The sequence below is a fragment of the Anomaloglossus baeobatrachus genome, chromosome 3 (genome assembly GCF_048569485.1).
Source record: "Anomaloglossus baeobatrachus isolate aAnoBae1 chromosome 3, aAnoBae1.hap1, whole genome shotgun sequence".
Classification (NCBI taxonomy): Eukaryota; Metazoa; Chordata; class Amphibia; order Anura; family Aromobatidae; genus Anomaloglossus; species Anomaloglossus baeobatrachus.
This window is the reverse complement of record NC_134355.1, coordinates 72281131-72425309: the sequence shown is the minus strand read 5'-3', so window position 1 is coordinate 72425309 and position 144179 is coordinate 72281131. Positions and strand designations below refer to the sequence as shown.

The following is a 144179-nucleotide window of genomic DNA, read 5'->3' as shown; positions in this document are numbered from 1 at the left end:
GCTTGTCGTGGGTTCAGTCGCTGAGCAGACCGCAGGTATTCCAGGTTCTTGTGGTCCGTGTAAATGATCACGGGGTACACTGCTCCCTCCAGAAGGTAACGCCATTCCTCCAGAGCCAGTTTGACTGCTAATAGCTCTCGGTCACCGATGGTGTAGTTGCGTTCAGGCGCTGAGAAGCTCTTGGAGTAGAAACCGCAAATAACCATCTTCCCGGAGGAGGACTTCTGCATGAGCACTGCTCCGACTCCCGAGGAGGAGGCATCCACCTCCAAGGTGAACTGTCGGTTTAACTCAGGACGGTGGAGCACAGGAGAGGAAGCAAAGGCCTGTTTCAGGGAGCCAAACGCGACGTCGGCCGCAGGTGACCAGTCCTTTGGATTAGCCCCCTTCTTGGTCAAGGCGGAGAGAGGCGCAGTCAGGGCAAAGAAGTGAGGGATGAACTGGCGGTAATAGTTCGCAAATCCAAGAAACCGTTGGATTGCCTTCAGTCCGGAAGGAGGGGGCCAGTTGAGAATGGAAGAGACCTTCTCTGGGTCCATCTGCAGACCGGTATCGGAGATCACGTAACCCAGGAAGGGAAGAGAAGACTGCTCGAAGACACAATTCTCGTACTTGGCGTACAGACGATTCTCTCTCAGCCTTTGTAGTACCAGCTGCACTTTCTCTCTGTGGGTCTGGAGGTCCGGAGAGAAGACCAGGATGTCATCCAGATATACCACCACACAGACGTAGAGAAGGTCCCGGAACACGTCGTTCACCAAATCTTGAAAGACTGCTAGTGCGTTACACAGGCCGAAGGGCATCACACAAAACTCGTAGTGCCCATCGCGAGTATTGAATGCAGTCTTCCATTCGTCCCCAGAGCGGATGCGGACCAGGTTGTAGGCACCCCGAAGATCCAACTTGGTAAACACACGAGCTCCTCTAAGCCGATCAAACAATTCGGGGATGAGCGGCAGGGGGTATTTATTTTTTACGGTGATTTGGTTCAATCCCCGGCAGTCAATGCATGGGCGCAGGTCGCCCTCTTTCTTCTTAACGAAGAAGAAACCTGCTCCAGCAGGAGAGGAGGATCTCCGGATGAATCCCCTTGCCAGGTTCTCAGTGATGTAGGCAGACATGGCCCTTGTTTCAGCATGGGACAAAGGATATATCCGTCCTCGAGGTGGTGTAGTTCCCGGGAGTAGGTCGATGGCACAGTCGTAAGGACGATGTGGCGGCAGTACCTCTGACTCCTTCTTATCAAAGACGTCCGCGAAGGATTAAAAAGCCGAAGGCAGTCCTGGTAGGGACTCCGGAACCAGAGGTCGTCGGATGGGCTGTATAGACTTCAGGCAGTTCTCGTGGCAAGAGGAGCCCCATCGGGTAATTTCACCAGTACGCCAGCTGACCGACGGTTCGTGTGTCCGTAACCAGGGGAGTCCCAGCAGGATTTGATGGGACATGTGTGGGAGGACATAGAGAGTGATCTTCTCAGTGTGCAGGGCACCGATACGTAGTTCTACTGGCTTGGTGATCCACGAGATGATGTCAGAGAGGGGTCTTCCATCTACAGAGGCAATCACAAGAGGTTTGTCGAGTGGAGTAACCGGCACCTGGTACTTGTCCACCGTGGCCTGCTGGATGAAATTGCCTGCTGCCCCGGAATCGAGGTACGCCTCGGCCGTGAACCGCGTCTCTCCCGTTGTCACTTTAACAGTCCACGTAACCGGGTCTGAGAGAGTCCCAGCACCTAGGGTGGCCTCTCCTACCAACCCTAGGCTTTGGAGTTTCCCGGCCTCTCGGGACAGGAACGTAGCAGGTGTGTGCCCTCTCCGCAGTAGAATCAGAGACCCTTAGCGAGCCGTTCTGCTCGGCGTTGTTCGGACTGCCTCAGACGGTCAATCTGCATGGATTCGTGGACAGAGACGCCAGACGATGCCGACTGAGGTACGACGGGCTTCTGCGGGGGCGAGGAATGCCGTATCGGACGTCTCTCGCGGGACACCTCTTTGGATCGTTCCTGGAATCTGAGGTCCACGCGGGTGGCTAGTGCAATTAGGGCATCCAGAGTGGAAGGAACATCGCGGCCTGCCAGCTCGTCCTTAATACGACTGGAGAGTCCTTCCCAGAAGGCGGCGGTGAGGGCTTCATTGTTCCACCCCAATTCTGAGGCCAAGGTGCGAAAGCGGATGGCATATTGCCCCACCGTCATGGTCCCCTGACGTAGCCTGAGGAGTGATGAGGCGGACGCGGCGGCACGTCCAGGTTCGTCAAAGGTGGTTCTAAAAGCCTGCAGGAAGTCCTGGATGTCAGCAGTTACAGGGTCCTCCCTCTCCCACAAGGGGTTCATCCAGGCCAGTGCCTCACCCTCCAGATGGGACATCACAAACGCCACCTTGGCTTGGTCGGAGGCAAACAGGTGCGGAAGCAGCTTAAAGTGGAGGGAGCACTGATTCAAGAATCCTCTGCAGGTCTTAGGATCTCCGGCATAGCGGGGTGGAGAGGCCAGGCGGAGTTTAGAAGCTTCCGAGGTAGCCGCCACGGGAACTGTGGTCGTAGGCCGTGTTGTAGAAGCCTGAGATGCCAGGGACGTGGCGGTTGCTTGCAGCGTGTTCAGGCGGGTATTCACCGAGGACATGAAGGCCAGCATGCGGGACTGGCTCTCGCGCTGTCGTCCGAGTTCCTGCTGCAAGTTGCCCAGCTGGGCCGCTAGTGCTTCGGCGGGATCCATGGCCTGTTCTTACTGTTAGGACCAGGTGGACGAGTAGGCCCAGGAGGTGGATCGACTGGGCTGAACACCTCACCGAGGGCAAGGTGCCCGGTAGCCGGAGCACTACAGGTAGCAGGACAGTCCGTTCAGAGGAGTGGAGTGAAGAAGTCCCTGGGACTACGGAGTCTCTGAAGGTAGTCCGGGTGACGGAGCTCAGGTTCGGAGGCCGAAATGATGTTAGGCAGAGTCCAGAACCAGCGGAGCGAGGAGGTGGGTCACCACACGGATCCGGGGATCGGAGATGGTAGGGACTGACGGGATGGCAGACAGTCACCGTTCGGGGTTCGGGAATCGTCAGGACCGGTTGGCGTGACAGGAGCGACTCTACAAGAGAGATAGGTAAGTATGGCACAAGACACAGGGAGACCTGACTCCTAGCTTAGCAAACACGAAGAACAGGCCCCGCCCACTTGGAAAGGATCCCCCTATATACCCTGTACCTGATTCTTCAATATCCTGTTGGAGGACACTGGCCCTTTAAGAGAGGGTCAATGACCGCGCGCGCGCCCTAATGCGCATGCGCGAGGCCCGGGTGCCAGAAGCCAGAGCAGGGAGCGGTGCACATGAGGCAGGAGTGCCGGGCTGGCTCAGCGTTGCCGATGGGCGCTGGGAGCGGGGACCGGGCTGCCTGGGGACCGCAGGTGATGGGGCATGAAGGCTGTGGAGCGGGGGACCGGGAAGCCTGGCATGGGAGCGGCGGAGCGTGACCTGAGAGCGGGGAAGCGTGGCAGGGGAGCCAGTGAGCAAGGCAGGGGAGCCGGGGAGCATGGCAGGGAAGCCGGGGAGCGTGACACGTACCTCCCCGTCACACCTTACCGCGCCCCGGGACAACCAACCCCTACCCACGGAGGGGGAAAACAACATCCCAACTGCTCCCTGCCATCGCTCCCGGGATCCCCATCACCAGCAGCGATGGTGCCCCAACCTCACCACAAACCGTGGGTGGCGTCACGGACCAAATCCCCAAACCAAACTACCCCCTTTCACTCACAGGCGAGGAGCGCCGCTCGAGTCCCCGGATCCGGCCCACCGCTCGAGCCACCGAGCAGCAGCAGCAGCGCCGGACCCGAGCGTGGTGAGCGCAGCGCCCCGCCGCCCGCGACACCATCATCTGTACATCCCGTCTGCCATCATGTGTACATCTCATCTGCCATATGTCTATGTGACGCCCTTGACTCTATCAGGGTGTCACAGGGAACTGCACTCTCCTTTCTCTTAATGCAGAACCCACCCTCCATGGTTCTGGGATCCTAACCACTGGTATTGCTTCCATCAGCACTCAAATCCTAACCACACCTCACACCACACCCTGTCTGTGGGTGGTCTAGCTGGAATAGGCCCACCCACCTAGGGGTCAGGCAGACTGGTGGGAGAGAAGGAAGTCAGTTTAGAGTCAGCTCTAAAAGTGAGAGGAGAGTTGAGTAGTAGCCCTCAGAGAGTGAGGAGCTGGGGGAGTTGGAGCTCCCTGTGTGACCTTGGTTGGGTCACAGACGGTGGTCTGGGACTAGAGGAGTCGGAGACCTGGTCGCAGGGTATTGGGAGAGGGTGCCCAGACTTAGTTTTGGAGAACGGTCGTCACTAGAAGTCCAGTAACCGGACCAGTACCGAGCACAGCGGGATAAAGGACCCTAGATCAGGGAGTAGCTTCATGCAACCTGATAATTCACCTGTGGAGGATAGTCTCTTTATGAACTTTCCCCAAGAGCTCAGAGATCGAAGGCATCAACACAACGAGGGGGATAGGGACTTCCAGCTTATGCAGCCCGCTGAAATCCCAAGTGTCAGCCATCGAGAACACAGCTCCACTATATCACTATAAGGAGCGGGACCCCGACAGCTTCAGGCCGAAGGGTCACTCAGGAACATCTACATGATTGTGCATGGAGGCAGGCTCCGGACCACTAGGCAATACTAGCCGGGACGGACACACAGACGATGTCCCCAGAGTGGCAGCGGCACCCAGAGACTTGGTTTACTCCTGAATTAGAGTCTGCTTAATGATTGCACCAACACCTTCACAGCCTGAGTGAGTACACTTGCCTCCCCGGGTCCTGACTGCCTGCATAGCCTGCACAACACTATCCGCCACTTATCTCCAGAGTCCTGAGGCCTCCCCTACTCGTGGAGAGATCACCATCTGGCTGCCCCACTCCATCTTCCCCCGGGTACTCCCATAGCAGTGGTAGTACTACCCTTAAAGCGAACCTCGGGTGGCCGCTGAGCTCCGGGTCCGGGGACCCTCGAGCCACAGCAAACCCCGGATCCAAGCAGTTCACCTGCTCCAGGGGGCGGCACATGTACGTCCCATCTGCCATCTTGTGTACGTCCCGTCTGCTATCATGTGTGTCCCGTGTGCCATCATATGTACGTCCTGTCTGCCATCATATTTACGTCCCATCTGCCAACATGTGTACGTCCCGTCTGCCATCATGTGTATGTCCCGTCTGCCATCATGTGTACGTCCCATCTGCCATCATGTGTACGTCCCATCTGCCATCATGTGTACGTCCCGTCTGCTATCATATGTGTCCCGTCTGCCATCATATCTACGTCTTGTCTGCCATCATATCTACGTCTTGTCTGCCATCATGTGTACGTCCCATCTGCCATCATGTGTATGTCCCGTCTGCCATCATATGTACGTCCCGTCTGCCATCATGTGTACGTCCTGTCTGCAATCATGTGTAAGTCGCGTCTGCCATCATGTGTACATCCCGTCTGCCATCATGTGTATGTCCGGTCTGCCATCATATGTACGTCCCGTCTGCCATCATGTGTACATCCCGTCTGCCATCATGTGTATGTCCCGTCTGCCATCATGTGTACGTCCCGTCTGCCATCGTGTGTACAGTATATACCAGACATACCCTGTCTTGAGAATATAGTCTAACAGCCTGGGTGTAGTGCTCTGTGATTACTGTAGGGGGCAGCATTCTACTGTGAAATGCACTGGCTGTGTGCAACACATTCAGAAAACATATTTCTCTCACATAAACAATGTCTGCAGAGGCTTTAGTAGTCACACTCATCTTATTGGCTATACTAAGTGTTTACTCTATGATACAGTCACTTTTATAGACTGTTATTATTATCTTGGCTACTTTATAGTCTCTGCATTATTTTTTTTTGCTAAGACACTTTTCATCAAATTGCTGATAATTTACCTTATTCATCATATTCAGATTAGTAGTCTATGTAGTCTACTGAATACCTTATGATCACCCTCATTATGAGATTGCCCAAAAAATATCCGCGTTTCTCCAGAATTTTCTGTCCGTGCGCTTTCTTTGATAGTTCAACTCATCCCAACTGAATGTAATAACTGTTCTGCAATAACTGCAATGGTGGCCTCTCAAAGGTGAGCGGTGGTGGATGTCCTAGGGACCCCATTCACATTGGATGAAAGTTGTCCAAACCTGACCATTTCAGTGGGACTGGCCAACCATGTGCTGTGTATGGAGGTCTCCCGACTCTTCCCTGAACAGATGATGTCAGTAGAGAGAATTGGGCAAATGGAATTTCAGAGGCCGTCTTTTTTATTTTTGGGGGACACAGGGCAATGATGGAGGAGGCAGAAAACAGATTTCCTGCTTCTCCGCACTAAAAATGTTCAGTTGACGCTACCTTATGTATTTGGCCAGATTTAGACTTTCTACATAGCTCACCATATCACTGAGACAGTCGTGGCCGTTTTGGCAAGAAGAGCACCAGAAGGGATAATGGAGGAAGAGCGGCAAGATGCACCACATATGCGACATTTATAATGGAATTACAGGTTTGTGATTTTAACCCCTTACTGACATCTGCCATACATGTACGGTGCAAGTCTATAGCAGGAGTAGGGAGCAGGTTCACGGGGTGCTGGGTGGAGTGGACCTATTTAATGTTGCTATCAAACTCAACTCTATGATCAGCGTGCCAGCGTGAGATGCGTCACTCTATGCGCCCATCGACGCCCCCGGGACATGATCAGCCGGTGATGATGGGTTGCAATGAAAGCATGGGGTCTACGGTAGACCTCCTTGCTTGTCATAGCAGAGCTTCCTTGAAGCCCTGCCTGTGGCCGAGCTTCAGAGGAGACCGCAATGCTATGGTATTGCTGTATGTAGTACAAGCAGCGATCAGACGATCGTAAGTTTAAGTCCACAGAGGGAACTAATAAATACAGTGAAAAGTACGTTTTGAGAAAAATAAGAAAACATAAAAGTTAAAATCACTCCTTTGTCCCCCCATTAAACATAAAGATAATAAAAAATGTTTAAAAAACACACATGTGGTGTCACGTCAATCCAAAAAGTCCGATCTATCAAATCTTTACAAAAATTAAGCCAATTCGTAAACACTGTAAACTTAAGAAATTACAAAAACGCTAAAATTAAGTTTTTTCGGTTGCTACAATACCACAAAAAATGCTGTAACAACCCAATGCGTTTTTTTTATAATTTCACCACACTTGGAATTTTTGTTTCACATTTTTCAGTATATTATGTGGTACAATGAATGGTGTCATTCAAAAGTCAAACTTGTTCCAAAAAAAACAAGCCCTAATATGTCTATGTGGACAGAAAAATAAAGAAGTTGTAGGGAGGAAAAAATGAAAACATAAAAATTGAAATTGGCCATGTTGGGAAGAAGTTAAATGTCTTAAAGTGAACCTGTCAGGTGCAATATGCACCCAGTACCACGAGCAGTTCTGGGTGCATATTACTAATCCCTGCCTAACCGTCCCTGTATCTAGTAAGATACATAAAGAAATCTTTAAAAAAAAGTATTTCCAAAGATCCTCTATGAGATGCTAATGAGTGCAGGGACTAGCCGCAAGGGCATTATTTCACCCGACTAATCTGACTAATCTGCCCTCTTAGCATGTTAGCACCCTCACATGCTATTCAATGCCCATTGCCTAGCGTCATCAACGGTGACGCGCATACCTATGTCCATTGTCACCGCATCAAATGGTGGGTTAAGGCTCAGTGCGCACGGTCAGCAGTCCCCGGCACTTCCGGTCATGCGCACTAGACGTCTTTGAAGCAGGGACGCATACACCAGGCTTCATACTATGCATGACTGGAAGTGCGGGGCATTCTGATCATGCACACTGACCCTAAACCCGGCCTTCTGAGGTGGTGTGACGGACACAGGTATGCGTTGCTCCGCTGATGACGCTGGGCAATGGTCATTGAATAACATGTTAACACGCCCCTGTAGGGGTGCTAATGTGACGCCCTGGCAAAACCAGGTTGTCACAGAGCCTGCACAAATCCACCAAAGTGCAGGTCATTCTCCTCCTTGGCACTAACACAGTCCCCACACAGATATACACAAGCCAATCAGGCCCTACTCTCCCCCTCCCCAGGAAAATGGGAGGGATCGAAAGAGCTTAGGAAGTGTCAGAGCAGAGTTTTAGCTTCAGTTTGAGCTGTAGTCAGTGAAGAGCTGACAGGAGGGAGTTGGAGCTTCCTGGAGAGGTTGGTAGTCGGGTTTGGAGCCCTGGACTACCAGACTAGGTGGCAGTGAGGGCCACAGGCACGGAGATCCGGTCGCAGGGAACCTGCGGGACCGACCGGGACAGGGTTGTAGCCCGCCGGTGCCGAGAGAGGGGATCCGGGCCGGAGGCCGTTCAAGCGGACTAGTCCAGACAAGAAAGAGACAGACAGAGAGTGTGGAAGAAAAGGGCCCCTGGCTGTATACCTGGGTGTGGGACCCGAACACACCCGCCAAAGGTGACCGGCCATTGGTAATAATTTGGTTTACAATACAGACTGTGTGTGTGGTTACTGACCATCTAAATCATCAGCACCTCATCCAGCACCACGACAACCAAACTGTGAGTTTCCTGCTCCCTGCAATCCCTCACCATTCTCTGGGCCCCGGGACTACACCTCCCCTACCCGTGGAGGGGATCCCACCTTGCTGCCCCGCTCCATCAGCCCCGGGTACCCACATACAAGGCAGCGGCGGTGTCACCATCCCTCACTGCAACCCACGGGTGGCGTCACACTAACATGATTAGAGGGTGGCTAATCGGGGGAACTAACACCCTTGTGACTAGTCCCTGTGCTCATTAGCATATCATAAAGAATCTTTAGAAATACTTTTTCTAAAGATCTCTTTATCTATGCTAGTGTATACAGGGACGGTTAGGCAGGGAATAGCAATATGCACCCAGAACTGCTCGTGGTGCTGGGTGCATAGGGAACCTGACAGGTTCCCTTTAAATTATTAGGGAAAAACACTCCTTTTTATTCTGTGAATTGTGAGGACATCCACCAGTCAGGAACATATATCAAATGTCCCTTTTAAGCCTGGATTAACACAGAGTTGTTTTTAATTTAGTATTCTTACTGCATTTTTAATGGGAAATCAATGGTTTCAAAAAAACTGCAGTGACAGAACTTTGAAGCTTTTGAGAGAAATTAGGGAATTGATCCGCTGTGAATAACTTCAAGTCCAATTTCATAAATTTTACAGGGAATTTCTGGAGAATTTAAACAAACTGCAATTTGTTTAATGCTGATCACTAAAAAAAAATATCAGGCAGAATTTCATGCATTGCTGAAGATTCAGACAGAAAGCAGATATACATGACGTCAGACGTAGCCGCATAGGCTTTCCCGTAATGCATTACAGTATCACATCAAATGGTCAACCGTAGACAGTCGGGGGGACTGTTAAGGTCAGGGAAATAAGCAGACATTTTAGGGTTTTAGAGAATATGGATAGGAGATCAGAGTGCACAGCTCATTATAACAGATAGGGATAGAAAGGCCTAAAACTGAGTGTGTTGTACTACTGCAGCATTGAAACACTGAGAAAATAAGAGTGGTAGTCTCAGTCCGTGAATAATAATACAAAGATTCAAGTAATAGGGAGGTGCAGGATCTGCATAGTCAGTGTGGCTGTGAATTGAATGATCAGGGATATACTATGGTAACAGGAACTTACAGCCATTTTTTTTTTAATTTTTACACTGTACAAACAAGGTGGATTCTTTTTACTGTATGTGTATGGATGGAGAGCCTATCCAGACACCTACACATACCGGAGGAATGCCGTCTTTATGTTATATTATTCTACAAATTTAGCGCCCCTGCGGTCATGCTACTAAGATCTGCAACCTGGTTCCTGGAGTCCTAGCTCTGGCTAAACCCGCACACACCTAAAACACTCACACAACACCACCCTGGACCACAACAGGGCATGATCAGAGAGTTGGCCGTCCTATAGTGTAAAGCCTGCCCAGGAAGTGGAGGTTGCCTAGGAGGTGTAAATCCAACCCTCCTGTAGTTAGGTCCCTAGAGGGGAGGGAGGAGTTGGTGGGTGGAAGTGAGGAGTCCATAGAGAGAGAGAAGAGAAGGAAGGAGGAGGACACCCGGCTGGGTGCCAGGTCTGGGTGCGAGGCCTGAGGATCGATCGCACGATGCCCAGGGGAGAAGAAGCTGGTTGCGGGATCTACAAGGGACTCTAACAGAGCAGTGCACATAACTGGGTGCAGGCCAGGAGGGAGCCACACCATAAGAGAAGTGCACGGAAGGGGCCATAGCCAGGCTACACGGACAGAGATGTGACAAAGGGAACCAGGAAACTGTCCCCAGAACCAGGGGACTGTAACCTGTGAGTAAAAATCATAAGTAAAGACTCCCTGTTTCACACGGACTTTGCCTGCTTGCATTCCTTTCAGCCTGCACCTCATTCAGCAGCTAGAGGACACTAGGCTTTACCCTACCTGCGGAGGGGGTTAACACACTTGCTGCTGATTCCATCAGCCCCAGTCCCTCAAAAGCAGCAGCGTTGGCACCTATTCCCTTGCCGCACTACCGCAGGTGGCGTCACAAACATTAATTTCATTATCCCTTGTAAATAGCCCCTGCCATTTCATTAAGTGTCCCCAGGGCACGGGACCAGGCAACGGCCACCCGAAGTGACATTCCCGTTTGCAACCGCCCGGGACCGAGTACCCCCTTCCCTGGCCGACACACAAACAAGGAGGCAGTGATAGTCTCCAGAATCCTAATTTTTCTACTGAAGAGAAATAGTGAAACCAAGGCTTCTGTGTTTTACATTTCTTTATGTAAAGGTTTTAATTTATTCTATAGAGAAAATTACTAACATTACAGAAATTTAACAGCATCTGTCTACTTCAAAAAGTTTGAGGGTTTTTTAAAGTTAAAGTTTTACTTTATTAGACCAATACTACATGTTTTCTGGGCAATTAATATTAAGCGTTTCTGAAAAATGTGGAGATATTGGGAATTTGAATTTCAAAAGGATTCGATCACTTCTATTTTATGCATTGTCTTTTACAGTTTTACGGTATGTAGTGTTTTGTTTTCTTGTTGGTTTTATTTTTGCAAAACACATATTTTGGTTATGGCTTTTGTTTTTATTTTTTTTACTGTTTTTGAAAATAGAATTCTTTATAGGACTCAAAAAATACCACAAGGGGGCGGAGCTAGCCGATGGCACACTGAGATGCTGTAAGAAGGAGCTCCCACACACCAGTGGTGAATTCTCACACTTCAAAGGCACTCACCGGGTCCAGGATCAGTAATGGCACGCAGGAGAGGACGGGCGACGAGTGTACAGACTCCAGAGGGGGAAGGTACAGATATCACCCGCTTTTTCGGGACCTCAGCCTCCCAGCCTGATACCTCTGCTCTCTCCAACATGGCGCTGGCAGACACTGAGGCAGGAGATAACGCTCAGCAAACATGCAGTGGAGCGACCTCACTGTCTCCTCACATAACAGCAGCCAGCTCAGCTATAAACATAGATAAGGCACAGCAGGACACTACAGAAGGGAGTGTTGAAAACCCCATGTCCCAGCCACAAAAGCGACTGCCAGATGAACTGCAGGCAGAGCAGGGCCCCAGCTCTGTGATACAGCAGACCCCAGCAGCCATGGGAAGCAGATCTGTGACACCCGGAGAGGAGCCTGTAATACCACAACAACAGCACACATCACCTAAAGAACAAAGATCCCCCACCTCCACCCGCAGAAACAAGGGAGATAAGAATAAATCAGACCAGACACAGGAGCAAGAAGAAGATTGGGATTGGAAAGCACATATTAGATCAATTCCAACCAGGCAGGAAATGGACTCTTTGCTGGGGAAATTGAGGGAATCCCATAAGCAAGACATGGCTGCTATACAGTCAGAGATCAAACAAATTGGCCAGCGTGTAGCAGCTACAGAAGAGGTGCAGGAACAGGTATTTTCCCATATAGAATCACATCAACAAGTCCTATCAGAGCACACAGCCCAGATACAGGACATTTTGACCCACTTAGACGATATTGAAAACAGACATCGCCGTAATAACTTAAGGATTAGAGGCCTCACAGAAGCAGTGGCACCACCACAGCTGGATGAATGGGCACAAAAATTCTTTACCCGTCTCCTCCAACGTGACCCAGAACAACGCATAGAACTGGACCGCATCCACAGATCCCTAGGCCCCAAATCTCCTGATCCGGCCAGACCAAGAGATGTGATATGTCGGGTCCACTTCTATAAAGAAAAGGAGGCCATACTACAAAGATGCAGAGAGAAAGGAGCGGGTACATATAAAGGGACACCTCTGATTGTCCTACCAGACCTAGCACGGAGGACACTGCAACTACGCAAGGCCTTAAGACCACTACTCCAATCCCTCAAAGATAAGGATGTTCCATATCGCTGGGGATATCCGTTCCAACTCACAGCAAAGAAAAATGGGAAGTCGGCAGTCTTCCGGTCCTTGGGAGACCTCCCCAACTTCCTAGGGACTTTTGAACTGCCTATGATCAGCCTGCCAGATTGGCCAACCCCGGGAGGCCCTGCACCCTTACCACCAAGAGAGCACTGGCGACAAGTCCAGAAGAGAAGGGGTGGAGGATCCCCCCGTGATATACACCGCTGAATATCGCTGACCATCCAAAGAAAAGGACAAAAACTTCTTGGAAAACCAGGAGGCGAGATATAAATTGATTGTATTGGACTGCTTACCTGTTCATAGAGCGTCATGTATCAGTATCTTCTCTCCTCACGCTTACTTTCCTAGTCCCCCCCTTTTTTTTTTTTTTTCTTTTCTTCTCTTTCCTTCTCTCTCTCCCTACTCCCCTCCACTCGCCCCCTCTCCCCTCCCCTTATACCTCTTCCTTCGTATCATTCCCACCTTGCGTCTTCCTCTTCACACACCTTCTATGAGCGCACTACTTCCTACAAACTAACTCTACTCAACCCATCTTCGCTCCCCAGCACACATACTTACAAAGGACACATGCCCTACACTAATTTCTACCCCCTTCCTCTCCTCCCCTCTTAGACATGCTCTCTACATACACCCCTCCATACGCCTCCTACACTCCGTCCTCCCACTTTTCCCCACGTCCTCCCCCCTGGTCCTTTGCCCTACACCACTTCATATTTTTTTTTTGTATTGTCTCACTCAATCTGTTGCTCCCCCTTTCATTCTTTACATCTGGATCTGATACTGAGCTCTGGTTTAATGGCATTTTATATTGAGTTGATAGCCTCGTGTTCTCCTGCCGATGTGCGATCCATACCCAAAACACACCAAGTAATTAGGGGTGTGGGGGAGGGGAATGGAAAAGTGATTAATCACTACTAGACTGTATACATTGATTGTTATTCATATTACTTGTGGGCGTTCGTCGCAGAGGGGAGTTCCTGAAAGACCGTAGGCTTTCCCGCACCTCTATTAGGGACGTGGCAGAGTGCCACATTAGACAATAGTCTACCAGTAGATACCTAAGATCAGTAGGCACCCTAGTCCTACTTAGCTTATCTAATTTTACCTTTCACCACTATCTTATCTCTGCTCTTTCTCTTCTCCCCTTGGTTTTCCCTATACCCTGCCTACCCTTTTCTGTGATGTCGCACCTCACCTTTTGCACTTACAATACTAAAGGCTTAAATAAACCCGAAAAGAGAAGTCAGATCCTATATCGCCTGCACAGGAAGGGAGTTAAAATAGCCCTATTTCAAGAGACACACTTCATAGCCTCCAACACTCCCAACTGTAAAACCAAGAATTACCCGACATGGTTCCATGGCCCACACCCCAACAAGAAGGCATGTGGGGTTTCCATTGCTTTTCACAAGACATTCCAGCCAACAGTTCTCGACACGCTCACTAGCCCGGAGGGACGCTGGCTATTTCTTAAAATATCTTTCCTGAATAATACTTATACAATCGCTAACATCTATTTCCCAAATCAGGACCAGGTATCCTTTGGAGTGGAGACTCTGGAGAAGCTGGCAGAGTTTGCGGGTGGCACCTGTATCATCTTGGGAGGAGACTTCAACCTTGTGCTGGATCCACCCATGGATTCGTCCTCTGGTAGGTCTGCAATCCCTTCCTCGGCACTACGCAGATTAAAACGAGAACTAACATCCCTTAAACTAGTCGATCTTTGGAGGGTCTTACATCCCGGAGTCAGAGACTACAGTTTTCATTCCACAGTTCATAATAGCTACACCAGACTAGACCACATTTTCATATCCCACGACCTGCTAGACAAATCCCCGGGTTGTTCAATGGATGTTTTTCTCTGGTCGGACCACGCACCAGTATATGGGGAAATTGGGGTGAGAGATATGGGGGGGGTGGGACACACATGGAGACTGAACGACAACCTGCTCAAGAATGAGCAATGCCTGGAGGATATTCATAAAACCATTGCAAACTTCAAAATAGATCATACGGCAGATCCCACACCTGCCCCGGTCAAATGGGAAGCGTTGAAATGTATGATCAGGGGGGTCTGCATATCCCATGGATCCAGAATTAAAAAAGAAAGTGCAAGGGAACTAAAAGAACTGTTAGCACAACTAGGCCATAAAGAAACGATAAACAAAACCAAATCCAGTGACACCATTAAAACGGAAATTTCTACTATCCGCCACCAAATATTATCTATCCTTGACCGAAAATCACTGTGTATCAGAGATAAATTTCGTAGGAATATCTTTGAGTTTGGAGATAAAAGTGGACAATTGTTAGCCAGGACCCTTCACCCCAGACAGGCACAAACCCCAATATTAGCGTTAAACTCACAGATAGGTACCCAGATACATTCCACCCCTGACATATTAGAAGAATTCAGAAACTACTATACAAAACTTTATAACATCCCATCCCCACATACCCCATCACCTGATGCGAGACATCGTGACATTTGGGAATACTTAAACAAATATGCCCCAGACCCCCTTGAAGATGCGGTAGCTGAAGACATAGACGAGGATTTCTCAGACACAGAGCTAAGCGATGCCATTAAAGCCCTTAAAGTGGGTAAAAGCCCTGGTCCTGATGGGTTCACCCCCCGGTTTTACAAAATATGTGGAGGGGCCTGCAGCCCTATAATGCTGAAAGCCTTCAATTCCATAACCAACACATGCCAGTTCCCTAAACAGACACTCCAAGCCCGAATAACTGTAATCCCCAAGCCTGGCAGGGACCCACTGACCTGCTCTAATTACAGACCTATCTCACTAATAAATGTGGATATTAAATTGTACTCTAAAATGATAGCCCTGAGACTAGGCCCCCTCATACCCAAACTAATCCACAAAGACCAGGTGGGATTTGTCCCAGGGAGGGAGGCACGGGACAACACTATTAGAACCCTGTCCCTAGTGGCCCAGGCACGTCAGCGTCAAATCCCAATGTGCCTCTTGACAGTAGATGCTGAAAAGGCATTTGACAGAGTCCATTGGTTTTTTTTAGAAGCCACGATGCAGGCAATCGGCGTCCGTTCGCGCTTACTACAATGGATAAAAGCATTATATCACGAACCAACGGCACAAGTGGGCGTGAACGGATGCCTGTCAGCTCCATTTAATATTAGAAACGGTACCAGACAGGGATGCCCCCTATCGCCATACCTATACATCCTGGTAATGGAATCCCTAGCAAATGCACTCAGGGAAAACCCTTCGATAAAAGGGATACAGATAGGACAAACATCTCATAAATTAGCACTATTTGCGGACGATCTCTTGATATATGTGACACAGCCGAAGACTAGTTTGCCCAACATACTGCAGGAGTTTGAGATCTTTGGCAGACTCTCCAATTTTAAAGTAAACCTACAAAAAACAGAGATCTTAAATGTATCGCTACCATCCGTAGAAGAGAATACTCTCAAACCCGCCTTCCCCTTTAAGTGGGCCAGCAATTACATTAAATATCTGGGGATCAGGGTTTCTCCCAACCACCAAGATCTATATAATTACAATTTCCCAGACCTTTTAAAAAATATCCACAAAGACCTCATAGCATGGCATAACCTCCCCATTTCCTGGTTCGGCAGGGTCAATACAATTAAAATGGATGTCCTACCTAAAATACTATACCTGTTTCAAACTATCCCACTGAACCTAGGAGAAAATGTCTTCCTCAAGTTAAAGAAGATGATCAGCAATTTTATATGACGTGGCACCAAACCCCGACTGAAATACTCAATGCTGATTAAATCTCGCTGGGACGGAGGGGCGGGGCTCCCGGATCTTAAAGCTTATCACGCAGCAGCGGTGGGTGGTTGCATATTGGATCTCCTGCACAGTAAAGACAGAAAATTGTGGGTGGAGATTGAATGTGACCTATGCCCGAATATGGCACACGGAATCTTCTGGTTGTCATCTAGAACTAACCTTGGGACCCTGGGAGTTTCCCCGATCCTCTTGTCCCTGGCTACAGCGTGGAGGACAGCCAATAGACGATATAGATTGACAGGAGAACCGGGTCCTATGACGCCTCTGGTGGGCAACCCCGCGTTTCAATGCTGGTTTCACGAACCTCATCCCAGACTGATTTCAACGCCAGTGGGAAGGATTCCACGAGTTAAAGACGTAATTACCTAACAGGGATGCAAACCACTGATATCCCTGCTTGGAGACCGGCCACGGGAGCCAGGCTACTGGTTCCAATATCTACAACTACGTAGTTTCATAGATTCTCTGGCTCCGGGATCTGAGATACTTAAGGATCTGACTCCATTTGAAAAACTATGCTTCCTTAGAGAAACACCCCCTCACATAGTCTCAATAATCTACAACATAGCAGTGCCCGAGGGGGATGGAGGAGACGACTTGCCTGACTACGTTAGACATTGGCAAACAGAATTGTGCCAGACTTTTCCCAAGGCACAATGGTGTAAGTCATTTAACCTAACACATAAATCCACCATTTCTTGTAGAATGCAGGAACTCAATTATAAAATCCTCTCACGGTGGTATAGGACACCCGCCAGACTACATAAAATGTTCCCAGAGGTATCTGACGCCTGTTGGGGGTGCAAGACCTCAGTGGGCACAATGCTACATATCTGGTGGACCTGCCCAGGGATACAGGGTCTTTGGAAAGATGTCTTTGCTCTCTATAACCATTTACATCACACGGAAGTGACACCCTCACCGGAAGTGGCCCTCTTATCAATGTATACAGGGGCAGTCTCCAAGGCGAAGAAAGGCTTGCTCTCGTACTTTATGATTTCAATGAGGCAAATCATACCGAGGCATTGGAGATCCCCCTGTACATTGAGGAGAGCAGACTGGGTAGAGGCTATGGATGGCCTGCGGCGTCTGGAGGAGTTGAGAGCGTTTGACGAGGGGAAAGACTCCTTGTGTTTCTCGGTTTGGTACCCGTGGCTTCAGTATAGAGAAACACAGCAATTTCAAACCTGGTTACTCACAGGCGCTCTATCACAATAAATATTCAAGAAGCCGGGATGGGCTCCCGGACACAGAAGTTGGGCGGCATCACAATACAGACCTTCTCCTCCTCCCCCCCATTTCCTCATGTCTTCCCCTCCTTCCCTTTTTCTCTACCTATCTTTCTCTCCCTCTCTCTATATCTCTTTCTCACCTAATTAATATACATAGGGTCATATTTTCATACCTATTGAACCAGACTATACAGAAGGAAGTTGCCTTTAACACTTTACACGGAATAAATATAAAGATAGAAGATTATTACATGTTAAAATTAAGATGTTCTATAGGATGTTATACAGATTTTACCTTCCACATGATTTGCGATACATTTCATAGTACCATACGTTTTACGAGACTTAAAGACATAGGTTATTTTATAATCTTCATATGCTGTAACATTGGGTAACATGAAAGACCCTTATACATTTCTTATCTTCTGTTATATGAAAACTTTTGAAATAATAAAGAAATATTAAACGAAAAAATACCACAAAAATATTTCAAATAAAAACACCAAAAACGCTTGTAAAATCGCTATGAAAACATTTGGGATTCAAGCCTAAATATATAATATTTGTTCCCACGAGGGACACGACTGTCATGTTAGGATTAGTAGAGTCATGTGCTCTTTCTTATACAGTAGTTTAATCACATGGGCTGAGCAGAGTGTTTAGGGAGATTTGTGGCTCATTCATTTATCTGGCACTTTGGTACAGCAGGGATAGAATAAATGTTTGTACATCCTGATCAATATTTGCTCAGTGTAAATCTTTCAGATATTCTCATAGAGGTAAGACAGAATTATAAAGGTATAAAATAGAATTTACAGACCTCATTGTGAAATTTTAGGCCATGTTCACATCACATCAAAGATGCTGCAAAATAAAAATCCTTTAAAAAATAGAAGTGTTACCAGTTTAATTTTATCAACAAAATGAAAGGTGATGAACAAAAAAGACCACTATTTGGTCTATTGTTTTCATTGTTGCCTATTTCTTGGTGTCCTCAATTTTGAGAAATGCAGTACAGGTAGATACAGTACTTATTCATCATGCAATGCCATCAGGGAGGCGTGTAATTGGCTCCAACTTTATTCTGCCGCAGGATATAAACTCAATCATACAATACAAATACCGCCACATCACGACTGGACTACATTTTACCACCACATAATGACCAAATAATATCATATAAAATGGAGAAACACCATCACACCTTTACCAGACCACATAATACCACCACATAGTTACCGAATGCTACAATACTGATCATTAATATAAAACACAATGCTAATAATACTAATATAATCTCTAGTGACATTATACACAGAAGAACTGTATATAGTGTCATTGTACAGGTAACACAGCGATCACCAATTATGTTATTCACAGGAACTCTGTATATAGTATGTAGTGTAATACTGTATAGTAAACAGGTATACAGTGATCATCAGTAACATTATACACAGGAGCTCTGTATATAGTACATATAAAGCAGCGTATAGTGTGCAGGCAATACCATAACTTACCAGTGACTAATGATGGGCGGACGCAGACTGTAAAGTGGCGGGATTGTCCCATCTAATGGATGCAACAATCCTGGATGGCTGCAAGCTGCTATTTTTAGGCATGAAGGGGCTAATGAGCATAGGTCTCCCCAGCCTGAGAATACCACCCCCCAGCTGTTCACTTTATCATGGCTGGGCGACCATCAGCTCTTCACCAGTAGCTTGTTCAGTGCCTTCTGACCGAGGGGTGCATTTTCCAGGACTATATCGAATTGCTTTAGTTATACTTTCCATAAAGGTTTTTTGGCATAATATGGAAGTAGACTAGTTATAATAAAAGGGGGTGCCCAAAAGTAGAAAAATATGTTTCATTTTGTTTAAAATGCTATAAAATGTCACTTTACAATTAACCGCTTCACAACCAATGACGTACTAATATGTCATAATGAGCATAGTTAGCCAGCCTGGAAGCTGCAGACAGCAGTGGCCGAAGACAGCAGCGCTGGAAACAGGAGAGTATAAAAATCATTTTATTTCAAAGATACGTGTTTTCTCTGGTATGTGTAACACGGATCACACCACTGTGCGGACCATGTGACAGTGATGCCGGTGAAAAACGGACATGTCTCTGTGCGGAACACACGGACACACATATGCATCGCACGGACACACGATCAGTGAAAAATCACCGATGTGTGCACAATCTCATTGATTTTAAAAGATCTGTGTATGTCCATGAGTTAGGTACATATAAAAACTGCAACATACGTACCAGAATCACTGACGTGTGAAGGAGGCCTTAGATACAGATTTCTACATTGATGTCTCAATCACAGGTTGCAGTGATCACATGTAACGAAACATCATTGCAAGTCAAGAGTGGGACCAGCAGGAGACTATTGTACATTACCTGGAAGCACTTTCCAAAAACTTGTTAAAAAAATGTCTGAACTCTTCCTATTCATTGCTATGTGAAATTAACTTTGTTGCTTATATAAGGAGTTTTTGTAGCATTTTGGTGAAAATAGTGCACGTAAATTCTTTGAGGCAGCTCTTGATGGAATCTGCTCCAAATTAGACACTTAAAGAAAAAAAATTATTGCAAGCCTCTTCAAAACCACTCCAGGGAAAAGAAAAACTGCAAAAACTTTTTTAAAAAAGTGCCATTTCCTGAAGCAGTTTCTGCTTGAAAAACTCAGATTTTTCTGCCCCCAAAACTGCTTGGGAACATAATTGATATGTTTTGTAGAATTGTCCAAGAGGAAGACGCTTCAGGAAATGTCCATGTTTTTATTTTCTGAATCTTTTTTTTTTGCATCCTTTTGGTTGTTTTTTGAGCTCAAAATCTGCCTGAAAAAGACATTGTGAGTAAATACCCTAACACTGACCTTCATGGGTGTGAATAGTTATGCACTTAGTTATTTTATTTTGTGCTTCATAACTATACTGCATAATTTTGAAGAAGTTTGTGTCCCGCGCTCTCTCCTCTCTTCCCCAATATTGCCTGGATATACATGTGCATGCCTCTTATCTCCTCTGCTTCTTACAAGATTGTCCAGGGAGAAGAACGCAAAAGAAGGAAGAGGCATATCTAAATGTGCCCCAAATAAGATGTTCGTTCTCCTAAGAGTATCAGGACTGAGCTTTAAGTGTCCTAGCATTTTGGTGTTTGAAATGTTGGGAGGTACGAGGTAACTAGTACACTACGTAAATGAGTTATGTTGGCTAGACAAGTTATGGCAACCATGAATAACAGTCATTACAGTACTTGTCTGGGTTATCATCCAGCTATCCACACCCTGAATAATACATAGAACCACATTATCATGCAGACACTTATCTTGCTTCATCTTTTTCTTTGTCTGTGAATTTAGGATGAAGTTGGCGAAGCGTGTAATCAATGCAGTAACTTAATTTAACCTGAATAAATCTGTCTCGCAAATAACCAGCACGGATCATGGATTCTGTATCTCCTTTTAATCTTTTTCCTTTTTTTGAGACAATCTTGTATCTCTGTAACAGGGAATGTAATGATGGACCAGGAGCTCCTAAACTGGCCCTTAGATTTGAGACCCTGCACTGTCCCTTATCTTTGAGGTAAGCTTGATGGTAGCCAAGTCCGAGCCCCCAATGTGACCCTGTCACCTCTCCAAGCCCTAATGTTACTCCCCCCACCCTGGGAGTGGGTCGGAAAAACCCAGTAACAAAACCCCACAGAAAAGACATGGACAAGGGAAAACTAAACCTCATACACACTGCACCCACACACAAAGCAGACACAATATGTGTACAGGAGAATAAAGAAAAAGGTAGGGAATACATTCCCAACAGGGGAACGTTCACACCACGCAGAAAAGCAACTGTTGTTCACCATGAACTGACAACCACTGAGGCCAGGATCGCTGATGCTATCTTCGGCGATCTCCTACTACACTTCCCAGCCTTAAATAGGGAGGGAGCAGCTGTGCGTGCTAATCAGCAACCTGGTTTTCAGAAGAGTTGCACACTGCTCCAAAAAAGGATTAACTCCTGCATGGCTGGGAGCAGTGAAACAACTCAGCCGACGCCCAGCAGAGCTGAGCACTTAAGAGAGACTAGGTTGCCTGTCAGACTCTGCAATGTGAAAAGAGTCTGACGCCGTAGTAGTAATCCGCATGTGCGGATCAGGACGACACATGACAAACAATCTCTCATCATAAGGACTAAAGTAGAAATAAGAAATTTACAGAAAACTGAAGATTTTTGGTCTCACAAACTGTATCTTCTCATTTCAGGAGAGTTGGGGAGACATTCCAGCTAATCTGCTAAAGTAGGAGAATATTTTAGATGGAATGGGCAAGGGCTTGGAGCACTGCTATGTGGTACTGTAGTGGGTGAGCCTACCCCCTACTAGTACCAGCATAGATAACCCGGAATTGCAATTAATAAAAATGTTGAATTTTAATATTTTATTGTTGTGATAGGGCACCCCTAGTGGCCGGGTGGGACGGCTGTCGCCACCGGGGAGGAGGAGTCGGCTGAATCACAGGGGAGTGTGTGTGTGTGTGTGCGAGGAGTCGGATCCGGGACGGGAGAGTGTGAACATCTAGGGGCAGAGTGTGAGAGCGGGACCACCAAGGGGCGCCGGAGAGCAAGGAGGAGAACGTAACCTCAGGGTGTGAAGCAACTGGTGTGGGTCCGGTGTGCATGAAACCAAAGAGTGGGAGCCCGTCGAAGTGGAGTACCCCGGGCATATCCCCACCAGAGGGTGCGTTAGGGCAGGCTGCCCCCAGCTCCACCGAAAGTGCCTGATTTTACCGCCGGATCGTGTTGTGCAAATAAAGGATGTCGTTTGTTACCAGCACCCTTTGTCTGAAGATCATTTGTACATCGTCCGGCGAATGCACCATCACACTCTGCCCCACCAAGTCAGTCCCCGACCGTGAAGTAGTGGTGAAGCCAGGGACTAGCCTGAAAACTAAAGCCACGACTACTAGGCCCCAGGCTCCCCTGGCTCATCACTTCATGTGGCGTAGTCGGCAGGATGCGAATTCCCTGCCAGGGACCCAAGAAGCTGGAGATCAAGAAGTGCCTAAGGCGTTGGACCGGGCACAAGATGGCGGCAAAATGGCCGCCGTCTGTGAAGCTGAGGAAGAAAGCGCACGCAGAATTGGCGCCAAAAGAAGAGCCTGGGGCTGGCCGGTGCCGAAGAAGAAGTACGGAGTACTCCGCCCAAAGAGGGGAGGCGCCAGTCCCAGGGCACGAAGAAAGAAATATGAAGTGGGCGGTATTTTCAAGAGAAAGAAGAACCGCCGCGGAGGAGTCCAGATGATGTGTGAGGCTGGGGGTGGAGCTTGTCCAAGAGCGGGAAACATAGGCCCGCCTCCACTTCCTCCAGTCTCAGCATTGACCCCGCCGCCATTTCTAACTACACAGCAGGAGAAAGAGATGGAGACTTCCGGCCAACAGCAGGATCTCGCCACCGCCATGGCCCTGACCAGCCTAAGTCGGGAGCGTCCCAAACATGCTGCCGCCGCAGGAGTGTTCTTGCCAGAGATCCCGACCGGGTCAGGAGACCCAGCACGTCCGGAGAAGGTGACTTGGCTGACCACCTGGGACGCGGCAACCGGAGGCACGACCACTGAGGTACGGGCAACTTATGCCACCCAGCTACCGGTGGGGAACCGCCCCCTGGGGATTACCTATTCCCCTGTGGAGACACCTCAGCACGTCGCCACAGCCGCAGCACCATCTGTCCCCGTGCGGGAGCCGGCCGAAGTGATTGCCGAGCGGCTGGAGCAAGATCACCGGGGCTTCTTTTGGGACCCTGTAGTCCCGTCCTCTACCTCATATCCAAGGGCTCCGTCTCCGATACCAGACCCCATCCAGGAGCGGCTGCTTGCAGAGACCATCGTCCGGGAAATGCTGTCCGGTCCCGGCGGTGAGGAGCTGGCCCTGCAATTCACCACTGGTATAGTGGTGAAATTTAACCAGCAGGAGGGCTACGGGTTTATCCGTGAAGCAAGCACCGGAGACGATTATTTTTATAATCGGGTCCACCTGGACGTGGAGGGGTTACCGAAGAGGCTTCATACTCTGTATCCGGGAGAGAAGGTGCAATTCTTACCCGATGCGGGAAGTCGCGGTTGGCGTGACCCGGATGCCGACCGCCCGGGAAGCGGCCCAGTGGCAACAGGAGCTGGAGTGGGAGGAGCACCAGGAACGGCGCCGGAGCCAGCAGAAACCGATGCCGATGGATGCCTCCCATTCCAGGCGCACCCTGGCGGTCTCACCGGAGGTGCAGTCTGGCTCGACCGCTGACCCGGAAAAGGGTACCCCGGTGGTGGCGGTTAACCAAAGTGTCACTAACAGACCGGTAATAGTCCTGGACGTGCCGCAACCTGTGCCTCAACCGCCCCGGGTGGCGACTCCATCGCCTCCACCGGAAACTGAAGAGGCCACGCCATCGGAGCCGCCTTTCGCTCCTGTTTCATTCCGGAGGGTCCGCCGCCAACCTGGGCAGTCCCTGGGCGCCTACATCCAGGCCCAGGCGGCCGAATGGAAGCGGTCCTGGCCTCCGGAGTAGATCACCCGAGCTGGCTTGTTTGAAGACCGGTATTGTTGATCGACCGGCAAAAGTTTAAGTTCAGTTGATAAAGCCCGGAGGGAGCTCGCTGTCAGACTGAGTCAGGAACTCCTCCGCAGGGCGAAGAGTTTACAGTTGATACAAGTTTATATGCCTGTTGCTCGCCATCGAAAGACCGGGAGCGCTGTTGAGCCTCCGGGCGCCATCGTAAGACCGGGAGCGCTGTTGAGCCTCCGGGCGCCATCATAAGACCGGGAGCGCTGTTGAGCCTCCGGGCGCCATCAAAAGACCGGGAGCGCTGCTAAGCCGCCGGGCGCTGGACTGGTACCCTTCTTCTTGTACGCGGTGCCTGTTGTGGACTGGGCTGAAGGGTATTTTTTTTTCTTATGCTATGTGTTTATAGATAGAGCCTTGCCGGGAGGCTCGGATTTTAAGAGGGGAGGCATGTAGTGGGTGAGCCTACCCCCTACTAGTACCAGCATAGATAACCCGGAATTGCAATTAATAAAAATGTTGAATTTTAATATTTTATTGTTGTGATAGGGCACCCCTAGTGGCCGGGTGGGACGGCTGTCGCCACCGGGGAGGAGGAGTCGGCTGAATCACAGGGGAGTGTGTGTGTGTGTGTGCGAGGAGTCGGATCCGGGACGGGAGAGTGTGAACATCTAGGGGCAGAGTGTGAGAGCGGGACCACCAGGGGGCGCCGGAGAGCAAGGAGGAGAACGTAACCTCAGGGTGTGAAGCAACTGGTGTGGGTCCGGTGTGCATGAAACCAAAGAGTGGGAGCCCGGCGAAGTGGAGTACCCCGGGCATATCCCCACCAGAGGGTGCGTTAGGGCAGGCTGCCCCCAGCTCCACCGAAAGTGCTTGATTTTACCGCCGGATCGTGTTGTGCAAATAAAGGATGTCGTTTGTTACCAGCACCCTTTGTCTGAAGATCATTTGTACATCGTCCGGCGAATGCACCATCACACTCTGCCCCACCAAGTCAGTCCCCGACCGTGAAGTAGTGGTGAAGCCAGGGACTAGCCTGAAAACTAAAGCCACGACTACTAGGCCCCAGGCTCCCCTGGCTCATCACTTCAGTACTATCTGTACTATGTGGTGCCCATTATTCTGTATGGAAGACTATTTGGGGGTCTATTAATCTGTACGGAGGACTAGGTGGGCCCATTATTCTGTCTGGAGGACTATGTGGGGCCCACAACTAGGTTGTCTGACTTTTTAATATTGGCCCTCTGTTGATAATAATAATCGTTATTTCTATAGTGCCAACATATTTTGTAGCGCTTTACAATTCAGAGGTTCATATACAAACAAACATTCGTAAGTAACAGTTAAAGAAAATACAATAATTAAAGCAAAAATAATGACAACCCTGCTTGTCAGAGCTTATAACCTAAAATAGTGAAGTGGGGGTGACCAGGTACAGGTGCTTATTTACAACCACGGTCTAGCCATCTCGAAGAAATGGGATAAAAAATGAAGGCTGCATGAGCCATTCACCAGACAATCTTTGTGATGCCTTTGGGTGCGGTGGAGTCTGGCGGAGAATTATGTTCTAAGAAGTATTGGAGGGAATATATATGAATTGACTTTGGTTAGGGAAGGTGATCGCCACCCTAAAAAGATGTGTTTTTTGGGAGCGTCTGAAGCTGAGTAAGTTGTGGTTCATCCTGGTTTCTTGGGGTAGAGCATTCCAGAAGATTGGTGCAGCTCGGGAGAAATCTTGGAGCCAGGAGTGGGAGGTTTAGATTAGTGTGGATGTTAGTCAAAATTCACTTGTGAAGTGTAGATGATGGGTAGTGTGATAGACAGAGATGAGGGTGGAGATGTGGGGGGGGGGGGGGGTGACACGCTGTGAAGAGCTTTGTGGGTGAGAACAAGCAATTTAAACTGGATCCTATGATGAATGGGCAGCCAGTGCAATGACTGGCACAGAGCGGAAGCCAGATAGGTGACCGTGGCTGCTGCATGAAGGATGGAGTGGAGAGGGTAAGGTCTAGTTAAGGGGAGGCCAATAAATAGAGAATTACAGTAATCAAGGTGGGAATGGATCAGGGCCACAGTCAGGGTTTTTGTAGTTTTCATGGTGAGAAAGGGGTAGATTCTAGAGATGTTCTTCAGGTGCAGGCAACAAGAGCGGGCAAGAGATTGTATATAGGAGGTGAAGGAGAGATTGGTGTCAAGCATTACCCCCAAACAGCAAGTCTGCTGCCTAATAGGTATCGTGGTGCCACACACAGAGAGGCAGATATCAGGATTAGGCAGGTTAGTAGACAGAGGGAATCGAAGTAGTTCAGTTTTGAAGAGGTTACGTTTCAGATAGAGAGCCGACATGGTGTTGGAAACTGCGGACAGTTACTGATGTTCTGTAGTACAGCAGGGGTGAGGTCAGGGGATGAGATGTATAATTGTGTCTCGTCAGTATAAAGAAGGTAATTTGCTGATGGTCTGTCCAATTGGGGTAGTGAAGAGAAGAGGGTCAAGGACGGAGCCCTGAGGGACCCCTTGAGTTTGACATCACTGGTTGAGAAGGACTGATTATACTGAGAGCTTTATGGAGTGAAGTACTGTAGATGGATTATGCACAAAGAGAACATCATCCACCTATATGCACTCATCGGTGAAGCCATTGGTACTGGTATTTGGTTCAATGCTTTAATGGTCATAGCAAGGAAAAGACCAGGAATAATGCTGTCTAAGCTCATGGGCACTAGTTTAAGAGCTGCACACACTTTAAGATATTGGGGCATATAGCAAAGACGTTAAGCCTAATGTTTATGAGGGCCACCGACAGAAGATGGCCAGTGGAGATAACGATCAGGCATGTCTGCTTTCAGACTGCCAATCCTTTTGTTTTTCCTGAGATTTCTGAGACTCAGGTGAGAGAGATTCCTGACAAATGATGGTTGAGCTGACAGCTAAGGTGTATGGGAAGCTTTAGTTCTGGACAGAAACAGAAGAAATGCATGGTGAGGGGTGAAGGAAAAGAAGTTCTATGGTGCTGGCAGAATACTGATTAAATGTAACTACTGTATATACAGTGTGTCCACCCATATCCTGTCCACCGCCATTAACTTGAGAATGGCGGAAGCTATAGGCATAGAAGTGGTGTCTAGGTATAGTAAAGTAGCCATGCGCTACGCAATGAAACCACCTATAGTGCCACCTGGAAAACAACGGAGTTAGCATTTTTATCTCAAAAACGGAACGAGATAGAGAAAAAAGTGAATTCAAAAACTGTAGGGCATCATCAATTCAATATGAATCGACACCTTGCATACAGAAATGATATGATATGAACCCATGACCCACCCAAAACATTGAATGCTGGTCATGCATATGGTGCTCATTTAACTTTGATGCTCAAAGTGGCCACCATCAGCTGCAATGCACATCTGGACACTGGACAGCATACTGTATCTTGCTGCACGTGGTGCAATATGGTAGGTGACATGTTTGCACAAGCATCTGTGATACGTCGTCGTAGGTCCTGCAATTTTGGTGGAGGGGTCGCATACACCTGCTGTTTGATGTGACCTCACAGAAAGAAGTCCAATGGGGTCAGGTCAGGTGAGCATGGAGGCCACTCCACGCAGCCACCATACCCAATGACTTGTAGGAAGGTCTCCATGAGGAATCGCTTCACGTCCGCAGCCTTGTGAGTTTTACACGTTCTAATCTTAGCATTTCTGTATGCAAGGTGTCGATTCGTATTGAATTGATGATGCCCTACAACTGTGTAATTCACTTTTTTTCTCTATCTCGTTCCGTATTCAAGATAAAAATGCTAACTCCATTGCTTTCCACCAGGTGGCGCTATAGGTGGTTTCATTGCGTAGCACATGGCTACTTTACTATACCTAGACACCACTTCTATTCCTATAGCTGCCGCCGTTCTCAAGTTAATGGCGGTGGACAGCATATGGGTGGACACACTGTATTCATTATCAGTGGATGGCAAATATCACACCATGAGACTTTGGACATTTCTAGTAAATATTGGAAATTTCTTGTACATATTAGTGTGTGCACTAAAAGCAGTTTTAGCTTATTGTGGGTATGATGCAGCAAGCTCATGCTTTTTTGTAGACTGTGTTTAAGGACAACTGAATCTTCTACTGTTTATAAGTTCAAAAGTTTTTCTACTATGGTAAATATAATCAAACATTTTGAATTCCAACTTGTACGATCCTCATAGTGGACAGAAGAGTATAAAGAAGAAACCACGAGATCTAACCCTTTCACGCTGAAGTTGATCTTACTCAATGGCGGACACAGACAGATAAGGGTCCCTGTGCAAGAACAATATACAAGTGCATCTCAATAAATTAGAATATCATCTTATGATTGTGAGCATTTGTGTTACACTGTAATCAAGTGGTCACACTATAATCCTTTGTTATACGTTTCCTGAATATTTAATAAAAATTTCATTAAAAAAAAAATAGAATATCATCAAAAAGTTAATTTATTTCAGTAATTCACTACAAAATGGGAAATGCATATATTATATAGAGTCATTATACACAGAGTGATCTATTTCAAGTGTTTATTTCTGTTAATGTTGATGATTATGGCTTACAGCCAATGAAAACCCAAGAGTCATTATCTCAGAAAATTAGAATAATTACCACAAAACACCTGCAAAGGCTATCTAAGCATTTAGAATGGTACCTTAGTCTGGTTCAGTAGGCTACACAATCATGAGGAAGACTGCTGACTTGACAGATGTCCAGAAAGCACACTCCACACGAAGGGTAAACCATAAAAGGTTATTGCTAAAGAAGCTGGTTAATCACAGAGTGCTGTATCCAAGCATATTAATGGAAACTTAAGTGGAATGAAAAAGTGTGGTAGAAAAAGGTTCACAAGAAAACGGGATAACCGCAGCCTTGATAGGATTCTTAAGAAAATGCCATTCAAAAATTTGGAGGAGTTTCACAAGGAGTGGACTGCTGCTGGAGTCAGTGCTTCAAGAGCCATCACACACAGACATATCCAGGACATGGGCTACAACTGTCACATTCCTTGTATCAAGCCACTCATGACCAATAGACAATGCCAGAAGCATCTTACCTGAGCCAAGGAGAAGAAGAACTGGACTGTTCTCAGTGGTCCAAAATGTTGTTTTCAGATGAAAGTAAATTTTGCATTTCACTAGGAAATGGCGGTCCCAGAGTCTGGAGGAAGAGTGGAGAGGCCACAATCCAAGCTGCTTGAGGTCTAATGTGAAGTCTCCACAATCAGTGATGGTTTGGAGAGCCATGTCATCTGCTGGTGTAGCTCCACTGTGTTTTATCAAGACCAAAGTCAGTGCAGCCGTCTACCAGGAAATTTTAGAGCACTTCATGCTTCCCTCTGCTGACAAGCTTTTTGGAGATGGAAATTTCATTTTCCATCAGGACTTGGCCCTTGTCCACACTGCCAAAAGTACCAATACCTGGTTTACTAACCACAGTATCACTGTGCTTGATTGGCCAGCAAATTCGCCTGACCTAAACCCCATAGAAAATCTATAGGGTATTGTCAAGAGGAAGATGAGAGACACCAGACCCAACAATGCAGACGAGGTGAAGGCTGCTATCAAAGCCACCTGGGCTTCCATAACACCTCAGCAGTGCCACAGGCTGATCGCCTCCATGCCATGCAACAATGATGCAGTAATTCATGCAAAAGGAGCCCCGACCAAGTATTGAGGCATTAGTAGGTGCCAACATTTCTGAGTTTAAAATCATTTTCTCAGTTGATCTTATATAATATTCTAATTTTTTAAGATAATGACATTTGGGTTTACATTGGCTGTAAGCCATAATAATCAACATTAACAGATCTAAAAAGTTTAAATCGATCCCTCTGTGTGTAATGACTCTATATAATGTATAGAAATAGATCACTCTGTGTGTAATGACTCTATAATATATAGAAATAGGTCACTCTGTGTGTAATGACTCTATATAATATATAGAAATAGATCTCTCTGTGAGTAATCACTCTATATAATATATAGAAATAGATCACGCTGTGTGTAATCACTCTATATAATATATAGAAATAGATCACGCTGTGTGTAATCACTCTATATAATATATAGAAATAGATCACGCTGTGTGTAATCACTCTATATGTTATGTGTTTTACTTTTTGTATTGAATTACTGAAATAAATTAACTTTTTGATGATATTCTAATTTATTAGGATGCACTTTTATGGGCCCTTTTCAGCCCAAATACTCGAAAATGCACGATTCCACCTGCATTGGAAGTAGAAATGGGCCTCCTGACCTCTTGGGCCCTTGTGCGGCCGCACAGACTGCACCAATGATATGTACACCCCTGATATTCCAGTATACAGCCTAAAGGCCCCGTCACACTAAGCAACATCGCTAGCAACATCGCTGCTAACGAATAACTTTTGTGACGTTGCTAGCGATGTTGCTGTGTGTGACATCCAGCAACAACCTGGCCCCTGCTGTGAGGTCGTTGGTTGTTGCTGAATGTCCTGGGCCATTTTTTAGTTGTTGCTGTCCCGCTGTGAAGCACAGATCGCTGTGTGTGACAGCGAGACAGCAACAACTAAATGTGCAGGCAGCAGGAGCCGGCTTCTGCGGAGGCTGGTAACCAATGTAAACATCGGGTAACCAAGAAGCCCTGTCCTTGGTTACCCGATATTTACCTTTGTTACCAGCCTCTGCCGCTCTCACTGTCAGTGCCGGCTCCTGCTCTGTGCACATGTAGCTGCAGGACACATCGGGTTAATTAACCCGATGTGTGCTGTAGCTAGGAGAGCAGGGAGCCAGCGCTAAGCAGTGTGCGCTGCTCCCTGCTCTGTGCACATTTAGCTGCAGCACACATCGGGTAATTAACCCGATGTGTGCTGTAACTAGGAGAGCAGGGAGCCAGCGCTCAGTGTGCGCTGCTCCCTGTTCTCTGCACGTGTAGCTCCGTGCACTGGTAACCAAGGTAAATATCGGGTTGGTTACCCGATATTTACCTTAGTTACCAAGCGCAGCATCTTCCACGCGGCGCTGGGGGCTGGTCACTGGTTGCTGGTGAGCTCACCAGCAACTCGTGTAGCGACGCTCCAGCGATCCCTGCCAGGTCAGGTTGCTGGTGGGATCGCTGGAGCGTCGCAGTGTGACATCTCACCAGCAACCTCCTAGCAACTTACCAGCGATCCCTATCGTTGTTGGGATCGCTGGTAAGTTGCTTAGTGTGACTGGACCTTAAGTTTACTTTTTTCAATCATCTTCTGAAGAACAGAATGTGCAGGACTTCTTTTGGGAGTGGACTGTCTGAGAGAGTTATTATTGCACAAGGAGGTTTCCTTGAGTAACAAACAGGTCCGCAGCCGACACCTCAGGTTACTTTGTATTCAAATTTATTAACTTAATTGATGCAATTCATTTTATATAAATTACTGGGCTTGGACGTTTGTTTTAGGAGCCGTCAAACTATGCAAAATAGCAAGGTTATTGCCCAATGTGCTTATCTCGGAGCTTCCATAGAGGTAGCATGTGATAAGACTCATGTGTTAGCTATGCAGCCGGTCATCACACCCTGTGATTTATGGTATTTTTAGTGTCTGGGTTCTATGGGAGTTGTATCTTGTTTACCTGAATGGGTAGGTGTGTAAAAGCAAAACTAAAAGCTATTGCTAATTCTCTAATTGAGCATTAGGCACGTAATCTAGATCCACCTATTATAATCACTACTTAAGTGTTTTCTTCTATATACCAGTATATTGTACAAGAAGTGCCACATTAAAATGTGTGGGTCCTATCAATCGCCTACCTGTATTTGTATGTTTAAAATTGACAAAATTCATATGAATAAATGATAAAAATATTTATTTTTGAAATGGTGATATTATAAATCAATAATTCAAGCAAATATAAGAAACTTTGTAATTTGTCTTCTCAGAAATCCTTCTTTCTCCTCTATTAAACCATTTACTTTTTAAGAGGCGTCAAAACGTTCTAAAGTGGGCATTATTACTAGGCTAGGGGACACATTGCTCGTCTTGCCATGGGCGCTGTCAGTCAATGCTAGACCACTGTGGCTATGTTCACACATTGCATTTTTTTCTGCATTTTGTTCCTGCAGCCTAAAAGCAGGTTTTGCTATGTTTTTTTCTGCTTCTTTTTTTCTGCATTTCTTGTTGTGTTTTTTTTGGCTGTAATTTTGGTGTAATTTGTTTACAGTACATTTTTGATAAAGTTAAAAATATAAGCAAGTCCAGGAAAAATGGCAAAGCACTCCCATCAATCTGCTCTCAACGGCCTTCATATGCCAACCACCTGTTGACCCACAGGTAAGTGCAGGTAAGGGCTCGGTTCCACTTGCGATTTTCACGGACGAGTGCAATCCGATAAAACATTAGATTGCACTCGCACCAGTGTTAATCAATCAGGCTGTGTCCTTCTGCTATTTTTTTCCTCAGCTCTAATCGTGCTGAGGATCAAATCACAGCACGCTGTATATGGCTACGTAGATCGCACCAGACTTGCTAATGCAAGTCTATGGGCGCGAAAAAAATATTGCGAGGCATTCCATACGCATGTCATACGGATGTCGTATGGATGCTAGCTGAGAAAGATCTACACACTCGCACAGCACTTGCAAGTCATACGGATGCTAGGTGAGAAAAAAACGCGCACTCGCATGACATACGCAAGACCATACAAATGACACATATCCCACTTTTTGGAATGAGTGTCGGAGTGATTATTTGTATACAAGTGGAACCGTACCCTAAGGAAAGCATCACCATCCAGAGAGAGACATCTGATTATAGTAGCTTATTTTTATAAACCAATGAAGGCAAAAAGTGTATGCTACTCATATGGACACCACAGTGATGGGTAGCTTGGTGACTCAGTGGTTAGCACTGCAGTTTTGCAGTGCTAAGGTCTTGGGTTCAAATCCCACCAAGGACAACATCTGCAAGGAGTTTGTATGTTCTCCCTGTGTTTGTGTGGGTTTCCTCCAGGTTCTCCAATTTCTTCCCAAACTCCAAAGACGATACTGATAGGAAATTTAGATTGTGAGACCCAATGGGGAGAGTGATGATCATGTCTATAAAGAGCAGCGGAATTAATAGAGCTATATAAGTGAGTAATGTAAAAAAAATTAGCAAATTGATGTCTACGACCCTGGTCCAATGGACATGTCGGATTTATATGCATACCAGACTGAAGCCCTCTAAACCTCCTTTTTCTTACCTGACTTCCTGGCTGCTCTTCTGATTGGTAGGCCGGGTGTGACATCATTGACGTGCATGCATTACGACGCGCCCAGTAGGTAAGAGGTGGCATGTTACTCCACAGAATACTAACGTGGCAGCTGGATCAGAGTTCTGCAAATCAACTTGTTCATCTCCAATAGCAACTTATTAATTGCAGAAACAGATTTAGTGCAATTTAAATTTAATTCTCTGAGATGCAGTATGTAACCCAAGTAAAGTGTCATATAATGCATTTGGTCATATGCCATATACTGTATAAATATATATATATATATATATATATATATATATATATATATATATATATATATAAAAGCAAACATCAAACACCCCACTATTGACCAGACAGGAGGTTCTCCCCGTAAAACAATCCTCGAATGCCTTCATGTTTATACGTAGAAATCGGAATGGTGTTAAGTACAATGTCTTGGGTAGATTTGTAGAAGAGTGGAAGCTCAGATTATCCCAGGATTATCAGAAGAGCAGGAGAAGAGTCTGAATCATAAGAACAATAGATAATCTCTGCACCGGCTTTTGGATGAATTGTAAAAGTGAGATGAGAAGGGAAAAATAGAAGATTACAGTAATTAAATGGGGACAAAATGAGCACAGGCATCAGCTTATAGCAACAGAGATGCACAGACAGGACCATGGGGGAAAAACGTGCTAGGACTAATAGTGACATTTTAATTTATAGTAGTGTGAAAAAGTATTTGCTCCCTAACAAGTTTCCCTGGCGGCATGATAGGAACAATAAGCATAGCTCGTGTGTCTGCCACTCCTTAAAGGGAACCTGTCACCAGATTTGGCGACTATAAACTGTGGCCACCACCACTGAGTCCTTATATACAGCATTCCAGAATACTGTATATAAGAACCCAGGCTGCTGTGTAGAACGTAAAAAACACCTTTACAATACTCACCTATGGGGGTGTTCCAGTCGAATGTGTGTCACTGGTCGCGGGTCTGGCGCCTCCTCTCTGCTGCGATCGCCGTCATCCTTCTTCCCAGCCCTCTGTGGATGACGCGGCCTATGTCATCCATACAGGCCGGCATTGTGGTCCTGTGCAGGCGCACTTTGATCTGCCCGGCAAAGGGCAGAACAAAGGATTGTGGCGTGCATGAGTGGACGGTCTCGCTGCTCTCTGGTTCGGCGCCTCCTCTCTCCAGTCTGACGCCTTCTCTCTGCGGAGATCTCCGTCCTCCTTCTTCTGAAGCCCGTGTGCATGTTGTGTCAATATCATCCATACTAGCCAACATTGCGATCCTGCGCAGGTGCACTTTTATCCACACAAACAATTCGCACAGGTTTATTCCAGAGTTGAGGGATGAAAATCCTGATAAAATTCTTAGTGAAGGGATGGTGGTGGTGTGTGCTCTGGGGATTGATATCAGACAGCACATTCAGGATGCACAGGACAGTGCACTGGAAGGTTTATCTGTAAATAAACTATGTGTTCTGCCAATTTTACGTACGGATCTTCTTGAGGAGATGCATTATTCCAGTTTGGCTGGGCATCGGGGTTCTTCTGCCACTTGGAGATATCTTTGAGGTCTTTTTGGTGGTAGAATGCTTGGAAGGATGTGGCCCCAGCAGGTTATCAACCACCTAGTGAGATTTCGTCACAGCCTTGGACCTGCTTGTCCATGGATTTTGTCACTGATTTACCTAGTTTGGGCAGTTATACATTTGGTCCCCACTTCCTAAGTTGCCTAATGCAAAGTGTTTAGCTATATTGTTAATTTTTCCCAAAAATATTATTTCCATTAGTAGGGTTCAGGTTTTTGGCTACCTTTTGTCGTAGTTTTTGCTCCAGATTGGTTATCAAGTTGTCATTTTACTCAGGATACCATCCCAAGACTAAAAGCCCCGTCACACACAATTAGATCGCTAACGAGATCGTTGCTGAGTCACAGTTTCTGTGATGCAGTAATGATCCCGTTAGCGATCTCGTTATGTGTGACACTTACCAGCGATTAGGCCCCTGCTGTGAGATCGCTAGTTGTTGCCGAAGGGTCCGGACCATTCTTCAAAGGCAATGTCCTGCTGGGCAGGACGCATCTCTGTGTTTGACGCTGTGTGACAGGGTCCCAGTGACTGCCGAGATCGTTATACAGGTCGCTACTGCGACCTGTATCGTTACTGTGTCATTGGTAAGGTCTTACTGTTTGACATCTCACTAATGGATAGACTGAGAGGATAAACCATGAGATAAAGCTGTTTTGTTTCACCTAATCAGGAGGACTAGGTAGAGTTTTTGCCCCTTGCTGAATTTGCTTTAAATAATTGTGTCACCCAGGGATAGGGGTACTCAGAACCGGGGAAATGGGGTCGCTTCTAGAGGTATCACGGTGGCGTGACCCGGTCTGTGATCCCAGGCTCCACAACAAAAAGGGGGATATGTAAAGGGAGATTGTCTGTAACGCCACCCGTGGGTTTCGGTGATGAGATGGTGGCACCGCCGCTGCCTCTGGGGACTGTGCCCGGTAGTGATGGTGTGGGGCAGCAAGGTGGGAATCCCTCCACAGGTAGGGGAGTTGTAGTCCCGGGTCCCAATTGGGAGTTGTGGTGGTGGCAGGGCTTGCATGGATCAGCACACTTACAGTTCGGTTGTCCTGGTGTTGGATGAGGCTGCTTTCATGTGTAGGGTCAGGAAACACAGAGTCTGTTTTGTCAACCAACTTGCCAAATGGCCGGTCACCTTTGGCGGGTGTCTTCGGGTCCCACACCCAGATGTACAGCCAGGGCCCTTCTTTCCACACTCTCTGTCTGTCTCTTTCTTGTCTGGACTAGTCCGTTTGAACGGCCTCCAGATCGGGTCCCTTTCCCAGCACCGGCGGGCTACAACCCTGTCCCGGTCGCCTCAGGATCCCCGCGACCGGATCTCCGTTGCCTGTGGCCCTCACAGCCACCTAGTCCGGTAGTCCAGGGCTCCAACCCCGGCTACCACCTTCTCCCAGGGAGCTCCAAGCTTCCCCTGTCAACGCTTCACTGACTACTGCACAACCTGGACTAAATTATGCTCTGTCACTTCCTTAGCTCCTCTCGCCCCCTCCCTTTTTCCTGGGAAGGGGGTGAGTAGGGCCTGATTGGCTGGTGTACATCTGTGTGGGGATTGTGTAGCTGCCAAGGAGGATTAACTCTTTCTGTGACTACCTGGTTTTGCCAGGGCGTCACACTATCATACTTCCGGATCCTCGCCTTTTTTTTGGGGGGGGGGGAGGTGTTTGTCCAGTCTTTGTGAATTTTTCTGGGTTGCAGTCCTCTGTGCCTGCCAGAGAAGGAAAAATTTTCTTCTTGTGTGAGGAAAGTCTGGAAGGAGGTCAAAAATGGTTTTTTTTGGTTGCTAGTGATTAGGCCAAAAAAGGAGCAAACCACAGATGGAGAATGGCTCCTGTATTGAGGGTGGAGAAGTTTGTATGGTTGTCCTCTAAAAATTTACAGCTTAAAGTGGCCTGTTGGAAATTTACTTTCAAATATTGAGGTTCCTTACAGGATTACTGACGTTTTAAATCCAGTAATGGTTAAGCTTCAACTCCCGTTAGCTTGAAAAATCAACAATTTGTTCCATTCTGAAGAGATTTGTGGGGACACTTGGTCCTCATGACATTATTGAGGTGGATCTGGACGAGAATTGAGAGTAGATCCAGATGGGTCAGGCACCATCTTCAGTATCTGATTAAGTGAAAGGGTTCCTAAAGATAATTCCTGGGTCAATTTGGAGGACCTTCATGCTGATTGTCTGATAAGAGAGTTCCATCAGTATCATCGGAGACTGGGGATTTCTGAGAGTTCAGTAGCCCTTTGTAGACGGGAGGGTACTGTCATGGCTCCACTCCGGGGTTTGAACTGGTGATCTCTGGGTGTTGGCCGGTTTCCCTCTTGGTTGGACCACAGCCTGTTTTTTACTGGTCCAACTGCTGAAGGATGTCTTGTCTTCACTTCTTATGCTTTGCCTTCCTATTTTACTTCTATTCAGGTGTGTGTACTTTCTAGTTTTGGTTGCCCAATCACATTTATGGAGGGTCTGTTTATACTCACTACTCACATGCCTCTGTGCCAACTATATTTCCTGATGGATGGTTGTCTAGAGTCCTAGCTCCTCGGTTAAGCTTTTCTTACTGAGAAATTGCTATTGCTATTCCCTGCAGTTTGTTTGTGTGAACCCCTCTCCAGTTATCTCCTATTTTTTTTAGTTAGGTTTGGGAGGCTTTTCACGTATTTTGTTATTTTTTATGGTTTCTTGTATTCCATCATTCTGTACTTGCAGGTTCCAAGCCCTGTGTCTCACCCTCTGCCTGTGTGCATTTCAATTATGTTTATTGCTTTTTGTGTTACACTTGGTTTATAGCAAGTCAGCCGTCAACAAGTGTGGATGCCATTATATGATCTTAGGGTACAAATCTTTGCTATCAGGCACGGACAAATCAGTGTCAGGTCTAGAGCAAGTACAACCCTGTTTTGGGATCTATGGATTTTTGGTTTTACATCTGGTTTGTCCATCCCCACGACAGTGTTGGGATTCTCTCTATAAGCATCTGTGGGGGAAAAGAATGACGCTTGGTTGATCTGACCATGGAGCCTGGCTGCAATTTCTTGTCCTCTGCTCTATTAAAATAAATCTATGTAAGAGCAGGGAGAAATAAGTATAGACTGAATGAACGGTTATTGATTATTTCATGTATATGGGCAGCTGGAAACTTATAACCACGCTCACCACAATTAAAAAAAAATATATACCAAACTCTTTCGAAGCATCCAGTTTTGTATCCATCGAGACAATGCGTAGTAAATGTTCTATGTGCCTTATCCCCATTTTCAGCTCTATTTTATTTTTCAGAATAGACTTTTTGTGGAATCACTGTCAGAAATCTTAACAAATTACAAAAAATGGCAACATCGTCTGAATACTCGTGAGTCAATACAAAAATTTAGAAAGCATGAAAATCACATTCTTTGAGCAGAATGGCTAGTCAAGTATATCCAAAATATCTATAAATATTTCCAGTACATGAGACGCGGCTTGATAAGGTGATTGTATCATCGAAAACGTGTACATTCAATGTGTTCTGATCTTGTATCCTAAAAAAGGGAAAATATTGCTTGCCGTTCTAATGCTACGTACAATGGATAACCAAGCAACAAAGGAAGCGTCATAACGGTGTAGACAATATACTGTGCAAACAAACAATCTACATTCTATGCAAATACCCTGACAATATAGAAATATATTATTGTGCTATGCTAATTCACTTCAGTGCCGAAACAATGTTTTCACACAAGACCTTCTTTATTTGTATGTACGCTAATTTTTTTGCATTTAATTTAATGTAACGAAGCACCACTACCCTGAAAATCGTAAGATATACTCTTAAGTGTATGATATGGATGAGGTGAATGGAACAAATGTGTAACAAGTGGATGATGCTGGGTCAGACGTAATAATGGTGATGAAGTACTGATGAGAAAATGCTAGGAAATAGTTTACAAGCCTTTAAATGCAAAGATGGCCTTGGATTTGCATTAAGAAAAGAAAATGTGTTCCACTCAAAACCTCTGGCAATCAGCTGTGATCAGCAATGGAAGCTATAGAAAACTGGACATTTCTCTTCTAGCGGCCACTGCTGGAGAGAAGTAGTATAACATGGCGCCCATTCAAATGAATAGGCAGGTAAGTTATAGAGGGTCATGCTGAGTCCTCTGGAGCAGGAGGCGCTGCTTGCAACAACTCTTTATCTGGATATGAAACGATAGTCAGAAGTAAAAAAAAAACACTATTAAATTCAGATACCTTAAAGAAGTGGTTCACTCATATTTATTATTGGCCACAACAATATTATGTTGAGAAACAAGGTTTCTCTCAAATACCTTGTGTTGCCAATAGTGCCTGTGAGCGGCGCTATTACATCCGCTCTTCCCCATCCCCATTACAAATTTCCTGACTGGCATAATAAAAGCATGGTTAAAAAGAGTTGTCCTATTTAAAGGGGTGGTTCACCCATATTCATTATTGGCCACAACGATATGTTGAGAAATAAGGTTTCAAATCAGGCGATTTGTAATATACAGAGTTATTTGGTTGTCTCCTCGCAATAAAAAGATGTTGGTGCTCAGTGATCTTCTTTCACTAAGAACACTGTATTAGAAGAAAGAACAAATGGTTTCAATGCCTGAACAATCCCTTTAAGAAGTTGAACTAAGACCCTGCAGATAACCCCCATGAAAATACCATCTCTACAATGTAACAATTCTGTCAGACAACATCCCATATCTTAGCCTTCATTAACCCAAAAGAGGAGTGTCATGAAGGTGCGGAAGCCGGCAGTGAAACTTTAACCTTTTGATTTTGAGTGGAGAATGGAAAAATTGCAATCTTACGCTGAAGGCAGATGTTTGCAAGGAGGAGCCATAAGGCTAAGGCCAATTTTACACATCCGTCTTTCATGGTCCATGTATGGACAACAATATGTCTTAACAGCCTCATAAGCACATATGAGACTGTCGAGTTTGGCTCAGGAGTCCCGCACCATTACTGTGTATACATGGCGATAGTACAATATTTGTGATTCTTCATGGCCTGTAATCCTATCCAAGCATGGTCTCTACCAGGAATTCATCAGCAGTCTGACGACACAGTGTTAACATAGGGCCTCGGAAAACACAATCCAGATTTGTTTTTGCAGCATAAGTAAAGAATTTCATCAATCTGGTTCTTGACAAATATCAAGAATCAATGTTCTTATTATAAGACTTCAAAATGAGGCAACAGAACCAGGAAGTCTTGTCATGGGGACAAGGGTACAGTAGCTCTCAATTTAAACTAGTAACATTCTTCTTTTTTCCCCGCAAAACCTCCCCCCTAATGTGAGATTCATGTGTACATTCACAAGGACAATGTTCCCTTTATTGACTGGCTTTATGAACGGGTGACTATGAAGATGAAAAATTACTTCTAAAACACCATTTTCAAGTAGAAGTAAAAAAAAAAAAAAGTTAAAATAATGAACAAAAATGAGCTGCTGTGTTATGAAAAGAGTAATATGAGTCAATAAAATCTGATATACAGGCAGCCACTTCTGATGTGGCACAAAAAGACAGAATGGCCAATGGTGGCTCCATAGTCCTGCGGTCATGTCGAGAGGCCGCAAAATCACTGCAGAAGGAGTGAACCCGGTCCCCTCACATGTGCCAGATTGTCTGCTCTCAGTCCACTGATGACATCAGACTCTTTGTAAGACCTCAACCAAGTTTAGTAAGCTGGAGATCTCCATTGATCTTAACAGTGTCAATAGAAGAAAGAAGGTCTACGCGATGATAAAAGTCAAAAAGCTGGTGTCCATCAACAAATAGCCTGAAACGTGGATGCTCGCAGAGGATCTCTACCTACAAGAAAAAAATACACGAGTTAATGAAAAGAGGCGCTGTGCAAATTAAAATGACTTAGGCGGAAACACAGTTCAAATAATTTTCTATTATGTCCTTTATAGATTACATACAGTAGTGCCTGGTCCCTGCTGGTCTATACTTCCTTGGTCCATCTGAACAACACATAGTATATAAAAGCTCAGCCAACTTAGCTGGTGACCAAGAAGCATCCGATAGGCAATAGAACAGGAGCGGCAGGAGATTGGTGGGGGTAAGTATTCTAGTCTCTCTTTGGCACATTTGCATTCGTCACCTATAGGATCCCATTGTTCTGTGGATAGATTTGAACTGGCCCACAGGAAAACAGGTGGGTTCCCCGGTGGGCCCCACATCTCTTTTACATGACCAGCAGTTGGCACAATACAGTTGATATCACTACGTACAGACAAAGGCAGCATCTCATCATTCATTTAACACATGAACACATGCAAGTAACTCAACAGTGGGCCTCCAGAGTGAAAGTTACTGGTGGGCCATTAGTATCCCAGTCCGACAATGCTGTGGCATACATGTTTTATACTGGATACCAATATATAGAAAAGTGCAGTCTGCAGCAATATTCCATAAAGGAAAAAGACAAAAACATGGAGATATACAGTCATTAGCCTCCAGCAGGTGAATGGGGGGGAATCAAAAATCAAAAGAATGGTTTAGAGGTGTTTTCCAGTTTAAAAGAAAACATGGCTCTAAACACTTTTATAGATCTAAAATGACAAACACAGCAGGTATTTAGCTTCCACGTGGTCCAGTGTCATTTCTCTGCCATTGCTCCTTTTTCTTTGTATTGCCTGCAGCTGTGATATCATGACTACAGCCAATCACTAAATTCAGCAACTGGTGCCGTCAATGTCGGCAGAGCAGCTGATCTCAGTGATTGGCTGCAGATCTATCATGTGCATTGTATTGTGACATCTCCGCAGAAGCAAGTGCATAGAAGTCGGATCAGCGGTGGAGAGTCGGCATTGGACCTGGGGAAAACAAGTACCGGCTGTGTTTGAAATTTTATATAAAAGTGTAGCGCCCCTGAGACCATCAGGGTGCTACAAGGTTCTGCATCCCCACCAGGATGCAGGGCCTACCCCCTTAGGGACCCAGAACCCAGTGCCAGTAACACCAAAAACCCAGGTAATCCCAGTTTTCCCCATCAATCCCCCATACAATGGTACCTAGCTAAGGTGGGATCATGGATGGCCGTCTAGAGGTGGAGCCACTCTAGTCCACTAGTTGACCAGGTGGGAGGGGCAGACTGTGGAGAGTAGTCAGAGTGTGTGAGTTGACAGTGGAAGTGGAAGGTGTGACTGAGCAACGTCCTGATTCGGGTTGACGGTGACCTGGTACCAAGAGAGGTGGTTGCCGGTGGAGTACGATAGAATACTCCTGGAACTACGCACCGATGGGGTACAGGACCCTAGGACAGGAAAGAGCTTTAAGCTGACCTGTTAACACCTGCACAGCAAAGGGAACCACCAAGGACCTTGCTGACCCTAAAGAATCCAAAGACTCAGTAGCAAAGAGAGAGCCGGTGACAGGACCAGAGACTCCATCCCCACAGGGTTCACGCTACCGTCAGGCGGACAGAGGTGGACAAACCACAAACCGGGGACCCCCAGCGTTCCATACCACAAGGACCCACTTACCAGAGACAGGTGCAGGGGAAGAAGGTACCAGAGAACCAGACTGGCACTGGGATGAAGGGGACCCTGGAGGCGAAACCAGACGGCCTCGGGCAACCAGTTAACACCTGAAAAGTGAGTAAACCAGTTGCACTGAATACCTGTCTGGACGCCTTCTTCCGACGTCCACTGCACCATACACCTGCTGCGGTAGTACACCTACTTGCGGAGTGCCCAAGTCATCAGAGCTGCACATTCCATCAGCCCCAGAAAAACCTGCAGCGGCGTCGCCCTACACTTAGCTGCATCACCGCAAGTGGCGTCAAAAGTGACTTTATTCACAAATCCCCTGTAAATATCCCCCATTACAAAAAGGGCCGAGGGCATGGAACCGGGAACGGCCACCACCGTGACACTCCCAATAGAGACTCTGCCCGGAACCGAGTACCCCATATCCCTGGGTGCTACAAAAGCCTTAGGGGCCATGTTTTTTGAAAGTAAAAACGCTTTTAATGTATGCATTGGGAAAGTAAATGTACACTGCTAATGTTTGGTAGTGGCCTTATTGGTCCTTTTAAATTAATACAAAAAATGTATAAAAATGACGACTGACAGATTAGAATTTGTTTTTATATTTTGCCTCTATTTTCACTTCTCCCTTTTCCCGTCTTTAAGTAGCACTAATCGGATAATTCTGGCAAATCCGCAGTAAAGGAGCTTACATCACACGTTATATGTCCTCTACATAAGGCCTCATTAACACATCGGTGTTTAAACACGTATGTAAAAAAATGGTACCGGTGTCATCAGTGTTTTGAATCAGTGTACGGTCCGTGTGTCCCTTTTTACCATCAGTGTGTCATCACCTGTTTTTCACGGACGGATAAAGTAAGAAATAAACTACAACGATTGTCCTATACTTTGCAATGTTAAATACGTACAGCACATGGATTTAATACGGACTCCATCCGTGTGCTGAGCGTGTTTTTCACAGACCCATAGTCTTATATTGGCAGTTTTCATCTGTGCTGTCAGAAAAAAAAAATGTACATGTCGGTGTGTGTTTTGCACGTACACACAGCCCGTAAAAAAACACAGACATGTGAAGAACCTCATGGATTATAATGGGAAACGGCTGTATCTATGAAAAAAGTGAATACAATATGTACGTGCAACACGGATGTCTGAATGAGGCCTCAATGTTATAGATGATGCAATATAGTAATGAAGCTAAGTAACTGATGGCATCATACAAGACTATAACCCCTTCCCCATCTGATGTTTTTTAGTTTTTAGGGTTTTTTGCGCATTCAGCTTTTACTCACTTTTTTCCACTAAGATATACTATTTTTTTTTGCCATCTACATAGACCTATGGGGGGCTCATTTTTTGATGGGAAGAGTTGTAGTTTTGCATGACACAGATAACTTTACCACATAATGTACTAAAATGGAGGAAAAACGTTCCAACTATGGTGATAAAAACCCCGCAATGTTTTTTAGGGTTTATTTTTAGAAACAATGACTTGACAAAAATATTAGTCAAGTCAGTACAATAAAGCCCCCGTCACACATAGCGATATCGCTAGTGAGATCGCTGAAACGTCATAGATTTTGTGACGTATCAGCGACCTCGCCAGCAATGTCGCTGTGTGTGACATGTAGCAGCGAGCGGGCCCCTGCTGTGAGGTCGCTGATCGTTACAAAGCGATCAGGACCTTTTTTTGCTCGTTGGTCTCCCGCTGTGCAGCACACATCGGCGTGTTTGACTGCGGGAGACCAACAAGCACCGACTTGTGTAAGCAGCATATGCTGGTAAGCAGGGTAAATGTCGGGTAACTAAGCAAAGCGCTTTGCTTTGTTACCCGATATTTACCCTGGTTATCAGCGTACACCGCTTACAGGCTGCCAGTGCTGGCTCCCTGCACACGTAGCCAGGGTAAATATCGGGTAACTAAGCAAAGCGCTTTGCTTAGAAATCCGATGTGTACCCTAGCTACGTATACAGGGAGCCAGCGCTGGCAGCCTGAAAGCAGTGTATGCTGGTAACCAGGGTAAATATCGGGTAACCAAGCAGAGCGCTTTGCTTAGTTACCCGATATTTACCCTGGTTACTAAGCGCAGCATCGTTACACAAGTCGCTGGTGGCTGGTCGCTGGTGAGATCTGCCTGGTTGACAGCTCACCAGCGACCATGTAGCGACGGACCAACGATCCCTGCTAGGTCAGATTGCTGGTGGGATCATTGATGCGTCGCTACGTGTGATGGGACCCTAACTAGTAAAGCTTTTGTTTTATTTTGGTGGTGAAAAAATATATTTAAAAAAAAATATAGATTCTGTCACCATTATCTAAGGCCCATTTTTTTCGTATTGACAAAGCTGTCTAAGGGCTTTTTGTATTTATACTATTTGGGTGTACATAAGATGTCCAGGAGAGAGAAAAATGAAATGGTGGCACTCACCGGTGGTGATAAATCTTTATTTCTTCACACAGTAAAATAAGCGGGTGGATAGGTGCAAGTCACATACGGACAACGGCTGTTTCGCAAGAGGCTGCGCCTCTATAGGTTCTGTAGAAGCGCAGCCTCGCGCAAAACGGCCACTGTCCATTCGTGACTTGCACCTACCCACCCGCTTATTTTACTGTGTGAAGAAATAAAGATTTATCACCATCGGTGAGTGCCACCATTTCATTTTTCTCTCTCCTGGACTGATTGCTGGCTTGTCTCTGGTTGAGCAGCACCGGATTGAATCTGGCTTCACTGAGAGTTCACCGTCATGTCATTTGGGGTGTGAGTATTCAGCAGTGTTGGTCGCCTCTATTTTAGATTGGTGTACATAAGATGTGTTGATCGCTTTTTATTGTATTTTTGGGGACAGGTGCAGCAACCAAAAATTGGCAAGTCTGACATTTCCATTTTCTTTACAGCGTTTACTGTAAGGGTTAAAAAAAATAAAATAAAAGTTGATATATCATACTTGAAATCTGTTTATTTTTTAATGTCTTTGTTTTTAATTAAGCTATTAACTCTAGTTAATATTTCCACACTTTGGTGCTGTGTAATATATGCTGAAGATTACCAAAAGATTTTGGGTCACCATGTAGAGCCCAGTGTCAGAAAGCTGGGTTTGTGTCCTAGGTCATGGGTCTTTCATCAGAACAATGACCCCAGACAAGTCAAGAAGTCCCCAGAAATGGATAGAAAGAAAGCACTGGAGAGTTCTGAAGTGGCAGCAATGAGTCTGGGTCTAAGGCCATTGTCACACTTGCGAGTGCCTTGTGTGTATCTCACGTGAGTCTCGTGTTGCATCACCCGGCATAGACTCACACTCTCCTCACAGGAGCGGGTCGGTTGCTTGCATCTTTATGCAGCGGAGACGCTCCTGTCCGGAGAGTGTGTGGCCATCACGGGTGATGCAACGCGAGACTCACGTGAGATACATGCAAGGCACTCGCAAGTGTGACACCGACCTATGGGTAGGATTCCACGTGCGAGAGACTCCAGCATATCTTGCATCGCATCTCCCGGAATGGCCTGCCTCTTTCCCGACGGGAGCTTCTCAGCTGCATAGAAATAGATGCAGCTGACCTGCTCCTGTTGGGAGAGAGGCAGGCCATTCCGGGAGATGCGATGCAATATATGCTCAAGTCTCGCGCAAGTGGAATCCTACCCTAGGTCCCACTGACACATATGGAGAAATCTTAAAATTGCTGTTGAGAGAAGACGCCTTCAAATATGGGAGACCTAGAGCAGGTTGCAAAAGTAGAGTCCAAAATGACAGGTGAGAGGTGTAAGAAGCTTGATGATATTTATAGGAAGCGATTGATTGTAGATATTTATTCCAAAGTTTGTGCAACCAAATATTAAGCTGAAGGTGCCTACAATTTTGTCTGGCTCATTTTTGTGTTTTTTTTTGTAAAATTATGTCCAATTTACCTCTTTTCCCTCTCAATAGAAACAAAAGAAATAAACATGTCTATAACAAAAAGTATAATTGCAATAGTTTTCTTGGAGAAATACTTCATTTTCTGGAACAATTTCAAAGGTGCCAACACTTTCGGCCATGACTATAGGTTTGTTGGAAAAAATGTAGAATAACTTGTATTTTATTCATTGAAATCCCTGCTGTTTATATGTTGTATGAGTCCAGTGGGCGGTCCTACTAGTGATTGATAGCTATCTCTGCATCACTGAATAGCACTGTCCACTGGACTCATATGCATATGTACACAAGGGATTTCAATGAATAAAATGCAAGTTTTAATCCCCCGTCATGCACAGCGAGATCGCTAGTGAGATCGCTGAAACGTCACAGGTTTTGTGACGTATCAGCGACCTCGCTAGCGATCTCGCTGTGTGTGAAAAGCAGCTGCGAGCAGGCCCCTACTGCAAGGTCGCTGATCGTGACAAAACGATAAGGACCATTTATTGCTCGTTGGTCTCCCGCTGTGCAGCATGCATCGGCGTGTTTGACGGCGGGAGACCAACGAGCACCCAGCGTCGGACTGGCTACCAGAGGAATCTCCTGTAATACCAGGCCTGAATTCAGTTACCTGCATTGTGCTCCGGGGCTCTCACCTGAGCTCCAGAGTGCAGCCTATACAGCACCGAGTGATTGATTCCCCGGCGATTGCGGTTCAGTTCATGACAGCTGAAGACATGCCGGGCTGATCTCCGGTGCTCTTACCTGAACTCCGGATTGCAGCCCGGCCTGTCTACAGCTGTCATGAACTGAACTGCAATCCCTGTAATTAATCACTCGGCGCTCTCGGTGCAGTCCTGAAAACTCTGAGATCAGACCAGGCTGCAGCTGAGAGCTCCGGAGTGCAAAGTACGTAACTGAATCCAGGCCTGGCATTACAGGATATTCCTCCGGTAGCCAGCAGGGAGCCGTCGTTACGCGGGTCGCTGGTGGCTGATCTCTGATCGCTGTGAAGATCTGCTTGACTGACAGCTCACCAGTGACCATGTAGCGACGTTCCAGCGATCCCTGCCAGGTCGGATCGCTTGTGCGTTGCAACGTGCAACGGGACCCTTACTGTCACTTTTGTTACAAAAACGTACATCATTCTGATCAGCTCCTCCTGCTCTGTAACGTCCTGCCTGCAGATCAGATATCTTTTTCCATGACAGCTTCCTTTAATTTCTTATAAATCTTATGATATTCTGTAATAAGGAAAGCTTTGCTAATTACAGCAGCCCGCACAGGTAGATTCACTCAGCTGCTCTGTAACAGAAGTGAGACTGAGCCTCCGGCAATTAAATTGTCTGAAGAAGCTATTTGCATCTGTGATATTCCGCCTATTTATAAATGGTGGGAAGTAATTCACTGGAATAATGCATTTATCTTGGAAAGAGCTAAGTGACAAAACAATCCTCACAAGTATTCCAGGGACACTTATCAATTAAAGAGAATCTGTCCAGTTTTTTCCATCTAATCAGAGCGCAGCATAACGTTGGGGCGGAGACCCCGATTCCAGAGATGTCACTTTGTTGTTTTGATAACATCACTGTTAGTCAGCAGTAGATTATCATTAGAGGACTACTTGACGTGCTGCAGGTAGTCCAGCATATCCATGAGCTCCGTATAACGGCTAGACCTGCAGCAGAGAAAACAGTGATTTTATCAAAATGACAGCAAACAGCTCAGTAAGCAACAAATCGCTGGAATCAGGCTCTCTTTCTCTACATTATGCTGCTCTCAGATGGGGGAGCAAAAAAAACCTGGTGACAGATTTCCTTTAACATTGAACTTAAAGTTTGGGGTTTTTTTTCCCTCTCCTTTCACATTTATGGCTCAATTAGTCAGAACGATTTTTGGGCAGTAGGGTTACTTTGCACCGATTAATTTTTATCTAACAGGTAAGCTTTTATTTGTGCACCTATTAGCTAAATTAGGTTACTTGTGTTAATAGTGCATTTTTGACGCAACGTCCTTTGTCTATGTTATGTCATGTTTTAAATAAAGCAGCTTTGTTTTTGATACTTCCTAGTATTTGGCTTTGATAAAACTTTATTATTATTATTAATAATAATAATAATATATTCAAACTCAATATAATATATTCATATTCAACTGTAAGATACTGTGCAGTTTGCATAGCAAAAATATACAGCATCAGAAACTCACCAAAAACTCAGCGTGGGAACTTAACCTTAAAGAGCACCAATCAACTAAATACAAGTCAAGACGAAAAGACCCCCCCCCCTTCCTTCCGGTGAAATAAGTCTTTTTTCACTGGAAAGTCAGTGCTGGTTCTTTTCGTCTTGTCTTCATTATGCTGAGCTGCACCAGCTGACCCCTGCATCCATGGACACATCACTGGGTGAGCTCTCGATCCCTCCCTAATTTAAATACAAGTCACTTGAGGCTCTTTAACCCCTTAAATGGAATATGTCAGCAAAACTCCACAGCCCAAATTATTTATATGCAAAGATAGATCTTTGAAAGACAAATCCAGCAATATCTCTACATGGCCAGTCCGTTTTTGTGTTACTGAGAAATCAGCATTAGAATTTATATGTAAATGAGGAAAAAGGACTATGGTAGATCTGAAGGCTGCGTCACTCCAGCTCTATTGCTCACCCAGTGTTGCCACAGCCTCTGTGCTGTGTAACTTCAAGCAAAGAAGTCATCAGTCAAGCAGGAGGCGGCAATGCCAGCCGGGAAATAGAGCTTAAGTGACAATGTAATGGAAAGCGGTTGAGAAAAAATCTGAGCACTGTGAAATTTACCCAAAAAAATGCAATTCTGATTTTTTGTTTCCATCGTGATTGGTAAAAATTAAATAATAATCTCCAGGTCAGTATCATTACAGCAATACCAAACTTGTCCAGTTTTTTTAATTACCTTAGTGTCAAAAAATAAAAATAAAATCAGAAATCTGTAAGAAAAATAAAAAGTGTGTTTGTTTGTTGCCACTTTCTGAGACCCGTAACTTTTCTATTTCTCTGATGGAGCTGTGTGAGTTTTAGCTTTTTGAGACCTAAGCAGATGTTTTTATTTACACAAATAAATGGGAAACTTTACAATAATTATTTCTGGCATTTAACATATGGTTTAATAATGTTTCCCCAACCTCCTTCCCTATTACTCACTTACCTTATTCTTCCCCTGGTTTCTCCCCTAATAAAATATTCCTACCCCTCTCATCCCTCCCATCTTTTCCTTTTCCCTCATATAAAAAAAATTATAAGCATTTATACTATATGAGTTATATGTATTGAAAGTTTGAAGCCAATTCATAATTCATGAATATTGTTAAATATACCTTCTTCATGTAATAAAACATTATTGAAAACATATATATATATATATGTATATATTTTTTTTTTTAAAAAAAAACGTCTTTATTTTTTAAGTGGGAGGGAAGAGGGGTGATTTAAAGTTTCATATAGATTTTTTAAACATTTTTTTTTCTTTATTTCTACTTTATTTTTTAGTCCCCCTACAATTGCTTGATCACATATACTATATAATGCAATGTTACAGTATTGCAGTATGTGTAGAAGATGCTGTTCCCTTATGAAGCTCATCCTGTGGCTGAGCTTTACTGGAGGACCATTTGGGGACCTTCAGCAGACTCCCGGGTGCCATGGCAAGCAATTGGTTTCCTACAATCATGTCAGATATTGACAGTGGAATTAAAATGATTAAACTGCAGTGATCGGAGCATGTAACACAACCGGCATGATGTGGGTCAGGCTCAGCTCCTGAGCCAGTTTCATACTATCTTATGAAAATGTATATCATCATAGGTTAAAATGGAGTTAACTGGTTGGGTTGACGAAAAACTATATGGGGAAGATCGTTCATTAAGTGTTCTGTTTAACTGTACCAGTTTTAGGCTATGTGCGCACGTTGCCTTATAATAATAATAATAATAATCTTTATTTCTATAGCACCAAAATATTCTGCAGCGCTTTACAATTCTTTTGTGATCACAAATATGCAGTGTTTTTGGCTGCTAAAAAACGCACCCGCAGTAAAATACGCATAAAAAAAACGCATGCCTTTTTGCGCGTCTTACCCTGTTTTTTTTGCCGCGTTTTTTCCAATTCATTGCATGCGTGAAAACCGCTTGCAAAAACGCAGAAATAAGGCTAGGGCCCCACTTTGCGTTTTTGCAGCGTTTTGAGCAGCAGCGTTTTATGGCCAAATGGCTTGCGTTTTGTTTTTCCATGTTATCCCATGGAAATTGTGCAATTTCTGACCCCACTTTGCGTTTTAAAACGCTGCGTTTAATTTGCATATTTTGTGGCAAAAACCATGCATTCAAAGAAGCAATTGTTTTTGCCATTTTGGGTGCGTTTTGCTAACATTGAAGTCTATGAGAAATGGCAAAAATCAAGATTCTAGCAAATTTTTACCTGCTTTTCCAGTGCAGAAAACATGCGTTTTGGACTTCAAAATATTGATTTCATATGTCCCTTTACATACACACAGTCCGACAATTAAAAATAAGAATTTTAATAAATTATGGCTATTTTTCCATTAAATATCATATTACCTTACCGCTATAATTTCATTAAATTATTCTATTTTCATTAGTTTTTTACAAAAATATAGATTTGTTTCTTTTTTTCCAATTTTTTCATTGAGTTTGACTATTTAAACTTTATTTAGCAGTGTCATGATGTTCAAAACGCATCTATCAAAACGCAGGTGGAAAAGCAGGTAAAAAGCGCTGAAAACGCATCTAAAACGCGGTAAATACGCATGCGTTTTCAGCGCTAAATTTCTGAAAAAGGCAACTTTGGTCAAATCAATTAAGCACAAAACGTGCGTTTAGAACTGCAAGTAGGAGAACGCAAAGTGGGGCCCTAGCCTAATTGACATGTTGCATTTTTGTGGTCACCACAAAAACACACCTAAAACAAAACTGCACTGTGCACACAGCAAAAATGAAAACTCTTAGACTTTGCTGGGGAAGTAAAGTCATGCAGTGTTAAGACCAAAAACGCACCCGAAAAAACGCACAAAAACGCCGCGAAAAACGTACCGTGCGCACATAGCCTAACAGAACGTAAAAAAACTTGCACCAGTCTTACACTGTGTTATCACTTACCCTGAATGGCTGGTCAGCAATAAATGGAAAATAAGGGATTGCAGATTCCTCTTCTCCCCACTCCCCAGACACACAGGCGTTCCTCAGCAGCTGCTTATCAGTGAATTCTGCTTTCATCTCTATGGCCACATCAGCTAGAGGATCCTCTGAGTCTCCACATGTTAACTGGATGTCAAAACTTAAAAAAAAAGACAAAAAAACCTTTCAGATGTTTGATCAAATGGACATTAAAGGAATATGTCAGTAGGATCAACCCACCAAAGTCATCCATATGGGCATGTAGGTCATAGGAAGCTGAATAAAGTGATACCAATATGTACGATCCAATGTTTTTATTCCAGGGGAATCTGTTTTTTTATATGTAAATGAGCTGTTGGTTCTGATCTCACTGCAAAGCTGTGTGTGATTATGTCACGCTAGGTACATGGAAGTACCACGCGAAAGGCAAAAGGGAAGAGAAACCATGTGTCTACAAAAGGGGAGATGGTGACCCCTAACCAAACCTACTGCTGGTCCCTGGGGTCCCTCACCACCCTAGATAAGTTCGGCACCTATGTGCCGAGCCGGATACCTGACTCTAGTTATCCCTAGTGCTTAACCCTAAATAGGGAACGAGTGGAATAAGCTCTTCGTTAACCCCACTAAACGCTAAAGAAGACATAGGGAGGACACACAGAGGAAAGCGCATGAACTACTTATCCAGAGATGACTCGGGTAGAAGTTCAGCAAAGTTACAGCAACGATACCACAGATGAGTACAAGCCACCTGCTTGCAAACAGAGCTGAATGAACTGAATAATATCAGCAGCACAAGTCCAGGGAAGGTGGGAGTATTTAAGCACAAGGGGAATTCTGATAATCAGCAACTGGACAGAAGGAGCGATCCCCTGGGTCTTAAAGGGGAAGAGATGAAAACCCAGCAGGAAAGCTACCTAGTGCAATGAATACTAACAGCAGGAACAATAGAAAGTCAGGGAACATTTTGCACAGCCAAACGCTGTGACCTTCTATTGCCAGAAACCAAATGACTGTCTGTCACCTGTGACAGATTATAGGAGCAGACTGTCAGTCATTACATGTCTCACACTGGTAACACACCCTTTTATTTAATATAAGCTCTGGAGGTAGAATCTCACAAGATCTATGTCGGGCCCATAGATCTTAACAGCTCATTTACATATAAGAATAACCTGGATTTCTCTGTATTAAGTACTCGGGTCGCAGATACCAAGGTATCACTTTATTCAACTTCCTATGACCTACACGCCCATAAAGACGGCTTAGGAGGGTTGATCCTACTGACATATTCAATTTAAAAAATCTTTCTGGTTCAATAAAACGAATGAGATATTTTCTAGTTCTTAACACTTAACTTTATACTTTAGTAGCAGCTGTTCTCAGTACTTCCGGTCAGCCCTATTCACTTCTGTGAAAGAAAGCAGTAATATCTGGCACAACCGCTACTAAAATGAAGGCTTTGTACCTGGTAAATAATGAAGGTTATGTAATGCTTCCCATTCTAATATCTGATTAGAGGAGTTGTCAAGAGTAAGATCCGCCATGATCAAATATTGAAGAAATGGAAAATTAAATTTTACACTATGCTACATTAATATTCTGAATTTTTCATAGATGAGATGTTTGGTTTATTATTATTAATATCATTTTTCTTGGTGATTACAAAGCAATTTCTATAAAAGTGACAATAATCTTAGGAATGAGCATTATGTACTGCTAGTCTAGTCTGATCATGCACCTCTCCGAGGAGAAGAATAATGATATTTCTACATCTATGACAGGACCTCTTCCCAGGGTTGTACAGCCCATAGGGGACTCTATAGCCCCAATGAAATACTCATAATGCAGAAACACTTTTTTTTTAATTTGGTTTGACATCCCATTAGAAGTAAGAGGAAAATTGTGTTGGATAATGGGAAACTTCCATATCTATCTGAGAATACTGCCTATAATAATACCACTGGTTCTTTACATGATTCTAAAAGTGTTATCCTACATATGTTTAAGATCTGCTCCCTTATATAAACTGTTATGCAGAACTTCTGTCACTTCTATGAGATACCCTCAAAGTATTGCAGTACTGAACCCCGCCTCACGCTTCGCTACTCCCGGGACCTACGATTAGAGACTGTATACTGTGCCTAGCATTCAAGTGAAAAGGACATTTGGAAAAGATGGTCTGAAAGTCACCATTGCTAAACATATTCTTAACTATGCTCACTGGCCGGACGCTCCTTATAATTCCTCCCTTGAATTTACTTTTCAGCTGAATACCAGATGCGGACCGGCAAAACTCAGGTGCTGTATTTTCCTAAACGTAATGGTTTGCCCCAAGTTCTATCTTCAGGAGCGCACCGATCCCCAGCCTCCCGGCTTCCTGCTTCCCAGGGAGTGATGTGCTCCTGATGATTGATGGTTTGGGCAGGCAGAATTGTCACAAGGCGATCCTGAACTCTGCACTCTTCCATTCTGCAAGCAGAGGCAGGATAATAAAGCGCTTCTAAGGCTATGTGCGCACGCTGCGGATTTACTGCGGATTTTACAGTGGATTTGCTCCGGAAAATGTGTCTAACATTTCTGCAATCATTCCCCAGCAAAACCTATGGGTATAAAAAAATGCTGTGCGCACGCTGCGTTTTTTTTTATACCTGGGGATTTACCCGCGGAATTTCCGCTGCGGAATTAATGTGTATGTAATTTCTTTTCTGCAGGTCCCTGTGCTTTTACCATTAATTATTGGTAAAAACCCGCAGGGACCAACCTGCGGAAAAATCGCAGAAATTTCGTGGCAAATCCGCAAAATCCCACTGTAAAACCGCATGCGGAATTTGCGTGTGAATTTCTGCCGCGGGTGCGGGATTCTTGCAGAGATCCGGAATTTACTTAAGAAAATTCCATTTTCTAGTGCGCACATGGCCTGAAGCACAAAGCTTGCTAGGAGACAAGCATTGCTGATAGACTGCAGAAGTGGCTGATAACCTATGCAACGAGCTAAAAAGTATAAAAATTAAAAATCCCTTCAATGTTAAGAACAAGGGGGAAAATATTAAAGGGGTTTTCCCTCAAACAAAGTTAATTTCAAAGTTATTTTTAATCAATAGATCTTAGAATAATTAATAATTTATACAATTGGATGTGTTTAAAAAAAAAAAAAGTTCCTGTGCTGAGATGTTATGACCCTGCTATGTGCTGTGTAATGGCCGTGTCTGACCGTACAGGGACATGGTCTGGTCATACAACAGCTCCAAAAAAGTATACAGACATTACAGCACAGGATCATAGCTGATTCTTTTTGTGATGTGAAGCATTTCCCTGCCTGTTTTTAAAAAATATATAACGAATAATTTGTGATCCTGTGCTGTAATATCTGTATACTTGTATTACTACCTCCCCTGCCCAGGAGCTGTGGTATGATCAGACCTGTACAGTCAGACACGGCCATTACACAGTACACAGCAGGGGCAGATATAACATTATCTCAGCACAGTAACATTTTTTTTATATACATCCAATTCTATATTATTATAAGATCTATTGATTAAAATCAACTATAAAATGAATGTTGTTTGTGGGAAAACCCCTTTAATTTAGAGGTAAATTGTAAAGTTGCTTGTTTTACCAATGTAGGAAAATAAGAGACTCCCTTTAATGTAATTTAAAATGAGATTTACTTTGGATTTGTTTCTCATGGATTCACATCAGCAAATTAAAACATCCCTTTCACCATGTGGTCATGTGTAAGAGAGGGTTTTTTTATTCCTCATTTACACAAATACCAAGGAAATGCTACTTTAGTAACAAGAGGTAGCCACTCCCCTGAGCAATATCATTCTAAAGGGGGCTTTACACGCTGCGACATCGCTAATGCGGAGTCGTTGGGGTCACGGAATTGGTGACGCACATCCGGCCACATTAGCGATGTTGCTGCGTGTGACACCGATGAGCGATTTTGCATCGTTGCAAAAACGTGCAAAATCGCTCATCGTGACATGGGGGTCCATTCTCGATTATCGTTACTGCAGCAGCAACGATGTAGTTCGTCGTTCCTGCGGCAGCACACATCGCTATGTGTGACGCCGCAGGAATGAGGAAGCTCTCCTTACCTGCCTCCCGGCCGCTATGAGGAAGGAAGGAGGTGGGCGGGATGTTACGTCCCGCTCATCTCCGCCCCTCCGCTGCTATTGGGCGGCCGCTCAGTGACGTCGCTGTGACGCCGCATGGACCGCCCCCTTAGAAAGGAGGCGGTTCGACGGTCACAGCGACGTCGCCGGGCAGGTAAGTATGTGTGACGGGTCTGGGCGATGTTGTGCGGCACGGGCAGCGATTTGCCCGTGTCGCGCAACAGATGGGGGCTGGTACCCACGCTAGCGATATCAGGACCGATATCGCAGCGTGTAAAGTAGCCTTTAGTCCTGTTAATCACAATTTAACAATACAACAAGAACAAATCAATAAGACTTCTCACAAAGTGTTCGCACCTCTCTGGGTTCATGCCCACGATTCCCATTATGAGGATCTTCTTCCCTGGTCTCATGCCGCCTTTTATGTGACCGCAGAAAGGAACTGTCTGAAATTATAATGAGCCTGGTTAAACGTGAACACAAACACATACACTATGTACAAAGGCGATAATTCAGGATGCACACAGTTCCTTGGAGGTGTGGATCATTTCCAGAATTTATTGCAGGGATCTAATTTTATGACTGTGTTAATTTCTCCTTATTTGCAATAAATAGTTTACTCAAATAAAATGACATATACAATTAATGGTTATCTCTCTCCGTTCCATATCACGCCTGATAAAGCTCTTAAAAATGCTCAATAGAATGAACATATGCACAGTAATGTCAAAACAACTTACTTTGCATATTATCAGTAGAGACGAGCGGACTTGCAGATAACCGGGACCGGAAGGACCCTGTTATCTTTGTTTTAAAATCTGGTTCCAATCCGGAATCCAGTCCCCATATAAGTCTATGTGTATCAGAAACCGAGGATTAAAAATGTTGGTAGAAGGGATAGAAGGATAGGAATGTGCGCTGTAATTACCGAGGATCTGTCATGGCGGTATGCTGCTGCCAGGTCACCCATTCACTTCTGGAGCAGCTAATTAACCTTCATTGAATATGCACTGCTTTCTCCACCCAATGTGATTGGTTGCAATCAGACAAGTCACCACAGTGTATGGCAGGCAGTGTTTCAGCTGACTGCTTCCAAGCACAGGTGCTATGCGCGTCTATATCATAGGCTGGGGTCACACTGGCGTATGGCATCCGATGTGAGAGCATCCAATGCGATATGCCAATGACCCTGCGAGCGTCAGCAGGGTATCATGTGACTGTGATCCGATCCTGCGATTCGATCACAGCTGCGGAGGAGAGGTAGGGATTAATTTCTCCATCTCCTCCATTGTCAGCCTGTGTGTATATCGCACTGCACTTGGATGTCATCCGAGTGCAGTCCGATGTTTCTCTTGCACCCATAGAATTGTATGGGTGTGAGTGATAGGAGACTCGTAAACAATCGAAGCATGCTGCGATTATTTTCCTCAGTCGGATTAGGGCTTAGGAAAAACTCGCAGAAGTGAGCTGCTGTATGTGTGCTATATGTAGGAATAAAGTGAACTTTTTAAAGTGCCGGATCAATAGAAGTTTACATGTATTGGAACAAGCTCTCTTACAAATGCAAGTCTGCTCGATTATTATTGGCCTGTGTAAAAAGTATCTTACAAAAGGAAACTGAAAAATGCATATATCATACTAAGTTATGTGGGAATGGAAAATACAAAGGAAGGATTTAGGGTATTTGTGCACGCTGCAGAAATTTTCTCCACCAAAAAACACACTTTGTGGCAGAAAAACGCACCAAAAAATGCATGCGTTTTTGATACTTTTTTTTTAGTGAATTCAATGGCTGTAAAGGTTAAAAAACAGCCAACAATTCACATGTTGCTTCTTTTTTCTACACCAAAAACTGCAAGGAAAATAAAAGCAATGTGCGCACAGAATTTCTGAGTTCTCGTAGACTTTGCTGGGATAAAGATAGACATGCAGATTTGGGCAACAAACTGCACGATAAACTGCAACAAAAATGCATTAAAAACTGCACAGGTCCTTATACTTCTCCTGCCTAATGGATTCACTTCTGACTTTGGCTCTAAGGCCATGTGAGCACGTTGTGTCCTGTACCTTGCAGAAATGAACGCATCCTCTGGCAGAATTTGTCATTGTCAAATTTGGTTTTAACAAAGTTAGGGACAAAAGCCCGGGAATATTTATAAACAGTAAGAGTAGGTTATTCCCATTAACAAAATTTTTATTAAAGATATAAAAACACACCATCAGTGTAAAAATAGACCATCAGGTCACAGTGAATTGAAAACAGTAAACACATGAAAGATTTTTAGTCTCTGTGGAACCAGAGGGCTCAAGACTTAACTTGAAGACAGAGATACATTCAGGCAGCGCCACAAATAGAAAATTTTTGAATGCTTGCTGTCCATGAGTGTCCGCATAGATATAAGTCAGTCCTCTCCAAGCGTCCACTTGTTTCTTGTAATATCAAGGAATGGCAATTATTTCATTCAGTTTAGCAGAAGTGAGCCATTAGATTCAAGATTTACAACAGTCTCCACCTCGACGCGTTTCCCCACATAATAAATACGTGGTTCATCAGGAGGCTACAAAACAGATAAGCTCTATCAGCAACAGATTGAAAAAGGTTCACCTAGATTGCACATTCATACATTATATCACAGATAGGCATGTAAGATAACAAAGTAATACAAGACAATAATATAAAAGTACTTGCCCAGGGAGAAAAGGTACTAGATGTGCAGATCCATGGCGCCCATCACAAAAGATCCATGGCTAGTCAGACAATGCTGGAGGAAATTCACTGCCATAGTCCAGAGAGGCGTCATGGAACTGCACATCACTCAGGGATTTAAATAGCCCACAGTCTCCTGATCAGCTGTAGACGATCAAGGCAATCATGCTGATGCCGATATCGCCACATGTGCGCATGCCTAATGTGATGCGCACACCTGAGGAAAACCCAGGAGACTGGTATAATGGAGGCGCCCCCGTCCGCATCGCAACTGCGCCTGCCCAGAATCTTATTGGCAGCATGCATGTGCGGACGGAGGCCCTCACGTGCCAAAAGTAGGTAGATATAAACAAGGGGAGAGCGCATGCCTGAGGATCATGGATATCGTGACGCCCACAGGAGCGCCGCCGTCCACATCACCACCGCGCCTTGCCAATCAAAGGCAGCGTGCACACGTGGACGGAGGCCTCAATATGCCAAACTTAGGTATAAGTAAATAAAGGCACAGCGCATGCGCAAAGAACAAACGGGGTCTGCATATAGATAATAGAATAGTGCAGATCACCGTATATATGCGCAAGCGTAGTTAAAAACTTAGTGCCTCCTCCATAAATACAAGATTAGCATATTAACCCCCATATATAAAGATATACCTATAATTTGCATGCGCAAAAACCAGCGGAGTCTGCATACAGATAATAAAATAATGCAGATCACCGTATAAAGGCGCAAACGCAATTAGAAAGGTGCTTAGTTTCTCCTCCATAAATATAATATTAACCTAGTAACCCCCATTGGTATAGATATACCTATAATTATATTAAATATCGATAATAATAATTAGGGGGTCCCTTTTTAGGGGAATATAGATAAAAAAAAGGCTAGTAGAAGGGACACCACGACAAACAAGACCCTCATTTATAGCAGTATATACCACATAGACGTCCATGATCATAAATAGACGCCATGTTAGATCGAACCCCTAGTAGGCACATAGTTAACAAGGGCATTGAAAGAAACTTAATAAACAGGCTGATAAGATGTTACATCACATACTATCAAAAAATTCCCACAGAGGTACAATCATTCCTAGTCAGACATATCCCCCACAATGTGAGGGTACATCTGTAGCCAGGCTCCCATAACAAGGACTAAAATACATAGATGTTAACCATCAATATGGTCCATTCCTGAAAGGAAAGAAAGTTTGCAAAGTAGAGCAAAAACAGATTTAAACTAAACAAATTTTGACACCGCTTCAAAGCTAAGTGGGAAGGAAGCAGCCAAAGGAGAGCTGTTCATTCAGCCCCCCTGGGGTTAAAGATCCCATTTTGAATATCCAGGCGGATTCCTTCTGCAATAATGTCCTATCAAAATCCCCTCCCCTAGGGTTGGGTTTCACCACCTCCAAAATGGAAAATCGAATTTGGGCCACATCTCCCCCATGTATCATATTAATGTGGCGGGAAATTGAAGTGTCTCGTCCATTCCTAATGTCCGCAAGATGTTCACCTACCCGCCTCCAGAGTTCTCTTAGGGTCTTACCTATATAGTCAAGGGGACAGGTACAGGTAGCCCTATAGACAACTCCGGAGGTTTTGCAATTGCCAAAATCACGTAAAGGGAAAATTTTTCCTGTAGCTGCACTAATCACCCTTTTACATTGTTCCATAGATCCACAGTATTTTCAGTTCCCACAGCGGAACATACCACAGATGCGTCTATCCAACCAAGTCCCCTGTGGTCTAGGTCCCTGGTACATACTATGTACTAACTTGTCACCTATGGTACGACCCCGCCTGTAAGTGATACTTGGAAACTTATTAATATGCTTCACCAGATCAGGGTCAGCCCTCAGAATCTTCCAGTGCTTTTTAATCACTGAAAAGACTCTTTCGGACTGTACATCATAGGTACCAATAATACGTGTGATGTTATGATCATTATCACGTACTCGAGGGGCCATGATATTATGCCTCTTGGTGTTCTTGGCAAAGGCATAGGATTGCTGGATGATCTTTTTAGGGTAGCCACGGTCTAAAAATCGACCAAAAAGGTCCGTGGCCTGTACCTTAAAATCTTCTTCCCTTGAGCAGTTTCTACGTATTCGCAGAAACTGCCCTTTAGGAATACCCCTCTTAAGGGGAATGGGGTGGTGGCTGTCCCATTTCAAAAGGGAATTGGTCGCTGTCCCACAGCGACCAATTCCCTTTTGAAATGGGACAGCCACCACCCCATTCCCCTTAAGAGGGGTATTCCTAAAGGGCAGTTTCTGCGAATACGTAGAAACTGCTCAAGGGAAGAAGATTTTAAGGTACAGGCCACGGACCTTTTTGGTCGATTTTTAGACCGTGGCTACCCTAAAAAGATCATCCAGCAATCCTATGCCTTTGCCAAGAACACCAAGAGGCATAATATCATGGCCCCTCGAGTACGTGATAATGATCATAACATCACACGTATTATTGGTACCTATGATGTACAGTCCGAAAGAGTCTTTTCAGTGATTAAAAAGCACTGGAAGATTCTGAGGGCTGACCCTGATCTGGTGAAGCATATTAATAAGTTTCCAAGTATCACTTACAGGCGGGGTCGTACCATAGGTGACAAGTTAGTACATAGTATGTACCAGGGACCTAGACCACAGGGGACTTGGTTGGATAGACGCATCTGTGGTATGTTCCGCTGTGGGAACTGTAAATACTGTGGATCTATGGAACAATGTAAAAGGGTGATTAGTGCAGCTACAGGAAAAATTTTCCCTTTACGTGATTTTGGCAATTGCAAAACCTCCGGAGTTGTCTATAGGGCTACCTGTACCTGTCCCCTTGACTATATAGGTAAGACCCTAAGAGAACTCTGGAGGCGGGTAGGTGAACATCTTGCGGACATTAGGAATGGACGAGACACTTCAATTTCCCGCCACATTAATATGATACATGGGGGAGATGTGGCCCAAATTCGATTTTCCATTTTGGAGGTGGTGAAACCCAACCCTAGGGGAGGGGATTTTGATAGGACATTATTGCAGAAGGAATCCGCCTGGATATTCAAAATGGGATCTTTAACCCCAGGGGGGCTGAATGAACAGCTCTCCTTTGGCTGCTTCCTTCCCACTTAGCTTTGAAGCGGTGTCAAAATTTGTTTAGTTTAAATCTGTTTTTGCTCTACTTTGCAAACTTTCTTTCCTTTCAGGAATGGACCATATTGATGGTTAACATCTATGTATTTTAGTCCTTGTTATGGGAGCCTGGCTACAGATGTACCCTCACATTGTGGGGGATATGTCTGACTAGGAATGATTGTACCTCTGTGGGAATTTTTTGATAGTATGTGATGTAACATCTTATCAGCCTGTTTATTAAGTTTCTTTCAATGCCCTTGTTAACTATGTGCCTACTAGGGGTTCGATCTAACATGGCGTCTATTTATGATCATGGACGTCTATGTGGTATATACTGCTATAAATGAGGGTCTTGTTTGTCGTGGTGTCCCTTCTACTAGCCTTTTTTTTATCTATATTCCCCTAAAAAGGGACCCCCTAATTATTATTATCGATATTTAATATAATTATAGGTATATCTATACCAATGGGGGTTACTAGGTTAATATTATATTTATGGAGGAGAAACTAAGCACCTTTCTAATTGCGTTTGCGCCTTTATACGGTGATCTGCATTATTTTATTATCTGTATGCAGACTCCGCTGGTTTTTGCGCATGCAAATTATAGGTATATCTTTATATATGGGGGTTAATATGCTAATCTTGTATTTATGGAGGAGGCACTAAGTTTTTAACTACGCTTGCGCATATATACGGTGATCTGCACTATTCTATTATCTATATGCAGACCCCGTTTGTTCTTTGCGCATGCGCTGTGCCTTTATTTACTTATACCTAAGTTTGGCATATTGAGGCCTCCGTCCACGTGTGCACGCTGCCTTTGATTGGCAAGGCGCGGTGGTGATGTGGACGGCGGCGCTCCTGTGGGCGTCACGATATCCATGATCCTCAGGCATGCGCTCTCCCCTTGTTTATATCTACCTACTTTTGGCACGTGAGGGCCTCCGTCCGCACATGCATGCTGCCAATAAGATTCTGGGCAGGCGCAGTTGCGATGCGGACGGGGGCGCCTCCATTATACCAGTCTCCTGGGTTTTCCTCAGGTGTGCGCATCACATTAGGCATGCGCACATGTGGCGATATCGGCATCAGCATGATTGCCTTGATCGTCTACAGCTGATCAGGAGACTGTGGGCTATTTAAATCCCTGAGTGATGTGCAGTTCCATGACGCCTCTCTGGACTATGGCAGTGAATTTCCTCCAGCATTGTCTGACTAGCCGTGGATCTTTTGTGATGGGCGCCATGGATCTGCACATCTAGTACCTTTTCTCCCTGGGCAAGTACTTTTATATTATTGTCTTGTATTACTTTGTTATCTTACATGCCTATCTGTGATATAATGTATGAATGTGCAATCTAGGTGAACCTTTTTCAATCTGTTGCTGATAGAGCTTATCTGTTTTGTAGCCTCCTGATGAACCACGTATTTATTATGTGGGGAAACGCGTCGAGGTGGAGACTGTTGTAAATCTTGAATCTAATGGCTCACTTCTGCTAAACTGAATGAAATAATTGCCATTCCTTGATATTACAAGAAACAAGTGGACGCTTGGAGAGGACTGACTTATATCTATGCGGACACTCATGGACAGCAAGCATTCAAAAATTTTCTATTTGTGGCGCTGCCTGAATGTATCTCTGTCTTCAAGTTAAGTCTTGAGCCCTCTGGTTCCACAGAGACTAAAAATCTTTCATGTGTTTACTGTTTTCAATTCACTGTGACCTGATGGTCTATTTTTACACTGATGGTGTGTTTTTATATCTTTAATAAAAATTTTGTTAATGGGAATAACCTACTCTTACTTTCAAATTTGGTTTTAGCCACAAAAACGCAGGAAATACGCATGCATTTTTTTTAGCTTTTTTTAGCGTTTTTACCACGTTTTTCATGCTTTTTCATTGCTTAAAGTCAGATGTGTTTTTAGTACAAATACACTACTAAATAAAGTTTAAACATTCAAACTCTAGGAAAAAAATTGAAAAAAAAATGTAATGGTTTAAATCATACACAAAATAGCTAATTTTAATAAAAAAATTATTGTGATTTAATATTTATGTATAAAATAACGTTACATTATTGTTTCTCTCTTTTTTTAAAGTAAGGCTGAATGTGAGGGCAAAAGGAAACCTCTTGACCTCATTATAATGTCAAAAACGCACGCTTTGATTTTGTCAAAAAAGCAAGCGTTTTGCATCAAAAAAGCATGTAAAACGCTAGGAATTTGATTTAGGATGCGTTTTGTTAATTCTCATTGACTTCAATGTTAGCAAAACGCTGCCAAAATGGCAAAACAATTGACATGCTGCTTCTTCAACGCAGAGATTTTGACAATTTTTTACAACAAAAACGCAGCGTTTTTTAAGCATTGTGCGAACAAGAAAGCCCTATTTCCCACAGACTTTGCTTGGAAATCAAAACACATGCATTTTGGAAATAAAACGTTGCAGTTCAAAACGCTGCGGAAACGTAAGAAAAAAACGCAACGTGCGCACATAGCCTAAAAATTGCATCGAAAACTGCATGTGTGATTCCAGTTTTACCCACAAAGCATTACAGCAATAATCAGGTCTTGATTTCTTAGAATATAGCCAAGGAAGAAATCCGGAGTCCTGTAAGTACAGCAAAGCCAGAGCACGAGCACAACGAGTGTACTGTACTGCACTAAGAATAAAATGATTATAGGGGCCAATCCGGAATAACCAGAGCATCTTCCGGTTATAATTATAGGTGAACAGCAGGTATAATTATATACATGCACAGTCATTCCTGCATTGGGGATCTGGAACAGAAGTTTTTTCATCTTTTTAAGAGCACATAAATCTAAAAAAGCTAGTACTTGTTTATAGGTTTCATAGAAAACATTACTGTAAGGGTAAGTGCACACGTTCAGTGCTTGCAGTGTTGCCAGGAAAAACACAGTGTAAGGCCCTGTGCGCACGCTGCGGATTTTGTGGCGGATTTGTGGCAGAAAATGTGTCTAACATTGCTGCAGTCATTCCCCAGCAAATCCTATGGGTTTTAAAAAATGTTGTGCGCACACTGCGTTTCTTTTATACCTGCTAAGGCTGGTTTCACACTACGTCTTTTTAACATCCGTTGAAAACGTTATTTTAGCGGAAGTACGGATCCTGCTTTTACAGCAAATAACGTATGCAAACGCATCTGTTATTTTGCAGGATCCTGCACTGGATGTTTAGGGGCGGGCATTGGAGTCATGTGATCGGGAGTGAGGGGAACTAGACTGGGAGCCGGCTTCTGACAGCTGCAGACGCTGGTAACCAAGGTAAACATCGGCCTTGGATACCCGATATTTATCTTGGTTACGAGTGTCTGCAGCTGCTAGGAGCAGGGCTGCCTGCACACGTAACCAACGTAAACATCGGGTAACTAAGATAAGTGGTTACGCGATATTTACCTTGGTTACGAGTGTCCGCAGCTCTCCGGTGGGAGAGAGAGGAAGGGGGAGGAAGGGGGAAAGACAGAGATAGAGAGAGAGAGAGGGTGAGGGAGGGAGGAGGAGAGAGAGACAGATCACGCGAGACTGGTTCTGGGCATGCTCAGTACTTTCTGGGCATGCTCAGTACAAAAGCAGGATCCTGTCTATCAGCACGCCAGCGTTCACCTGCGTTTGCGTGCTGTTTAGTCAGGATCCAGCAATTTGCAGTATTTGGACGCAGCTCAAAAACGCTACAAGTAGCGTTTTTGAAACATGTTAAAAAACTGCAAGTCACTGGATCCTCACTATAACGCACGCAAACGCAGGTGAACGGATGTTAACGCGAGTCCATTGCAAATGCATTGAAATGAAAACGCATTTGCACTGGATCCGTACTTCCGCTAAAATAACGTTTTCAACGGATGTTAAAAAGACGTAGTGTGAAACCAGCCTAATTTACCCGTGGATTTTCCGCTGCGGAATTAAAGAGCATGTCATTTTTCCGCAAGTTTGCTGCGTTTTTTGCCGGTAAATCTGTCGCGGGCGGAGGAGGGGACGCTGCGCTCACCCACTGCTCGGGTCCGGCTGCTGCGGCTGCTCGGTGGTGGGCCGGATCCCGGGGACTCGAGCGGCGTTCCTCGCCTGTGAGTGAAAAGGGGATTGGTTTTGGGGGATTTATTGTCCGTGACGCCACCCACGGTTGTGGTGAGATTGGTGACACCACCGCTGCTCTGGACGGGGATCCCGAGAGCGATGACAGGGAGCAGCTTGGATGTTGGTTCTCCCCTCCGTGGGTAGGGGGGTTGGTTGTCCCGGGGCCCGGTGAGGGGTAGGGATGGATGGCAGGCGGGTTACGGGGCCTGGCGAGGTGCAGGGTCGCGGGGGCAGCGCTGTGCCGCACGGCACAGTGGTACTCACTTAGCCAGTAACGAATACACAGTCTCCGGTAAAACAAACGGCTGGATGGACGGGTCCCACAGACGGCTGCGGTGTTTCTCCTCCCGGCAGGTTGGTGGTGACTGCCTTTCCCTGCACCTGTGTAGTGTGTACGGTTCCAATGGGTTCCCACCGGTAACCCGCTCCCCAGCTTGGATGGGTGCTGAAGGAGCCCCTTTTGCCCGCAGGCTCTGGCCCTGGGAACTTTAGCCTTTGCGGTGACTGTGTTTCCCTTCACGGTTTGAGCTTTCGCCTTCTATCGGGACTTGACTGCTGGGAAACCCAGGAGGTTCCCTTCGCTAACGGATTTGACAAATTCAACGGCGACTCCTAGCCTTGTCGGGGTCCGTAAGCCCTGCTGGATGGTGCTGGCTTCTCTTTGTTCACCGGTCCGGTACGGCCGAGCCACCGCCCGTCCACGGTCCTTACGGCTCACTCCAATCGGCCTCTCCTGCAGGCGGCCACCACCGTCTGCCAACCTTGCTGTACCGTCCGGGCCACACACCCGGACCGCTTTCTGTCTGCTCCACTACCACTTCACTTCCTTTCACTTCAAACTCTCAAACTCAACTCCCAACAACTAACTGCTTTTCCCGCCTCCAGGACTGTGAACTTCTCGGTGGGCGGGACCAACCGCCTGGCCCACCCCCTGGTGTGGACATCAGCCCCTGGAGGAAGGCAACAAGGACTCTGCGTTTGGCTTTGGTGTGCCTAACCGGGGTGTGGGGTGTGTTGGTGTAGCACCTGTGACGACCTGGCCTCTCCAGGGCGCCACAAATCCGCAGCAAACCGCGGTAAAACCACATGCGGATTTCGCTGCGGTTTTGGTGTGTTTTTTTTTTTTACCATGGGGCGGGATTCTTTTAGAGGGTCCGGATTTTCCTTAAGACCCGCAACACACATCCGCTATTCCCTTCATTAGCTGCGTGGAGCTAACAGGAGCGGCGGTGTCTTCTGCAGCTTCGGTCACCTTCATGCAGCAGAGCTGGATGCGACGCTGGACCATCCTGGATTACGCCGGACATGGAGGGCTTTTTGGGCTTATAAAATTGGTGAACAAGGCAATTTGTTAGTGTTTTTTTTTCTAATAAAGGATTGTTCGGGTGAGTGTGTTTATTTACTGTAATTTACAGATTAATTATGGAAGGTATCTCGGGGAGACGCCTGACATGATTAATCTAGCACTTATTGGCAGCTATGGGCTGCCAAAAACTCCTTATTACCCCGAATGCCAATGCACCAGAGCAAATCGGGAAGAGCCGGGTACAGTCCCAGAACTGTCGCATATAATGTATGCGGCAATTCTGGGCGGCTGCTGACTGATATTGTTAGGCTGGGGGGCTCCCCATAACGTGGGGCTCCACATCCTGAGAATACCAGCCTTCAGCCGTATGGCTTTATCTGACTGGTATTAAAATTGGGGGGGACTGTACGCCGTTTTTTTTAATTATTTATTTATTTTACTGCACAGTATAGACACGCCCACCGGCTGCTGTGATTGGGTGCAGTGAGACAGCTGTCACTCAGCGTGGGGGGCGTGTCTGACTGCAACCAATCACAGGCGTCTGTGGGTGGGGAAACAGGGAATACGAGATTGATTAATGAGTGGCCGGCATATTCAAAGTAATTGTTGCCGCGTATTCTCTGCACAGCTGTTCCTCGCCGCGCTGGTGATCGGGGAGCGGTAAGTATGAGAGAGGGCTGCTCACTTCAGTCACTCGGGGGATTAGCGGTCACTGGTGAATCCTTCACAGGTGACCGCTAATCAGTACGCGGCACACAGACAGAGCCGCGGCATGACAATGAAGTCGGGTGAAGTTCAACCGAGTTCATTCCCATCGCGCAACTCTGTCTGCTGTCAGCCGACATGTATCAACAACATTGTGCAACACACAAACGGACATTCCACACGGACATTCCACGTACACATACATGGGCATTTTACACACAAACACGGACATTTTACATGTACACATGGCTCGCATACGCCATCACACGGATGCCATACGTACCGGAGAAACGCCCAAAAAAACGGAACACGGACCCGAAAAACGGACCGTGTCACACGGACGTTTTTTATGCGGAAGTGTGTTTTAGGCCTCAGAAAAAGTCACTTTCTAGTGCACACATAGCCTAAAAGAAGAATGCTTTTGCTACATTTTTGCATGCACTTTTGGTTGCTTGTGAATTCCTGATGTTCAGACCTCTAGTGATGAAACAATTGTATGTATATATCCTGCGTCTTGTACAAGTATTATTGCTGGGATCAATAGATGGGTAATGTATATTTTTATGAACAGCACATAATGTTTAATTTTAGTTTCAGTGATACAACAACAAAAAAAAAAGGTGGCATCGGCTTACTCAGACTTCAATAAGGGTCTTGCACTATATCTTGTAGATTCAGTTCATAGTATATATAACAAACAGATCAACATATCCTATTGCCTGGACTGAGGGCAATTTGCCCCTATGATGCTGTATACGGTTTTATCTTTTTGGTTGTACTGAAAAAAAAGACTGTGCTATTCCTTATAATGGCAGCAAAAAAAATACGGCTTTTCCAGGTTACATGTTTAACTAAAGGAAACATGCAGCGTGAAAAGAGCCAAAGATACCAGGTGTTGCCACCCTCTGTTCCGACAACTTAAGCTGATAAAATAGCTCTCGATTTTATTAGCTAGAAACTATAGATGACGCCCAGCTCAGGAGGACCACTAGCATCTATTGAAAGCCATGCATGTGTGCGGATTTCAAAAGCCAGCACACAAAGCAATGTTATGTTATTTTAATTTAGAGGGACCCAATCATCAGGATTTTCGTATATAACCTAAAGCCAGTGCTATACTGGCACTATCAGGCTGATCCTATACATACCTGTAGTGGTCAGCTCGGATGTTTAGGTTTTGAAATCCAAAAAAGTAAAGTTTATAAAATTAGCTGCTTGTTGAGTGACAGCAGCAAAGGAGCAGATAATATATTCATAGTTATCCCCTCCCCCTGTCAGAATTAGCATAAGTGTTATACAAACGATTCACTTTGTCTCTTGCAGGACCTGTGTGAGGTCATACCCATGATGTACTATTGTGTCCTATGTAAGGAAATGGTTAAACAATTAGTTATTTTCTTATGTCGCTTTCCCATCAATATAGAGCTTCAGCAGACATAGATGAATTTAGGAAGACACACATTCTATCCACAAGTTCAAGTTTAGATACACGACGGCAATGGAGGAGAGAAGCAATTCTGTATCAAATTAAATCAATATTTTTACAATTGCAATAAAGAAAATAATCCCTACAGTCTCTTTATCTGCCATAGGCAACAGCGAAGATTTTTTTTTCTAATGAACCACAACATGTTTTTGAAGTAAATGCAAAGTGTAATTGGTGTCCCCAGCACATCGTTCACGCTGCATTATATATTCTTCAGATCTTTGCATGCTCAGAATTTACTTAGCATCTGGTCCAATCACAAGTCTGAGCCGGTCATTACTCCACACAAATATACAGCGCTGGATGCGTGCTACATACACAGTGTACGGCTCTGTTCACATCATGCCATGTGCGTCATGGATATGTGCTTATTATTAATTATGTTCAAGCATATTTTATAATATATATATATATATATATATATACAGTATATGCAATTTACATAAAGCTGCAGTACTGCGCAAGACATTTGTACTTCACATGTGAATGCACCACTACAAGGGCTATCCCATGAATCATTTATAAGGTTGCCCTAAATGCAACTTTTATCTAATATATAAAGCTGAATGTGTGTGTATGTGTGTGTGTATATATGTGTGTGTGTGTGTGTGTGTGTGTGTGTGTGTGTGTGTGTCCGGGATTGGGATCTGCACCGTCGCAGCTACAGCCACAAAATTTTGCAGACTCACACGTCTGGACCCCGAGAGCGTCATAGGCTATGTTGTGAGGCGAAATTTTAACCCCGCGCGTTCCAATTTACCAATCAATTTTGTCCCTACCTACATAATGGGGAAAAAGTGAAACGAAAAGTGTTGGAGGCAAATTGACAGCTGCCAGATGTGAACAAGGAGGACTTAAAGAATGAGAGCGATGGCGCCAAAGAGTATATACCGTACAGTTGCTAAGGTGGGGCCCCGACATGGGATACTCACCACACTCGGGGATATGAACACACACACAAAATGCGCCACACACTACCACATGCTTGAACACATATACCACCCTCAGCACACATCTCACCGTACATACACCAACCTCGCCACATAATCGCCCTAAACACACACAAGTCTGGTATAATCCTTCAAAAATAAAAATCTGATTAATAAGCAGCCAAACTACAAGAACAACAAATGTACCACATAGGAAATACGGCAGCTGTCAGTCACATGACCTGTCTATATGTGTATGTGTGAGCTAATATATACTGTCAGGGGAGGGCTTTCTGCTGTCTAGGGATTTATCAGGCTGCCAGTAGCAACCAATCACAGCTCAGCTTCTATTTTGCTAATTAATTAATCTGAGCTCTGATTGGTTAATATAGGCAACAAAGGAGATTCTAAGTATAACAAAGCTTGTGTGAGGTAATACGATGTCAGTTAGGGTGTGTTGGTGGAAAGGCTGATGTAAGTCACATTACCTCTATGTGAGAGGATATAGAAACTGTCAGTTACAGACTATTTTTACCACAATAATGCCTCATAAGAAAAGGAATTCCTTGGCATGAATGTCAGCTGATGCGAAAAGAAAAGCTGCATTACGGGCCAATGAAAAATGTGAAGACCGAGAAACAAGGCTGACACACATGAGAATAGCAGCTGCTTCCTCAAGAGCCAATGAACTTTCTGAGGAGAGGGAAGCAAGGCTTGCAGATATGAAAACAAGAGCTGCTTTCTCAAGAGCCAATGAACTTTCTGAGGAGAGTGAAGCGAGGCTTGTAGACATAAAAACAAGAGCTGCTTCCTCAAGGGGCAATGAACTTTCTGAGGAGAGGGAAACGAGGCTTGCAGATATGAAAACAAGAGCTGCTTTCTCAAGAGCCAATGAACTTTCTGAGGAGAGGGAAGCGAGACTTGCAGACATGAAAACAAGAGCTGCTTTCTCAAGAGCCAATGAACTTTCTGAAGAGAGGGAAGCGAGGCTTGCAGACATGAAAACAAGAGCTGCTTCCTCAAGGGCCAATGAACTTTCTGAAGAGAGGGAAGCGAGGCTTGCAGATATGAAAACAAGAGCTGCTTCCTCAAGGGCCAATGAACTTTCTGAAGAGAGGGAAGCGAGGCTTGCAGACATGAAAACAAGAGCTGCTTCCTCAAGGGCCAATGAACTTTCTGAGGAGAGAGAAGCGAGGCTTGCAGACATGAAAACAAGAGCTGCTTCCTCAAGGGCCAATGAACTTTCTGAGGAGAGGGAATGTTGTACAATGTTGTGAATGGAAGTACAACTCCTGCTTCCAAATGACATCATTTGGTGCAACAAAAGTAATGTTTACAAAAGGATTTACACGGACATTTCAAGTTCAAGGACAGGTTTACCACTCAATTGAGTCACTGCTTTCATTACAAGGAGAAGAACCTCAATTTCTTCAACTCTTCTTCATGGGAAATGCAGAAGCAGAGGCTCAGTGGAGATGCTCTTTAATTACTAACACTCGCCTTGATATTGTCACTATTTTGCAGCTGTTCCTTCACTCCAACAATCCATATGTTCAACTTTTCAAGACTGCACTGGAATGCATGCCAAATGACGATTACAAGGTTGTCATTCGAGCTGACAAAACACCACAAGGTGAACATCAGCGACGTTTCAATGCTCCCACATTTGATGAGGTAGCCATCTTGATTGTAGGTAATGATTTTCAAAGCCGTGACATTGTGCTTCAGAAAAAGAACAATAGTTTGCAACGAGTAGCAGAAACCCAGGTTCTATGATGCACTACTTGGTCAATTTAGATAAATCTGTGTGGAATATCTGTGGTGTTGAAATATATGTTGTGAAATGCTTCTATTAGCTTAGTTTTTGCCTTTTAATAATTACATTTCTATCTATTTGTTTTGTGGTTTTTGTGTGCAGAATACATTTTTGTTAATACATTCTATTTTGTTAACAGCAGTTATTAACCCGGGCGAAGCCGGGTAGTACAGCTAGTAAATACCGGTAACATTTTACCTATTCTCCTGAATCTGGCTGTGTTTATCTTTTGTTCCTGTACTTCTCTTTTCCCAACATAAGGATACATCTTTCCTGTATATAACTCTAGTCTTTTTCGTCAAGTGGCTGTGGTCCTTAACTCTTCTCATGTGAGTTTTCTTCATGATCATACCCAGGTAGCTAAAAATACTAGATTTACATACAGGGAAGAGGTGGCCATGTCTCAGTAAGGCCTCCAGCACAAGTCGGTGTTTCTGGTACACGTGGCATCCCTTTTTTTCATGGATACCACACATACACATTATAACCTATCAGGCTGCTCACATATCCATGTTTTTCCAGCAGGATGGATGACAAGTGCCATTACAAGGCTATGGTTCTATGAAAAACACATACAGTGTTATTTTGTATTGTCTCATATTATCTGTACATGTCCCCTCTGAATTGTAAAGCGCTGCAGAATATGTTGGCGCTAAAGAAATAAAACTTATTATACAGCGCACACATGGCATCCATGTGCTGTATGTGTTTAACATTGAAAGTACTGGATGAGCTTTTAATTTCTTTAGCCATACTGGAAAACCACGGATGGCACACTGATGGAAAGCAGTGATCACACCAGTACCATTTTTTAATGTTCATGATTTATACACATGTGTGAAGGGGCCTAATTTAGAGGAAAAATAAAGCCAGGTTCAAAAGGAAAGTGGAATTCACAGGTAAATAAAAAATACATATTTATACCAATCAAGGTCTCCTTCACACATCTGTGCAAAATACTAACATTTTGCACGGTCCGTGGTGAAGGTACATATATGTGTGCATGTGTCCGTGTGTGTATTTTGTGTGCTGTCTCTGTGCTATCTGTGTGACATCGGGCTAGCACACTGACAGCATGAGCTGGTATACTTACCCATTTCCGTCGCTGCTGTCTCCGTCGCTGCTGTTACTTCTGGGTCCACGGTGAGTACAGTGAATATGCAATGAGCATAATGAGCAGGCCTGGAAGCAACAGCAGTGCTGGAGAGAAGTAAGCATAAAAATTCTTTATTTTTGTCACCTGTTTTTTCTCAGGTATGTGTCACACGAATTACATCAGTGTGCGATCTGTGTGACACCTGTGCTGCCGTCTGAAAACGGACATGACGTGTGGAGCACAAGGACACACGTGTGTTCCACATAGTCACACAGTTCATGTCAAAACATTGATGTGTGTGCACACCAATTGATTTTAATTGGTCTATGTGTGTCCGTGTCTCCGGTACGTGTGAAAACAGACGTCACATGTACTGGATACACGGATGTGTGAGGCTACTTTCACACTTGCGTTGGACGGCTTCCGTAGCATTGCGTTGTATGACGGATGCAACGGATCGTACAAAACAACGGAAAGCTTTTTTTTAAAATTTATTTATTTTCTTCTTTACAGTTTTACCGGCAGCAGACTATTGTGAACGATCAGCTGATCGCTCTCAGTAGTCGGCGGCCGGTCGCTCAGCTGAGCGCTTTCACATGCCGGCGGGTGGGCGCTCAGTTGAGCGCTCTCACATGATGGCGGGCGGGCGCTCAGCTGAACGTTCGGCCACCGAGAGACAAAATAAAGTTTGTAATTTAAAAAAAAAAAAAAAGAAAAAAAAAAAAAGCATATGGATTGCGCTGCTCAAAAAAGTTACATGCTGCGTTTTTTCCGCCCAACGCAGCGTCAAAACAACGAAGCTGCGTCGTCCAGCGGATGCAATGCTGACACTTGCGTTACAGTGCGTTGTCCATACATGACGGACTCCGCTGAACACAAGTGTGAAAGTACCCTGAAGGAGACTTTTTAAACTAACCTGAAGTGTGTGCAGTGTAAAAATGCAATTTTTTATCATCTTTTTGCAAGGGGTTGTCCAGGCTTCGGGATCAAGTCTGCAGTCACTCCACATGACTGCGGACTTGTGAAGCTGCACAGTATGCACTGTTAGTGTTCTCCAGTGCCGGCGGTCATGTAACCCCAGGTATGTGATTGGCATACTTCTAGACTCATGACTAGACATATCCGGCCGCACTCAATTCACTTGCATTTAGCCTGGGTTGCCAACAATCCAGAAATTCCAGGACAGGCTGTAAAATTGGGGAACTTATTTACCCTGTCAGTAAAAAAATTTAAGGCGTCTGTGATTTTTTTTTAAACTTATACAGATTATTTTGCTTGTAATTATCATCATTTTACAGTTGACATAGACTGCAGCTGATGTTTTCTTATCAAAATTATTGGCTGTAGACATATGTCACTCATTGTCATAATGATTTATTATGGTTACCCAACGTGTCTGTAAAAAATATTGCCAGTCGGTGATTTTTTCAGAAGCTGTCCAGAAAAAATAAAAGTAAATTTCTGGGTCGCACCTGTTTAATTGGCTTGTGATCACATGTATATCAATTGCATAATTGTAGTCAACTACCAGCCAGCTCTTGCTGGAGAATCCTGACAGTGAGTACAGTTTGCGTTGTGAGTAGAAATGAGAGGCTCTGTGGAAGTTTGGGTTTTGCAGATTCAGTTGGACTTTATATAAAGTTCTGTTCTGGACCTGGACTTGACCCGAACTTCATTGGAAGTCACTGATTGAGCAGTTCGGCGCTCCATCCACATGCAGCCAGCCATACACAGAGCACTTACAGGGGAGGGAGGGTTTTTTTTTCATTTTTTTTGTTCTTATTTTGTTTGTGCATATGTACCGCCCCGCGGGCTCGGCTGCGACCGCCGAGCTGCTCGGTGGGTGGTGGCGCGAGCCTCTCATGGACCCGGGGGTCACGTCGCTCTGCAAGGGGTTTGGCGCTACACGCAGGGTCTTGACGGGGAAGTTCCACGGCCGGGGCCGCGGTGGTTTGGTTTGGGATGTAAGTTCGTGACGCCACCCACGGGTTGTGGTGAATAGATGGACACCACCGCTGTCGTTAACTAGGCCTCCCGGGGACGGTGTTGCGCAGCTTGGTGTTGACCCCTCTGTGGGTAGGGGAGTGATGGTCCCGGGGCCCTAAGGGAGGCTCTGGAGGCTGGGAGCGGGTGCGTGCTGGGTGCTGATGCGGTGCGGCGCGCGGCCCGAAGGCACTGGTGTACTCACTATGACACAATACACTGGAGCCGGCTGCAGCTTCTCCCAGAATAGGTTGGTGGTTTCTGCCTTTCTCCTGCACCTCTTTGTATGAATGTTTGACTCCTATGCCTAAGCAAGGGTAGTCCGCTCCCCGACTGGTATATGCCGTAGGGGCCCGTTTGCCCGCAGACGCTGGCCCTTTGGGTCTCTATGCCTTGGCGGTGGCTTTACCCTGTATGGTTGGGCTGTTGTCTTCTAACAGGTCTTGTGTGGGATAGGTCCTTAAGTCCAGTCCTCAACCAGTTGATTTGACTCGGCCCTGTCGGTTCAGGGCTTTGTACTGGGTCTGAGTACCCCTCCTGGTGCTCCGGTTTCCAATCGGTTCCCCGGTTCGGTACCGGCGGGCCACCACCCGACCCCGGTCCCTACGGTTCCACCGGCTGTAATCCCAGCTCCTGCAGGCGGCCACCACTGTCTGCCTCCTTGCCAAAGGTGACTGGGCTCCAACCGGAGTAGTCTGCTGGGAGTCCTGGTCACAGGTCTGCCCCTGAACTCGTCCTCCCTCCTTCACTGTCAAGGTTACTCCTCACACTCTGCTCTAGAACTTCTGTCTGAACTTGTGTCTTTCCCACCTCCAGGCCTGTGAACTCCTCGGTGGGCGAAGCCAACCGCCTGGCTCCGCCCCCCTGGTGTGGACATCAAACCTGGAGGGTGGTGACAAGGGTTTCTTGGTTGTCTGCTGTCACCTACTCCGGGAGGGGGTGTATGTGTGTGTGACTACCTGGGACGACCAGACTAGTCCAGGGCGTCACACACACTACATCCGATAATGCTGATTTTGCCCCAGTTTGAATCATTCAAACACTGCAAATGGCTCAGAGTGAGCTGAGCACCAAGCATACACGAGCACAGAAATGCTCACTGGAGTGGTTTGCATAAGTAAAACACCCGAACGCCAAACACTGATTTTTTTGTAAAGTGTATGCTCAGTACAAACACCAAACTTTAAAGTCTGGGTTCGCTAATTTCTAGTTGTGAGGATTCATAAGTTTGCAGTCACATACACATACCCCAAGCCTGGACAACCCCTTTAAGTGCCATCCCATGGTGCTGATCTGTGTGGGCTCTGAATAATATAAGTCTCCTTCCCCCTCTGGCAGTTGACAATATAGTCCTTTCATACTTTCTCTATACTGATATGCTATTGCAGAGGCTGAGGCTCCTTTCCTGACAAGCATGGCAGAAAGCCATTGGCTATGGAGAAGTGACTGTGCATGTGTGTCCATCAGCATTCGTCCCATTAGGTACAAATGCACATTGCAATAAACTTTAACACCAGCTGGTAACGTGCTATAAAATAAATGTCATATTTCTTCATTACACCATTTTTAACAGTTTATGAATGCAAATAATCATCATTTTAATTACCTATACATTGAATATGATATTCATAATCATTATATAAGTATGAGGAAAGGAAGAAAGCATTAACTTACCAGTCGTGGAAAAAACACTTCAGCCTGCACCGGTGATCCTAAAGGACTGCTCAAGCGTCTGCTGTCCAGCTGCTGCGGAGAGAACATTATAGATATATTTATAATCTCCACTTCTAATAATGCTCATAAAATACAGTACACATAAGGAAGTGAAGGAGAAGAAGAAGGTTTTCTTCCTGTTTGAACGTGTGACCTCCAGGAAAGGTAACAGGCAACGCCACCTTTGCACCTGTTCTAATAGATTACAGCTCTTGCAATATGATCCCCGAAGAAAGTGACACTACATAGTGCAGAGACATAGCTCCATGTATGAGGACTGCCACATGAACTTCTCAGTGAAAGTGAAGAGCTCCTGCAGGAATAAGCACAACTACTGCGGGCAAAAAAAAACAACTCACCGTTTCCCTAGAATTTCTATGCCTTTCTTAAAGGGGATTTCTGCTTTTCAGCAAATAAAGTGCATTCTTTATTACAAAACATTTTTTACCTGATTGTGTATCCATTTTTTAATGTTTTTTTTTTAGGAAAATGGGACTTTATTGTTTTAATTTCAGAGGGTACAAACCAGTCCTGGTCATGTGATACTTACGGTACGGTTTTCAGAGAGCTTTTAAGTAATACCCTACAGTATGTAATTGTATGGTTATGACCTGATCAGGTCAAATTTCTCTTATTTGGAAAAAACAAAGAACGCTCCCAGTCATTGACGAAACTGAGATCTAAAAAGCAAAGCTCAAATAATACGCAAAAATATTGCAGAAAGTTGTAGAACCTTTTAAAGGATATTCCCATCTCTGAGATCCTATCCCAAGATGTAGTAGGTGTAATAATAATAATAATAATAATAATATTAGCAAGTGCCTCCAATTAGAAATGTAGTATAGTTCTCCTGATATAGCCATGTTTCTTACCTCATGTGCAGGGCATTGCAGCTTAGGTATCCAAGGTTATGTCCACTCAGAGTGACAAGTTAACTAGTTGTCGGAACCATGGATACCTAAGCTACTGTAATGCCCTGCACATGAGGTAAGCAACATAAATAATCAGGAGAACTATACTACATTTCTAATTGGAGGTATTTGCTAATATTATTATTATTACAGCTACTACATATTTAGAAGGGATCTTGGAGATGGGAATACCCCTTTACTTTCATAGTAATTTCATTCCTGATTATGGACAAAACGCTTTATAACATGATTTATGGCAGCAAACTAAAATGTGTACTCGGGGGATGTGCTGCCATTATTAAGTACTGTACATGGGGACAGAGAAATCATATTAGCAATCATTTTCTCCCAATTACTTTTCGTCTGCCATGTAAAAAGACCAGGAAATGGGTGCCGAATGAGTTAGCGCTTGTTACTGGTCTGAAATCAGTTTGTGTAAATGAGCCTTTGGTCTATGTTCACATATCGCTATGTGAAAATGTACTGGGTTATATTAGTCAAGCCACCACCTGATCAATCATAGATGGCATATCTTGAATACTACTTTAGGCTAGGGACCCACTTTGCGTTCTCCTACTTGCAGTTCTAAACGAACGTTTTTGACTTAATTGATTTGACCAAAGTTTGCCTTTTCCAGAATTTTAGCGCTAAAAACGCATGCGTATTTGCCGCGTTTTTGATGCATTTACAGCGCTTTTTACATGCGTTTCCACCTGCTTTTTGCCAAATGCGTTTGTAAATCTTGACACTGCTAAATAAAGTTTAAACAGTCAAAAATAATGAAAAAACAGAAAAAAAAGGATTAAATACATAATTTCAGAAATTATAAAGAAAATAGAAATATATAATGAAATTATAGGGGTAATACAGTATTTATTAGAAAAAGAGCAATAAATTATAAATTTTCTTTAATTTAATTGTCGGATTATGTGTGTGAGAAAAGGGACATATGAAATCATTAAATTAATGTGCAAAAAGCATGCGTTTTGTAAGTCCAAAACGCATGTTTTCTGCACAGACAAAGCAGGTAAAACGCAGAAATTTGTAGGAATCTTGGTTTTTGCCATTTCTCATTGACTCCAATGTTAGCAAAACGCACCCAAAATGGCAAAAACAACTAACAAGGTGCTTCTTTGAACGCATGGGTTTTTGCCACAAAATATGCAAATTAAACGCAGCGTTTTAAAACGCAAAGTGGGGTCTGGAAATCACATTTATCCATTGAATATCATGGAAACGCAAAATGCAGGCCATTTGGCATGAAAAAGGTGCTTCTCAAAACGCTGCAGAAACACAGGCAAAAACGCAAAGTGGGTCCCTAGCGTTAGGCCGGGGTCACATTAGTCTATAGCTTCCAATGCAAGAGCTTGTATGGTCGATCAGCGCTCACTATGGGGAGAATTCTGTAACGGTACCGCTAGTGATCGGGCTCCAGGGAGTTAGAAGGAAAATCAGAATCTATTCACTGACTTTAATAGAAGGAAGATGCTTGCCAGTGAACAATTATATTCTACACTTGAGACTTGAAATGCATAAGTCCATTTTCTAGAACAGATTGGTGCCACTTTTCATAATCCATTTACAGTCTATATGGGCAGCTGTAACAACCACAGACCCTTGGATGTGATATTCACCCCTTGACGGCCTGCTCCATACAGTCCGTAATCCTATTAGATTCTGACACAAAGAAGAATTATATCATTGTGCACACTGCAGAGAATAACTACACAATACTCGAGTATATGTGTTGCGGACGGGGCCGGGCCGCTGCAGGGCCTGCTCGGATCTGGGTTCGTTACTGTGGCTCTGTACTGTGTACAGTACTGTGGTTACTTAGCGGTAGCCGGACTCGGGCTCGTACGGCCGTCCGTCCTCACAACCGTAGGAAAGGGGGTATTTACAGGGGAGAGAGTTTTTGTCAGTGACGCCACCCGTGGGTTGCGTTGAGAGGTGGTAGAACCGCCGCTGTCTGGCGATGGGACGCCCGGGGCTAATGGAGCAGGGCAGCAAGATGGAGTCCCCTCCACGGGTAGGGGAGGTGTAGACCCGGGGCCCAGGGGAGGTGAACGGGAGCAATGGCTGCTGAAGATGACGTGCAGGGTTGGACCGGGGGTGAATGGTGTACTCACAGTTCCAAAAAATTGCACACAAAGTCCAGTGGTAAACCAAGTTGCCAGTGACCGGTCGCCTCCGGTGGGTGCATTCGGGTCCCACACCCGGGTGTAGCAAACAGGGGTCCCTTCCTCCTGCACTCAGTGTTTGTGTCTTCAATGGGACAACTCCGCTTGGAACGGGGAAGTCCACTCCTGGTATTGTGTATGTTGGGAGCTGTGACCTGCGAAATCTGACCCTTGGGATCTCTGTGGGTTCTGACAGACACCCTATTCCCCGAGTTGGGCTTCCGTTTCGCTCTCTGGGCTTGCTGGTGGGACAAGGCCTGAAACCTCGTCCCCGGCTGATCAATTGACAAGGGGCATGCAACCTTCCTCGCCCTAGGGTCCAAGCACCCCATCTGTCCATGGCCTCCGGACTGGATTCCCGCTGTCGGAACCGGTGGGCTACAACCCTGCCCCGGTCCACTTTAGGTCTCCCGCGACCGGATCTCCGTCGCCTGTGGTCCTGCTTGCCATCTGCCACCTAGTCCGATAGTCCAGGGGCCCCAACCCCTGACTCCACTGCACTTCACACTCCCCTGATCAAACTCAAACTGTTGTGTTCCCGCCCCTGACACCTCAGGACCCCTAGGTGGGCGCTCCCACCCGCCCACTGGTAAGTCCCTTTTGTCATGGGGGGGTGACTAGGCTTTACTGGCTGGGGTTGTGGATCTGGGTGTGGGTTTTGTGTTGTTGTGCCAAGGAGGGTGGAGTTTTGTACCTGAGAGATTTTTACAACCTCTGTGACTACCTGGTTTTGCCAGGGCGTCATATATGTACTAAACTATAGTAATCATCAAATACTAATCAACAGTATATGTAATAATCCCAGGGTATGCGGTTAGGTTTGAGTTTACAATAGAACAGAATTCCAAATAAAGGTTTTCTTTTTTTTGGGGGGGGGGGGGGGAACCCAAAACATCTTGGTATCCAATAGTTAAAACAAAAACATCTAAAAAATAAACAAATGATAACTGCGCATTACAAAAGCAAATTACTGTATATAATTAGTAATGTACACTGTTTGCAGAATTATTAGGCAAGTATTTTCACCATATCATTGTTTTGTGAATCCTATCAGGTGATGTGTATTTGTATAATGAGGAGGGTGAGGCCTAAGGCCATGTGCGCATGTTGCGTTCTGGCGTGACAAATAAAACGTTTTGTCACTGCATGTGCGTTTCAAAATGCAGCCAAAATGCTGCGTTTTGGATGCATTTTGAATGCAGAATTGATGCGTTCTGGATACTTGCTCTCCCACAGACAGAGAGGGAAAAGCATCCAAAACGCACAAAAGAAGTGACATGTTGCTTTTTAGAACGCATCGATTTTGTCAAAAATTTGGCATCCAAAACGCTGCATTTCAAAACGCAACGTACGCATGGAATTTAATTCTTAATAGATTTTACTGGGGACACAGAACGCATGCGTTTACGCTGCAGTTCAAAACGCTGTATAAACGCATAAAAAACCGCAGCGTGCGCATAGACCCTAAGGATACCATATCCTTTATCAAAGTGTGCAGACTTACAGGTGCATCTCAATACATTAGAATATCATCAAAAAGTTAATTTATTTTAATAATTCAATACAAAAAGAGAAATGCATATATTATATAGAGTCATTACAATCTTTAGATCTTTAGAAAAAGTATTTCTAAAGATTCTTTATAACATGCTAATGAGCGCAAGGACTAGTTGTCAGGGCATTAGTTTCCCCAACTAGCCGCCCTCTTTGCATGTTAGTACGCCCACACGGGCATACTAACTTGCTATTCAATGCTGCATCACCAGTGGTGATGTGCGTACCTGTGTCCGCGATGAACACTGAGCTGAATGCCCGACACTTCCGGTCATGCGCACTAGACCTGTCTGAAGCAGGGACGTGTACACCCGGCTTCATACTGCGCATGACCGGAAGTGCGGGATATTCAGCTCAGCGTTCATCGCGCACACAGGTACGCACATCACCGCTGGTGACGCTGCATTGAATAGCATGTTAGCATGTCCCCGTGGGCATACTAAAATGCTAAGAGATTACCTTAGGTAAGCAGGGATTACCAATATGCACCCAGAAATGCTCGTGGTTCTGGGTGCATATTGCACCTGAAAGGTTCACTTTAAAAAAAAAAAAAAGGGTTTTGCTGTGGTTTCTCAGTGCTTTTTAAAGGATAAGGGCTTGTGCGCATGTTGCGTACTTACATGCATTTACGCTGCGTATTGCACTGCAGCGTAAATGCATGCGTCCTGAGTCCCCTGCACAATCTATGTAGCTTGTGCATAATCCATCCGCACGTTGCTTTTTTGAACGCAGCGATTTGGGTGCTAAACTTTTTACCCAAATCCGTGCATTCATAAAAGCAGCATGTCAATTATTCCGTGCACTATGGATGCAGCTCCCACTCTGTCTATGGTGGGGGCAGCAGCCATAGCGCATGAAAACGGCTTTTTTTTACAAAAATACTGCATTCATTATGCAGTGTTTCTGCAGCGATTTGAAGCGCACATGAGCTGTCAAATCGCTGCAGAATTTTCTGCAGTTACGTGCGCATGAGCCCTTACTCCCATCTCCATGATCCTTTCCCAATGTGTAGTAGGTATAATAATAATAATAATTATAATAATATTAGCAAATACCTCAAATTAGAAATGTACTATAGTTCTTCCGATTCACTATGTTGCTTACCTCATGTTCAGGTCCTTGCAGGAGCTTAGGTATCCAAGGTTAAGACTACCCATATAGTCACAGTTAGTTACTTAGTTGCTAGTGGTGATAACCATGGATATCTAAGCTCCTGCAATGCCCTAAACATGAGGTAAGGAACATAGCAAATCAGGAGAACTATACTACATTTCTAATTGGAAGTATTTGTTATTATTATTATTATTATTATTATTATTATTAATAATAATAATAATAATAATAATAATAATAATAATAAAAAACCCACTATATATTGGGATAGGATCTTGGAGACAGGAATACCCCTTTAATGCACATTTTGTGTCATTTATCTACTGTATATATTTAATAAAATGAGTTTTATTCGCCAAAATACAGCAAAAATGCACAGCTGAGAGTTTTTGCTGTGTTTTTCTAACTCATTCTCTTTACTCATTACTTTCTATGGGTGAAAAAAGCATACAAAAATGCTGCAGTTTTCCGATTTGGTCAGGGGAAAAAAAAAATAAGAGTGTGAATGAGATTTCTGAAATCTCATAACTTTTGCTGATATTGGAAAAAGCAGCTTTCAGGCTATGTGCGCACAGTGCGTTTTTCGCGGAGCTTTTTTGCGTTTTTCGGGTGCGTTTTTGAAAAAAAAAAAAAAAATGGACATGTCAGTTCTTTCCTGCGTTTTTCTGCGTTTTCCCCCCATGCAATGCATTGGAAAAACGCAGCAAAACGCAGAGATCAAAAACGCAGCAAAACGCAGCCAAAAACGCACCAAATCGCGGCAAAAACGCATGCGTTTTTTGATGCGTTTTTTCGGCGCAGGTGCGTTTTTGTGCGTTTTTAGCGGCCAAAAACGCACAAAAACACAGCGTCAAAAAGACGCAGTGTGCGAACCTAGCCTCAAATTGCATGAAAGAAAACATTGGAGAAAAAAAAACGCTGCAAAGTGTGAACATAGCCTAATGATTACAAGGGCTCAGAAACAGGCCTCACTGACATTGAGGAAGGTAAACGTGCAACGGTCACTTTGACCTATAATGTCGAAGATGACAATACAAGTACTACTGTATGTACAACGAATTCTCAGCAGGGAAGTAAAAGGGCAAAATATCTTCATCCATGCCTCCTTCATACAGCCGTATCATGGCTCCATACAACCTATAGCTTGCAGAGGTGATGGGCTCTACTCTAAGTATAACATTCTCCAATTTCACACAGAGGCCTAGAAGACTCACTAGGCCTTGTTTATCCAAGCCGTCTCTATTGTCCATAGCGACCAGTCCAGAGCTCAGCAAACAGCTGAGGTAAAATGAAAGCTGCGCTGTGATTGGTGCTATGGACAATAAAGGCGATTTTCAGAAATCAGCTGCTACTTCGGACCCTCTGTTATAGAAATGTGAAGGAGTGACTCAATACAGCCACCACCACCCCAAAAATAATTCATGCCAGAAAAGTGACAGAAATTGCACAAAAATGTTTTAAAAAAATAGGAATTTATGCTGGGGAAATAAATATCGGCAGCTGAGAAATGTGATATCCAAGGAGGCAGAGACTTGCCCGTTGCTTTAAGCCTTGGCAATATAGCCGTAGCGGCGCGGACTGAACGGCTTATACAATAAGCTACTTTACATTTCGGAGTAATAAATCCCCCAGTCATGAGAATGCTCAGATTTTTCCTCACAAATATTGGCCACAAGTTTTCTTCTGATCAACATTATGGCAGGAACCAAAATAATGGTGCCCACCAAATGACCACTCCTGATATTCCTCAGCTGGGTCCTGCCGGGATCACAGCTGGGACATAAGTTATATTATGCCCAAAAGTTTCTTGGTTACTGTGGTATATTCCGAAATCCCCGTTTGGAAATTGTGGGTTCTTGTACATTTTGTCAATATGTATGAGTACATTTCCACAAACAACCCCACACTAAGAATGTGGCTCCTTTGCCCTAGGACTTACAGGTATTCCTATGGCAAAGAGCCACTGCAAAAAAAAAAAGCATAAGACAAACTTCTAATGGCTGACCATACAATATGTATGGGGGAATTCTAAAGGTCTACGGAAATCTATCATCTGTTTGCAGGTGAGAAAAGACACTGGCAAATTAGTCTGGCCATGGCTCTCTCTTAAAGACCGCAGAAAAATATCACAAGGTGATTGTTAGGATAGCAGGGGACCCTAGGCAATCCATAGCATCAGGGTTACTCCTGATGGTGGAGATGCCCGAGTCCTGTTCCTGGCTATGCTCCTGACCCGTACTACTCTGATACCCCCTCCCACCAGGGAAGGATGAGACAGTAGTGTGATGGAAAACAGATAAAGACAGACAAGGAAAAAACAAAACTCTGGACACACTGCACACACAGGAATAGACAATGAGAGAATCAGGAAAACAGCAAGAGCAAGAAGGTAACAACAAAAAGGCAACAAGGGTTAATTCCACACCTGCACTCAGTAATAAGTATAATAACCACAAGATAGTCTGGATTACAACACTTTGCCAGACCAGCTAAGATAAACTATAGCTGGCATAGGTGGAAGGATCAAGCCAGCATATATAGGCAAGGAGCAAATGTGATTGGCTTTCCCACAACTTGTGATCAAAGAAGACAAAGGCCAGTGTCACACTTGCGAGTGCCTCGCGTGTATCTTGCGTGAATCTCACGACGTTGCATTACCCGTCATAGACTCACACTCTCGGGACAGGAGCATCTCAACTGCATAGAGATGCATGCAACCGACCCGCTCCTGTCCGGAGAGTGTGAGTCCATGTCGGGTGGTGCAACATGAGTCTCGCGAGAGAAACACAAGAGGCACTCGCAAGTGTGACACTAGCCTAACAAGCAGACTAGCAGAGATCAACTCTTGCTAGCCTGCCTATGAATTACCACTCTGCAGGTCAACAACCAAGATGCCAGGGAAGTTATCGGGCGGAGTGTCAGAATCTGTAGTCTGAACAGAATCTGACGCCACCATGACAGTCGGCAAAATTTGTAAAAATCTCAGTGTGACAGAAATATTGGCTGAGCAGACAGGACCCTGTATATTGAGGGAGATTGCAGTCTGTTGAACCATCATTCAGCCAGCACTTATGTAAGGTGTACGGCCAGCCTTACTGCAACCATGTATTACTATGTTGGTCATTTATTTTAATGCCGCCAATGTAAGGATGAACTGACAATTCTACATAAGGACAATGCTCTTGGCAAGAATCAGATGCAAGATGATGAACTTCAATGACGCCTGATGGACTTTATTAACTTATATTTTTAAGGTAGTTCTGTCATCAGATATCCCAATAGTAGTTATATATATATATATATATATATATATATATATATACTGTATGTATATATTCTTAAAATTCAAAATTCATGTCAAATTGGCTGTATAATCCTGATAGTATGATGAGTAGTGCTCGTATGGGTGTGATTCTGTGATTCGAGTACTCCAGTATAAAGGAAGCCAATGTGGAATTTGAGCATTTATCCTTATGATTTGCAGAAATAAATACTCAACTTCCCCACTGACTTGCATTATACTCGGGTACTTGAGTTACACCCATCCGAGCGTCCAGCTTCTCGTTACAAGTACCGAGCACCCGAGTAGGATAGCGCTCACTCATCACTAATAATGAGCATTTTATCAGTTCAGCTAAAGAATGAGAGTGCTCATATGTCCATGTATATTCAGTCTCAGCCCACCCGGCCTGACTGACAGCAGCAGCAGCAGCTTGTACTGAGCAGTGTGAAATCTCAGCAGCAGCAGGGAGGAGTCAGACTAAGGAGCTGTCAATCCGGTTCAAATATTGAGTAGATGGATTAAACAGCCATTCTGACATGGATTTCAAAGCAAGTACAGCAGTCTCATCAGGTCCAGGATTTATATGCAGGTTGTACTGCGAAATCTGAAATCTGGGGATAACGCCGTTGTAATGTCAAAATTGACAGAATCTGCAAAGCAGTTTTGAGGATAGCCTAAAACTGCAGTGTAGCATGTAATGTATTTCCCAACACAGTGTTGGAAAGGAAAACTTTTATACACGCGGTATCTACTGACACAAACAAGAACTGCCATTTGAAGGCATTGGGAGGTCGTCAGTAATATAGTTTATACTGATAAATCTCCCCCAATGTCTCCTGGTCAGAGGTTTCTTTACAGTAACACAAACAGATTTATGAAACTGCATTTCTGTAACAAACTGTGTATGATGCAAATACAATCCCTGTTGTACTAATCAGAGCACTTTAATTATTGATGTATTTCATGGAGCCCGGCCCTGGGGAATGAACACTGATTTAATTACCACAGTTTAATTAAACAAGAAGGATAGAGACAAGTTTGGTAACTCAAGAAGAAAATGCACTACAAGTCCCTGCATATGGCAGGTATACAGCACAGGGCTGCCATATACGCCTGGTCGTGTGAGTAGATCTGGATCAAAACAAACTCCTGTTGTAACTAAGGATGCTTTCAGATGAGTATAATGCAGGTCATGTTTTATGCCCCTATTTCAAGGGTTTTTTCTAGTGCTAAAAACTCATTTTTTAGGAATTGAAGTTTTAAAATAGCTAACAGAGGTTTCCTCATCTTCTGTCCCATTCGAGGATCCTGTGCAGGCCGCTCTGGAGGACTGTGCCAGCGCTGGAAGCAATGTCTACAGGAAAACTGAAGCCTGCGTTTGGCTGCAGTGGTCAAATGACTAGAAGAGGCGGTCATTGGATGTCTCTATTATCTTGTGCTTCTCTAGTCACCACGGCACTGCCGTGAGTGACAGGCTTCAGGGGTCCTGGTGACATGTGGACAGCTTAAACATGATTTCCAGGGGCGGCGCAGACCACCAGAGCAGCCTGCACTGGATTCATGGGGTGAAGGTTGGAGAATATGCTTCCATTTATTATTTTGAAAACATCCATGCTTAAATTAAAAAGTTTTCAGCATCCGACAACCCCTTTAGGATTCAACACCTGGACCAGGCTTACACTAGCCAATGAATATTATTACAAACGTTTTTTAAGCCACGTGGACATGTTGAGTATTTTGGGACTTTTTTTCTTCAGTATTTGTAGGACACAACCAGAATTGGGTATAAAATACAGAAGTGGTGCCCGTGTTTCTATTATAGTTTTCCCCTGATTGCTTCACTCCTGGTTCTGCCTTACAAGTACTGCAACTTACCAAATAGTCAATGTGTGCACGTGACCTAAAAATATGAGGCTGTGCTGATATATTGCAGGTATATTATGCTCTTTTTTTTGTGAAACCACCACATCTATACCACAATAATAAGATTTATATATGGAAGGGTGCACATTGCAGAACATTGGCAGCATGGTGGCTCAGTGGTTATCTCTGTAGTCTTGGAGCGCTGGGGTCCTGGGTTCCAATGCCACCAAGGACAACATCTGCAAGGAGTTTATATGTTCTCCCTGGGTTTGCGTGGATCTCCTCCAGGTTCTCCGGTTTCCTCCCACACTCCATCCAGACATACAGATAGGGAGCTCTGGAATTCTGTACCCCAATATATGACACTCCCATCTACTGTGGAAACCTTCAAAAGGAACCTGAAGACCCACCTCTGCCGACAAGCAAACCCTCAGTCCACTATACCGTTGCATAACCAGCTCTATCCTTACCCATCCCTTGTAGACTGAGCCCTTGTGGGTAGGGTCTTCTCCTCCTGTACGAGTCTGTGCCTTGTATTGTTCATGATTATTGCACTTGTCTATGTATGCCCCCCCCTTTTTTCACTTGTAAAGTGTCATGGAATGAATGACGCTATAATAATAAATAATAGGGAATTTAGATTGTGAGCACCAATTGGGACAGTGTTGCTGATATATGTAAAGCGCTGCGGAATATGTTGTCGCTATATAACAATAAAGATTATTACTATTTACATCTCCGCTTTAGCTAACAAGCCTCAAAAATTTGGCAACTTCTCTATTAAATTACCTTGCAGTGTTTCTGTATCAAGTTTTAATCACTTTTTTGGCATTTTGTATCCTATTTTGTATAAACTTTTTAGACACAGTTACAAAATTTCATGAAAGAACGTTCATAAAGATGTCATCTAATCCTAACAGAGTTTAGCCGCTGATATTTACAAACAAGGCTATAAATGACATGTAAAGCAATAGAAGATCTGTCAACAGCAATAAAAAAATGACATTCTCAGCATAGTAACTCTTGGATAAATAAGGCAGAGAATACCAGAAACAAAGCTCAAGTATTTTGTGTTCAAGATCTTGGCAAACGTGCTCCACCAGGAGGACAAGTGCGCCAGTCTGCAATCTGCACGCTTAGGGTCTGCTCTAACCAACCAACCGTATTATGGTGCAAATACCAGTTGCGTGACAAATGCACAAAATCAACACATGTAGGTGAGAGAATCTGGAGCAGGGTTGTATTGGATCTTGTTGGGGAATAAGCTTTCTGGATAAGGAGCTCCATGCATTATATCAGTTTGTTGCATTCTATGAGATGTGGCATATCATGGCACAATGGCTGCAAATAGCTGACATGCAAAATGAGCAAACTGCAGACAGGTCACATGCAACTTACGGGTGGAGGGGATTCTGCAGGTTCGGGGGTCTGGATACATTACATCACATGCAAAACAACCACATTGATGATTATTAGACACGAAATCACAAGTGCTATGGACAGTTCTTGTTGGGGTAAAAGTTCTCTGCTGACCCTCCACCCCTCCTCCTGTTTCACAAATAGCAGTCATATTATGAATTTTGCTGTGATTTTTTCAAAAATTGGGACCAAAATGGTAATGTGTATAGAGATGTCAACATAACGATCAATTTCAATCAAGGCCTCACGATTTCCATCACAAAAAGGTAATAAATACATTATATATGCACATAAAGATCGTGCTGTACGTGCTGTATAATTCTCATACAGAGATAGATATAGATAGATAGCTAGATAGATAAATAGATAGATAGTTTCCCCGAAAATAAGACAAGGTCTTATATTATTTTTTGCTCCAAAAGTTGCACTAGGGCTTATTTTCAGAGGATGTCTCATATTTTCCCATAAACAACAATCCACATTTATTCTTGAACAAAAAAACAAACAAACAAAGCGATTCCGAAACCTAAATAGGAAAGGGTTCTTTACAGTTAGAGCGGTCAGACTGTGGAATACACTACCACAAGAGGTAGTAATGGCAGACACTATAACAGCTTTTAAAAAAAGGGCTGGATGATTTCCTCAGTACACACAACATTGTTGGTTATAAATGACTTAGTGACTAAATGTAGAACTGGTGGAGGAAGGTTGAACTAGATGGACCTAGGTCTTTTTTCAACCTAAGTAACTATGTAACTATGTAACACAAAATTTATTAAAATATAATCGTGTCGTTACATTCTGGAACATCAGTATTTTGTGTTACTCCTATTACTGGTTCAGATGCACATTTTCTTATCTGATCTGCTATTCTGGTGCAGAACCCTCCCTATAATGGTGGGTACATACCATATTTACAAAGGTAAATTACCTGCTTAAATGCATTATTCTCTATGTACTGCTAAGCTTACCCCCAAAAGAAAGCAGACACCCCCTAAAAGAATTGCCCTTACCAGACCCCAAACAATTAGAGTTGGCAAGTGAATGGGCTCTCACATACTGTACATCAGCTATCAGGTTCCCCTGCGTTCTACAGCAGTTGGCTCCCCTTGGTGACTGGAAGCAGTATCACTTGCGTAGTGTGATACTGGTACCCGATCCCTTTGTGAGAGCTGCAGTGCAATGCAGCTGGAACGGCGAGGGACCTGACAACAACACAGATCTCTGTGTAAGAGCCCATCCACCATCGGCACTTGCTAATTGTAATTGTTTGGGAGTCTGGTGAGTGCAATGTTTTTTTTGGGGGGGTTGGAGGTGTCTGCTTTCTTTTGGGGGTATATTTTCTCTTTTGGAGGTGTCTGCTTTCTTTTAGGGGTATCTTCTCTCTTTTGGAGGTGTCTGCTTTCTTTTGGGGGTCTCTTTTCTCTTTTGGGGTGTCTGCTTTCTTTGATGAAGAGTCCTGCTGTATACTTTAACTTTTCTAGCAGCTTGGACACTTCTTTATGAAACCGCAACTAGGACTTATATTTTAAGCATACTCAAAAAGCCCCCAAAAAAATCCTACTAGGGCTTATTTTTGGGGTAGTTCTTATTTCTGGAAAAAAAGGTAATAGAGAGACAAGTAGATAGATAGATAGATAGATAGATAGATAGATACATAGCTAGATATATGATAGATAGATACATACATACATGAATAAATAACATAATGATACACAGATAAGATATACAGAGTAAGGGACATAGACTGTATAGACAGACAGAAACACACACACACACACACACACACACACACACACACACACTTACAGTGCAGGTTATACATAGATATATACACATGTGACATTGTAGCACAGCTCTGCGGCATCTCATTCCTACAGTGGCACAGCACAGGGGCAGCACAGGTGACTGCTGAGGACGTGCCGCTCAGGGGTCACAGTGGAGCTGGCACAGGCTGGCAGAACCCCACCCCCTACACTGTGAGATGGCAGCACCAGTTCTAGCACCCAGTCTTGTTCTAGCCCCCCAGAAGCCACTTACCATCGTCTCCCTTTCGACCAGGGACCCCGCCATCTTGCAGAGCAGAGTCTGTACAGAGGTGCAGGCTGCAGAGGGACCGGATCAGCTGGAGCCCGGCAGGAGGAGGAGGAGGGCGGCTGCAGCAGCAGGGTGAGGGAGGGCAGGTCTGAGCCTGGCTGAGCCGGGGATCACAGCACGAGGAAGCAGCCGGGGCTGAGCTGGCAGACTGGAAAATCTGAGAAGAAGGAGGCGGTGATGGCGGAGGAGGAGCCGTGCACTGCTCTCTGTGGCTACAATAAGGCGATGTGTGAGGAGGGCATCTCTACTGGTACCACTGCCCTCCCTGGCCTGGTAGTGGGCAGTAAGTCGCCGGCTGGGCATGTGTGAGCATCCCTGCTACCTGCAACGCTGCACCGAAGCTTCACCCACTCTGGGCACAGGCACTGGCATATACCATACACAGGCACGGGCATATACCATACACAGGCACGGGCATATACCATACACAGGCACGGGCATATACCATACACAGGCACGGGCATATACCATACATACACAGGCACTGGCATATACCATACACAGGCACTGGCATATACCATACACAGGCACGGACATATACCATACACAGGCACTGGCATATACCATACACAGGCACGGGCATATACCATACATACACAGGCACTGGCATATACCATACACAGGCACTGGCATATACCATACACAGGCACGGACATATACCATACACAGGCACGGGCATATACCATACACAGGCACTGGCATATACCATACACAGGCACGGGCATATACCATACACAGGCACTGGCATATACCATACACAGGCACTGGCATATACCATACACAGGCACTGGCATATACCATACACGGGCATATACCATACACAGGCACGGGCATATACCATACACAGGCACGGGCATATACCATACACAGGCACTGGCATATACCATACACAGGCACTGGCATATACCATACACAGGCACGGGCATATACCATACACAGGCACTGGCATATACCATACACAGTCACGGGCATATACCATACACAGGCACTGGCATATACCATACACAGGCACTGGCATATACCATACACGGGCATATACCATACACAGGCACGGGCATATACCATACACAGGCACTGGCATATACCATACACAGTCACGGGCATATACCATACACAGGCACTGGCATATACCATACACAGGCACTGGCATATACCATACACAGGCACTGGCATATGCCATACACAGGCACTGGCATATACCATACACAGGCACTGGCATATACCATACACAGGCACTGGCATATACCATACACAGGCACTGGCATATGCCATATACAGCAGTGACTGCCCAGCCAGGGCTCACCACTGTCACAGGGCAGATGTAGCCATAGTGCCTTCATAATAACAACCACTGTGCCCCCCCATTACAAAGACAAGACACCTATATCAGTGCCAGACATATTGTCCCCAATACCTTGTTGCTTTCATTGCCCCATAATGGCACCATACTGTTCCCCAGTCCAGTGCCAGGGACCATGTGCTTATCACACAGCTAGTCAAACTGCTAAAAGCTGCATTGTGTCCCCATTACAGAACCAGTCATGGTGGCCCCATGTCTATAGTACTCCACAATACCGCCATACTAACCCCCAATATAGTGAGAGCCACAGTGCACTTATCACAGAGCTACCTAGTAATGATTCCCAATGACAGCCACATAGTGTCCCGATTATATTATCGATAAAGTGCCCCTATAATTGAACCAGAACCAGTCATGGTGCCCACATTACAGAACCAGAGCAGTCATTGTGCCCACATTACAGAACCAGAGCCAGTCATGGTGCCCACATTACAGAACCAGAGCAGTCATTGTGCCCACATTACAGAACCAGAGCCAGTCATGGTGCCCACATTACAGAACCAGAGCAGTCATGGTGCCCACATTACAGAACCAGAGCAGTCATTGTGCCCACATTACAGAACCAGAGCCAGTCATGGTGCCCACATTACAGAACCAGAGCCAGTCATGGTGCCCACATTACAGAACCAGGGCCAGTCGTGCCCACATTACAGAACCAGAGCCAGTCATGGTGCCCACATTACAGAACCAGGGCCAGTCATGGTGCCCACATTACAGAACCAGAGCAGTCATTGTGCCCACATTACAGAACCAGAGCCAGTCATGGTGCCCACATTACAGAACCAGAGCCAGTCATGGTGCCCACATTACAGAACCAGGGCCAGTCATGGTGCCCACATTACAGAACCAGAGCCAGTCATGGTGCCCACATTACAGAACCAGAGCCAGTCATGGTGCCCACATTGAGGAATCAGAGCCAGTCATGGTGCCCACATTACAGAACCAGAGCCAGTCATGGTGCCCACATTACAGAACCAGGGCCAGTCATGGTGCCCACATTACAGAACCAGAGCCAGTCATGGTGCCCACATTACAGAACCAGGGCCAGTCATGGTGCCCACATTACAGAACCAGAGCCAGTCATGGTGCCCACATTACAGAACCAGAGCCAGTCATGGTGCCCACATTACAGAACCAGAGCCAGTCATGGTGCCCACATTACAGAACCAGAGCCAGTCATGGTGCCCACATTACAGAACCAGAGCCAGTCATGGTGCCCACATTACAGAACCAGAGCCAGTCATGGTGCCCACAATACAGAACCAGAACCAGAGCCAGTCATGGTGCCCACATTACAGAACCAGTATTTGTGCCCACATTACAGAACCAGTATTTGTGCCCACATTACAGAACCAGTATTTGTGCCCACATTACAGAACCAGAGCAAATCATGGTGCCCACATTACAGAACCAGAGCCAGTCATGGTGCCCACATTACAGAACCAGTATTTGTGCCCACATTACAGAACCAGTATTTGTGCCCACATTACAGAACCAGTATTTGTGCCCACATTACAGAACCAGAGCAAATCATGGTGCCCACATTACAGAACCAGAGCTAATCATGGTGCCCACATTACAGAACCAGAGCCAGTCATGGTGCCCACATTACAGAACCAGAGCCAGTCATGGTGCCCACATTACAGAACCAGAGCCAGTCATGGTGCCCACAATACAGAACCAGAACCAGAGCCAGTCATGGTGCCCACATTACAGAACCAGTATTTGTGCCCACATTACAGAACCAGTATTTGTGCCCACATTACAGAACCAGTATTTGTGCCCACATTACAGAACCAGAGCAAATCATGGTGCCCACATTACAGAACCAGAGCCAGTCATGGTGCCCACATTACAGAACCAGTATTTGTGCCCACATTACAGAACCAGTATTTGTGCCCACATTACAGAACCAGTATTTGTGCCCACATTACAGAACCAGAGCAAATCATGGTGCCCACATTACAGAACCAGAGCTAATCATGGTGCCCACATTACAGAACCAGAGCCAGTCAGGGTGCCCACATTACAATGGTAGCAGCACGGTTTGGAAACCCCCATACAGCCATGTCTATGAAAAAGTAATAAATAGTAATAACTCTTAATAACTAGAATATACCTTTAGGTGAAAATGACATACATGTGTGGTGCACAGCTCTGCCGCCTGCTCATACCAAGCGCAGATGTGAGACATTCACAAAGCAAGGGCCAAACATTTGTTGGGGAGCAGCATTCAGATACGGTGCACAATCTGTACTAGCTTTATCACTATGCCGTTGGTTATTTACTGGCTGTGCTGTTTTTATTTTTGGTTACAAGTGAATTTATGGTGCCAGAAGTATAATACAGCCCTGATCGCCCTTTTTGATACAATGAACTGATAAGTGCACTTTGTAATTCTTCCCTGTATATGGCCACTGCTTTGTGAATCAATATGCCTATAAATTGGTGTGATGTGCCATAGTGTAATATACTGCGTCTACTTGTTTGGTATAACAGATGCCATTCTGAGTAAATGTAGACTGTTCGCTTAAAGGGGATGTCCACTAATTGGACAAACCCCTACTTAAATGTAACAGTGCCCCATGTAAAGTAAAAACATGATATATTCACTTACCCAAGTGGCGCTATTCTAATGATGTCAGTGCTGTGTCTGCCGGCCCTTGCTTGATATTGTTATGTCATGTGACCGCTGCAGTCTATCAGCAGTCACTGATTTGCTGCAGCACTCATACTTCCATCATCTGATGCAATTTTCTCTGACAGAAGTATGAGCTCTGCAGACAATCAGCAGGAACCGATAGGCTGCATCGCTTGCATTACATATAACAACGCCCCAAGAAAGTGCCCACTCTTCACAACAACACTGGAGAATCCTGACAATTTCAGTATTCAAAAGTCTGCGGTCAGATATAGTGACGGCAGGCTTTCATCAGAAGACCGGATAACCCTGTTAGTTAGCTGGTCATATAAGGGGCTTAGGCTACTTTCACCCATCCGGTTTTTGCTCTGCGGCACAATACGGCGCTCTGCAGAAAAACCGCAACCGTTTTTTTTGCCGCCGGTTGCGGGTTTTTTTGCATAGACTTACATTAGTGCCGTATTGTGCCGCATGGCCTTGCGTTCGGTCCGTTTTTTGCCGCATGCGGCAGATTTAGCCGATGCCGCGGCCGGATGGAATGTTGCCTGCAACATTTTTTGCCCCGGCAAAAAAACCGCATCACGCCGCATCCGGCCGCTGCGGCGCATTTTTCAATGCATGCCTATGGACGCCGGATGCGGCGCGATGCGGAAAAAAACGCATCCGGCCGCCGCATGCGGTTTCTTCCACTGCGCATGCTCAGTAGCGTGCCGCAACCGGAAAAAAACGGACCGGCCGCATGTAAAAACTTATGCAAAGAAAACACCGCATCCGTTGCATTGGTTTCACAGCCGGATTGAGCCGCACAGCTCAAACCGGATTTGTGACAGTAGCCTTACCTGTCACGATTGGGTCGCGCCCTGCTGAGACTTCTGTTGATCCGGTATCAGAACGTCCCAGCGTTTGGTTGATCACAGATTCGTTTTAGAATCTGCTCATTACTTATTCTAAGTAGGACTGTATTTAATTCCATTCAGTGCTGAAGAGGTTAAGGTCTCTTTTCGATCCTGCTGACATTGACCTTTAACAGTTAATCTCAGCTGTAGTGTAGTCATGCCCTTTTGCTATATAAACTCACACTCCTCACTCTCTCCTATGCCAGCTATAGCTCATTCTATAACTGACCACTTTGAAGGAGCCAGGCTCTGGAGAAGCTGAGGTGTTGTTTCTGTTGCAACAGAGAAGCTTCCTGCTTGAGTAGCTGTGGAGAACTATTTGTTGTGTCTTTCCCCTGTGTCTTACGTTCCTCATGTTGTTTTATTGTAGTGGTGAGACTAGCGTCTTGCTGGCCTGTGCATTATTCAGGGTGAGTTCAAAGCCAGCGAGGACCTAGTCACATGACGGCACACGGCAAGATGAACCCGTCTGGGGATGTTAGGGAGTGCAGGGATCAGCCTCAGGTGAGTGTTAGGAGGTGACCCCGCTCTCCTCTCCCTAGCACCATAGCTTTCCATTGTATTGTTAACATGGTGTACCCTTTAAGTTGCGTCGCTCGGCAGGGGTCCTCCTGTCTCCAGCAGGACATTACCACTATGGCTTCAGGTAGTTTTTTTTTGCTTACAGGTGCTCTTTAAAGTGGTTGTATCATCTTACTAAATAAGTAAAAATTGCAAAGATCGGAGAATCCTAACAGCATGTGTTGTGCGCACTGTAAGGATTCAAAAGTCTGCAGTTGTGTAGCACATCGACTCTTCACACATATCACTTATGTGTTCACCTAGGAAACTGTCTCCTATTTTGAACTCAAACCAGAAATGGACCGGGACTGTCATAATAAGCTTATATCTTGTTCATTTACACACATTTACAGATACATTGTGGGCTGTGAATGCCATGTAAGAATAGATTGTTAATGCAATAATCGGAAAAATTTACACCATCAAGTATTTGATAGAATGGGAGGATCAGAGGTGACAACTGTAGGCAGTCATTATACACAGCTTCCTATGGGTTGTCCTTTTCCACAATCCAAAGCAACACAATAATGCAGGCATTTCCAAACACCCATTATTATGACACCTCTTGCTGACAACTATTTTTTTGCTGACAACTCATTATTTTTGTTTACATTTGTATCTTTCACTCTTGTCATTCTTTACAACATATCATGCATATAAACTTGTATTGCTTGCTTCTTTTTTTATAAGCATGCTGACATAATGGTATCTAGAAAACACCTCACGTACATTCCCACCCTGCTGCTAATTAACTACGAAAGGTCTGTATAATGACGAGTTTAGCATAGCCCCTGTAGGCAGGGATGGTTTGCAGCACGCCTAGTTTCTAGCAAAGCCTGCTTTACTCCTCCAGCAGTGAACAGGTTAAGATATCATCAGTGTTCTCTTAGGTATGACAAGGCTCCATTTTTATGCCCAGCAGTGTTCGGTCCTGTATGTGTTGACGTTGTCTAAATATTTCACTGTGTTGTACGGAAACTAATTGTTATATAAAGGTAAAGTCCCTAAACTTATATAATCCTGCGCAGGCGCACTTTGTTCTGTCCTGCTGAGGGCAGATCAAAGTACTGTAACGTGCAGACGCAAGTAAAAAGACCGCCCATGCATGCGCACTATAATACTTTGATCTGCCCTCTACCGGGCAGCTCAAAGGGCGCCTGCGCAGGACCTCAATGGCGGCCTGTGTGGATGACATAGGACGCGCCATTCACAGAGGGCTGGGAAGAAGGAGGACGGCGACTGCAGCAGAGAGGAGGTGCTAGACATGCGAATAGCGACACGCATAGGACCTTACAACATCTGCAAGGAGTTTGTATGTTCTCCCCGTGTTTGCATGGGTTTCCTCCGGGTACTCCAGTTTCCTCCCACACTCCAAAAACATACTGATAGCGAATTTAGATTGTGAGCCCCAATGAGGACAGTGTTGCCAATGTATGTAAAGTGCTGTGGAATTAATAGCGCTATATAAATGATTAAATATATATATATATATATATATATATATATATATATATATATATATATATATATATATATATATATATATTACTGACCCCTAGGTGAGTGGTCTGGGCTCTTATATACAGTATTCTGGAATGCTGATTATAAAGACTCACTGGTGGTGGCCACAGCTTATAAGGGGAAAAACTAGTGATGGGTTCGCTTAAAGGGATTTGTCTTCATTGTTGTGAAATAAATTTCAGGTAAGTAGCTTCCACACTTCTACTTTTGCTCAGTCGATTTGCTTCCCTTAAGCTGCATTGATATCAGAATGCACTTATATGGAGTACAGATGATTGCAGTGAAAGGCTCAGCTCCTGTCTCACTAACTCTAAGGATAAGCTGCTGCACGAGATTGTCTTTATAAGCACAACACCCAAAGAAGGAGACAGATGCTGACCCTTTTACTGCCATCATCTGTACTCCAAATGAGTACAGTATATTCTGATATTCATGCAGCTGAAGGCAAAAGAATAGACTGGGAAAAGCAGTAATTTGGAAGCCACTTATCTGCAATTTGTTTTACAGGAATGACGACAAATCCCTTAATAAAATTATTTATAAAGTGTCATAACTTTCCATGCTGGAAAAATTATTAAGAAAATGAAAGTTTATTTACTCTTCCAGCGCAAGTCAGAAGCGAGTGTATGCAGTGGGATCACAGAGGGAGCCCACCGCATACTCGGCAGGTAAGCTGTGTATTACAGCCAGAACTGCCTCTAACGATTGTTAACCTGTTAATTCCCGCTGTCAAACTCCATTTTAAGTGCCCATCGGCGCCCCCATGACATGATCGCGAATCGACGATGTGTTGCTGTGACAGCAGGTCTGTTGAAGAGCTCCTTTGAAACCTGCCTGTGGCCGAGCTTCACAGGAGACTGTGATTTTTACTACAGTGCCTACAAGTAGTATTCAACCCCCTGCAGATTTAGCAGGTTTGATAAGATGCAAATAAGTTAGAGCCTGCAAACTTCAAACAAGAGCAGGATTTATTAACAGATGCATAAATCTTACCAACCAACAAGTTATGTTGCTCAGTTAAATTTTAATAAATTTTCAACATAAAAGTGTGGGTCAATTATTATTCAACCCCTAGGTTTAATATTTTGTGGAATAACCCTTGTTTGCAATTACAGCTAATAATCGTCTTTTATAAGACCTGATCAGGCCAGCACAGGTCTCTGGAGTTATCTTGGCCCACTCCTCCATGCAGATCTTCTCCAAGTTATCTAAGTTCTTTGGGTGTCTCATGTGGACTTTAATCTTGAGCTCCTTCCACAAGTTTTCAATTGGGTTAAGGTCAGGAGACTGACTAGGCCACTGCAACACCTTGATTTTTTCCCTCTTGAACCAGGCCTTGGTTTTCTTGGCTGTGTGCTTTGGGTCGTTGTCTTGTTGGAAGATGAAATGACGACCCATCTTAAGATCCTTGATGGAGGAGCGGAGGTTCTTGGCCAAAATCTCCAGGTAGGCCGTGCTATCCATCTTCCCATGGATGCGGACCAGATGGCCAGGCTCCTTGGCTGAGAAACAGCCCCACAGCATGATGCTGCCACCACCATGCTTGACTGTAGGGAGGGTATTCTTGGGGTCGTATGCAGTGCCATCCAGTCTCCAAACGTCACGTGTGTGGTTGGCACCAAAGATCTCGATCTTGGTCTCATCAGACCAGAGAACCTTGAACCAGTCTGTCTCAGAGTCCTCCAAGTGATCATGAGCAAACTGTAGACGAGCCTTGACATGACGCTTTGAAAGTTAAGGTACCTTACGGGCTCGTCTGGAACGGAGACCATTGCGGTGGAGTACGTTACTTATGGTATTGACTGAAACCAATGTCCCCACTGCCAGGAGATCTTCCCGGAGCTCCTTCCTTGTTGTCCTTGGGTTAGCCTTGACTCTTCAGACAAGCCTGGCCTCGGCACGGGTGGAAACTTTCAAAGGTTGTCCAGGCCGTGGAAGGCTAACAGTAGTTCGGAAGCCTTCCACTTCCGGATGATGCTCCCAACAGTGGAGACAGGTAGGCCCAACTCCTTGGAAAGGGTTTTGTACCCCTTGCCAGCCTTGTGACCCTCCACGATCTTGTCTCTGATGGCCTTGGAATGCTCCTTTGTCTTTCCCATGTTGACCAAGTATGAGTGCTGTTCACAAGTTTGGGGAGGGTCTTAATTAGTCAGAAAAGGCTGGAAGAAGAGATACTTAATCCAAACATGTGAAGCTCATTGTTCTTTGTGCCTGAAATACTTCTTAATACTTTAGGGGAACCAAACAGAATTCTTGTGGTTTGAGGGGTTGAATAATAAATGACCCTCTGAATAAACTTTTCACAATTTAAAAAAAAAAAATAAAAAAAGAAATAACATTCTTTTTTGCTGCAGTGCATTTCACACTTCCAGGCTGATCTACAGTCCAAATGTCACAATGCCAAGTTAATTCCGAATGTGTAAACCTGCTAAATCTGCAGGGGGTTGAATACTACTTGTAGGCACTGTATATACAGCAATGCTATGGCATTGTTGTATATAGCACAAGCGATCAAACAAAAACTATAAAGTTTAAATCACGCCCTTTTTCCCCATTAAAAATAAAGATAATAAAGAAAAATACACATTAGTTGTATCGCCGCATTCAGACTAGTACGATCAATCAAAATACTAAAGGAATTAGTACAATCAGTAAACACTGTAAACAATGAAAATTCAAAAACACCAAAATTATTTTTTTTTTCGTTGCTGCAATAAATTGCAGCAACTCATCAGTCTTTATAGGATGATAGATAGATAGATAGATAGCTAGATAGATAGATGAGAAAGACATATATAATGTCCTACCCCCCTGCATATTCTAAGCTGGCACCCTTTAGTGACTTTCATGTGGCACTAAAGGGTGCTTAGCCGTGTATTTAGACAAAAAATAAATAATTTAAAAAAAAAAACCGACGTGGGGTCCCCCCTATCTTTTGTAGCCAGCAAGGGAAAAGCAGACGGCTGCAGCCTACAGACCACAGCTGGCAGCTTTAGCTTGGCTGGTAATCCAAAACAGAGGACACCCCAAGCTGTTATTTTAAATTAAATAAATAATTTAAAGCAAAAAACACGGGGTCCCCACCAAATTGGATCACCAACCAAGGTAAAGCAGACAGCTGTGGTCTGGTATTCTCAGACTAGGGAGGTCCACTGTTATTGGACACTCCCCAGCCTTAAAATAGCAGGCTGCAGCCGCCCCAGAAGTGGCGCATCCATTAGATGTGCCAATCCTGGCGCTTTGCCCCAACTCATCCCGTTGCCCTGGTGCAGTGGCAAAATGGGTAATATATGGGGTTGATGCCAGCTGTGTAATGTCACCTGGCATCAGTCCCTGGAGTTAGTGATCTCAAGCATCTATCAGATACCCGACATCACAACCCAGTCAGTAATCAAAAAAAAAATAGACAACAAAAAAGGTTTTATTTAAAAAAACACTCTTCAAAACATTCCCTCTTTCACCAATTTATTGAAAAGAACAATCAAATCCAGGTCCGGCGTAATCCAATAAGGGGGTCCCACAACGCTCCATACCATAGTCACTGTTCCAGTCAATGAAGAACAGAATGTTCCCCATTGGCTGGGAGAGTAGTGCAGTGACCTGAGCTAACATCAATAGGTCAGCCCAGGTCACTGCAGGGGATGACGAGCGCTGCCATCAGGAGGTCAGATGAGATCATTACCTGCTGTGATGATCTCCTGCTCTCCTGACGTTAGCGCTGGCACTGCCTTCTATGCCCGCCGCGTTCACAGCGAAGAATCGCGGGAGCCCGTGACGTCACTGCTAGTGACAGTCTCAGGCCGCCCGCGAGACGTGACATGAGAACGCGGCGGGCATAGAAGGCAGTGACAGCGCTGACGTCAGGAGTGCAGGAGATCGTCACAGCAGGTAATGATCTCATCTAACCTTCTGACAGCAGCGCACATCATCCCCGCGGCTGCCCGCACTGCTGTGTGAGAAGCTGCTGATACTGCAGTGCGGGCAGCCACTGACATTGCTGTGCGGGCAGCCGTGGGGCTGGCAGGGAGCGGAACACAGACTGCTCCGGCACCCGACGGAGGTCAGACGGAAGTGCTTCTGTGCAGCTTCCAGGGATTTTGCGGGCCCATTGACTTATATTGAGTCACGGTCCGTTATTACGGAACAGAATAGGACATGTTCCATAATAACGGAACGGACATACGGCATCTCATCAGTGCTTTCAAATGTATCGGCATTTGTGATGCCAATGCATTTGAATGTGCGATCCTGAGCAGGGGGCCTGGTGCTGGTGGTGACACCGTGGGCAGCCGCCAACAGGCCCCTCCCCCAGGTCACGGACCCCACAGCAGTGTCGGGGGAGGAAGTGGGGAGAGTACGGGGTGCGGGGGAATGTGTGGGAGGGTGTAGGGAAGGGGGTCGGGGACTCCACGCACTGTACCCGCCCAGCAGTGCGGCAACATGCTGTTCCCAGATTTGCATGTCAACATGGTCCTGCCCATATTGACATGAAATGCCCAGAAGCAGCAAAATCGCGGCAGGAGCGGTCATATGTCCGCTCTGAGCCGGGGGAAGGGGCTGACAGCAGGGCAAGTAAGTGGTCACTATCTACTTACCTGCCCCAATGTAGCCCAATAGGGAAATAATAAAAAAAAGTCAAAATAATCCGGATAACCCCTTTAATGTCTAAACTGATGGCAACAAAAGTGAGTACACCCCTAACTGAAAATGGTAAAATTGTGCCCAAATTGTCAAGATTTAGTTTGGCCACCATTATTTTCAAGCACTGCTTAAATGCCTTGGGCATGGAGTTCACGAGAACTTCACAGAAGCCGCTGGATCCTCTTCAATCCTCCATGATGACAGCACAGAGCTGGTGGATATTAGAGATCTTGTGCTCCTCCACCTTCCATTCCTATACCTAATAGATGCTGAATAGGGTTTAGGTCTGGAGACGCTTGGCCAGTTCAGCACCTTCACCTTCAGTTTCGCTAGCAAGGCAGTGGTCGTCTTGGAGGTGTGTTTTGAGTCTTTATCATGTTGGTATACTGCTCTGCGGCCCAGTTTCCGAAGGGAGTGGATCATACGCTTCAGTATATCACAGTACATGTTGTCATTCATGGTTCCCTCAATGAACTGTAGCCCCCACAGCCGGCAGCACTGATGCAGACCTATACCAGGACACTCTCACCACTATACTTGACTGTAGGCAACACACACTTGTCTTTATCCTCCTCACCTGGTTGCCGCCACACGCTTTACACCATCTGAACCCAAAAAGTTTTTCTTGGCCTCATCAGACCACAGGATATGGTTCCGATGATCTTTCCTGTGCATCATCTTTAGAAGAGGCTTCTTTCTGGGAAGACAATCATGCAGATCAATTTGATGAAGTGCGTGTCATGTGGTCTGAGCACTGACAGACTGACCCCCCCTACCCCTATAACCTTTTCAGCACTCATACGTCTATGTTGAAAAGACATCCTCTGTATATGACGCTGAGCATGTGCACTCATCTTCTTTGGTTGGCCATGGCGAGGCCTCTTCTGAGCAGAACCTGTCTTGTTAAACCACTGAATGGTTTTGGCCACCGTGCTGTAACTCAGTTTTGGGGTTTTGGCAATCTTCTTATAGCCTAGGCCATCTTTATGTAGAGCAACAATTATTTTTTTCAGATTCTCAGACAATTCTTTGCCATGATGAGCCATGTTGAACTTCCAGTGACGAGTATGTGAGTGTGTGAGCGATAACACCAAACGTAACACACCTGCTCCGCACTCACACCTGAGACCTTGTAACACTGATGAACTACATGACACCAGGGAGGGAAATGGCTAATTGGCCACAGTTTGGCCATTCTTCACTTAGGGGTGTACTCACTTAAATTGCCAGCAGTTTAGACATTAATGGCTGTGTTTTGAGTTATTTAGAGGGAACCAAATTTACTCTGTTAAGCTACACACTGACTACTTTATATTGTATCAAAGAGTCATATCCTCAATGTTGTTCCATGGCAAGATAGAATAACAATGTATTTACAAAAATGTGAGGGGAGTACTCACTTTGTGATATACAGTATGTTGCAGCCTTTAGAATGTAAAAGGTTTCTTTGAAATCACCTTTACCAGAATGTGGCTCATTATGCTAATCTATGCTAGACATCCCGGCTGCTCAGCACCACTACTACTGCCAAGCTAGAGACAGCACGAGATTATGACCCACATACTGCATGTGCCAATTCTTGCCCAGGTTTCAATATATTACTACTGATGTCATTAAATGGCATTTAGATAATATCAAGAGTAATATTTTAGGGTATAAACTATTACTTTATCCCTAGATCTTATACTACTTTTTCCCTATGACCTATTTTCTGCCCTGAGAGATATTAGCATATCACTGAATCCTATAATCCTTTTAATAGCCTGGATTACATTAAAAGAAGACATAAACACTTATCAGTAACACAATGGTTACAGTCAACATACCATATTTGTTACTAAAAGGACCCCAAAAAACTATTTACTAGAACAGCACAATATTCAGCAGTGTAATCCTAAAATGCACATGTGTAATATGTCATCCTAGGCTAGGTTCACACTTTCGTTGTTTTGCATCAGTCACAATCCGTTGCCTTGAGGAATTACGGTATCCTGCAAAATATTTTGCCGGCATACAGTTTTTCACTATAGACTTCTATTAGTGACGGATTGTGACTGATGATGCTGCGTTGCATCGCTGCGTCGCGGTCAGTCGTTTTTTAACTGACCGCCGGGCGGGAGCAACGCAGCCTGTAACGTTTTTTGAGCAGCGCAATTCGTAGGATGTTGCTGCGCATGCTCTCTCTGGCTCCCTGCACCCGTAACCAGGATACACATCGGGTAACCAAGCAATGCGCTTTGGTTAGTTACCCGATATTTACACTGGTTACGGGTGCAGGGAGCCAGCGCTAAGCGGTGTATGCTGGTAACCAAGATAAATATTGGGTAACCAAGCAAAAAGTGGTTTGCTTATACCTGATATTCAGGGAGCCTGACATTTCCCCGCTCCGCCCCCTCCCGCACTCCGCATGTACACACACACACACACACTCACCTGTCCCCAGCCCTGCAGTCCCCGCGGCACTGACGTCCTCAGTGCCACGGCCTCGCTCGGCTCCACCCACCCCGAACTCGCTCCCTCGCACTCCGCCCCCGCACACAACGGAGTCCGACAAAGAATTCTGTCCTTTGTCATCTGTTGTACAGCGCATCAGTCACATGCGTCAAGCGACGCATGTGACTTATGCAAAACAACGGAAATGTGAACTTAGCCTAAGTAACCTAGTATCTGAATTTTTCTGGAAAAAAATACACCTAAAATTAAAAAAATATGCACCGTATATTTTGTTTCATAAGATGCACCGGATTATAAAACGCACCCCAAATTTAGATTAAACAGGTAAAAAAAAGGAGGATCCGTCTTATACTTCAATGGTGTCTTATCGGAGGGGGGGCGGCAGTGGTGTTGGACCAGGGTCACAGGAGGCAGGGGCAGTGCTGGAGTAGGGCGATGCTGCAGGCGCTGCGGTGGGGGCTGTGTTAGCTTCGGTCCGGGTTGTGTTAGCTGCAGGCGCCGTGCTGGCTGTGTGGAGCAGGGTGGTGCGCTGGTTGTCACAGATGCTCTGAAGGCAGTTCAGTGCGCCGAGTGGGCGCATGCACAGATTGCGCTCTCAGCTCAATGACAAGCCGAGATCTCATCTGGCCGTGCCACTTCCGGGCGCCATTTTCCTTAAGTCCGCTGCTGGGAGATCAATGGGCCGGAGGTTGCGCGTGCACAGATGAGATCTTGAGCCGACAGCTCCATCTGTGCACGTGCCAACTTTGGGCACCATTATTTGAAGCTTGCACCACCGACAGAGCATCCCACCTGCCGCACTGCCTTGTTCCACATAGCCCCCACCGCAGCCAGCAGAGCCCAACCACAGCCAGCACAGTACCCATCGCAGCCAGCACAGCGCCCGTTCTCCACCTGCCAATAAGTTACATTCGCATTATAAGACACACCCCTAATTTCTCTCCCAAATTTTTAGGAAGAAAAATGTGTCTTATAATACGAAAAATATGGTAAGTAACAAATAAATGAACCTGATCCCATCCACACATAAATACTGAAAAAAGAGCAGGATAAAGCCGAGTCCAGTCTGTGATTCTTAGGATCAAGAGACAGGTGAGTCTTCTTTTCTGGTATAAAGTAAAAGTGTCCATATACCATAGATAGAGTTAGGAAAATAGCGGGGTCTGTAGTTTGTATTGTAGGTAAACTTCAACTGTGACAGATGAAATCCCCCCCCCCCAAAAATCCAGAAAATCACATTGTATGATTATTAAATAAATAATTAATTTGCATTTTAGTGCATGAAATACGTATTTAAGACAATAGAAAACAGAACTTACTATTTGGAACAGAAACCTTTGTTTGCAATTACTGAGCTCAGATGTTTCCTGTAGTTCATGACCAGGTTTGCACACACTGCAGTAGGAATTTTGGCCCAGTCATCCATACAGATCTTCTCCAGGTCTTTCAAGTTTCGGGGCAGTCACTGAACAATATTGAATTTCAGCTGCCTCCAAAGATTTTCTATTGGGTTCAGGTCTGAAGACTATATAGGTAAGGATGGTTGACCTTAGGGAGATCAACATCCAGCACCGCGGAGCACCATCACGTGTTTTCTCAACGCAGTGATTCTAGAGCAATGCCCCCTGGGAAATATGCAAAACAAGGAAGCCGCGGAGACACCATCATATGTTTCTCAATGCTGGCAGGTAACTAGCCAGGTCTTTCACCGGGAAGGAAAAACCACGGGAAGGGCAGTGTCCAGTCAAGGAAACCACCTATGCCAAAACATGGTATCCATCAACAGACAGCTGTTTCGGGGTATTTGCCCCTCATCAGTGTGGAGTAGGAAACTGGCTAGTGGGAGCAATGCCTAGTAGAAGACTATATATGTAAGGATGGTTGCCTTAGGGAGATCAACATACAGCACCGCGGAGACACTATCACATGTTTTCTCAACGCAGTGATTCTAGAGCAATGCCCCCCTAGTTACCTGCCAGCGTTGAGAAACATGTGATGATGTCTCCGCGGCTTCCTTGTTTTGCAGGTCTGAAGACTGGCTAGACCACTCCAGGAACTTAAAATGCTTCTTAGGGTCCGCTTACACAATTTTCTCGCATTGCACTTGGGTAAATGTTATTTAATGAGGGAGAGCAGATGATCAGCTTTTTTCTCATACAAATTCAGGATGAGCAAAAAGTCGCAGCATGCTGCGATTGTCAATGAGAGCCGTGTCACTCGCTCACATACAAATCTATGGGTGCGAGAGAATCATCGGACTGCACTCGGATGATATCTGAGTGGAGTGGGATAATCGCACCAGCTGACAATGGAGGAAATGGAGAGATTAATCCCTCCCTCTCTTCCACAGCTTTGATCTGATCACAGTTGCATGACACTTGGCTCATGCTGGCAGTACAGTGGGTGCTGGGGGTCATTAGCATATCGCATCTGATGCACTTGCATCGGAAGCCATACCATTGTGTAAATCCAGCCTTATGAAGCCACTCCTTAGTTGCCATGGCTGTGTATTTCGGGTCACTGTCATGCTGTAAGACCCAGCCATGACCCATCTTCAATGCTCTTACTGAATGAAGGAGGTTGTTCACTAAAATCTTGCGATACATGACCCCATCCATCTTCCCTTTAATATGGTGCAGTCGTCCTGTCCCCTTTGCAGAAAAGCACCCCCACAGTATGATGTTTCCACCCCCATGCTTCACAGTTGGGATGGTTAATGAGGTTGTACTCATCCTACTTCTTCCTCCAAACAGGGTGAGTGATGTTGATATATAAAAAAAAAAATTATTTTGGTCATTGGTGAACTTCAAATAGGTGATCAAATACTTATTTCATGCAATAAAATGCAAGTTAACCCCTTGACCCTGGCCAAATTTTTCCATTTTTGTTGTTTCATCCCCTTCTTCCGAGAGCCGTAACATTTTTATTTTCCCGTCAATCTTGCCATATAAGGGTTTGTTTTTTGCAGGACGAGTTGTACTTTTCAATGAAACCATGAGTTTTACATATACGAGGGACTGCTGATAACTCTTTGGCTTTACCCAGGAAGAAATGAGATAGGATGATAACACTTTACATTTATTCCACATACGGTGGAAGCTTGGTTTACGAGAACCATCCGTTCTGGGAGTGTGCTTGTAAGCCAAGTTACTCGTCTAGCAAAGCAAAATTTCCCATAGGATATAATGCAAGCTCAGACAATTCGTTCCACAACTTGTTCAATGTTCCATCTTGGTCCCCTATTGTGCCATTCCACACATGCACAAACACACACAAACACGCATGCACATACACATATTATGCTCCCCTTACTTTCCGTTCCATTGCCGGCCTCATGGTTCTTGTAGTTCGCCGCTACAGGATGTGTATCGGGTAACCATCGCAACGATGGAGGAACTTCTGTTGCCAGAGCGCTGACGTCAACGGCAGGAGCTGCTTACCTCTGAGTTGCGGCTGACAGTGGAAGTTCCTCCATCTTTGCGATGGTTACCCGATACACATTCTGTATCGGCGAACTACAAGAACCAGGAGGCAGGCGATGGAACGGAAGGTAAGATGAGCATATGTGTGTGTGCGTGCGTTTTTGTGTGTGTTTCTGCGTGTTTGTGCGGACTGCAAGAGCGGATCAGAGCGCGGTTAAAGTACGGAACCGGAAGTGTGTGTGGTGACTATTTGCTCGTACAGCAAAGCATGCTTATAAACTAAGTTACAAATTTACAGCAAACTTTGCTCGTATAGCGAAATGCTCACAAACTGAGTTACTTGTAAACCGAGGATCCACTATACTCTCCTCTGATGTCAACACACTTCTTACATCAGTTTTCCAAGTTCTGTAAGCCTAGCAAAAAGAAGGATTTCGGTTGTGCCTCAAGCCAGGCATCCGTAGCAGCCATGACATAATAAATGGTGTGAAATTTGGTACTCTTAAGGTGTTTCTCCAGGTTTGGGAACAGATGATAGTTTAAGGGAGCTAGATCTGGTGAATAAGGTGGGTGGTCAACCAGCTGGAAGCCCAGCTCTGCCAGTTTTGCCGTGGTCGCTTGTGCAGTGTGAGCGGAGGCGTTGTCTTGCAGGGACAAGATTTCTTTGGACAGCTTGCCACACCTTTTGGCCTTCAGAGCTGCCTTCAGTTGGTCCAAAAGTTCAATGTAATACCTTGCATTGATAATGGAAACCTTTTGAAGGTAGTCCACTAGCAGCACACCCTCCTTATCCCAGAACACAGACGCCATCACGTTAGTGGCTGATTTTTGCACCCTGACCTTCTTTGGACGAGGAGAACCACTGTGCCTCTTCTCTTTTGACTGCTCCTTGTTTTCAGGATCATACAAATAAATCCAGGTCTCATCCATAGTGACCAGTCTTTCCAGGAAGTTCTTATCAGTCAGGACGCTGACAAATGGATCGGGAAGTTTTCCCTCGTATGCTTCTCTGATCTGTTGTTAAATATTTGGGGACCCACTTTGCAGATCGCTTCCTCATGTCCAAATGTTCATGGATAATGACACAAACACGTTCACGTGAAATCCCCATGATGTCTGCTATTGCTTTAGTTGAAATTCGTCGATTCTCCAATATGAGGTTGTGCACAGCATCGACGATCTCTGGAACAACAACCACTTTTGGTCGTCCAAGACGTTCCTCATCATTGGTGCTGAAGTGGCCTATTTTAAATTTGGCAACCCAGTTCTTAACTGTGGAATATGAAGAGCATTGATCCCCCAATGTCTGCGACATAGCACCATGAATATCCTTCACGGCCTTTCCTTGGAGAAACAAGAATTTTTGTCAATCCTCTGCTCTCAGTTGCTGTGAATATCGCATTAGACTCCACCATTTTGTTTTCTCACATACGTAGAACACTGTTGCCATAAGCAACAAACACAAAATTTTAAAAACATATAATAGATACATAAGGCATGTGATGTAACATTCGTTACCATAGAAACAAAAAAAGATCACAAAGCTAAAGACTTATCAGCAGTCCCTCGTATTGTACTGGAAAATGGCAAAACAATTCCAAGTGCTGAAAAATTGCAAAAATAGTTTGATTGCACAATTGTTTTTGGGATATTTTATTCACCGTTTTCACTATATAGTAAAACAGATGTGTGGGCATGATGCTTCAAATCAGTACGAGTTTATAGACACCAAATATGTATAGGTTTACTTTTATCTAAGGGGTTAAAAAAAAATCAGGAGTTTGTCCAAAAAAACTGGTGCACTTTTTTCACCATTCTCCATGACCCATAGCGTCCTCATTTTTCGGATATGGGACTCAGTGAAGGCTTATTTGTTGCATCTTGAGCTGATATTTTTAATGGTATCCTTTTTGCGCAGATGCGTCATTTTAATCACCTGTTTTTGCATTTTGTGCAAAATTTGCGACGACCAATAAACATAATTTTGTCATTTGGAATTGTTTTGCCACTATGCCGTTTACCAATCAGGTTAATTGATTTTATATTTTGATAGATCGGGCATTTCTGAACTCGGCAATTCCAAATATGTGTATATTTTTTTAATTTTTTAACCGCTTCATATTGAATGGGGCAAATGGGGGTGATTTAAACATTTAGGTTTTTTAAAATTTTTACTTTTTTTTTTACATTTTTTATTTTATTTTACTAGTCCCCTAGGGGACTATAAGTATCAGCAGTCTGATCATTGATTAATTTCTGTTGATCAGAGCTACACAGCCATTCCCATTTAAATTGCACTGTCCCATTTACACAGCACGGTCTAAGGGGTTAACAGGCACAGGTGGATCGCAAATCCACCCATGCGTGTTAGCTGGACATGTATGCTGTTCAAATAAGCAGACATATGCAGTGTTTCCCATCGGCTCACCGCAGTGTCTGGCGGCGATCACCCCTTCATGATTTAAGATATACCAGTATGTCCTCGGTCGCGAAGGGATTAATTATTTAAAAATAATACAATATGATTTTCTCTAATTTTTTGGGGGGGGGATTCTGTCTGTTACAATTGAAGTGTATATATGATAAAAATTATAAAAATTACAGACCTCTACATTCTGTGTAAGTGGGAAAACTTGCAAAATCAACAGTGTATCAAATACTTGTTTTCTGTACTGTAGTTGTCAGACAAATAAGCGCTTAGCTGACCTCTATCTCTCCGGACTCCTCACATGAGCGCTTACCTAGGCTGAGTGTTCATATGTTTTTAGTTTAGATTCAAACGACCTGATCCTTCTCTTCCCAAGCATCTGTTAAAAGGAGAGTCAGGAGGACCCCCGACTTATGAAATTGCTTGGCCAGTCTTTAGTATTGGAACCCAAGTGAGTTGTATTATGGCAGGTGGCATTAAGTACAGTAACTTGAAAATCTCTCCGACATCACCCCATTGGGTCGTAGTTTATTCTTTAATGGCTTCTCTCTTACAAATTGGTTGTTAAAAGGTTTTATTACTACACTATCAGTCATAACTCAGTGTCCTTAAACGGTGGTTTAAAGGCCAAAGTAAATTTCATTCTAAATTCCTAGCTATTTAGTGCAATAATCTAAACTATTTTCTAATATATTTACATTAAAAATTGCTTATCCTTCTCTCACTAAATTATCAAACTTGTTTTCTTTTTTTTTTTACCTCCTTTTTGATGACGCTTTGTTTGACAATCCCAGTGCATGCTGGTGTAGTCAAACGAAGCGTCATCAGGGGGCAGTGGCTGCAGTTACTGATGTAGCCTTTGCCACCTCAAACGAAGCATCAACAATGCCGGCCATTTCAGGGGCTGGTCGAGGCCATGCGCTATGTGCACTGTGTGAAATTCACAATGACAGCGTGCTCTGTTGTTGGCTCAGATCAACAGTAACGAGCTGATAACAGAGCAGTGTCCAGATATTTGTGGGGACGACCCTCGTTTCTGTCCTTCTGGTATTCTAAGAGAGTGCACTGTCATTGTACACATGATACTTCATTTGAATATCCCAGCATGCACTGGGGGGGGGGGAATACAATAGCATTTAGATAGTGTAGTTAGGGAACACTAGGGAATTTTTAATGTAAGTATATTAGAAAATAGTTTTGAGTTTTATGGCATTAAATAGATAGGGATCTAGGAGGAATATTACATTGCCTTCAGACCATCCCTTTAAAGGGAACCTGTCACTAGATTTTTCCCTATGCAACTAAAACTACCACCTTCTGTAGCTCCTCAGCTGCATTCTATGAAGGTGCACCTTGTATCTGGCCCCCTTTTCAGACCGCAAAAACAACTTTATAAATATTACCTTTTCCTATGTAAATTTTTTAGTAGGGCCTACAAGGCGGGCTCTCTTTCTCCTTCGTTCCCAACTTCCTTCCGCTGTATGCCGTCCCCTGTGTTGATTTGAATTGATGATGACGGTCCCGTCATCCTCCACACTGTGCTGAAGTCTCGCGCATGCGCAGTTATCGTAGGCCACTATCCCGGGCCTGTGCACAAACTATCCCTCACGCACCCGGGATGTATTTGCTCAGGCACGAGATTATGGGTAGCGCTGTGCATGACCTCACCAGCATCATGCTAGTACCCACCCATAATCTCGTGCATGAGCAAATACATCCTGGGCATGAGCAAGGGAAAGTTTGTGCACTGGCCCGCAATAGTGGCCTACGATAACGGCGCATGCGCGAAACTTCGGCACAGCGTGGCGCAGGGGTGGGCAATTAATTTTCCCATGGGGCCGCGTGAGAAATTGGGATGGTTTTAGAGGGCCGGACTAATATAATTAACTCGGTTCTACTATATATATATATACACACACACACACGCACACACACACACATGCATATATATACTGTGTGTGTATATAATATATATACACATACACACACTGTATACACACATACACACACAATCCCCATATACTACATAACTACACCTGCCACATACTACACCTGTAATATACATCCCTAAACACTACACCTGTAATAAACTACACCTTTATATACTACATCACTACACTCCTATATACACCTGTAATATACTACATCACTATATACTACACCTGTGATAACCTACATCACTACACCCCTATATACTACACTTGTATTATACTACACTCCTATATACACCTGTATTATACTACACCCCTATATACACCTGTATTATACTACACCACTACAACCCTATATACACCTGTATTATACTACACCACTACACCGCTATTTACACCGGTATTATACTACACCACTACACCCCTATATACACCTGTATTTTACAGATGTATATAGGGGTGTAGTATAATACAGGTGTACATAGGGGTGAAGTATATTACAGGTGTATATAGGGGTGTAGTGGTGTAGTATAATACAGGTGTATATAAGGGTGTAGTGGTGTAGTATAATACAGTTTTATATAGGGGTGTAGTATAATACAGGTGTATATAGGGGAGTAGTATAATACAGGTGTATATAGGAGTGTAGTATAATACAGGTGTATATGGGGGTGTAGTATAATACAGGTGTATATAGTGGTGTAGTATAATACAGGTGTATATAGTGGTGTAGTATAATACAGGTGTATATAGGGGTATAGTATAATACAGGTGTATATAGGGGTGTAGTATAATACAGGTGTATATAGGGGTGTAGTATTATACAGGTGTATATAGTAGTGTAGTATAATACAGGTGTATATAGTGGTGTAGTATAATACAGGTGTATATAGGGGTATAGTATAATACAGGTGTATATAGGGGTGTAGTATAATGCAGGTGTATATAGGGGTATAGTATAATACAGGTGTATATAGTGGTGTAGTATAATACAGGTGTATATAGTAGTGTAGTATAATACAGGTGTATATAAGGGTGTAGTGGTGTAGTATAATACAGATGTAGTATATAGGGGTGTAGTATAATACAGGTGTGTATATAGGGGTGTAGTATAATACAGGTGTATATAGGGGTGTAGTATAATACAGGTGTATATAGGGGTGTAGTGGTGTAGTATAATACAGGTGTATATAGGGGTGTAGTATTATACTACACCCCTATATACACCTGTAATATACTACACCACTACACCCCTATAAAACTACACCACTATATACTACACCACTACACACCCCCATATACCACACCTGTAAAACTACATTCCCATATCCTACACCACTACACCCCAAATATTTGTCAACAGTTACCCCCGTTCCCCCCCGCCCGCCCCCCATTGTCCCCGCAGGTTACTAGTAACCACTCACCTGTCTTCTTATTGTCCCCTCCTCAGGCACCTCCGTATGTGCCGCCCGCTGATCAGCTTCTCTTTTACATGCCCAGGCTGCCCCGATGCTGTATTCCTAGGAGCCCCCGCTGCTGCTTCTCTTGTACGGGCACCCACCGCTGCTGTTCTTGTACGGGCCCCTGCCGCTGCTTCTCTCCGTACGGGCCCCGGCTGCTGCAGCTTCTTCTCCTGCCGGGCGGGAACTTTTCAAATGACACACGCGCGCCTTACTGACGATATCAGGGCGCGCGTGTGTCACAGAGAAAAGTGTCGGGCAGGGAACAGAGGAGAGATTCCTGTGTTCCGCTGCCTACACTGTGCGGCGCTGCAGGATCTGTCCTCTGTTCCCTGCCCGGCACGCAGCGTGTGATGAGGGCAATCTGACCACGGGCCTCCCGGAGCCTGGAGCTCCGGACAACAGGTCAGATTGCCCTCATCACTGACCGGCCAGCAAGGACGCCCTGAACCAGGCGGGCCAGTCACAGAGAGTAGGCAGGCCGGATGTGGCCCGCGGGCCACCCCTTGCCCAGGTCTGGCGTGGAGGATGACGGGACCATCGTCATCAATTCAAATCAACACAGGGGACGGCATACAGCGGTAGGAGGGGGGAGCGAAGGAGAAAGAGAGCCCGCCCTTTAGGCCCTACTAAAAAATGTACATACGAAAAGGTAATATTTTTAAAGTTGTTTTTGCAATCTGAAAAGGAGGCCAGATACAAGGTGCACCTTCATAGAATGCAGCCGAGAAGCTGCAGAAGGTGGTAGTTTTAGTTGCATAGGAAAAAATCTGGTGACAGGTTCCCTTTAAATCCTAAAATAAAGTTGTCAAATGCAATCAATTTCCAAAAGTTCTTGCTGCTCTGGATATCATCCTCTGCAAACCAGTATGACAGAGGCTTTTGCCTAGCTCATTGCCCATTGATACATCTTGTAGTTCTTCCATGTCAGGTTGCACATGCTCAGAACATAGTGGCTAGTCTTCTGCTGTGAGCATCCTTTTCTTACTTTGTGTGAAATGGTGCATGTGTGATTAATAATAATAATAATAATAATAATAATTATTATTTTATTCATTTATATAGCGCTATTAATTCCACAGCACTTTACATACAGTCATATGAAAAAGTTTGGGCACCCCTAATAATGTTAACCTTTTTTCTTTATAACAATTTGGGTTTTTGCAATAGCTATTTCAGTTTCATATATCTAATAACTGATGGACTGAGTAATATTTCTGGATTGAAATGAGGTTTATTATACTAACAGAAAATGTGCAATCCGCATTTAAACAAAATTTGACCGGTGCAAAAGTATGAGCACCTCAACATAAAAGTGACATTAATATTTTGTAGATCCTCCGTTTGCAAAATAACAGCTTCTAGTCGCTTCCTGTAGCTTTTAATGAGTTCCTGGATCCTGGATGAAGGTATATTTGACCATTCCTGTTTACAAAACAATTCCAGTTCAGTTAAGTTTGATGGTCGCCGAGCATGGACAGCCGCTTCAAATCATCCCACAGATTTTCAATGATATTCAGGTCTGGGGACTGGGATGGCCATTCCAGAACATTGTAATTGTTCCTCTGCATGAATGCCTGAGTAGATTTGGAGCAGTGTTTTGTATCATTGTCTTGCTGAAATATCCATCCCCTGCGTATCTTCAACTTCATTACTGATTCTTGCACATTATTGTCAAGAATCTGCTGATACTGAGTTGAATCCATGTGACCCTCAACTTTAACAAGATTCCCGGTGCCGGCATTGGCCACACAGCCCCAAAGGATGATGGAACCTCCACCAAATTTTACTGTGGGTAGCAAGTGCTTTTCTTGGAATGTCGGATTTTTTTGCCTCCATGCATAACGCCTTTTTGTATGACCAAACAACTCAATCTTTGTTTCATCAGTCCACAGGACCTTCTTCCAAAATGTAACTGGCTTGTCCAAATGTGCTTTTGCATACCTCAGGCGACTCTGTTTGTGGCGTGCTTTCAGAAAAGGCTTCTTTCGCATCACTCTCCCATACAGCTTCTCCTTGTGCAAAGTGCGTGTATTGTTGACCGATGCACAATGACACCATCTGCAGCAAGATGATGCTGCAGGTCTTTGGAGGTGGTCTGTGGATTGTCCTTGACTGTGCTCACCATGCTTCTTCTCTGCCTTTCTGATATTTTTCTTGGCCTGCCACTTCTGAGCTTAACAAGAACTGTATCTGTGTTCTTCCATTTCCTTACTATGTTCCTCACAGTGGAAACTGACAGTTTAAATCTCTGAGACAACTTTTTGTCTCCTTCCCCTGAACAACTATGTTGAATAATCTTTGTTTTCATATCATTTGAGAGTTGTTTTGAGGAGCCCATGATGCCACTCTTCATAGGAGATTCAAATAGGAGAACAACTTGCAAGTGGACACCTTAAATACCTATTCTCATGATTGGATACACCTGCCTATGAAGTTCAAAGCTCAATGAGGTTACAAAACCAATTTAGTGCTTTAGTAAGTCAGTAAAAAGTAGTTAGGAGTGTGCAAATCAAGAAATTGATAAGGGTGCCCATACTTTTGCACCGGTCAAATTTTGTTTAAATGCGGATTGCACATTTTCTGTTAGTACAATAAACCTCATTTCAATCCAGAAATATTACTCAGTCCATCAGTTATTAGATATATGAAACTGAAATAGCTGTTGCAAAAACCCAAATTGTTATAAAGAAAAAAGGTTAACATTAATAGGGGTGGCCAAACTTTTTCATATGACTGTATATTGGTAACACTGTCCCCATTGGGGCTCACAATCTAGAGTCCCTATCTGTATGTCTTTAGAATGTTGGAGGAAACCGGAGGAAACCCATGCAAACACGGGGAGGACATACAAACTCCTTGCAGATGGTGTCCTTGGTTGGATTTCAACCCAGGACCCCAGTGCTGCAAGGCTGCAGTGCTAACCACTGAGCCACCGTGATTGCGCTGTTGCCACTGCTCAGGGTGGGGAAAACACTTTACGCCCACTCCTGTTCCAGGAGGAACAGCTCTCACTTCTAGCTACTTAAAGCAGAGCAAATGCAGAAGTAACAGCCACTGCTTCACCAGGAACTTGGTCCCCAAATAATATGTCAGAATATGTGAGAATCTAAAGACGTGGACCGGTTACTTTAGAGAGTTTATGAGACTATGAGGTGTTTGGGGAAAAAAAATACAATTTTGGTAAAATCTGGATTTGATCACTCTATTTAAAATACACTTAGCTGTTGCCTATTAGGTGCAAAGAAATTTGGTAGTTTGTATCAGGTTTCATCAAAAACTAGTCAATTACAGATACCTGATCCAGTCACCACACTTATTATATGCACTCGTCATGGAGTAATACAAAGGAGGTGATGGAGCATATAGGCTCTCATGGGGCTGATACTAAACTGCGGTGACTTGTTTTATTCGGATGGCACAGGCTTCACATTTTCTAACCTTAAATATGGTGCAGTTACAATAAAATATATTGTTACAGCTTCAGTCCCTCCTACACAACTATTTTCTTCTTACCAGCCCGAAATAGAGTATTGTTTATGCCCACCACCCTTCCTGTGTAGTGTACGTCTGTCTTGTTTCCATAAATTGCAGTAAAGCTTATGAGACTCCCTCTGATGTACTAAACGGGTGCCCTGTAAATGATTTCACCTTCCTTCTGTCCTCTGAATTATTTTGCATAGGGTCTTGTTGTGACCTTGTAAATGTTAATTTAAAAGCTTTTTATATCTCATATATTTTTGACCTTTAAGATTATGTGCGCACGCTGCAGATTAGGTACAGAAATATGCAGCACCAAAAAACGCAACTTGTGAAAGAAAAATGCACCAAAAAACGCATGCATTTTTGGGTGCGGTTTTTTTGTCGTACGCTTTTTTGTGAAATCAATGCCTGCAAGGGCTAAAACAAATCGTGGGATAAAAACGCACCAACAGTTGACATGCTGCAGATTTTTTCTGCACCCAAAACTGCAAGGGTTAAGGATAGACAGGCAGATTTGGGCAACAATCTGAATGATAAACAGCACCAAATCTGCAACAAAAAACTCAGCGTGCAAACACAGACTTACAAGGCAAAATTTCTACAAACTGAACAAAAGATGAAAATGTAACAATGTGATCAACACTTGACAAAAGGGAAGATGTCATCAGAAAATTACCTTTTTTTGATACATTTTTAACACATTTTTGGCAATGATTTTTTTTTTCCATTTCAATATCTTTATTACGAAGCAAAATTAGTAATGTTGCAACTTTCACAGTGGGCACTGGGGCTTTTTTTTTCCTACACCCATACTTGTCATTTCAGTAGGGTTTTCAGAAGGCTCCTTATCATCATAGGCAGGATTACAATGACAGGTATACATACACAGAATTCAACAATCTGAATAGGTGATATAACAGTTGTTTCTATCTTAACAATCATCTTTGGCACAAGCTCATTAGATGCTTCAAGGGAAGTAATCATCAGAACATTTCCTGCTGTTTATATCAGGTTTTTGTGTTACATGTACAAATTGTGATTTGAAAAGAATTGCCATTTTTCTTTATTTAACACTTTTCCAACTGGATGATTTTCCATTTTTGCACTTTTGTTTTTTCTTCCCTTTATTCCAAGAGCCATAACTTTGTGTTTCTCCATTGACATTGTGGCGCCCCTGACCCAGTCAGGCACCACTGAGTATTACACCCATGCTGGGACAGTACTTCCAGGTAATCCTAAGGGCCAGAACGAGGTGTGTACGCACAGACACATAGCAACCAGTTCTCCCACACCATTAGATGGGACCCTTGGGCAGTCTCCGGAGGGGGCTGGCCTTCAAATCTTGTCAAGGGGTGAAGCGGAGGGGCTGGGAGCTAGACAGTGCAGAGGCTGTCAGGAAAGGAGGAGGAGAGCCAGTCTGGTAGTGGTAAGCGGCGGTTGCGAGGCAGATACGCGCGAGGCCACTAGTCAGACCCTGCACGGGGTAGTAGCCGTTGGCGGGGGAGAACAGTCACCTGGTAGTTAGAGTACAGAGCTCCTGTTGACTAGGCACGTACGGGGTACAGGTGCCTAGAGCAGACTCCAATTTAATGACCTGCTAAACCTGCCGGTGAGGGGAACTACAGGTACCTCACCAACCTTACAGAGTCCGAGCCTCAGCAGCAACGCAGGGACCCATAAGGAGACAGAGCCTGAAGCCATCTCACTTGGTCCACGCTGACGGCAAACGGGCCGAACACAGGGGAGAAAAGGCAGTAGCGACTCCCTGGATAGACCCCCATGGTACTTCACGTCAGGGGGTTATCCGAACACAAAGTGCTAGGAAGGTGAGCTAAAAGGTTACCCTCAGACTGGCCCGAAGGAACCCTGGTCCTACCTGGTTAATCACAGCGACGCCTGGCTCAGCTCACCGCAACACCTAAATGAGTAAAAACCAGATGAAAGACTTTTGGACTCAGCCTGTGTGATTCTGGGATCCACTACCCTATTCACCCGAGCCCCTGGGGCCTGCCTCACTCACGAGAGGCTACATCATCTGGCTGCAGACCCCATCAGCCCCAGACACTCGTGAAACCTGCAGCGGCGGTCGTTCACATCCCTGACCGCAAGCCGTGAATGGCGTCCTGACATATAAAATAAAAACTGACATTACCTGTTGCCATACCGAACAAGTCCTGTGGCGTCCCTGAAGAGTATCATCACCCCTGAGGCGTCACAACATACCCATGTGAAGACTTGGTGTTTTTGTGGGACGAGTTGTACTTTTAGAATTATATACCATTCATTTTATCATGTGATGTACTGGAAAGCGGGAAAAAAAAAATCTAAATACAGTGAAATAGCCATAATCTGCCGGCAAAGACTTGGGCTCAAAGTCAGGGACCCAACATACAACATCACTGTGCGTCATATAGCAGGAAGCGGTTAAAAAGTAAGTCTCCCAAAAAATATCCTGATTTAAACAATGGGTCATTTTCTGAGGATGGCATATTGTCGGCAGCACATCCTCTGTTTACACGAGAAGCTGGGCTGCTCATTCTTTTTTAGACCACATAAAAAATGCAATCACTAGATGAACAAGTTTGTTCGCTCATTGGCTGTTTGCTAACATATTTTCACAGACCAATGATTGGGAACAAGTGCTCTTATGGCTGATTGTTAGAATATGTAAAAGAGATTCTAGCTATGTGCCATAACTTTTTGATGGATTGGTTTTCACCACTGGGATCTTCATCAATCCGGCTATTGAAGAGTCTCTGTAGCACTTTTAGGACTGCACTTACTTTACTGTTTTGCACAGAGGCCCTCAAGTCCATCCAATGCATTGAATTGTGGGCAGCACAGTGGCTCAGTGGTTAGCACTGCAGTCTTGCAACGCTGGGGTCCTGGGTTCAAATCCCACCAAGGACACCATCTGCAAGGAGTTTGTATGTTCTCCCCATGTTTGTGTGGGTTTCCTCCGGGTTCTCCGATTTCCTCCCACACTCCAAAAACATACTCATAGGGAACCTAGATTGTGAGCCCCAATGGGGACAGTGTTGCCATTGTATGTAAAGTGCTGTGGAATTAACAGCGCTATATAAATGAATAAATATTATTATTATATTGTTACACTGTTACTTTCAATCTAATTAGACCTTTGTTGCAGCTTGAAATTGGAATAAACTAGAATGTCTGGCTTGTTATTTAAAATGGAACTTAAAAAAGGCTTGCAGTGTTGGAAGTGTGGTATGCCAAATGCTGACTTAATACATTTAATGTGAAATGATCCGCATCTCAGGAGATTCTGGGAAAATGTATTGGCTCCCATTAACTCAGTTTTTGATTCTCAGGTTCAGGCAGATCCTAAACTTGGCAATTTGGGGTATACAGCTGGAGGGCCATCAGCCATTTCACGTATATTACAGTTAGGTCCAGAAATATTTGGACAGTGACACAATTTTCGCGAGTTGGGCTCTGCATGCCACCACATTGGATTTGAAATGAAACCTCTACAACAGAATTCAAGTGCAGATTGTAACGTTTAATTTGAAGGTTTGAACAAAAATATCTGATAGAAATTGTAGGAATTGTACACATTTCTTTACAAACACTCCACATTTTAGGAGGTCAAAAGTAATTGGACAAATAAACCAAACCCAAACAAAATATTTTTATTTTCAAAATTTTGTTGCGAATCCTTTGGAGGCAATCACTGCCTTAAGTCTGGAACCCATGGACATCACCAAACGCTGGGTTTCCTCCTTCTTAATGCTTTGCCAGGCCTTTACAGCCGCAGCCTTCAGGTCTTGCTTGTTTGTGGGTCTTTCCGTCTTAAGTCTGGATTTGAGCAAGTGAAATGCATGCTCAATTGGGTCAAGATCTGGTGATTGACTTGGCCATTGCAGAATGTTCCACTTTTTTGCACTCATGAACTCCTGGGTAGCTTTGGCTGTATGCTTGGGGTCATTGTCCATCTGTACTATGAAGCGCCGTCCGATCAACTTTGTGGCATTTGGCTGAATCTGGGCTGAAAGTATATCCCTGTACACTTCAGAATTCATCCGGCTACTCTTGTCTGCTGTTATGTCATCAATAAACACAAGTGACCCAGTGCCATTGAAAGCCATGCATGCCCATGCCATCACGTTGCCTCCACCATGTTTTACAGAGGATGTGGTGTGCCTTGGATCATGTGCCGTTCCCTTTCTTCTCCAAACTTTTTTCTTCCCATCATTCTGGTACAGGTTGATCTTTGTCTCATCTGTCCATAGAATACTTTTCCAGAACTGAGCTGGCTTCATGAGGTGTTTTTCAGCAAATTTAACTCTGGCCTGTCTATTTTTGGAATTGATGAATGGTTTGCATCTAGATGTGAACCCTTTGTATTTACTTTCATGGAGTCTTCTCTTTACTGTTGACTTAGAGACAGATACACCTACTTCACTGAGAGTGTTCTGGACTTCAGTTGATGTTGTGAACGGGTTCTTCTTCACCAAAGAAAGTATGCTTCGATCATCCACCACTGTTGTCATCCGTGGACGCCCAGGCCTTTTTGAGTTCCCAAGCTCACCAGTCAATTCCTTTTTTCTCAGAATGTACCCGACTGTTGATTTTGCTACTCCAAGCATGTCTGCTATTTCTCTGATGGATTTTTTCTTTTTTTTCAGCCTCAGGATGTTCTGCTTCACCTCAATTGAGAGTTCCTTAGACCGCATGTTGTCTGGTCACAGCAACAGCTTCCAAATGCAAAACCACACACCTGTAATCAACCCCAGACCTTTTAACTACTTCATTGATTACAGGTTAACGAGGGAGACGCCTTCAGAGTTAATTGCAGCCCTTAGAGTCCCTTGTCCAATTACTTTTGGTCCCTTGAAAAAGAGGAGGCTATGCATTACAGAGCTATGATTCCTAAACCCTTTCTCCGATTTGGATGTGAAAACTCTCATATTGCAGCTGGGAGTGTGCACTTTCAGCCCATATTATATATATAATTGTATTTCTGAACATGTTTTTGTAAACAGCTAAAATAACAAAACTTGTGTCACTGTCCAAATATTTCTGGCCCTGACTGTATATCAAACACAGAAAAGAATAGCGGCCTACTGGAAAAATCACAGAACTCCTTTAATTGCAGAGGTTAAAACCTCAAATAATAACATCCGACTGGAGAAATATGTATATCAAAAAAGTGAACTTATAAAAAAATGGGAGGATATTTGGGTGCCATGGCTGGATAGTCCTAAATTAGACCCATTGATATTAACTTGGTCAAGAGCACATTTTCGAGAGCTTTAGCTAAATTTCAGGGTTGGATATTTTGTCTATGACTCTCTTGGAATCTTACTGGACAATATACAGTACAAACCAAACGTTTGGACACACATTCTCATTCAAAGTTTTCTTTTTTTTTCATGACTCTGAAAATTGTAGATTCACATTGAAGGCATCAAACTATGAATTAACACATGTGGAATGAAATACTTAACAAAAAAGTGTGAAGCATCTGAAAATATGTCTTATATTCTAGGTTCTTCAAAGTAGCTACCTTTTGCTTTGATTACTGCTTTGCACACGCTTCATTTTCTTGATGAGCTTCAAGAGATAGTCACCGGAAATGGTCTTCCAACAGTCTTGAAGGGGTTCCCAGAGATGCTTCGCACTTGTTGGCCCTTTTGCTTTCACTCTGTGGTCCAGGTCACCCCAAACCATCTCGATTGAGTTCAGGTCTGGTGACTGTGGAGACCAGGTCATCTGGCGTAGCACCCCATCACTTCTCCTTCTTAGTCAAATAGCCCTTACACAGCCTGGAGGTGTGTTTGGGGTCATTGTCCTGTTGAAAAATAAATGATGGTCCAAATAAACACAAACCGGATGGAATAGCATGCCGTTGCAAGATGCTGTGGTAGGCATGCTGTTTCAGTATGCCTTCAATTTTGAATAAATCCCCAACAGTGTCATTAGCAAAGCAACCCCACCATCACACCTCCTCCTCCATGCTTCACGCTGGGAACAAGGCATGTAGAGTCTATCCGTTCACCTTTTCTGCGTTGCACAAAGATACAGTGGTTGGATCCAAAGATCTCAAATTTGGACTTATCAGACCAAAGCACAGATTTCCACAGGTCTAATGTCCATTCCTTATTTTCTTTAGCCCAAACAAGTCTCTTCTGCTTGTTGCCTGTCCTTAGCAGTGGTTTCCTAGCAGCTATTTTACCATGAAGGCCTGCTGCGCAAAGTCTCCTCTTAACAGTTGTTCTAGAGATGTGTCTGCTTCTAGAACTCTGTGTGGCATTGACCTGGTCTCTAATCTGAGCTGCTGGTAACCTGCGATTTCTGAGGCTGGTGACTTGGATAAACTTATCCTCCGCAGCAAAGGTGACTCTTGGTTCTTCCTTTCCTGGGGCAGTCCTCATGTGAGCCCGTTTCTTTGTAGCATTTGATGGTTTTTGCCACTGCACCTGGGGACACTTTCAAAGTTTTCCCAATTTTTCAGACTGCTTGACCTTCATTTCTTAAAGTAATGATGGCCACTCATTTTTCTTTACTTAGCTGCTTTTTTCTTGCCATAATGCAAATTCTAACAGTCTGTTCAGTAGGACTGTCAGCTGTGTATCCACCAGACTTCTGCACAACACAACTGATGGTCTCAATCACATTTATAAGGCAAGAAGTCCCACGTATTAAACCTTACAGGGCACACCTGTGAAGTGAAAACCATTGAAGCTCATCAAGAGAATGGCAAGAGTGTGCAAAGCAGTAATCAAAGCAAAAGGTTGCTACTTTGAAGAACCTAGAATATAAGACATATTTTCAGTTGTTTCATACTTTTTTGTTAAGTATTTCATTCCACATGTGTTAATTCATAGTTTTGATGCCTTCAATGTGAATCTACAATTTTCAGAGTCATGAAAATAAAGAAAACTCTTTGAATGAGAAGGTGTGTCCAAACGTTTGGTTTGTACTGTATGTGGTCAGGACAGGTCAAAGTGCGCCTGCGCAGAACCTCAATGTTGGCCAGTGTGCATGACGTAGGACGTGTCATGCACCCAGGCTTCAGAAGAGGGAGGACAAAGTTGGCCGAAAGAGGAGGCGCTGTACCACCCGGAGAACAGAGACACCCATCCGACCACTCTGCACCGCACCGACCCTTAGGTGAGTAGTGATTTTTACATTATACACAGCAGTCTGGGCTCTTATATACAGCATGTTAGAATGCTGTATATAAGGCCTAAGACACACGGCGAGAAAAACGGTGTGAGTGGAGTGCAATAAAACATCACATTCCACTCGGATCAATATTAGCCTATGTCCCAGCACACATGAGCGATTATTTTCTCAGCCCTAATGGGACCGAGAAAACAATCGCAGCATGCTGCGATTGTAATTTGAGACTCTTTTTCTCGCACGCATTCAAGTGTATGGAGCGAGAGAAAAATCGCACTGCACTCATGGTGCACCGGTGTCTGCGAGTGCAGAGCGAGAATCGAAATAACCGGCTATGGAGGAGGGAGGGAGATAAATCCCTCCCTCCCCTCCGCAGCGTCGGCCCGCCCCTCCTCAGAGCCACTCACATGACACTTGGCTCTGCTGTACTGCCAGCGTGGGCTGGGTGTCATGCGAGGGGATCGCAGTAATCCCCGTATGGCCCCAGCCTAAGAGCCCACTAGTCTTATAGCAGCTTATAGTCACAAAATCTGATGAGAGGTTCCTTTTAAACAGTTCTATCACTATGTAAGTAATATTACATGTAAGTGCTCTTTGTACTCTTACATCTTGAGATTGTATCACAGTTAAAAATGCACTAAAATGAGAAAAATAACTGAGTAACTCATGGGGGCTCATTAGCAGTTTCCACAAGAAGAACAAGATGTGAGCCGGATAACACAGGACATGCCAAGAGTCTGGGACTTGATTTTCTCATGGTTTTTGGTTAAGGACTAAAAAAAGATGTTGGCATTGAAACTAGAAGTCAGCAAACACTCACTGCCAACTTCTAAAAAAAGAGACCATGGACTGGAGATTCCTTTATCTTTGGAATAAAAGAGACATTTTTCAATTTGAGATGTTTTATGGAGCTTTCAGAAACATGGGCTCCTCAGAAGACCCCCATATTTATAGGATTCTTTATGGAATATTATTATGGGCTTCCAAATTGTTTCCTCCACATCAGGGCTGGATCTCGAGCTGTTATTTAATCACTGAGTGGGAGGGATGATGTCATAGAAAGCAAGCAGTCAAATGGTTTTACAGTACGACTTTATAACAACCCCACCTCAAACATGCGGCTTTTTCTGGCATTAATCATGAAGAGAGGAGCAGCAAGCTTTTCCTGATAAGATTTGCTTCCTAACAATACAATAAAATAGCAGCAATCATTTCATTAACTGGGGGTGGTCCGTTTGAAATGGTTTTCTGCTTTGGAGAATCCCTTCTAGCCGAGTGGAGGCACTAAACGGCCGCTAACAACAGTTTATTACTATCCATTTCACACAGGCAGATTGCGCTTCAGATGAGCACTGAGCGATGAGTTCAGCGCTCACAGGCTGCCATTGTTCTTGGCAGCTCAGGTCCTGTTAACACAGGATGATTGTAGCGCCACCATTCGTGCACTTTCCAGCCAATCCCCCTCAGCGAGAATGCTGACGCACTCAACTCCATGGCCAGTCTGCTCGCTCCCCTTGCGGTCAGTCACGTATACCACCCGTGACCAACTGGCTGCTTCTGCTCTGGTCCCAGCTCTGTCCCAGGGCTTGTGCATGTGTGACTCCCTGGACTAGCCAGGTAGTCACAGACATAATAACACACACACCCTCTCCCCTGGATAGTCTACACCAGTCAAACAAAAACCCTTGTTGCCTCCCTCCAGGGTCTGATGTCCACACCAGGTAGGGCGGAGCCAGGCGGTTGGCCCTACCCACCGAGGAGATCACAGGTCTGGAGGCGGGAAAAGCAGTCAGTTCAGTTTGGAGGTGAAAGTGAGAGGACAGAACCTGTTAGTGTCTGGGTAGGAGCCCAGGCACTGTTAGCAAGGTTGACAGACGGTGGTGGCCGTCTGCAGGAGTTAGTGGATCTCTGAGGAACCGTAGGACCGGGGTCGGGTGGTGGCCCACCGGTACCGAACCGGGGAACGGAGTGAAGCTAAGCACGAAGGCAGGGCCATCGGACCCCAACTAGACTTGGAGTCGCCGACAACGGTCAAATCCGAAAGTGACCGGAACCCCAGGGGTTTCCTAACACCCAAGACCCGACAGAAGGCAACAGTCCACACCGTGAGGATACACAGCCACCGCCATAGGCTTGAGATCCAAGGGCCAGTGCCTGGGGCAAAACGGGCTCCTTCGGTACTTATACGCTGGGGAGCGGACTACCGGTGGGCAACCACAGGAGTCAGAACATTCTAACAAGGTGCAGGGAAAGACAGCCACCATCACCCTGTCCGGGGAGAGCACAAACACTGCAGCCGGCTGCGGGACCCATCCTTCCAGCCGTTTGGTTTACCAGAGACTCTGTGACTTTGTGTCTGAGTGAGTACCACAGTGCCATCTGGCACCGCGCCGCGCTGCCCCTGCAACCCTGCACCCCAGCCATCCTGCCTCCCCGTTACACCACCGGGCTCCAGGATCACCAACCCCTACCCACGGAGGGGACAACATCCTAGCTGCTCCCTACCATCACTCCTGGGATCCCCGTCACCAGCAGCGGTGGTGCCCATCATAACCACGACCCGTGGGTGGCATCACAAACTATCTCCCAAAACAAACCACCCCCTTTTCACTCGTGGCCAAGGAGCGCTGCTTGAGTCCCTGGGTCCGGCCCACCGCTCGAGCCACCGAGCAGCAGCAGCAGCCGCGGACCCGAGCGTAGCGAGCGCGGCCCCTCCGCCCGCGACACATCCTACGCATGTCTCTAGGTATGGCTCATAGGGCATGCACCCTCCCTGTTTCTTGATGGGGAAGCACACACTCCAAAAATCTTCCCCAGCTTATTGCTGGGAACCTCAAGATATTTAAGGCACCTTCCCCTTCAGGGAAGTGCCTTAAGAATGTGTGTTTTCAGTCTGTCTGCAAGTTGATAGTTGTCATGTCCCTATTATCCTGACCTAGTCTTGTGTATCTTAACTTGTGTTCCAGTAATCAGTTTTCACCCAGTGTTTTCTAACCTGTACTCCAGTACCTGTCCAGTTTAGCTGCTGTCCTGCCAATACCTGCTGTCCAGACTGTACCAGCCATCCTGACAGTAATAGCCATCCAGCCAGTCTCTGCCGTGCTGTCAGTACTTGCCGTCTTGCCTAAACCTGCCTGTATCTGTCATCATGTCAGTACCAGCCACTTTCCAGTACCTGTCGTCCAGCATGTACCAGCCGTCCTGCCAGTACCTGCCATCCAGTCTGTACCAGCCATTCTGCCTGTACTACTTCAGCCTGTGTTCCTTTACCCGTTTTACCAATGTTTCAGTACCCGCAACCGTCCTGTGACTCTGTCTGCACCAGAACCGACTCTGTCGTGCCTGCTACTGTCTGCCTTGGAGTGGTACCTGGTGTCTATCCACAGCCAAGTACAACCTCACCATCAGAGGCTCTGGTGAATGCCCGGTAGGCACTAAGTCATGCCCCATCAGGGTAAGCCCAGGCTCCATGGCCCAGTGGGTCCACACCCCCATATCGGCCATTACGTACATTGCCTCTCCAGCCCTCACAACAATTTAATGCCAAGAATTATGATACTTTAGGAAAACCAAAAGATCATTTTACCTGACGAATGAGCAGTTTGGTTGTTCATTGGTATCAACAGCCTGTTTAGACTGCACGATCATTGTGAAACGAGTGTTCTTAGGAATGCTCATTCATGATTGTGCAGTGTAAATGCACTTTAGGCGTACTTCTCACATAGCGAGATCGCTAGTGAGATCGCTGCCGAGTCACGGTTTCTGTGATGCACCAGTGACCTCATTAGCGATCTCGCTGTGTGTGACACTGGGCAGCGATCTGGCCCCTGCTGTGAAATCGCTGCTCGTTACACACAGTGCTGGTTCATTTTTTGGACGTTGCTCTCCCGCTGTGAAGCACACATCGCTGTGTTTGACAGCGAGAGAGCAACGATCTGAATTTGCAGGGAGCCGGTGTCTGGCAGCCTGCGTTAAGCTGTAACCAAGGTAAATATTGGGTAACCAAGCGAAGTGCTTTGCTTGGTTACCCGATATTTACCTTGGTTACTAGCGTTCGCCGTTCTCAGGCTGCCAGTGCCGGCTCCCTGCTCCCTGCACACTTTGCCGGAGTACACATCGGGTAAATAAGCAAAGCGGTTTGCTTATTAACCCAATGTGTACTCTGGCTATGAGTGCAGGGAGCCAGCGCTAAGCGGTGTGCGCTGGTAACAAAGGTAAATATCGGGTAACCATGCGCTTGGTTACCCAATAGTTACCAAGCGCAGCATCGCTTCCACGCGTCGCTGGGGGCTAGGGGCTGGTCACTAGTCGCTGGTGAGATCTGCCTGATTAACAGCTCAACAGCGACCATGTAGCGACGCACCAGCGATCCTGAACAGGTCAGATCGCTGGTGGGATCGCTGGAGCGTCGCTAAAGTGTGACGGTACCCTTAGTGTTCCCCAATCTGATAACTTTCTGGGACCACCAATCAAACACAGCAGAAAGTGATCAGTTTCCCTACAGCAACACTGTTATCTATAACATGTGGAACAGAACAGGTTTTCCGGGGAGAGAAACGTCTTGTATCCACCTTACACTTTGACAAAGATATAAGGTTTTTCAATGCAGTGCTCTCATCTATTAGTGCAGAATCTCCTAATAGCTAATATGGAAAATAAATGTACAACCCTCTCTAGCTTATAGGTACTTATATGTCCTATCTGGCATCTTCCTAACTTTTTTTTTTTTTTGTAGAAAATCAGCGTCATTCAACAGTCCAAGCATAGTGGATGTGATTTAATGAAAAGTGATACCCACTATGCTGTTTTTGGTGTTTATTTTCTTTATAGGCTTCAATGATGAGCATGAAGAACAAATATAAAACATGTATAAATTCCAATATTCCTGCACTAAAAATCACATTAAAGAAAATGCAGCTTTCCACCAAAAATGCGTTACAAAAGGGGGAAAATGCAAAGGAACTGTAGCAAACACAGCAATGATATCACATTGTTATAGCATGTTTTGGTGCCTTGTTTCCACATGTGGGAACATGGTTTAAAGATGTTTAAAATCTCTCTTCTATACTATTGAAAACATGTAATAACAACTAAACTCCAAGGTCCAAGCTTTAGGGCATAAAGAGTAAAAGTTACACAGGATGAAAAATGACACAGGTCAATCAATTTCAACCTTTCTCAGTCAATCATAGAAGACTTCACTTCACAGTACCCAGGCAGCAAGCAAAAACATAGAGAATTAGACTTAGATCCAGGCAAGTAAAAACATATACTAAAAAAAAAAAGCAGAGGTCAGCGTAGAAAATCAGTCACAAGCCACATCAAAAGGAACAATATCAGAATACTGAAAAATAGAACTGTTTTGCTAAGTCCAAGAGCAATGAGAGGGAGTCCCTGATATATTCCAGGGCAGTTGACTATTGTAAAGGCCCCATACAGCTGATTTCAATGGGACCTGACGACCATCTGACGTTTATGGAGACTGATAATATCGGGGAACAGAAGGATTGAGCAGTTGAAATTTTAACGCCTGGACCTTTTGTCTTCTGTGGAGATAAGCTGGTAGCAGCTTTCTCACTTTCCCCTAGTTGAAAATGCACATCAGGAGCGGAGAGAAATAATTAGTGACTGCTGGGGAAACAACAGCTCCAGTATATACCATAATCTGTAAAATGCTTATTCTGAGTGAGCGATACCGCAACTGAATGGACAGTTTAATTTTTTTGTTTGAACTCTTATGCCAGAGAAAGGCTTTATATTTTCCTGTGGAGCATTTTTTTTTTAGTTAAATGGTTCCTGTCTTTACCAAGTGAGTAGCATTATCAGAAGCCTGAAAGTCAAAAGTTCATGGATGGAGGACATACATACTAGGATGGGGCCCAGTATGGGTAACATATATACCAAGATGCGGAATATATATATTAGGATGGGGCCCTGGCATATATACCAGGATGGGGGAAATATATATCAGGATGGGGAACATATATATGAGGATGGGTCACATATATACCAGGATATGGGATATATATACTAGGATGGGGCCTAGGATGGAAAACAAATATACCAGGAAGGGGAACAAATATACCAGGATGGGAGACATAAATACCAGGAAGAGGCACAGGATGGGGGCAAAAATGCCAGGATGGGGCCCAGGATGGAGGACATGTATACCACGATAGGAAAAATACCAGGATGGGGAACATATATGTGCCGCCCCCGTGCCAGCAGCTGGGCTGCTCGGATCCAGATCTGCGGTGGCTCGAGGGGTGTCCGAACCTGGGGGTCGTGCGGCCACTCAAATGAAGGGGGTATTTACAGGGGATTGTGTTTAGAGTTTGTGACGCCACCCATGGTGTGTGGTAATGTGAAGTACCACCGCTGCAGTTGGGAGTACCCGGGGGCGATGGAATGGGGCAGCCAGGTGTTAGAACCCTCCAAGGGTAGGGGGAATGTTCCGGGACTCGGTGATGGAGTCTGGGGAGTGCCGTTGGGTGCGAAGGGGGTCACTTTAGTACTCACTTAGTCCAGTAAACTGACACCGACAGCTAGATAAACCAAAGCTCTGGATACCGCTGCCACTGAGGGGAGCTAGTTCGAGTCCCGTCCTCAATGGTGTTGCCTGGTGATCGTGACCTTCCTCCTGGCACTAAGTTCACTTCTCTGTTGGTCCTGGTAGTATGGAACTCATCGGGTCCCGCTCCCCAGTATGGCTAACTGTGGGAGCTTGCTCTCAGGGTTAACGCTTGGGATTTTCTGAACCATTTTTGTGGAAAGTCCTATCCCCCTTGTTGTGCTAGTACCCCGATTTTGGAGCGAGTGGAGAGCAGATCTTGAAGGCTCCGTTCTCGTTGGGTAAATTGTCAGGTTTCCTGAAGCTACTCTCTGACTAGGGTCCACGTACCCCACCGTGCCCTGGTCCCAGCTCGGTGATGGCACAAGGCCGCCGGCTGTCCTCCTCGACAGTTCCGTGCCCCTTGTCACGATCCCCTGTGACCGGGGGTCTAGCTCCTACCAGGTCCAGACCACCGTCTGCTACCTAGGTGTCTCCAAGGAGCCCTGCTCCTGACCTCCTCTTTCCTTCACTTCCTACACTCAACTCTCCACTGCCTGACACTTCTGACTGTGGAGCCCCGCTAACGCTGTGTCGGTGCATTACCTTCAGGGACTCCACGCAGCTGGATCTGGTCACAGGTAGGAGATCTTCTATTTGTCGTGACGCCACTCTCAGTATTGCGGTCAGCGGGGACCGCCACTGCAGATTAAGGGATGCCTGGGGCTGATGGTGGGTGCAGTCAGTATATTAGCCCCCTGAGAGTGAGGCAAGCCCCAGGCCCCGGTGTATGTGTGTGGGACCACAGGTCGCAGAATGACTCAAACACAGTCCAAGAAGTCTTTCAACGTGTTTACTCACTGTTTGGAGGTCACGGTGAGATGCCCGGGCGACACTGTGATAACCAGGTTGAACCAGGAATTCCAGGAGGCCGTTCTGAGGGTAGCTGTCCACTCGCCTTCCTTGCACTCTTTCTGTTTTAGGAGGATCCTTTGCTTGAAGCGTGGTAGGACCCCTCCAGGGAAGCTGTTACCACCCTGCTCCCCTCTCTCTGGCTCGTCTGCCGGCAGCGTGGCCTTGGTGGGATGGCTTCTGGCCCTGTCCCCTTATGGGCCTGGCGATTGCTGCTTGGCTCAAGCTCTGTGTAGTCGTGGTGAGGGCATGAAGTACCCCCCCCACCTGTAGGTTAAGCAGCTCTGGATGATCTGCTGCCTGTACTGGGGATCTAGTTCCCCTTGTGTGCTCGGATACCGGGATCTCCGTACTCAGCCACCCTTCTCTCTGGATGGTTTTCAGGCCGACCCACGGTACTCCTTTCTCCCCCGCTTTCAGCTACTGCACTCCTCAGGACCTGTCTGACACGAGAGCCCCTCTGCTCCCTTCCACACACTTCAACTTCTTCCTGTCGACTCCCCTCTTTTTCTCTCTCTCTGCCCTGCTTCCTAGCAACTAGCCCCTGAACACACCCCTAGCTGGGAATTGAAAGTTAACCCCTTAGTTATCATCAGCACGTCCTCGGGCTGCAAAGACAAGAGAAAAGAAAAGGTAAATACAAACTTTTCCCACACAGGGGCAGAGAGAGAGAAAAAGAGGGGAGTCGACAGGAAGAAGTTGAAGTGTGTGGAAGGGAGCAGAGGGGCTCTCGTGTCAGACAGGTCCTGAGGAGTGCAGTAGCTGAAAGCGGGGGAGAAAGGAGTACCGTGGGTCGGCCTGAAAACCATCCAGAGAGAAGGGTGGCTGAGTACGGAGATCCCGGTATCCGAGCACACAAGGGGAACTAGATCCTGTCCCCTTGTCGCAGCTAATCAGTCCACCGATGTCACTGTGGACCAGGCCACCGCAGCCTGCAGCTACTCGTAGCGCCTCTGGGCCCTCGGCTTCGGTACCCAACAAGGACAGCTCGTGGTACCTACAGGACTACCCGCGGCCCTGCGACCCTTTCTTTCCTTCTCTTCTTTCTCCTCCTTGCCTGCCTCAGCAGGCCTCCTCCTCCCTCCTTCATGTCCTTCAGCATGTCCTTTGTGCGCTGGTAATGGGCTGGTGGAATAGGCCTAGAGACTGGAGGAGTGAAAAGACAATCTCCAAACAGTAAAAACCGAGGCCCAGGGACGTTGTAAGCTCCCAGGGCCAGAACCCAGAGCAGCCCTTCAGAAAAGGGGTAATCAGCCGACAGGTGACCCCCCAGCCTGGAGGCTGTAATGGAGGCCAAGCCAAGTCCATCTTAACAAAGGCAAGGCTAGTGAAGACAGCAGAGAAAGAGACACTAAGCGGATTTCACACTCTGAATCACCCAGAAGACGGAGGTCCCTGACAGTGGTCTCAGCAGTCCAAGGGTCCTGCCTGCCCTGACAAGAACTGTGAGTAAAGAACTTGAACTGCACCTCTGAAGTTGCCTCAGTTATTTCCGCTGCATAGACATTCACAAGCACCAACTGTGCCCCGGGCATTGCTCCACCTGTGGGGAGCAGTATCACCATTGCTGCCATAACATCATCCCGGTGGCCTCACACAGCAGCGGCGGCTTATTAGCCGCATACCACAGGTGGCGTCACGAACACAACCATTAAAAGCCACATATTCTACTGACACCCACCAGGGCCACGGAGCCGGGCCCAGCCACCACTGACTACCACCGGACTAGTCCAGCCCGGCACCGGGTGTCCCATAGCCCTGGGGTGGGCGAGTCATGACCTCCCCTTAACCAACCCCCCAAGTGGGCGACCCTATTCCACTCAGGCCGTCCACTGGTATGTCTGGTGGGTGTGGTACAGAGTGTACCTTAGGATTTTAATCAGCTGATGTAAGCAACACCATGTAGTTGTGGACCCACAACCAAGGAGGAGGCGGATATTGCATGGGAGGGCAGATTGTGCAATACCCTGTGACAATCCGATAGTCCAGGGGCATCACATATACACCAGGATGGGGGACATATATAGCAGGATGGGCCCCGAATTGGGACATTAGTACATAATGGGGGATGAGGTGGCAACTCATATGATTTTATATAATTTAGAATGCTATAAAGGCCCATACATTTGACCAAAATGCGAGGAGGGGAACCAGGTCCAATTTTCAGCTTGGAGCCTATCCGATTCTAGTTACTCTACTGACTGAGCTGTATAATAAAGTTCTGTTCTGTTTTATTTTGCATTCCCTCTTTTATTCTGAATGTTAAAATGAATGAAAAAAGAACAGTTTTTGACTTCTTGATTCTAAAACATTGCTGATTAATCATTATCAATATTGTAATGTTCATTCACTTCACTGTTATTATGTTCTGATGTATAAGACGTTGTTACTAGGGAGGTTCACTTTCTGTTATCATCATGTCTAATGAAAACATATGTAGTTACCATATAGAACAATGCATTGGGAAAGGGTGTAGACAGTGCATTTAATATAAGTGAATACTGTCAATCATGAAATGTAGATTATAAATCAGATAGGGTACACCCAGGATCTAGAATATACGCTGAGTTTATCATCTCTGCGGTTTCGTACTTCTTACAACATTGCACAACAAAGACATATTACAAAATATAGCTCTCCTATTAATATATGGTACCTAAAACAGAGATGTGCAGTGATTTTTCGTACGGGATGTGTGAATTGTAGGTCATGAAGTATTCAATACATGTGGTGTGGAATTTGTCATGTCCATCCAAATGACCATTCTGGATTCCAAAAGTGCATTCCAATTAAAAATCTCCACATTGACAGTCTTTATCAACAGCGTTTGCTCCTAACGTCCCCAAATATATGCCTGATCACCCCAGGGCATTTATGGACACAAATGGGCTGCTGCCATCTTCTACAAGAAAAGTACTGTGGAAGCCAAGTATCAATATGTCGAAATTCCAATGTCTGAAAAGGGTCTTCTAGAAGCATTGTCCTTTCAATAGGGCCAGTCCACTGAATAGTAACTAAACTTATTTTTTTTATCATTATTGATCAGTCTTTACAAAATTCTGAATGTTAATAATATGGTCCATTACCTTTTCTCAAACTCCATGCTGAAAGAGCTATTACTACTGCCTTGACAAAACATTTAAAGCAAACCTGTCTCATCCAGAAGTTCTATTTATCTGCAGATATTTGCAGGCAGGTGGTTAAAGAGGCATGCCAGAATCTTTTACCACCTCCACTTTCAAACCATTAATATGACTGTACAGTCATTTAAGAGATAAGTCAGGCGATCTCCTTAGGGCCCCAATGCATTAAGGGCCCGTTACACGCTACGTTATATCTAACGATATGTCGTCAGGGTCACGTCGTTAGTGACGCACATCCGGCATCATTTGACATATCGTAGCGTGTGACAGCTACGAGCGACTGTGAATGAGCACCTTATCATTGTTCGTTGACACGCCACTCATTTTCAAAAAATCGAACATCCTTCTGCGCGCCGGTTGTTCATTGTTCTCGAGGCAGGACACATCGCACCGTGTGACACCCCGGGAACGATGAACTGCAGCTTACCTGCGTCCCGCCGGCAATGTGGAAGGAAGAAGGTGGGCGGGATGTTACGTTCCACTCATCTCCGCCCCTCCGCTCCTATTAGGCAGCCGCCGAGTGACATCGCTGTGACGCCGAACGTCCCTGCCCCTTCATGAAGAGGATGTTCGCCCCACAGCGAGGTCATTTGGAAGGTAAGTACGTGTGACAGGGGTTACCAACTTTGTGCGACACGGGCACATGCGATCGCACGATAAATTGCCGCGTGTAATGCGGCCTTTATTCCTGCAGCAACACATCACGTGTTGTGTCTGGAAGAGCATTGGGGCGTAACTTTGCTTTTTAACTTCAGTCACAAGCTGCATTCCCTACCTAGCAGTACGTTCCCCTGGATGATTGACAGGTCGTTTGCTCTGGTTTACTGCAATGGATTTGTCAATAAGCCAGCCAAAGGAGCATGGCGCTAGATAGGAAATACCATGTAAGGCCCCCTTTACACGTCAGTAAAAAACACACACATTTTTCACTGACGTGATAAAGGTCTGCATGTCTCTTTGTGTGCTGTGATTTTGGCACACGTGTGATCTCTGTGTGCTATCCGTGATAATACACGGCGATCAGGCACTTATACTCACCTGTCCATGCCGCTGCTCTCCGTGGTGCTGATATCTCCTGCGATGCTGTGTCCGGCCGCTGCTGTCTCATCTATGCAGCTACTTCCGGGTCAGCTGTACAGTGCATGTATATAAGCATAATTAGCCGGCCTGGAAGCAGAGACAGCAGCGGTTGAAGACAGCGTCGCTGGAGACGGGTGAATTCAAAAAGCTTTTTATTTTAAATGTATGTGTTTCACTGGTACGTGTTTCACGGATCACTCCATAGTGTGGTCCATGGGACATCAGTGATGCCAGATCACACGGACACACATGTGCGCCGCACGGAAACACGTCAATTAGAAATCATGTGTGCGCAGAACCATTGATTTTAATGGATGTGCATATGTCCGTGATTCTGGTACATATAAAAACTGCAACATACGTACCAGAATCACTGACGTGTGAAGGGCGCCTAAGGCTGAGAAGCTAGAAGTGCATCATCAACCTCAATGCATTTCTATACACAATTTCAAAACATTACTCTGATGATAGAGCATCACTTTGGGATCATAAAGAGATTCAACTGGCTTATTTTTCAATGGCTACACAGTCATATAAATGGGGGGAGGTAAAGTTTCTGATATTTTTCCTTTAAATAATAATCTTTATATAGTGGCAACATATTCCGCAGCGCTTTAGATACATCAGCAACACGGTCCCCATTGGGGCTCAGTCTAAATTCCCTATCTGCATGTCTTTGAAGTGTGGGAGGGAAACCCAGAGAGAACATACAAACTCCTTGTAGATGTCCTTGGTGGGATTTGAACCCAGGACCCCAGTGCAGCAAAACTGCAGTGCTAACCACTGAGCCACCATGTTTTGCTAGCTAAATTTAGCAATAGCTAAAGGGAGAAGATAGGATTACATTCTTACAGTCATCAGGATTGTGCAGGGAGCAGTTATTGTCCCGTTACACGTAGAGACGCACCAGTGATCCGACCAGCTATCCGACCTGGCAGGGATCGCTGGAACGTCGCTACATGGTCGCTGGTGAGCTGTCAATCAGGCAGATCTCCACAGCGATCAGAGATCAGCCACCATCCACCAGCGACCCGTGTAACGATGGCTCCCTGCTGGCTACCGGAGAAATCTCCTGTAATGCCAGGCCTGGATTCAGTTACCTGCTTTGCACTCCGGAGCTCTCAGCTGCAGCCTGGACTGATCTCAGAGTTTGCAGGACTGCATCGAGAGCGCCGAGTAATTGATTCCCCGGCGATTGCAGTTCAGTTCATAACAGCTGCGGACAGGCCGGGGTGCAATCCGGAGTTCAGGTGAGAGCACCGGAGATCAGCCCGGGATGTCTGCAGCTGTCATGAACTGAACCGCAATCGCCAGAGAAACAATCACTTGGCGCTCGCGGTGCAGTCTAGGCTGCACTCTGGAGCTCAGCTGAGAGCTCCGGAGTGCAATGCAGGTAACTGAATCCAGGCCTGGCATTACTGGAGATTCCTCCAGTAGCCAGTCCGACTCTGGGCGCTCGTTGGTCTCCCACCGTCAAACACGCCGATGCGTGCTACGCAGCAGGAGACCAACGAGCAAAGAATGGTCCTGATCATTTTGCCACTATCAGCGACTTCGCAGCAGGGGCCTGTTCGCTGCTGTTTTTCACACACAGTGATATCGCTGGCGAGGTCGCTGATACGTCACAAAACCTGTGACGTTTCAGCAATCTCGCTAGCGATCTCACTGTGTGTGATTACAGTTACAGCTTACTAAATGACGGGCGTGGCTCTAATCACTCCCTGTCATTTTGATTGACAGCTAGGTCTGCAGTGTGTGTGCAGTGTACGTAGACAGAGCTGTCAATCAAAGTTCTGGAGATTTATTGTACCGCACTCACTATGTAATAAGTAGTGACTGCAGTCTCCCCCAGTAAAGGCCACTTTACATGCTGCGATATCGTTACCAATATTGCTAGCGTGCATACCCGCCCCCATCGGTTGTGTGACACGGGCAAGTCGCTGCCCGTGGCGCACAACATCGCTCAGACCCGTCACACTACTTACCTGCCTAGCGACGTTGCTGTGGCCGGCGAACCGCCTCCTTTCTAAGGGGGCAGTTCGTGCGGTGACACAGCGACGTCACTAAGCGGGCGCTCAATAGAAGTGGAGGGACGGAGAAGAGCGGGACGTAACATTCCGCATTGCCGGCGGCCGCAGTTAAGGTGAGGTTCCTCGTTCCTGCGGTGTCACACATAGCGATGTGTGCTGCCGCAGGAACGATGAACTACATCGTACACACAGCAGCGATAATTGGGAATAGGGGGGGCATGTCACCGATTAGCGATTTTGCACGTTTTTGTGACGATGCAAAATCGCTCATAGGTGTCACACGCAACGACATCGCTAAAGCGGCCGGATGTGCGTCACAAATTCCGTGACCCCAACGAGATCGCTTGAGCGATGTCGTAGCGTGTAAAGCGGCCTTAACTCTCCAATGACTGGACTGAACAAATGCAGGGAGAATAAAACTTCATTTTGTCCCTGTAGCCACTGCTACAGTTAGCTAAGCAAAATAATAACCAATAACAAAATAAGAAAATAAAGTATTTAAGTATATTACAAAGGTTCATATGTTTTCAAAGATTGATTAAAAAAAAATGTAGCTACTATTTAAAGATATGATGACCCTGAAAAACTTTTTGTAAAACTAGATAATAGAGTAATAGAGTGCTCTTCTGAAAGAGATAATTATCTGGAGAGGTTTCACTGTATATAATCTCCTACATGACAATCAGTAATTCCATGACAACCCCTGCTGGGGCATGTAGATGTCATAGAACTGGAAATCTGCTGGATGTGAATGGTTATTTTGTGATATTACATTTTCATGTGATGACTAAAATAACTGTTATTGTATGAATTAAAAATTAGACAATTTAATCTGATTAAACTCATTTATTTTGGTAAACATTTGTCTTCTGTGGATAGAACATTACAAGGCTATGCTTCTTACCCTAGGATAATTATCAACAGTATAGGAAGGATTTTAAAAAGGCTTTATGACACCATCTGCTGGTCAATAATGGCAACAAAACTCTTAATTATGACATCTAATGCACTTGAAACGAGCACAGGAGTTACTTTATTAGGCCTCCTTCACACGTCAGTGATTCTGGTACATATGTTGCAGTTTTTATACGTACCAGAATTACGGACATACGCAGACCCACTGAAATCAATGGTTCTGCGCACACATCAGTGATTTGTCACTGACGTGTTTCCATGCGGCGCACACGCATGTCCATGTGTTCCGCATGGAGACAAGTCCGTTTTTCTCTGGCATCACCAATGTCCCATGGACCACACAGTGGTGTGATCCGTGAAATACGTACAAGAAAAAACAGGTATCTTTGCAATAACAACTTTTTATACTTACCTGTCTCCAGCGACGCTCTATCCGGCTGCTGCTATCAAATCAAATGGACGTTTCGACCCTCCTGGGTCTTATTCAAGAGTCACTGAAGATGGGTAGCAGGAAAATGGAAGTAAGGGCACAACCGCGTTACTGTTTGGGTTATGTAGGTGTCCTTGAGGATCGTAGTAGGTGAGCCTGCAAGCGCAACAGCGCTGTTGCTGTGAGTAGTGTATATGCATCGACTCTTAACTAAAGACCCAAGAGGGTCGAAACGTTGATTTGATTTGACTAGTCACGTTTTCTTGTATAATAAAATATCAGTTTTTGCATCACAAACCTAATGTGTGCAGTGAGTTCTTCAGACATATTACTAATATTACTACAGGGTCATTAACCAATTTTTCACAGGCACCCTTTGGACCCTAGTCTGAGTGCAGACAATTTTTTGATTCACATACATATGCACTGCACAGCTGACCCGGAAGTAGCTTCAGAGGGGAGACAGCAGCTGCCGGATACAGCATCGTGGGACTCATCAACAACAAGGACAGCAGGAGCGGGGACAGGTGAGTATAAGTGCCTGATAGCTGTGTATTATCAAATATCAGACACAGACATCAAATGTGTGCCAATAAAGGACAGCACACAGAGGAACATACGCACCTTTATCACGTCAGTGAAAAACGTGTATTTTTCACTGATATGTGAAAGAGTCTTAGGTGTGAAAGATTCTTAGGTGTGAAACAGTCTTACGTGTGAAACAGTCTTACGTGTGAAACAGTCTTACGTGTGAAAGTATCTATCTGAAGAAATGTTCAGGTTGACTCAAGAAAGTACATCTGATTATAGAGTAGACGAAGCTGATTAAACATTGTATTTATGTATTTTTCAAGTTTATATAGCTCCTCTAATTTCCACAGCGCTTTACAGACATGGATTTCACTGTCCCCATTGGGACCCTATCAGTATGTCAGAGGAATCCCACACAAATACAAGATGAACATACAAACTCGTTGCAGATGTTGTCCTTGTTGAAATTTGAACGCAAGAACCCAGCGGTGAAAAAGAGCATATGTACTGCCCCGCGGGCTCGGCTGCGACCGCCGAGCTGCTCGGATCCGTGCTCGTACTGCGGGTGGTGGCTCGAGCCTCTCACGGACCCTGGGGTCACGTCGCTCTTTAAGGGAGTTGGCGCTACACGCGGGGATGTGGGTGTTTGGTTTGGAATGATAGTTCGTGACGCCACCCACGGGTTGTGGTGATTGTAAACACCACTGCTGCGGTGAAGGTATGGGGGCTCCCGGGAGCGGTGTAATGGCGCAGCTAGTTGTTGACCCCTCCGTGGGTAGGGGGATATTGGTCCCGGGGCCCGGTAGGCGTGGGCCGGGGTGCAGGGTGAAGTGTTGCGGTGCAGTGTGGTGCGGTGCCTGATGGCACTGGTGTACTCACTCTGACACAAGACACTGGAGTCGTTGGTAAACCAAACGGAGTGATGAACAGTGCCCGCAGCCGGCTGCAGCTTCTTCCAGGCTAGGTTGGTGATTTCCACCTTTCTCCTGCACCTCTGTGTGTAAATGTTTTGACTCCTGTGCCTAGACATCGGTAGTCCGCTCCCCGACTGGTATAAGCCGGAGGAGCCCATTTGCCCGCAGACACTGGCCCTTTGGGTCTTTATACCTTGGCGGTGGCTTTACCCGGTATGGTTGGGCTGTTGTCTTCTAAAGGGACTTGTGTGGGGTAGGTCCTTGAGTCCAGCCCGCAATCAGTTGATTCGACTTGGCCCTGTCGGTTCAGGGCTTTGTGCTGGGTCTGAGTACCCTGCCTTGTGCTCCGGTATCAAGTTGGCTCCCCGATTCGGTTCCGGCGGGCCACTACCCTGTCCCGGTCCCTTACGGTTCCGCCCGTCGTATTCCTGGTCTCTTGCAGGTGGCCACCACCATCTGCCTCCTTGCCAATGGTGACTGGGCTCCGACCCAGCCACCAGGTAGTCTCTTAACAGGGCACGGACACTGAATTGCCCATGACCTTGACTCCACCAGAGCCTGAACTTGACTGATTACTACCTCAACTTAAACTTGACTACTTGTTTTCCCGCCTCCAGGCCTGTGAACTCCTCGGTGGGCAGAGCCAACCACCTGGCTCCGCCCCCCCTGGTGTGGACATCAAACCTGGAGGGTGGTGACAAGGGTTTTGGGTTTGGCTGGTGTTACCTAACTGGAAGGGGGTGTGGTGTTGTGTGTGACTACCTGAGACGACCTGGATAGTCCAGGGCGTCACACATATTTCATATGCACTCTACATAGTAGTATACATTGTGTCCATGTGGAGAACAATCACATTTACTAGTCTGTCTTTTGCACCAGTCTGATATACAGAGGAGCAGAAAAAAATTTACACAGACCCAGTCACTTCTGCAATGTGCAGAATGGTACCAGAATTTTAGCAATTTCCTGAACTTAAGGGTACTTTACACGCTGCGATATCGGTACCGATATCGCTAGCGAGCGTACCATCCCCCATCGGTTGTGCGTCACGGGCAAATCGCTGCCCTTGGCGCACAACATTGCTCGGACCCGTCACACTACAAACCTGCCTAGCAACGTCGCTGTGACCGGCGAATCGCCTCCTTTGTAAGGACAGCGACGTCACTAAGCGGCCACTCAATAGAAGCGGAGGGGCGGAGATGAGTGGGACGAACATCCTGACCACCTCCTTCATTCCTCATTGCGGACGGCCGCAGGTACGGTGAAGTACCTTGTTCCTGCGGTGTCACACATAGCCACAGGAACAACGAACAACCTGCGTCCTGCAACAGCAACGATATTTGGGAAATGGACAGTTTGTCAACGATCAACGATAAGGTGAGTATTTTTGATCGTTAGCAGTCGCTCGTACGTGTCACACGCAACGACGTCGCTAACGAGAACAGATGTGTGTCACGAATTCCGTGACCCCAACGACATCTCTTTAGCGATGTCGTTGTGTGTAAAGCGGCCTTTAGCCTTTGTATGTGGTTTCTAGGAGATGCATAAGAGCTGTAAATGTGCCACCCAAGTGCCAGCAGCCGACGCTGCTCGGATCCGGGCCTTCAGGGGTGGTAGCTCGAGGGTCTCCGGACCCGGGGGTCTCGTGGACACGCTGAATAAAATGGGGGACGTAGATGTACGGGCTGGGCCGTAATAAGTTTGTGACGCCACCCACGGTGTGTGGTGAGGTGGGACACCACCGCTGCTGTTACGGGGCACCCGGGGGAGATGTTCTGCATCAAGTTGTTAACCCCTCCGTGGGCAGGTGTGGTGGCCCCGGGACCCGATGGCTCTGGTGCAGGGGGAATGAAGACCACAGGGGGTGCTGGTGTACTCACTGTCAGTAAAACACACAACTCTGGTAAACCAAGGTGGTGATGGCCGGTGCCGCGGCCCGTTGCGTTCCGGATCCCCCACCCGGCTGGTGGTCTCTATCCTTTTCCTGCACTGCTTTTAAGTAGAAATTACTTCCCAGTATGAAACGTAGGAGTCCGCTCCCGGCTGGATGTGGCCTAAGGAGTTGCGCCCGCAGACGCTGGCCCGTGGGATCTATGGGCCCTGGCGGTGACCTCTTATCCCTAATCAGTGGGCTGTTGTCTTCTATGAGGGACTTTGGGTGGCACAGGACCTCTAATCCTGGCCTCAATCGGTTAATTAACCAGTTCCACTTGTTTCTGGCTCCTGGCTTCAGGGTCCGAGTACCCCCCTTTGTGCTACGGTTTCCGGGACGGTTCCCCGTACTGGCGGGCTACAACCCTGGCCCGGTCCACCTCGGTTCCACCGAGCCGTCTTCCCTTCTCCTGCTGACGGAGACCACCGTCTGCCTCCTAGCCAAGGCACCAGGGCTCCTACCCTGGTATCGTTCAACTTGGACTTGACTGCTGGAGCTACCCCTAGCTCCAGCCCACACTCCTCTCCAAACTGAACTCTAAGACAAACTGAACTTAACTGATTGTTTTCCCGCCCCGGGCTTTCTGGACCCCTGGGTGGGCGTGTTCCAACCGCCTGTTCACGCCCACTGGTGTGTCTATCTTTCCCTAAGGGGGGAGACTAGGGTTTACTGGTCGGCTGTGTGTTTCCTAATGAGGGAAGGTGTAATGCAGGGGCCTATTTGTGACTACCTGGTTTTGCCAGGGCGTCACACTCCCCCTTGGTTAAACACAAACCGTCCGCGGGCTGTCCGACCACCACCGGTTTATTTTTAACTGCAAAAAGATAAAACGGGTAAAACATTTTACAAATATAATAACATATTTACATTT

The 144179-nt window shown here is 45.2% G+C and overlaps 1 protein-coding gene across 1 annotated transcript; it reads right to left on the bottom strand.

Annotated features, from left to right (window-relative positions):
- Window positions 1–38568: 38568 nt before the first annotated feature.
- On the bottom strand, window positions 38569–91227 carry LGALSL (galectin like). Its single transcript, XM_075339257.1, has 5 exons — window positions 90867–91227; window positions 76465–76536; window positions 55902–55990; window positions 51406–51583; window positions 38569–40680 (listed from the first exon to the last, which is right to left on the bottom strand). Exons 1-5 carry the CDS (start codon window positions 90897–90899, stop codon window positions 40537–40539), a joined length of 516 nt encoding a protein of 171 aa, XP_075195372.1. The 5' UTR covers window positions 90900–91227; the 3' UTR covers window positions 38569–40536.
- Between the last annotated feature and the right edge of the window lie 52952 nt (window positions 91228–144179).

Bases quoted from the DNA above. Each gene is read 5' to 3' on its own strand.
- LGALSL (XM_075339257.1), bottom strand. From the start codon at position 90,899: ATGGCGGGGTCCCTGGTCGAAAGGGAGACGATG. The intron at 76,537-90,866 runs GTAAGTGGCTTC...TTCTCTCCGCAG, and splicing joins TGGTCGAAAGGGAGACGATG to CAGCTGGACAGCAGACGCTT. The intron at 40,681-51,405 runs GTAAGTGATAAC...TTTTTCTTGTAG, and splicing joins TTGCTGACCAGCCATTCAGG to GTAGAGATCCTCTGCGAGCA.